Here is a 144,179-nt window from a genome sequence, read left to right as displayed (position 1 = left end):
ACGCGCCGTAGTTTAAAATTAAAGCGACCTACATCAACAGGTGCAGCAAAACTCTGTGGAGGCATGGACGCAAAAGAGTCGACAGCCGAACTGTGAAACTGTGTAACACCAGAGTAATAAGCAAAACCGTACGCCGAATGTTTAAAGCAGATTTTGTCTTGATATCAGTGAGCCTCAAAAGTCCTAAGGCAGATCTTTTTGTGTTGATCGCATAGCGCAACGTAAATATGCAACGTTTCCACAAAAATCGCTCAGACAATTGACGAAACACTTTTGCCATCGTCGCAGGGAACGGGAACAACTGGGCAGTGTAAACTGCCTTCCCGATTGCGAACTTTTTGGAGATTCGTAACTTGGCGTCGCTCGTGTCCTAAAACACGCCCCCTGTATTTGTCAGCTACAGTCTTCCAGTTAAGTGTTGCCACTTTAAGAAGACAACGATCGACGATAACCGCCAATGCCGTACGCTGGTCTACAGTAAACACCCACGAAATAGCAACATCCCGATGCAGTTTTTATCTACAGGGTCTTAAGGTGTGAAATGACTGATCAACCAAAAATTGTCATGACTTCCTGTGGCCCGGTTCTGCTGCCTTTGCTTCAATTTGCTGACTTTAGTCTATTTTCCTACTATTTGAAAGAAGTGTGGTTGCAATTATTAGTGCAGTTTTTCAGGCTTGTCATTATATTTGAAAATGACGTCTCAGTGGGTCGAAACTAGTAATCTTCTAAAAAATTGTATTTATTTAGTGACTGTGGTTTGATGACCGTTTGCGGTGTCAAACATTTTAAATTGTATTTATTCACACTCCTTATTTGAAAGTTACGTTGAAATACCAAATCATCAAAGCCCAGAAGTACGAGAATTTTGCCTTCATTCAGCCGTGTACCAGAGACTCAACAGTAACCGTCTAGCTCCGCCTTTAAAAAGGGAAACTTTTCACTATGACGGAGAAGAACCACGACAACGTCGGCATACGACCGAACTGTGAGGTTTGCACCAGAAAGGGTCGTTCATTGTAACTGAAGTGAGAGTCGGCGAACCAGCAGTTCTAGAGAGAGAACAAATAAGGATAACGGAAGCAGGCTGTCCTAGGGCACAGCCCGACCAATCGCGATCGGCGGCGTCAAATGACCATTAAGAAGTAGCTTCGCCGCGGTACCCTGAAACGTGTGTAAAAGAACTGCACGAACCTCAGGTGTAAAACCGGTTATCTCCAACTCACGAGTCAAATAACAGTGCGAAACGTGGTCAAAATCCTTGCTAAGAATATAGAAAAGTGAGGACAGCAACTAAAATCACATCGCTGTACTCCGCTGTTGAAGTCAAAATCGAGCGGCCAGGAAAGCAGCTCTGATGCTCCCCACTCACGTTCGCTAGCAGAGAACCTGCTGGTGATTGCCCTGGCAACAGCTTTATAGTCAAAATTAGGCTAAGTTAGAATATGGAAAGAATCCACAGTGAAACGACCAGATTGTCTCGGTATCAATACTACTTTACCCACCTTAAATTCTGCAGGCACAGCTCTCACCCTCGTTCGACACTGCCGTAAACGTTACACGCAGGGGGGGGACCAAAAGCAGACATAAAACTCCTTAGGGAGACCATCCGGACCAGTGATAACGGGAGGAAGAAGCTACAATAATAGCAAATACTTCAAATTGGAAGGCTGCCAAAAATTCAACATTCTGAGCGGGCGTAATCCTCCCTCTTAGAGTTTCGTGAATGTCGTCGGGAGAGAGTCTCACGTTTTATCCACTACGTACAGTTCCACGTAGTATTGGTGAATTTCACGAACAATATTACCTCTATCAGTGAATTTGCAGCCTGCAGCAACTGTGAGAGACGTAATGAAGGAGCGACGACGTTGAGGCTGTGGGGAGGGCACGGTGATCAACATCAGCCGTATCCTCTTCCTGTGCACAGCGCATTTTCGCCTCGTATTGTGGATAAGCTGGGCATCAGCACCTGTTTTCGGTCGTAACAGTGGAAAATCACCCTCATCGAAATTCAAATCCGTCCGGTGGCCGTCAATTCCATTGGGGTCGACGTCCATCATTGCTAACTTATGCAGCTGTTCAGGAGAAGATTTCAAAGCAGAAGCTCTTCTCGGACAATTGGTACGAAGATGACTTACCATGTTACACAAAAAATCACGTCCTTACCTGAGCCCTGTATGGAACGTGCATATGGTAACCACTTACATGTAAATGAGACGAGATGTGCCATTTTACCTGCATCCAATCCAGCTGTAAAATTGAAGCCTGTGCTGGGTGACCATCGTTCAAGAGAATATTTTTAACCTCACCATAATTAAGCAAAGATCCTTGAAGCTAAACATTATCTACCTCGGTAGGTAGGATGAACACAAGAACATTAGTGCATTCAATGTCAGCGTTCACAAGGTGGACTTTACTGATTGAATTATCCCTGTGACAGAAAGAAACCTGGCAAACATGTTCAAGCAGTTATTTTTCTACTTATAATGGACCCTCAAATTTAATAAAGAAAACGTTCAATTCGGTGTCAAAATGCGCTGTGTGTAGGCGATCTGAAGTCAGACCAGAACTATTTACCAACCAACAGTGGATTTCCAGAGAACTTGGCTGCACGTGACGTGTTCAGTTACCAAAAGAAAAAGGCACTGTATCGTTACGTGGAACAGACCTGGACGCCATGGAAACAAAAGAAGTGGACAACGATGTTAGCACACTTAAACGAACTCAAACACAAATACAAAGATCAATTCGACTTAGGGTCTACACTTACAAATCCAAAAAACAAAAAACCCTTACGTAACTCCCAATACTCGTAGCGCTGTGACGGAGCGGAAGTAAACAACGTCCTACCCGTACGATGATGCAAGCGGAGCTGCTGTAGAGATGTTAGCCCAGTAACATTAAGTAGACTGAAAGCTGTTACTTTAAGATAGATTACATACTTTAGCGGCTTATATTTATGAGAAATGCGTAATTAAAGAAGAAACTTTCAAAACCTAAGTAAATAATCCCACTAATGAAAATTATAATGAAGATAAAGGACGAGGAATAATGCGAAATGTATAACTCGGAAAGTGCACGCAGAATTATGCGAACGCTTGAGTTATACTGCGGACAAACTATCACTTATAAACTGATGAAATCACTCAACAAACAAGCAAATGATCGTAAACGTGCTAATTATGTAGGAGAGGACGAGTAGCTAGTTCATTATAAAAACTTGTGGTATGATGATATTTTAATTCAGATGTTACCTTAACTAAATGACACAAAAAGCTGGGACGATACTGATATGAGAGAAATGACGGAAGCTCTAAAAGCTGCAAAGAGTAGGAAAGTCACTGGTTTAGATAGCATTAATATGGAACTGTGGAACCGGACGGTTATTACTGCATCTATGATTTCTTCACATACTTAATCAATGTTAGAGAAATAACAAGGTACCAAAAGACTAGCTAAGAGCCAAAGTAAAATATGTCTTTAATAAGGGAGACAAAAATAAATGCAGTAACTGTAGAGGTATAAGCCTCCTGGACGCAGCCAGAAAATTGTAAGCCAAAGTCCTGAATGCAGATCTAAAAATATCACGGGAAAGTTAATATCGGAAGAAAACTCAGGTTTTAGAAAATAATGGTTAACTAATAGCAATGTTTTTAAACTGCAACAAGTTATCGAAAAGAGACGAGAGTTCAATAGGGAAATCCATCACGCTTTTGTGGATTTTGAGTAAGCTTCCGGTAGCGTGAATAGAGAAATGCTATGGAATATCATGGGTGAACCAGGTTGTTCAAATGGTTCAAATGGCTCTGAGCACTATGAGACGTAACATCTTAGGTCATAATTCCCCTAGAGCTTAGAACTACTTAAACCTAACTAACCTAAGGACATCACACACATCCATGCCCGAGGCAGGATTCGAACCTGCGACCGTAGCAGTCCCGCGGTTCCGGACAGTAGCGCCTAGAACCGCACGGCCACCGCGGCCGGCAACCAGGTTGTCCATACGCTATTAAGAGTCTATACGAAACTGTTAAAGATATAGGGAATATAACTACAAAGCCAGTGAAAACAGACAAAGGAGCACGACAAGGATGCTTTATTTCTCCAACACCGTCCACTATATATACCGGGTGATCAAAAAGTCAGTGTAAATTTGAAAACTGAATAAATCACGGAATAATGTAGATAGAGAGCTACAAATTGACACGCATGCTTGGAATGACATGGGGTTTTATTAGAACCAAAAAAAAAATACAAACGTTCAAAAAAATGGCCGACAGATGGCGCTTCATCTGATCAGAATAGCAATAATTAGCATAACAAAGTAAGACAAAGCAAAGATGATGTTCTTTACAGGAAATGCTCAATATGGCCACCATCATTCCTCAACAGTAGCTGTAGTCGAGGAATAATGTTGTGAATAGCACTGTAAATCATGTCCAGAGTCATGGTAAGGCATTGGCGTCGGATGTTGTCTTTCAGCATCCCTAGAGATGTCGGTCGACCACGATACACTTGCGACTTCAGGTAATCCCAAAGCCAATAATCGCACGGACTGAGGTCTGGGGACCTGGGAGGCCAAGAAGACGAAAGTGGCGGCTGAGTACACGATCACCACCAAACAACGCGCGCAAGAGATCTTTCATGCGTCTAGCAATACTTTGTTTTCTTTTGGTTCTAATAAAACCCCATGTCATTTCAAGCATGTGTGTCAATTTTTACCTCTCTATCTACATTATTCCGTGGTTTATTAAGTTTTCAAGTTTATACTGACTTTTTGATCACCCGGTACATACAGATGAAGTTATCAGCAAACGGAAACTGTTGAACATAAATGGAGTTCCTTTACATCATGACACTAGGCTGTGATCTTACAAGCAGATGACCTAACTCTGATTTCATGAAGAAAAAGAGAAGCAGAAGAAGAAATTGTAATTATCAGCCTATTTTTTTTAACTTATAAGGTGCACGAAATCTGTCTAACTTTTAGGGTACCATTATTATCTTTGCATTTTCCTTTGGACTTATTACTTTTTATGTGTAACCTACTGCCGACCGTAGTGGCCGAGCGGTTCTAGGCGCTGCAGTCTGGAAACGCGCAACTGCTACGGTCATGGATGTGTGTGATGTCCTTAGGTTAGTTAGGTTTAAGTAGTTCTAAGTTCTAGGGGACTGATGACCTAAGATGTTAACTCCCACAGTGCTCAGAGCCATTTGAACGATTTGAATAACCTTGTTCACCCATGATATTCCATAGCATTTCTCTATTCACGCTATTCAGGTATCTACCACTTACTCTTTCCCATTATCACGAACCCCCCCCCCCCCCCCTCTCTCTGTTGCTTCTAAATAATAAAACAATTTTCCATATATATATTTTTAGGAATAATGTGTCTAAATCAGTGTAACCATTTGAAGCGAGAAGGAAGTTCGAAATAATACACAAAGCTAAAATATGATTCAGTACAGGAGGCGATCTATAATTTTGTACTGTAGTCTTCTTTTGAAAACAAATTTATTTGCCAAGATCGGTAGGTAAATACAATTACTATGTTACTAGTTTCGGCAATATGTATTGTCAGTCCCAGATCCATAACCCGGGCTGTGCTCCACATTGCATGGTATGTCATTGTAATGTCTCGACGTTATGCATATTGTATAGGCCTCATATGACAGTGATGTAAGCACTGTATGATGTAACTACCACTGCCCGGTTTTATGCATCTGTGGGTGACAATAGATATTGCCGAAACTAGTAATCCAATAATTGTGTTAATGTGGCGATCTTGACAAATAAGCTGGTTGTCAAAAGAAGCCTACAGTATAAAATGCACTCATCTGGTTCCTATAGCGCGTTGACACTACAGCTTGCTAACAAAACGTAATTATTAAGGTCAGTTGGTATGGCATGAGTGCAATAATACTCTAGCTTGGTTGCACACTTATCCCTCTGCCACGACATGCTATATGAGCATGAGAAGTTGAAAGCGGGAGGGGCTGTAAACACGCTGCATGTAAGTGGAACTGCAGTCGTACTGCGTAAAACTTGATTTCTTATTTCATATTTCTCAAATGTGTAGTTCGCAAACAAAGTAAATTTTCGGTATCATTTTGATACACTGAAGACGTAATATAATTTTTATTTTATGCAAACTGTTATCGAAAAAAGCCTTTCAACTACATATACTGAGGGAAAAAAGTCGCAATATATATATATATATATATATATATATATATATATATATATATATATATATATATATATATATATACACGAGGGACACTCCAAAAGAAATGCACACTACAGTTTTCATTGTGCATGTGTGAAAGTCTTACAGTGTGTAGATACATCCTTCCCTCATGTTTTCAAACTTAGTTCAACCTGTTCCCGTCAGAGGCGCCATCGCAGCATGTCTTCAAGATGGCTGCTACACTTGACGTTCGTCAGAAGCAACGTGCTGTCATATAATTCCTGTGCTGCGAAAACGAGACACTGGGAAACATCCACAAGAGGTTGAAAAAGTTGTTTGGAGATGCTGCTGTCGATCGCAGTACAGTTACTCAGTGGGCAAGCAGGTTACGTGATGAAAGCGGGCACGGCAATATTGAGGATTGTCCTCGTAGCGGCAGGCCTCGCACTGCACACACTCCAGACAATGTGGGGAGAGTTAACGAACTGGTGACTGCTGACAGACACATCACAGTGAACGAATTGTCACGCTACGTTGGGATAGGGGAAAGAAGTGTTTGCAGAATACTGAAAGTGTTGGCGTTAAAAAAGGTTTGTGCCAAGTGGGTTCCCAGAATGTTGACAGCGGCTCACAAGGAAACAAGAAAAACTGTATGCAGCGAACTTTTGGAACAGTACAACAATGGTGGAGATGAATTTCTTGGAAGAATTGTGACAGGTGATGAAACATGGTTCCATCATTTTTTACCAGAGACGAAGAGGCAATCAATGGAGTGGCAAGTTCACCCAAGAAAAAAAATTCAAAACCACACCTTCTGATAGAAAAGTTATGGCTATGGTGTTTTTCGATTCCGAAGGACTCTTGCTTGTGGACATCATGCCAAGTGAAACCATCATAAATTCTTATGCATATGTGACAACACTGAAGAAACTTCAAGCTCGACTGAGTCGTGTTCGACCACATCGGCAAAAGCAGAGTATTTTACTGTTGCACTACAATGCACGACCACATGTCAGTCAAAAAACCACGGAAGCGATTACAAAACTCAGATGGACAACACTGAAACACCCGCCTTACAGTCCTGACCTGGATCCATGTGACTATCATCTCTTTGGGAAACTTAAAGACTCTCTGCGTGGAACAAGGTTTCAAGATGATTACTCCCTCGTGCGCGCTGCCAAACAGTGACTCCAACAGGTTGGTCCAGAATTTTACTGTGCGGGTATAGAGGCGCTGGTTCCTAGATGGCGTAAGTCAGTTGAGAGGGATGGAAATTATGTGGATAAATGAAAATATTGTTCCTAATGGATGTATCTACACACTGTAAAACTTTCAAACATGTAGAATAAAAGATGGATTAAAAAAAATAGTGTGCATTTCTTTTGGAGTGACCCTCTATATATAATTTTATGTTGTTCACAAATTGCAACACTTAAACTTTCCATGCCCATTGAGGATGTAGAAGTATGATCTTTTCCGACCAAAATGCGATTCTATTTGCTAAACTTCAAGATTTTTTTTAATAATGCCTTTTTGGGTTCTGGTGGTGATATTTCTATAGAAACTTCATTCTCTACGACGTATTTCCTTATATCTCACGGAGAAGTGAAATATTTGTTTTGATAGATTTAGCTTTAAAAAGTTTTCACTATAAATAAACATTTTCTTAAAACGTTTCTTTCCCCATTTTGAATTTCCAAAAACACTGAAAAACTTATCTTTATTTATAACAGGTTTAATTGTAAATACACTTTCATTATGAAATAATTTCATAAAATTTTTCGTCCCCTATTTCATACAGTTACGGGGTTGAACTTCCAAAAACACTGAAACGTGTATCTTTTTATTTCCAAGCGAGATGTCAAATACAGTTTTCGTAGATGTAGCTTTAAAAATGTTTTCCTACCGTTATAATAATGATTTCTTTTCAAAAAATCTTTCACCCACTGTTTTATCACTGTGGTGGTTGAATTTCCAAACATGGTGAAACATATATTTTTTAATTTCTGATTGAGAAGCCAAATCATCATTTTCGTAGTTATAGCTTCATAATTGCCTGAATAGCGACACCATTTCAAAAAGGTTTCAGCCTCTATATCATCCCCTTAGGAGTGGAATTTCGAATAATCACTTCTTAAACGATGGCTTCTCCAAATTTCAAATTTCTATCCTTATCGGCTTAGGCTGGGCGGTGACGAGTCACTGAATCAGTCTGGGCCTATTTCAGCCCCTTAGGGTGTGACTTTTCGAAAATAGTGAGACACGTATTTTTTTCACTTATAACCGAGTAGCCATATATCAATTTTCAAAGATTTAGCTTTAAAAATTAGTTCATGATGAACTCTTTTTCATAAAGCATTTCACCCCCTATTTCACCACATAAGGGTTAAACTTCCAAAAATATTTCTGGTAAAGGCACAATTGCCTTAATAGGAACATTATGTCAAAAAGCGTTTCTCCTCTATTTATCACCCTTCTTAAACGACGGCTCCAGAATAAGATCAACAGCCTCTCCAAATTTCCAGTTTCTACCCTTAGTGGTTTGTGCTAGGCTATAATAAGTCAGTCAGGACATTGTCTTTTATATATAAAAGAATAATGAAATTTCGGGAATGCATTTGTCTAAGTAACATATTTAAATGAGTGACTTAGTAAGATCACAGGTTAATGTAAGCGAGGAAATGCCTCTGCAAATGTGAAATTCTACTAAATTTTTAACGGAGAGAACCGCCAGAATGTCGAATGCAAGCATTCAAATGTGCATACTTTGTGTCGTAAGGTGCCGGATGTCATTTCGTGGGTTGGAGTTCCATGCCCATTGCACCAGGTCAGTCAATACAGGGATGCTTAATAGTGATTATGGACGACGCTGGAGTTGTTGTCCGATGATGTCCAATACGTGCTCAATTGAAGACACATTTGGAGATCGAGAAGTCGACTCTGTAGAATATGTTTGGTTACAGCAACTATACGTGGATGAGCGTTATCCTGATGGAAAACAGCTCCTGGAATTCTGACGTACAAATCTGCCGTCATGATATTTGCGATAACCACAACGGTGCTCCTGCTGTCATACGAAATCGCACCCTGGACCACAATTCCAGGTATAAGTCCAATGTACATAGGTTGCATAGATTTCAATTGGTCGCCTGGCATCCTCCTAACCAACACACAGCCATCATGGCACCGAGGCAGAGCCCCCCTTCATGATAAAAAACAACGTACCTCCAATCGGCCCTCCAATGAACTCCCTCTCTACATAAAATGGCGGTGGTTTGTGGTCCGTGGAATGCACGCCACAGGGCGTCTTTCACGGAAGTGTCCTTGGCTTTCAACAGTTCGTTGTATCACTACGGTGCCAACTGCATCTCGAATTGCTGCTGCAGACGCAGTACGACGCACCACAGTCATACGCCGAATATGGCATCCTTTCCCCATTATATTCAATGGCCTTGTTTAGTACTAACTCCTTCTACAATATCTCGGAAGAAACTTGCAACTTTTCGTTGCCAGTTTACACGTCCTCGTTCAAACCTAGTGAGCTGTGGATAATGGCATCTTCGTCGTTTTAAAGGCATTCTTGACTAACATCACTACGTCCAGTCTCAAAAGCAACTAATGCTCACGACCGTTACAGCACGTATTTAAACCAACTGTGCCGTGCGAGTGCTGCGAAATTTCAATAGACATCTTTCATATGTAGAAACACGCCTACCAACTTTCTTTGATTTCGTACCCCTTCTTGCTGGTGTGATCTTTTTCCGTCTGTGTTTGCTGATCGAATATTTTATCACGTTTGCAGTCTCATTATAGAGAAAACAACGTAGACCTACTGGTCAGTTTTAACGTATAAGAATTGGCACTTTAAACGGGAAGTACACTGCAGATGAATCCGTTGCGTATGCTCATGCACTGGGCGCATTCAACTGAAATGACGAACGGTCTTGAAAACAGCTAGAAATCAAATGTCAGATTGGCAGTGCCCTTCAAACTTAAAAAAAAAAAAACTACCCTTGAAATTCTTTCAAGCCTTCACTATATTTAGATCCATTCCGGGTATTCTACTTTTCTTTCCTGCTTTCCTTTATCCTTCACAAATACAATAATAGTGGGTTTTAAATAGAAAAATCGTTCGAAGACTGCCCCGTGTCTTAATCAACGTACTTTGCAGTAATATATAAAGTCTCCATACTCTTCCTTCAATTCCATAGAAATCCTGTTGCAACTTGCCGCGTAATAATGCGCTCGATTTCAGAAAATTTACTGTTCGTACTACCAATTTCACCACGTACTCCACGTCTAACAATTCAACAGGAAGAGCTCACTGATTTACAGAACACTGAGTCCTGCCTGTCGACCGTTGTATTACTGTATCTTCGTTCATCGTCATCTACACGGTTCTGTAATGTCGTTACATAATAAATTTGTGGTACCTGTCGATTATAAGACTGTAGAACAGATATTGATAATTTCATGCTTCTCGCTGTGATACCCAATCGTTTTTAAAGGCTCGTGACGACAGGTTGCTAGACAGCCACTGGACCTATGAACTCCCTTTATACCATGAACAAATAGCGAAGGGTTGAGACCACTGACACGATGAATTTACCGACCTGAAGGATGTCGTGCCCACTGAAACATGACGCACCACAATACTAAATTAAATGTCGCACAGTACTGGCTACTTACGAGAAGAACCGAACAAAGCCAAGACAAGACGATCTTCGAACTATGCTAGGAAAACCAACATTCCGGCACGTTCACAGTGGCTTTCCTTTGGGTCTGGCTTTTTATGTTATGATGCGGTACGTTAGTCAGAAAACTTTTTTGCCAACTGCTTATTTGTTATTGATGAAACAGTGGCAGCTCACAAAATGGTTGAATAGTTTATGTAGACTGTGATTGTTAACAATGTTCGTTGTTATTTCACATTGTCGTATAAGGAGACAGTCGTTATCTCATGTTAAAAACTGTGGATAAAAATTTTAAGTCAAGACCGCAAATATTTCTTTGCTGATAAAGAGTTTCAACTCATACACGAGCCCTCTCCAGATCAATAAAAATCATTGGTTAATTCAGTGTGCGTCAGCCACCAGCTATTACACATTGTTATAAAAAAAATTCTGAGCTGAACTGACCTTGTTACGTAAATTTTTATAATCCTGATAAACCTACATCGCTCTAATCGCTTCGTTCAACTCTCGAGCATCAATGAAGTTCACAGTCACTTTGCAGAACATGGACGTGGTCGAGTTCTCATCAGCGGTGAACATCATGAGCATATTTCAAATCTGGTTGTTGTTCCAAAAAACACCAATCATGTTCGCAACAAGACTTACCATGGAATAGACGTCATTGAGGTATATTCGAATTTGCGCAAACATTCAGCTGTGAAAAAGATCTCTTCGTGTCGGATTCCTGAAAACATGAGCGAATCTCAGGAACTGACTCGCGTCAGTTGGTCTTGTGAAATGCAGACAAAAATCAGAGTGAAAAACTGCAAAAACCCTGTACAATATCGTCACAGTAGATCAAACCGGGATATTCGTACAGACCGGAAACTAAGCATTGTTTCCGTGTCCAAAAATGAACTAAAACCCAAAGCGATTCGCTCGCAAAATGCTAATAAAAAATGGATCTGCGTTTTCTTTTAGCTACACTGCATACACTACGACCATTGTTTTGTCACCGAAAAATCCTCAGTATCCCGTAGAAAACGTCTCCTTAAAATTTGCTCAAACTGACGTCACCGACATACGTCTGTAGTTTTGCACATGTGTTTTGCGAACCTTCTTCATGGTGAAATCATGTGATTAACTGATCATATAAGAAAGGTAAAGGAACCAGGGAGGTAGTGCTGACATTGCGCCTGGTAATGGAAGAAAGTCTCAGGAAAAATCAGAAACGTACACAGGATTTGTCGAAATCGAGAAACAATTCGACAATGTAAAATGGTGCACGTTTTTCGAATTTCTGAGAAAAATAGCAGTAAGCTGTAGGGAAAGGCAAGTAATACACAATACGTACGATCACCAAGAGAGACTGAAAGGCTAGAACGGAGTGCTCGAATTACAAAGCGTGTAAGACAAACATGCAGTCTTTCGCTCCTACTGTTCAGTCTATAAATCGAAGAAACAGTGACGCAACAAAAGAAAGGCTCACGGGTGGTACTAAAACTCATGGTGAAAGGATATCAGCGGCATTCCGATCCTCAGCGAATGTGAAGAAGAGTTATAGGATCTGTTGACTGGAATGAACAGACTAATGAGCACTCAATATGAATTGAGAGTAAACAGAAGAAAGTAATGAGAAGTAGCCGAAATGAGACTAGCGAGGCACTTAATATCGGAATTAGTGATCATGAAATAGATGAAGTTTAGGAATTTTTCTAACTTCTAAACAAAACAACCAACGGCGGATGAAGTAAGGAGGACTTAGAAAAAAATGTGTGAAATCTTATGGGACTTAACTGCTGAGGTCATCAGTCCCGAAGCTTACACACAACGTAAATTATCCTAACGACAAACACACACAGCCATGGACGAGGAAGGAGTCAAACCTCCGCCGGGACCAGCCGCACAGTCCATGACTGCAGCGCCTTACACCGCTCGGTTAATCCCGCGCGGCAAGGAGGACTTAGAAAAGCAGACTAGCACAGGCAACAAGAGCATTCTTGGCCATACAGGTCTACTAGCGTCAAACAAATGTCTTAATTTGAGGAAGAAATTTCTGAGAACGTACATTTGTAGTGTAGTACTGATTGGTAGTGAAACATGGACTGTTGGAAAACTGGACCGGAAGAGAATCGAAGCATCGGAGGTGTGGTGCTACAGAAGAATGTTGAAGATTAGCGGACTGGTCAGGTAAGGAATGAGGAGGTTCTCCGCAGAATCGGTGAGGAAAGTATTACATGGAAAACACTGACAAGAAGAAGAAAAGAGAGGACGGCAGGACACCTGTTAAGGCATTAGGGAATAACTTTCATGGTACTAGAGGGAGCCGTACAAGATAAAAACTGCAAGGGAATACAGAGATTAGATGACATCCAGCAGAGAACTGAGGACGTATTCCGAGATGAGTAGGTTCACACAGGAGAGAAATTCGTGGCAGCGCATCAAACCATTCAGAAGAATGATAACATCAAATTGCTGGAGGACTATAAAAAATAATGCTCCATTTGGGAAAAATATGAGGTGGAAAAACAACTTTTTTTATCTCCAAGGTATAGTCAATGAAACTTTGTCTCCGCATAAATACCGTAAGTTCAGTTTACGTGTATAAATACACATACTAGTTTCTGGGACTATGCTTGCACCGAACTAATGTAACATCTCAGTATTTATTCCGATAAAACCCACTTCGTTTGTAAATGCGTCTTTTGTCCTCCATAAAAATATACAGAGAATTTGACAATGTGTAATCCCATAACAAACATATAACCTGCACATGCTCCATGGTATTTTGCAGGTTTTTGTCAAAATTCCTTCTCAGAAATTAGTAGTGGTAGTGCAATATTCATGGCAATCTTCAGTTGGCTTGCTGTAGGTCGCTGAGTGGAGAAGGTATGCAAAAACTTACCAACCTAAAACTTTTGCTACATTGTCTCTCTTGATTTGCTCATCTGTTCAGGGTCTTATATCTGTAGTTATTCACTGCAATTTTTGCATCGTATTTATGTAGGAGAGAATACTACGTTCTTGAGACGTCCAACGAAGACAAATTCCCAAATTTTTTCCGTATGCTTAAAGTTGCTTATGTATCTCTTTAGCGCTAAAGTGCTGACCAAATACACTCATTAAAAGTCTCTAGATTTTCCGTTTCTTCTTATGTTTTAATCATACTTAATCCTATTTATATGTTACCATTCTTTTGGATCTGATCCCCGTCTTACCACGTACAAGTAATGAAACCCTCCCTACCTTGTTAGTCTCTATCCTAGACGATCCACCGTATTTATTAAACAGCATAAGCGATGTACCTAAGTGCGACGAATAGAAATGGTTCAGTAGTTATCAATACTATTAAACGAAACTAATATCAACGCAACAAGTGGAGTGCATTATATAGATTAATAGATGTTGCCAAGATCTGAAACTATTCTAGGCTACCTTTTCTGTCAATACTTCGGCATTTGAGAACAATTTTGGTGGTAACGTTAGGGAGGATGGGAGAGGAAGGAGAAACTGATTAGTGCAGTGGCTGTATAAAATGTAACCAAGTTGTTGCTTTCACGCTGAGCCTGAAAATGGCCCGTAACTAGAAGAAATAGCCACATTTTCTTATAAAAGTATAAGTGATTATAACAGTGACTGTGGATGACAATAAAATTAAAAGTAACTATTAGTTGTAATATATTATTCTATTTATGTGCAATGCATTTAGAACCTATGGATTCATCTTCGGGTACTCCATTAAAGTATTTTCTAAACTGATGAGAAACATTCATTTTTAAGACTAGTCTTACAACTGTACATAAAAATTGTCAGTCTGCTGTGAGTGTAAGGGTTACTTAAAGAGGGACTCGAAACCAAGCTTTGTGTCTTACTGTACTTAGCCCCGATTTTGATTCCATGATAGAAAGAAAGGCTTAGTTGAGAAGCATGCACCCACAATGCTCGTATTTCGAATTTTTTGCACGCTTACCATGAGTTAACAGCATTGGCATTGTACATTGCATTGTTCCGTTTGAAAGAACGTAATTCTTTTCTTATACCTGCCTTCTGATTACTCGCTTGACATTTGGGTTGCATGTCAAGACGTACCCGCAGTTCTGGAGCATTCCGTTTCAACAACTCCTACCTAATCTGAAGAAGTAATGAGCAAGGATATTATTACTTTTGTGGGCTTATTACGATGTAACATTAAATCCAATATTTGTGCCACAACATTAAATGTTTATCCTTCGCGTAATGATACACCGAAACGTCACGCTGATGAAGACTACTGGGAGAGCAGCTGAAACTTTGAATTCCATGGTACAATACGGTACTCGAAAAATACAGAATAATATTGCCGAAATTAAAGATTTAGAAACAGATAGGCAACTTAGTGACACAATAGCAGATCTATGATTGCCCTAGATTTTTCTATGAGGACGCAAATGTGAAAACAATAAGTTCTCGATCATGAACAAGATTAGATCGATACATTCAAAGTCAGGAACACAGCTTACTTGATAAAGGACTCTATAATATTATCGATGGTAGTGTGCTTCGATACGTATCTTCATTCCATTTGCAGCATAATTGTAAAAGTACAAATTACATAAATTTACGCTAAATAGCATCGTGGACGCCACGACCTGTTGGCAAGCTGTTGAGTCTCTGAGACGAAAGAGACGCACCAGTGGATCGTACGACATTAATGAAATTCATAGCCTTACACCCGGTACTCGGTGAATTTCTTAGGTATAAAAGTGAGCTATGAGCTACTCTGCTCTTTTCCAGTACCGTTCTTGAACTGTTCATTTAAACGCACCTTCTAACGTACCCCGTAACTTTCGTAACATTTACCACTACAGGATTATCTTGAAAACACACATATATATTATAGCTTTGTTTGTTGGTTCGCAAATAATTTTTCTTGATGGAATGTGAAAACAATTTTACGTCAATATTTAGAAGATGAGTAGTGATGAAAAAGTTAAAAAAAACGTGTACATGACCGAAATCCTTAAAGGGTGAAATCAATCCTGAAGGAAATGGCCAAAGGATACATCAACAGAAGTGAAAATTACGGATCTAATGGAGCTACCCTAACATGCGAATACCACTTTGACATAACTGCTGCAAATGCGAAGTCGTAAGTTACTGACGTACGTAAAGAGCATTACATCTGTCACAAAATATCCATTCGAAACAACTGTGATAAATCTCAGTGTGAGTTTAAGAAGCATTTGTTCTCACTCAGCTATAATATATGCAGACAAAGCGTCATTAGATGAAGTATGCACGGAGGAAAGGCATTCCTGAGACCTATAGCCAGATTGAGGCTGCAAGTTTTCTTCATAATTTTTCTTCTTCCACATACACAACTGTACCCCGAAATCTTTCGTACGGTGCGCGTCACAAGGTGCGTGCCAGAATTATTCCATCTCACACTCCCATTCAGTTCACAGATGGTACGTGGGGAGAACGATTGTCGGTACAGTTCTATATGCATACAACTGAATTTATTTTTCCTCTCGTCCTTATTAAGGGAGTAGTACGTTTCTTTGTTCATACTCGAACGTAGGATCACGTAACTACGATAGTAGTTTACGCAACGTTGCACAGCACATATCCCATAGTGCAATCCATTGGAGGATTTTTGAAGGAATTCCTGTGAGGACTATACAAAACAAACACAAATATTAAGCAATTCTGTGAAACTTATCTACGTCTCCATTATCCATACTGATAAGGGTGTGAGACCTACGAACTATATTCAAAAACTAGTTGAACGAGGGGTTTAGTTGAAGTTGTCCTTTGCAGATAAATTTGGCTGAGGATCACTTTGGTTTTAGAAGGAGCATAGGCATAAGAGATGCAGTGAAACTCTCACGAAGTTTGAGAGAAAGGTTTATTGAGAAGCGATCTGTACCTTGTTTTATAGACCTGAAAAAAAACTATGTCGCTTTGTATAAGTTAAGAACTATAACGAGGGAAAAGGAAACGTACTGGGGAAGCAGAAGAATTATAAATGCATTACATTTAAACCAAAAACTGCAGTGATAGTGAGTGGAGAAGGTGCGAATTGGACTGAATTAGGAAAACAAGTATAACAAGATGCTTATCTGACTCCTACTATTATCAACTTGTACTTTCTGTACTTGCAGAATACGATTGAGCAATGCCCGTTAGATGATAAGGCGAAAAAATTGAAGGAAGAATAATGTTGGAGGTTCTTCAGACGACTTTGTCGTTCTAGAAACGGATAAAAAAGACTGTCAGAAGAAGCGGGCTGTCATTGAAGCTAAAGGTAACAGCTATGGAATGGAAATCAGAACAAAGAAAACGAAGTCATGCCACTATAAGGAGATAAAAGGGTAATCATAACGTTGAATGGAAAAATAACAGAACATATGTAAACCCTTTAATTTCTAGAAAGCACAATAGAAAGCGAATGGAAATTCAGTACATTAATCAAAATCAGAATTGGAAAGGTGATAGAGGCATTTCGTAAGAAAAGGAGAGTTTTTTGTGCCAATATGGAAAAGATCTAAGGAAAATATTGGTAAAGTGTATTTTAAGGAGTTCCGTCCCGTATGGTTTTGAAATGTGGCCGCTGAGGAAGAAAGGCGAAGCAAGGATGAAGGTTTTTGGGATTTGAACGTGGCGGAGGACAGAAAATGTGAGTTGCATGGATAGGATTGAAAAATGGGGAGGTAGGAGAGTAGAGGCAGTTACTGAATGCAATACAAAGAACTATAGGAAATTAGATGGGAAATAAATTAAGAAACGAATATGGGCTTATGAAAACTTAAAAGGAGATGTGTCAGCATAGCAGAGGGAGGAAGAGATTTCAGACCTTGCTGAACCGTAGTTCATGCAGAAGCATTAAGAATGAAGCGATGGACCACCTGAAATTGAGACTCAGAGGATCTGACAGCACAGTAGGAAACTATGATCACCTCTGTAGAATTTTATTAAATAAGTCTTAGTCTGTTGCCAGGGTTCCTCATGGCTCCGTTCAGGTGGTTACTAACAAAATCGCTTCCAGAAAAGTACTTTATAGCTCGACTGGATCCAGTATCTGGTTTCAAGTCGTGTACAGAAATAAACGTAGCGTCTTATTCTTTAACCACAAATGTTAAATTACATTTGTGTTGAGTGGCTGTGAATTGTTGGGCACAGCGTGGAACATCTGTGAGCTTTCTTGCAATCTGTAAACATTTACTGATGATCTAACTTTCCTGTATACATTACGTTTTCGTCAGCTGTAGAGAGGTAATCTTAAATGTGTTCGATGTCCGTACTTAAAACAGCATGTATCGTTCAAATTCAGGCAACGAGCAAATTTGAAATCCCTCACAACACCTGATAATTATCACCCGGTCAGTCGTCAAAACATAGCGGACAAGAATGGAATCGCCAGCCTGACTAGACAAACGATGACATAAAACTCTAAAGGAAGTGGAATCCCATAAAATCATTCTAGTACAAAGCTGTTGTCGCAATAAATTAATCGTAAGACGTTATTTAATTCCTCAAAGTCAACTTTGGGTGACGGGACGGGATAATTGAGGGTCAGTACGATCATTCGTCTGGGAATTTGTTACCAGAGACGTCGTAACAACTCCTTAACGTTTTCATGAAATTATTCCAATCGACGATAAAGAAGGAAACTAAAATTTAAATCGTAGACAGGTGTTATCATGAGTGATTTTCGACATGGCTGGGTTTGGCAGTGGGCTAGCGACGGCGGCCGTACGTACCGACCAGCAGATCGACGCAGCGACGACGACGCGCAAACAGACGCCCAGAGGTGCCGTACGTGCGAAAGCGACGCCGACTGACGCCTGACTGCAGGCGACGCTCCGCCACAGGTGCCCGGAGGAGCTCCCACTACGCGCATGCGCGAGGAACTTCTCCTCCCTACCCCACCCTCTGTCGGGCGCCCGCCGCTACACCACCCACGGCGCCACTGCCGGCCGGCCAAAACACTGGTCCTGAGGATGGGGGTAGCCTGGCCGCCGGAAACATCCCCCTCCCGAGTTGCCCGGCGGTCGGAGCGGGTTTTAGCAGACTTCTGCGTAGCATCGGAAAGACTCGGAACATCTGGTCCGGGGTTTCCTCGGGATATTACTGCAGCGTCAGCGGATAAAGGCCGTTAAGAGAGATGCCAGTCCGACCGAGGGAACTGATCCGACCCCAGGAAAAACAGATCCATATATAATTAAATCCTGACTACAGATCAGCATAGTACATAACCATAAACTTTCAGAGGTTGTTGAAAGATGATGAAAATGGACGACATTCCAAAAGTGGAATAAAGTGGCTGTTACTTTACAAAAAGTAAGGAGACCTTACAGATAGGTACCACACACAGAATACGCACAATTTTAAACATGACTGACAGAGCCAACAGTAAATAAATTATCGATACATAAAATATACAGCGAACAGTTTGCAAAAGTTGAATGTAAAAACTTTAGTGAGGTTTCGATACAACTAAGAGTTGTTTTCTTCAGAAGGAAGTCATCTATAATGATTAAACATATTATAAAATAAACGTTTAAAAGACTTAACACTTGACAACATTGAAAAGGAGAACATGGAATAACTAAATGACGCTAAAATTGTAAACATACATGATGAGCCAAGGAGGTAAAGTCAGACAGCAGAAAATATGGTAAAAGTCCTCTGTGGAAGCAGTAAAAATTTTTACACAGGTACAGTTTGTTAGAGGAGCAGCCATTGGACTGAAAATGTGGCAACTAGTTACGATGCCAGGCAAACAGAGTAGAGCGCGCCATTTACTGGCCGCTAGGGTTGCGTTGTAGGGAGGAAGAGACCAAACAGCCAGGTCATCGGTCTCATCGGATTAGGGAAGGAAGTCGGCCGTGCCCTTTCAGAGGAACCATCCCAGCATTTGCCTGGAGCGATTTAGGGAAATCACGGAAAACCTAAATCAGGATGGCATGACGCGGGATTGAACCGTCGTCCTCCCAAATGCGAGTCCAGTGTGCTACCACTGCGCCACCTCGCTCGGGCTACTGGCCGCTAGTAACGTGATAGATGCTCAAGAGTATGAAATCTTGTTACAATAATACATCAGTATGTTAGATATTTAGATGTTTTAAACAAAGTAAATTGTATGTTGTGTAAAAAAACAGGATGTATGAAAGATATAAGAATAATTAAATAATTGTTATACAAATGAATACGACAGTATGTAGGAAAATAATAAAACAATTAATTACAAATACGCACTGAAAATAAAGGGCATGCTCTAGCAGCAGATTTTATCAAGATGTTACAACAAGCGAAAAGAGGGAAATATGCCTTAACAGGATCTTGAAAACAGCATGTGCCATACAGTGCCGTCTAGCGTACAGTCAGTAAGGAAGTACAGAGTTTATAAAGGAAAGGGAGGAACATGGTTCCGAAATGGAAGTGAATGTAAACATAAACCAAAACATCTTAAAGTTTTGAGCAATGGCTTAAAGGCGTTAATGAAGCTTTTGTCACGTAACTCTAATTGTTGCTATAAGCTGAGGCCATCGTCATGTCCAGCCATAGTGAAAAGGTGCCACCTGTTTGACCAAGGCGGTACTTAGCAGAAAGCCGGCCGAAGTGGCCGTGCAGTTAAAGGCGCTGCAGTCTGGAACCGCAAGACCGCTACGGTCGCAGGTTCGAATCCTGCCTCGGGCATGGATGTTTGTGATGTCCTTAGGTTGGTTAGGTTTAACTAGTTCTAAGTTCTAGGGGACTAATGACCTCAGCAGTTGAGTCCCATAGTGCTCAGAGCCATTTGAACCATTTTTTGAACTTAGCAGAAAGTCAGATCTTGCGCCACGAGAGATTTGCCAACGGCGAGGATGTTCACATAGCTATTCGCGAGTAGTTCTCTGGCGTAGGAGCCGATATCTAATCAAGGAATTGAACGGTTGGGAGAAAGTCCGACCATTACTTATAAAGGTTTGGTGACTGTTGAAAAATTATATACTTCACGAACTGTTTGACATACCCAAGTTAGATTTACGGTGTGTGAGTGTACGAAGGGGTATACTTTTGCAGTGTGGTTAATATTACTTCTCCATTTTTTCAAGGAAATATTGAACCATGACAGTTTCCTTAAACTGCAGTCTGTTATACACACATTACCACTGTTCGAAGTTGCAGAAATGGTGTGCAGTAATAAGACACCCGAACGTTATTAATAAGAGTTTCCGGATAAAAAAGTGAAATGCCTGAGCAGTGTGCGGCTCGTGTTCGTGCCGTTATTGCTTAACATCTTGTCTTGGCGGTAGTCCCATCTCGTTTCTTATTCGATTTACCGGCGTCACTAAGTTGCTGGCTTGCCTGCCGTTGAGTGGCAGCAGCAGCACTTGACGATAAAGGCACTGGCGTACTACACTCCTGGAAATGGAAAAAAGAACACATTGACACCGGCGTGTCAGACCCACCATACTTGCTCCGGACACTGCGAGAGGGCTGTACAAGCAATGATCACACGCACGGCACAGCGGACACACCAGGAACCGCGGTGTTGGCCGTCGAATGGCGCTAGCTGCGCAGCATTTGTGCACCGCCGCCGTCAGTGTCAGCCAGTTTGCCGTGGCATACGGAGCTCCATCGCAGTCTTTAACACTGGTAGCATGCCGCGACAGCGTGGACGTGAACCGTATGTGCAGTTGACGGACTTTGAGCGAGGGCGTATAGTGGGCATGCGGGAGGCCGGGTGGACGTACCGCCGAATTGCTCAATACGTGGGGCGTGAGGTCTCCACAGTACAACGATGTTGTCGCCAGTGGTCGGCGGAAGGTGCACGTGCCCGTCGACCTGGGACCGGACCGCAGCGACGCACGGATGCACGCCAAGACCGTAGGATCCTACGCAGTGCCGTAGGGGACCGCACCGCCACTTCCCAGCAAATTACGGACACTGTTGCTCCTGGGGTATCGGCGAGGACCATTCGCAACCGTCTCCATGAAGCTGGGCTACGGTCCCGCACACCGTTAGGCCGTCTTCCGCTCACGCCCCAACATCGTGCAGCCCGCCTCCAGTGGTGTCGCGACAGGCGTGAATGGAGGGACGAATGGAGACGTGTCGTCTTCAGCGATGAGAGTCGCTTCTGCCTTGGTGCCAATGATGGTCGTATGCGTGTTTGGCACCGTGCAGGTGAGCGCCACAATCAGGACTGCATACGACCGAGGCACACAGGGCCAACACGCGGCATCATGGTGTGGGGAGCGATCTCCTACACTGGCCGTACACCACTGGTGATCGTCGAGGGGACACTGAATAGTGCACGGTACATCCAAACCGTCATCGAACCCATCGTTCTACCATTCCTAGACCGGCAAGGGAACTTGCTGTTCCAACAGGACAATGCACGTCCGCATGTATCCCGTGCCACCCAACGTGCTCTAGAAGGTGTAAGTCAACTACCCTGGCCAGCAAGATCTCCGGATCTGTCCCCCATAGAGCATGTTTGGGACTGGATGAAGCGTCGTCTCACGCGGTCTGCACGTCCAGCACGAACGCTGGTCCAACTGAGGCGCCAGGTGGAAATGGCATGGCAAGCCGTTCCACAGGACTACATCCAGCATCTCTACGATCGTCTCCATGGGAGAATAGCAGCCTGCATTGCTGCGAAAGGTGGATATACACTGTGCTAGTGCAGACATTGTGCATGCTCTGTTGCCTGTGTCTATGTGCCTGTGGTTCTGTCAGTGTGATCATGTGATGTATCTGACCCCAGGAATGTGTCAATAAAGTTTCCCCTTCCTGGGACAATGAATTCACGGTGTTCTTATTTCAATTTCCAGGAGTGTATATTTGCAGCGACCGCTAGTTTTTCCTGGCCGTCGTGTGTCGGGAGTTCAGTGGGGGACAGAGCAGCAGTGAGGTCCGGACAGCCATGACTCGCACGACCGTTGCCGACACGCACGACTTCAGTGGGGACGAACTTGGTTGGTCGTTCAGTCGGCCCTCTCATCAGACGACGTGTATTTGCTCGCCGTCCGCTTCCGGGTTCTCTATGTGTGATTCCTCCTAGTTGTTTCACAGTGACTGGTTTTAGTATTGTTCGAGTCGTTTGTGGAACTGCTTCGCAGAACCGTCTTTAGCTTGTGTGGTTTTGACTGAGCAGTTATTTTAATGCTGCCTGCATGCTGAACTGGGTCAGTCGGTTGGGACAGAGCAGCAAGAAACTCCCCACAGCGCGAGGCCAGGCTTCAAATGGTTCAAATGGCTCTGAGCACTATGGGACTCAACTGCTGTGGTCATAAGTCCCCTAGAACTTAGAACTACTTAAACCTAACTAACCTAAGGACAGCACACAACACCCAGCCATTACGAGGCAGAGAAAATCCCTGACCCCGCCGGGAATCGAACCCGGGAACCCGGGCGTGGGAAGCGAGAATGCTACCGCACGACCACGAGATGCGGGCCGCGAGGCCAGGCCGGGACCGCTGGCGGCGTGAATGCGCTGTCGGATCGTGAAGCGCTAGCTGCCAGAGGGAAAAAGTTCGTTGCCCACTGAACCTGGACGCTGAAGTTGAGTGATCAGATAACCTGTTATGAAACCTCAACTATTGTGACATCTCTTCGTTCATTTGCAGGTTGTTGCTCCCTGGCCAATTCGGGCTAGCAGCAACGTATGATGTGTTGGAGACAGTGAAATCTTGCAGCTGTCTTCCGATATTAATTATTAAATTGACTGTTCTTACCAGTGAAGTGCACCGGCTGTATTTTCTGCCATGTTGCCTTTAATGCCCCAGTTACCTGCCCTGGTCGTTAGTGTAGTTTTCCGGCAGTGTGCCTTTCCTCGTCGTGGTCATGCTGTCTGGCACGGCTTGTAGTTCGACAGCCTTTTAAGTTGTTTGGTTCATATTTTGCTTAGAGTAGTTATTGTTCCGTTGGCTCTTTTTAGACGCCAATTCTGAAGACGTAGTGCTGTTTGTATCTTCGTCCTCGGCCGATATTTTCCATCGTTGTGCCGTTAAGCCGGCCGAAGTGGCCGTGCGGTTAAAGGCGCTGCAGTCTGGAACCGCGAGACCGCTCCGGTCGCAGGTTCGAATCCTGCCTCGGGCATGGATGTTTGTGATGTCCTTAGGTTAGTTAGGTTTAACTAGTTCTAAGTTCTAGGGGACTAATGACCTCAGCAGTTGAGTCCCATAGTGCTCAGAGCCATTTTTTGTGCCGTTAGTCGGACGGAAGGGAATTGGTTAAATTGATGGTTTGTCCTTGGGCCATCCCTAGTTTGGGTTTCCATCCGATTATTTAACTTCAACTCTTGGCTGCCTGTCTCACCTCACCTTACTTTTGAGCTACCTTCACAGGCCGACCCTTGGAACACTTCTGAGCACCAGTTCTTCTGTTTGTTTTAGATTGTGATTTTCAGTTTAGTTTGAAGTATGGTGCGAGGCATTCGGCTGTGTATTAATTCAGTTCTTTAGAAATTTTACATAAAGGCCTTCAGCTACGTTAAATTAAGATTTTACAAAAAAAATTTTCCTTAAAATTTTGAAATTGTTTGTAATCCAGACCCTAAACCGTTAGTTTTTGATGTGTTATGTGTGGCCTTCAGCTGAGATTTTACGTGAACCCCTTTTAATAAGGCTTCCAGCCATGTGTATTCTTTAAAGGAAAATATTTTATAATAAGGAAGGGGTTTATTTTAAATTGTTTGACTTATTGTTCACGACTTCAGCCTGTGTTTCAAATTTGTTTGTGGCCTTCAGCCGTGCAATAAGTTAATATTTCTTTAATTAGACTGTTGGCTGTTCTGTTGTAAGTTTAAAAATAAATTTATTGGTTGGAAAAAATTGTATCCTTCAGACATGTAGTGTAGGCCTTCAGCCGCTAATTGTTTTCAATTGCATGTTTTTTTTAATTTTTACGTTCTATTTTTTATTGCTTTTTATTTCTAAGCCAGGCCTTCAGCTGTTCTTTTTTGTGTGTGCTTTTGTTCCTTAAGCCCAGAAAGCATCTCAAGTTTTCTTTAACAAATCCCGTTTAGATATGTGTAACCTCTCGCGAAATGAAAAGGGTGTTTCCTTTTGCGTGACTCACCGTATATAGAATTTAATCTTAGCACGGCAGCATTTTCGTACAAGGTAACACAAACCACTAAAAGAGATGTGAAGATATCGGCAGGTTGTCGTTATCCAGTGTGAAAGCATGTTGGTGAACCAAACAGAATGACACTGTGAAACGGAGAAAGATCTGTGGGATTTTTCTGCCGAGACAAATCAGCCAACAATATCTCTCTGCGTAAATTGATCTAAGGGTAATAGGAGGAGACGAAATACGCACAATTAGCGGAATAATAGTAATTAAGGGCTGGGTAGTGATAAGAAATATGAGGTTAGCAAAGAGTAATTGGTATCCCAAGCGAAACTCCAGGATAATGAAATTAATTAAAGAGGATGTAACACGAGAACCAAGTGAATTCTGGCAAAAGAGTTACGAGCGAACTCTTGAAGCTGTGAATATAAAAAATGTTATAGCAGAGTGTGTGAAATATGACTGACACGAAATTATTTCCGTAACATTAATACTCCAAGTACGTATGTACTCGTAGCCAGTAATAAAGCACTGAGTCTGTGCTAAGTTTCATAATAATACCTTGTAAGGCAAAAAACGCTACGGTGATATCACTGAACCAACGAGACATTATTTAATCCCATCGTTCTAGATTTGTCCTTAGAAAAGCGACAGAATGATGAGCTGATCCTGACGTATGGTGTAGCACGTCTAATAGGCCATTCCATACCACGATCTCTTTTAGCAATCTAGAATACTTCACCACAGAATAAAGGTGCTGGAGGTAAAGAAGCATATAACAGAATGTGCGTAGATTGCAGGGTGTATGAGTGGCTGCGCGAACGTATCGACTAGTTAATCTTTGCCCCATGCATTCTTAATAGAACGAATGACAAGTCCCGCCTTACTGCCGCCAGAAGCGACTTAACATTCTATAACTAATGTAAGCAACTCGATCTAACGTCACAGATCACATGCTCAACCTACTTGGATCATTAGAATTACACTCCGTACTATACTTTTTAATCAACACAATATACTATGAAAAAAATCTCAGTTGACTTTTGAATATCGAAAAACTGTCAAATTTTGTGAATCGTACTATATTAGCTAAAAGGTCTTCATTTGCTGCAGTAGAATCTCGTTAGTCAGGTAGTGCGTCAATAAGACCACTGCTACCATAAACAAACATTCATTGACGCCAAAATTAGATGTCTACGAAAGGTTCCTCTCAATAGTTAACTTTAAGATAAAAACAGCTACGACAGTTTTGTACAGAATATACAGGGAATTTGGAATACAATCGCACATTTACGTTTGTAGCAGCTAGCACGTTGTTGTCGTTGTTGCTGCTGTTGCCTGAAGAATGATTTGATGCGGCTCTCCACGCTTCTACACCTGGGAAAGATTCGTCGTTCCTAGAAAACAACTGCGATCTTGGTTCAAATGGCTCTGAGCACTATGCGACTTAACTTCTGAGGCCATCAGTCGCCTAGAACTTAGAACTAATTAAATCTAACTGCCCTAAGGACATAACACACATCCATGCCCGAGGCAGTATTCGAACCTGCGTCGCGCGGTTCCAGATTGAAGCGCCTAGAACCGCACGGCCACTCCGGCCGGCTCAACTGCAATCTGCATCTGCGTGAAGCTGCTTAGTGGATTCGAGCTTGGGTCTCCCACTACAAATTTTTACATCGCGTGCTTCCCTCCACTAGCAAACTGACTATTCTTTGATGCATCTGGATGCGTCCTGTCCGCCATCCCTTCTTTTTGTCCAACTGTGCTCCAGATTTCTTTCTGCCCAGTGTTATTCAGTACATCCTATTAGTTATTTGATCTACCTACTGAGTCTTCAGCTTTCTTCCATGGCACATTAGAAAAGCTCCAGTTGTCCTCTTCACTGCACTGTATAAACAATTCAGATAGCGCTACAACCCAAAGAAATAATTTCGGAACCCCATTATATCCAACAACAAATTAATCATCTTATAAAATAGTTACATAGTATTAAAATAAAAACTGAGATGAAGATGAATGTTCTTCCACTAAATGATTTTGGGCCTAATAGACACTAAAGTTAATATAAAGAATTAGTAGATACCACTCTATAATGCGACGAGTTCCGACTGTTGTGAAATTTCTGATTATGTAGTTCTACGGAATAGTTGCTACAATCTGTTAGAATGTAATTTTTAATAGGTGTAAAAAATGAGAAAGACGAAAATGGGACAGTTTACTTAATTTCTTGCTGAAGAAATTTAGAGAAGGAAAGAATGTGTATTTTGGATAAAAGTTTTCATGAACAAAATAAATGCAGGTTGATAAAATTCTAGAGAAAGCTGTTGCTAGGGTCGACTGTGGTGCTCCATCTCAGGCGACGGTAGTATCTTTGTTCGTTCTCCAACTGCCCAGATTAATTAACGCAACCTCTCTCCTTAATAACATTTTCTCGCTAATGGAAACAAAACGTGTTCCCGTATTCCAAAATTTCCCGCATAGAAGTCCGCCTCCTTAGCTGGGTGGTAACGTGCTCGTCTCCCATGCAAGTGGGTCCGGGTTCGATTCCCGGCCGGGTTGGAGATTTTCCTCCACTCGAGGACTGGGTGTTGTGTTGTTATCATCATTTCATCCTCATCACCGTCCAACAAATCGCCAAATGTGGTGCCGAATAAAATAAGACTTTCACTTGATCGTCGAACTTCCCCGAGAAGGAGCCTCCCGGCCAACGATGCCATACGCTCCTTTCCATTTTTCCCCACAGACAATATCCGTACTAAAGGCATAAATATTTTTGAAAAAGGTTTTTAAAGGATTTTAAAACACATTGTAATACAACTGTTATGATTCTGTTAAGTTTAACTATGCAAGTATGCTTGCAAATTTGTATACTGATAAACAGATGAGATTTATACACAGCCTACGTTGTCTTATAATGATATTGGCTATCGAATTCGTTTAAAAGGTTGCACACGCATATTTTAATACAGCGTTACTAAACGCTTGCAACAACAACAGCTGCAGATTAAACGCACTATCGACCGGTCGTTGTCACAGCAACACAAGAATAATCTACTTTAAGAAAAGTAATTGCATCACTGTTACACGCAAACAAGCATACCTCATATAGTCCATCTCTCCTTTGTTCCTTGATTTGCGTGAAGACCAACAGCCTGTGGCCCACCAGTGGCCTACCACACAGGCCAGCACAGGCTTTCGTCGAGTTTCATCTCCAATTCAAGCGTAGAGAAGGCCTGGTAGACTAACAAAAGCTGTGCAAAACCAAAATAAGGGCGAAAATAGCGGCGTGAGAAGCATTAAATGAAGAGCAAAGTAAAATTTTGTCACAAGACCTGATTATAAAGGGTAACTACTTGTGGTCTTATGTTAAGTCAGTGAGAGAATAGAAACCATCTGTTCAGACACCAGTGAGCATATTGGCATCGAAACGGGAAATAGCAAAGAGAACCCCAAATAATGAATTCGGTCTTCTGAAACAGTTTTACCGCGAAAGATCATAACACGGTTCCTCATTTCAAGTATCGGTCTAGTGCCAAAATGGCACACACAGAGTGAAGCAGGCGCACGACAGAAAATCAACCGAAACTGCTGGACACTGGGTTCAAATTGTTCAAATGGCTCTGAGCACTATGCGACTTAACTTCTGAGGTCATCAGTCCCCTAGGACTTAGAACTACATAAACCTAACTAACCTAAGAACATCACACACATCCATGCCCGAGGCAGGATTCGAACCTGCGACCGTAGCGGTCGCGCTGCTCCAGAATGTAGCGCCTAGAACCGCTCGGCCACCTCGGCCGGCTGGACACTGGGAAGCCAGCCTGTGAGATACAGCGATCATATTAAGGAACTTGCTCCCCTTCTAGCAGGCTAGTGCGAAAATGAATACTACACAGCGATTGAAAAAAAAAGAAAAAAAAACCAAGTGAGATTTGCGGGGTCTAGCACTCCTAAAGAAAGGGTATTGTGGTAACATGGCTTAGACGCAGGCTGGGGATGTTTCCAGAGCGAATTTTTCACTCTGCAGTGCAGTGTGACTAAACTGTGTCACCGCAGTATCTATTTTTCTAGGACTGCTAGTCCCGCAAGTTTCGAAGGAGGACTTCCATGGTGTTTGTACAGCCTACTGGCGAAAGTAAAGCTGTGACGACGGATCGTGAGCCGTCCTTGCATTGTTCAGTTAGTAGAGCACTTGCCTGCGTAAGGGAGATGTCCCGGATTTGAGTCCCAGTCCGACATACGGTTTCAAACTGCTAGGAAGTACCATATCGGAGCATATTCTGCTGCAGAGTGAAAGATTCATCCTGGGACGGCAATTCAGTTCTCACGAAACGTACTAGTACGCATTTGTGGTTTTCTTGTTCTGTAATGCCATAGAAGTTTATGAGCTGTGGCTCCAACTATTTTCCTCCATGCTGTTTTTTTTTTTTTTCGTAAACGTCAAATACCGAATAGCGTGTACAAAATAAAAGAGGAGAAGCTCCGTCCAACGCCTACCGCACGAAATCAGTAAGAGCTAATGAGGCAAAACGTAAGGTGACAACGTGTTAAAAGTATAATTAGAAATCCAACTATACGAAACAGAAATAATACATTAAATGTCATCGGCATTTACTGTTATGATAAAAAGTAAATACAGTGAACGGGAACAATAGCGGCACTCTGTATGCAGTACAGAAACGTACAAAATAACCTGTGGGAACACGATCGCATCAAAGGTAATTAAAAGTGACGCCGGTGGTTCAGTGATTATCACTGGGACGGCGTGTAAAGTATCGATGGGCACGTCCACCGTGAGCAGTCCATAAACCAAAGATCGATTAGCGACGGACAGACGCTGTCGATCACTATAGAACGAAGTTTAGATAAACCACTGATGTGTCGAAAAGCGGACGCCGCCGGTCAACGTCGAGATGGACACATTCAGTTCAAATGGTTCAAAGGGCTCTCAGCACTATGCCACTTAACTTCTGAGGTCATCAGTCCCGTAGAACTTAGAACTAATTAAACCTAACTAACCTAAGGACATCACACACATCCATGCCCGAGGCAGGATTCGAACCTGCGACCGTAGCGGTCGCTCGGCTACAGACTGTAGCTCCTAGAACCGCACGGACACTCCGGATGGCCAAACATTCAGTTAACCACCAGGAAATGACGAGAGAAAAAGTCCTGGTGTGGGACACGGCGACAAGAAGCCACTGGGCACGGTAGAAATGAGAATATCGGTAAAAAAATCAGGTAAACAGCTTTGAATAGTGGTTGGTCCGGAGCTCCAGCATAGAAAAAATATACCAGTGGCCAAAACTGATCAAAATGAGCTCAAATAGGAAAATAAGTATAATTTGAGCCAGTATATACAAACAATAAATCATGATGCCTTAGTAATCGCTAAAGAGGATGAATATATTTACAAAACCAAATTTTTCAACGAAAATGGTATAGTGGGAATTAATAGAATTCTGCGGAACTAAATTTCAAACTACAATTGAAAAGCTAGGTAGCAGCAATTATTTATTTAAGAGAAAATTTCTTTGAAAATTGTGAATCCACGACTACCAAAGCTGAGGTCACAATTTGAGATACACAAAGGAAATATGTCAATACATCCAATTATTAACAACATAAACTGTTCTTATAAACTGAAAAAAACTTAGTAATACTTTAAAATCTAAGAAAATTTTAATATTAAGAATAGCTTCGAGCTTGCTTAAACACTATATAATGTAGATATTCCTAATAGTGTTAGATTTTCTCCATTAGATGTCATAAATCTGTACACCAACATACCACTTTGAGGAAGTACAGATATCAGTAAAAATAATTTAGTGAGGCAAAACAATGAGCACAGAAGGAACGATTGAATTTACTGAACTTCTTGAAAGTACACTAGCTTCCAGATATTTTTCTTTTAATGATAAAATTAATTTTCATACAGATGGATTAGGGGTGGTTCATGGTGTGGGTTCCTGTAGTCATGTCCTAGTTCATGAACCACGGGCAACGTATGAGTGGCCAAGTAAGAGGTCCCGACAGTCGGGATACCAGTTACTGTGGAATAAGGCTGGGCATCTCGGCAAATACTCGGCAAATACTACCAAATCCACCGGTTAGTCCCTCAGCTGTCCCTCAGCTGTTAGGGGTAAAACCCAATGGGACTCGGGGCAAGTAAGGCTATCAACCTGCTTCCCTGGTACTTTAAATATGATGCTGGCAACAATCAGAGCAAAATGCCTCGGACCTTTGGAGGTGACGGAGTCCAACCTCTAACTGACAAACCAGGGACTCCTAAGATACGACTTGGCAAACATATGGTAATGAGATGGGGAGCTATTAATATCAATGGGGGCTACTCTGGGAAGAAGGTAGAGCTGGCAGAGGCTGCAAGTAAGATGGGGCTGGACGTTTTAGCTGTTAGTGACATTCAAGTAAGGGGGTGAGAAAGAAGAGGGAGAATACAAGGTCTACCTGTCAGGAGTCAAAGCAGGAATAGCACAATGGGGTGCAGGGCTTTACATCAGGAAAGAAATGGAACCCAGCGTAGTTGCAATAAGGTATGTAAACGAACGACTGATGTGGATAGATTTGACAGTGTCTAGCAAGTAAATTAGGATTGTGTCAGTATATTCGCATTGTGAAGGGACAGATCAAGATAAGATGGATAGTTTTTATGACGCACTCAGTGATGTAGTTGTTAGAGTAAAGGACAAGGACAGTGCTCTGCTCATGGGTGATTTTAACGCCAGGATTGGAAATCGAACAGAAGGCTATGTAAAGGTTATGGGTAAATTTGGAGAGGATATGGAGGCCAACAGGAACGGGAAACAACTCTGGATTTCTGTGCCAGTATGGGCTTAGTAATCACAAACTCCTTTTTTAAACATAAGAACATTCACCGGTATACTTGGGAAGGCAGGGGAACCAGATCTGTCATTGACTATATAATAACAGATAAGGAAATGAAATATTTACTTAGTACTTCAAACAAAATTTATGTCATCACGTTTGTCGACTTTAAAAAAGCATATGACAGTATAGACCGAGAATCCCTTTTTGAAGTATTAGCAGAATTTGGACTAGATCAAAAGACAACAAACATCATAAAAGAAACACTCACGGAGACCAAATCCAAAGTAAAATTTATGGGAGAATTGAGCACAGAATTTGAAATAGACACAGGAGTACGACAAGGGGATGTACTGTCCCCAGTGCTCTTCAATTGTGCTCTTGAAAAAGTTGTTAGAGAATGGAAAAAAGCAGGTGCACCAGCACACAGACTGGGACCAAGACATAAGGGCATAGAATTACACTGTTTAGCATTTGCTGATGACATGGCACTGATCGCACAAGACATTACTGATGCACAGAAACAGCTAGAATTATTACAAGAACAGGAAGCTAAAATAGGATTACAAATTTCATTTGAAAAAACAAAATTTATGACTGACGTCAAAGATGCACCTTCTGATCTCAAAATTGGTAATAACTACATCTCTCGAGTAAAAGAATTTAAATATTTAGGTGAATGGATTGCAGAAAATTGTAATGAAAAGAAATCTGTCAGATCAAGAGTCCAGAAAATGGAGACGGCGTTTCAGTTAACAAAAAACATTGACAACAAAAAGAGTCTCTCGTGGAACTGCAAAATACGACACTACACAACAGTAATTAGACCCGAAGCTCTCTACGCATCTGAGACACTAAACCTTCAACACAGAACACTAAAAGAGGAATTAGAAGTGAAAGAACGTAAGAAAATGAGGAAAATCCTAGGACCAAGAACTAAAGATGGGGTACATTATCCAAAACCCAATGCAGAAATATATAAAAATATCTCCAAAATAACAGACTCAATGCGCATGAGAAGAATCCAATTCATGGGACACTTAGAAAGAATGGACTCAAACAGGTTAACGCACAAAATCCATACATTTTTAAAGAACAAAACTACAAGACCGAACTGGTACAAACAGACGGAAAAAGACCTGAGAGAATTAGGGTCTCCAAATCTACATGATAGAAATGAAATCAGAAAAATCACAAACACACGGGGTTTTGAGGAAGAAGAGAGAAAAACTAACCGACATACATGGTCTACGCAACGAAAGCTAGCCCATTCGTTGTTTATCAAGGAATACTGGGCGAAAAGGAAGGCCAACAAATGTTGATTACGCGTGGTCCTAAGTGATCCATCCGCGAAGAAGAAGAAGAAGAACAGATAAGGAATTCAGGAAGGCTGTGAGGGACACACGTGTATTCAGGGGATCCTTTGATGACACTGATCATTATTTAATCTGCAGTGAAATTGGGATTGTGAGGCCGAAAGTGCAGGAGGTCAGGTCCATATGTAGGAGGATGAGAGTGGAGAAACTTCAAGATAAGGAAATCAGGCAAAAGTACGTAACAATGATATCAGAAAGGTACCTGTTAGTTGAATGTAGTCAATTACAGTCATTGGAAAAGGAATGGACAAGGTACAGGGACACAGTACTAGAAGTGGCTACAGAATGTCTTGGAACAGTAGTGTGTAAAGGTAGGATGAAGCAAACAGCTTGGTGGAATGACACAGTCAAAGCAGCCTGTAAAAGGAAAAAGAAGGCGTATCAAAAATGGCTACATAATAGAACTCAGGTAGACAGAGAAAGGTATGTTGAAGAAAGAAACAAAGCCAAACATATAATTGCAGCATCCAAGAAGAAATCTTAGAAAGACTTTGGAAACAGGTTGGAGACTTTGGGTCAAGCTGCTGGAAAACCATTCTGGAGTGTAATTAGCAATCTTCGAAAGGGAGGTAAGAAGGAAATGTCAAGTATTTTGGACAGGTCAGGAAAACTGCTGGTGAATCCTGTGGATTCCTTGGCCAGATGGAGAGAATATTTTGAAGACTTGCTCAATGTAGGTGAAAATACGATCAGTAATGTTTCAGATTTCGAGGTATAATGGAATGATGATGGAAATAGGATCACATCTGAGGAAGAGGAGAAAATGGTCAATAGATTGCAGTGCAATAAAGCAGCTGGGGTGGATGAAATTAAGTCGGAACTCATCAAATACAGTGGAATGCCAGGTCTTAAATGGCTACACAGGATAATTGAAATGGCCTGGGAGTTGGGATAGGTTCCATCAGACTGGACAAAAGCAGTAATCACACCAATCTTTAAACATGGAAACAGAAAATATTGTAACAACTACAGAGGTATCTCTTTAATCAGCGTTGTGGGTAAAATCTTCTCAGGTATTGTTGAAAGGAAAGTGCGAGTATTAGTTGAGGACCAATTGGATGAAAATCAGTGTGGGTTTAGGCCTCTTAGAGGTTGTCAGGACCAGATCTTTAGCTTACGGCAAGTAATGGAGAAGTGTTATGAGTGGAACAGGGAATTGTATCTATGCTTTATAGATCTAGAAAAGGCATATGACCGGGTTCCTAGGAGGAAGTTATTGTCTGTTCTACGAGATTATGGAATAGGAGGCAAACTTTTGCAAGCAATTAAAGGTCTTTACATGGATAGTCAGGCAGCAGTTAGAGTTGACGGTAAATTGAGTTCATGGTTCAGAGTAGTTTCAGGGGTAAGACAAGGCTGCAACCTGTCTCCACTGTTGTTCATATTATTTATGGATCATATGTTGAAAACAATAGACTGGTTGGGTGAGATTAAGATATGTGAACACAAAATAAGCAGTCTTGCATATGCCGATGACTTAGTTGTGATGGCAGATTAAAAAAAATGGTTCAAATGGCTCTGAGCACTATGGGACTTAACATCTATGGTCATCAGTCCCCTAGAACTTAGAACTACTTAAACCTAACTAACCTAAGGACAACACACAACACCCAGTCATCACGAGGCAGAGAAAATCCCTGACCCCGCCGGGAATCGAACCCGGGAACCCGGGCGTGGAAAGCGAGAACGTGATGGCAGATTCGATTGAAAGTTTGTAAAGTAATATTTCAGAGCTAGATCAGAAATGTAAGGACTATGGTATGAAGATTAGCATCTCCAAAACGAAAGTAATGTCAGTGGGAAAGAAATATAAACGGATTGAGTGCCAAATAGGAGGAACAAAGAACAGGTGGATGGTTTCAAGTACTTAGGATGCATATTCTCACAGGATGGCAACATAGTGAAGGAACTGGAAGCGAGGTGTTGCAAAGCTAATGCAGTGAGCGCTCAGCTACGACCTACTCTCTTCTGCAAGAAGGAAGTCAGTACCAAGACTAAGTTATCTGTGCACCGTTCAATCTTTCGACCAACTTTGTTGTATGGGAGCGAAAGCTGGGTGGATTCAGGTTAGCTTATCAACAAGGTTGAGGTTACGGATATGAAAGTAGCTAGGATGATTGCAGGTACTAGGAGATGGGAACAATGGCAGGAGGGTGTCCACAATGAGGAAATCAAAGAAAAACTGGGAATGAACTCTATAGATGTAGCAGTCAGGGCGAACAGGCTTAGATGGTGGGGTCATGTTACACGCATGGGAGAAGCAAGGTTACCCAAGAGACTCATGGGTTCAGCAGTAGAGGGTAGGAGGAGTCGGTGCAGACCAAGGAGGAGGTACCTGGATTCGGTTAAGAATGATTTTGAAGTAATAGGTTTAACATCAGAAGATACACCAATGTTAGCACTGAATAGGGGATCATGGAGGAATTTTATAAGGGGGGCTATGCTCCAGACTGACCGCTGAAAGGCATAATCAGTCTTAAATGATGATGATGATGATGATGGATTAGGGACTAGCAACAGGGAATTCTTTAACTGGGACTTTAGTAGAATTTTTCTCAACGAAATTGTAATCAATTATTTTATGATAATCCTGACATTACCAGTAAAATTATTTATAAGAGGTACGTTACACATTCTTTATTCGTTTAAGAGAACACACTACAGGTACTATGTGCAGTAGATCATTATTAGACCAAAACCTCATGTAAAATATTGATTTTGAAGGCTCTATCTAAAATACCTACAAACTCTGCATAATACCTGTACAGGGAATTTGCTATATACCAGTTTGATACTTATGCACGTTACAAAAACTAGCCATCTTCTTCATTTAATGAGCAACTGGACTTCATAGAGAAACATTTTTATGATATTTTGGACAGCTTGTTATAGAACATTCCTGCCCTTTAGTTTTCTCTTTCTTATCCTGTTCCTCTTTATAGCACAGCATGTATAGTTGTATTTTTACTTACTGGTTTTAATCTCATTTTATTCTTGGGCTACTTGATCCGTATTTTTTATACACTGGCTCAAATTATACCTGTTGCTAATTAGAGGTATTTCTGCCACAGTTGCGTCCCAGACTACGACTTTTTCTCACATCGTTTGTTGGCGGATTGTTGAATGTATACATTACCTTGTCGACCGGGGCCGTCCGCTTTTAGACATATCAGTGGTTCACTAAATCGTCGTCTCCCTAGCGACAGACAGCGTTTGTCTGTTGCCATTACATCTTTGTTTAATCGCCTGATCACTTCGTATTTACCACATCGATACTCTTCAGCCGTCTTCGCGAAAGCTAGTGGCATCACTTACAATTATCCTCTACGATTTGTCTTTCACTTTCTGCCCCATAAGGCAGCTGTCGTTCCTAAAACCGACTGTTATTGTTTACTGTATTTATTTTTTATAATTATTTTACTGATTAACTACTGCTCGTAGCACTTGATGCCGATGACATTTAATGCATTATTTCAGTTTTTGTATTCGCATTTATAATTATAATATTTTTGACAATTTGTTACATTTCACCTTTTTTGCTGCTACTGATGTCATGCCTCAGGTGGTGGGCAGAGCTTTTCCTATTTCACCCATAGCGTATTCACAATATTCAGCAGGCTGCGTTTGTCTTCGCACATGTAGTTCGCGCTGTGCCGCCGCTTCTACTCACCACGTGAGGGTATCCATCTCTTCATTTATTTTGTTTACCTTTATGTCTCATCTTTTCACTTTTGTTTGTTTCTGTGTTCCATTAAGTTGTATCGTTATCTGTATTTCAGAGATTGATCTGAAGATGATCATAGTTGACTTAAATCGGTTACGGTTTTAATACATATTTTTTGTAGTCAAGACTGTCAAAAAAAATTAAAAATACTTCTGAAGACTTGCAGATTTGTAAATAAGATCCGTTGCCTGCCTTTAACCTTTCGCTTATAGCTTTTCAAATGCTGATATCTTTCGATATTAAGACTACCTAGCGAATAAAAGAGGATATTCCTTTGTAACACTCCTCATTTATATTTAGATCTTTAGGGGTTGTTTTGACATCAGTGGGTGGCATTACCATATATTTTTACTTACTTTCATTTACTATGAGGCCGATTTTTAACGCTTCTATTTCCATTGCTACGTATGTTTCTTTAAAAGTGTTGACACTTCTTCCGAGTTTGCAATATCGTCATGATTTGCACATACTAGGCTAGTTTTCATAAATAAGGTACCTGTTTTACTGATTTAATTTACTACGCTGTGAAAGGCTATATTGAATAATATAGAGAGATCTTCATCTTGTTTTGCTGCTTTATTAAATACAAAGCTTGCACTAGTCCTGTTGAATATCTTCACTGTTTTTCTTGCTTTTGTTATTCTATATTTTGTTAATTTAGCATATATACCAAATTCTCTCAGCACTCTGTACAATTCTTGCAGATTTAAGCTGACAATAACTTCTTTCAGTCGATGAATAGGGGGTGCAGATCCATATGTTAATAGGCTTTTTCCGTAGTTTATCTAAACACAAATATCCGGTCAGTTAGTCCTCAGTTTGGTCAAATACCACGCTGATATTGTCCAAGTATGCCTTCTGGGCACTTTGTATTCTCTTATTTAGTATACTTGCGAAGATCTTATAAGCCGTGCTTGTGGTGTTGGTCCTCTCTACTTCTGATATTCTCTTCTGTTTTCGTTTTTATATAACTGGATTATTATTCCTGTTTCCCAGTTGTGTCAGAAATTAGGGGTGCGCTTCCTTTATTACAGCGCCTCCACCCTCCATTAATTCAGAGATTATGGTATCTTTGCTGAGTGGTCGATTGTTTTTCATTGTGTGAACAGCCAAAGAAGCACCTCGTAGCGTCAGCTTTATTGCGCAATTACGTACCTCCGAATCTCTTCTTTCTTCCTCTGAGGCTATCTGTTCTGCTTCTTAGCTTGTATTTAGTGCGTTCTTGAAGAATTCTGCCCGTCTGGCCACTATGTGTCCTTCATCCCCTATCGTTTCTCAGCATTAATAGAGCATACTGAGCCGTGTCGGCTCTTATCGATTTCTCTTCCGGGCGGTTTCCTCTGCTACTGCCGCGTCCACGGCCGGTGGGCCAAATTTTCGCAGCGGGCGAGTCTCATTTGAGCAGCGTTGGGAGGAAGTTGGGGTTCCGAGCTGAAGCGGTCGCAACATCGGTGGGCCGATTGTGTGGGAAGTGACCAAAGGCTCCATTCCAAGAAAGGCTGATGGCAATTACTTTTTCATCGAAAGTGAGTTGCCGCCGCCACCCTCCTCTTGGCAACAAGGTGTTAGCTGGCGATTCCTTGCAAACTTTTCCCTTGTCTGCGATTTCATTGGCAGTTTACCAAACGTTTAAGCTCCTACAGACCTACTTTCTGTCATTGGTTTTACATTTGTTGTATTCCTCATAACAACCACCGTAGCCTAGTTTTGAAGTGGGGCATTTACTCTCTTCATTTGTCCTAGAAGAACTGTAAAATATCTTTATCTGTTTCTGTTAAAGCGTTTTTTCAATGAGCATATTTCTAAGCCTTCTGGGGCTCTGTATTGATGTTGACCTTGTTGTGATACTTCAGAATTTCAAGGCAATTTCCAAGCCTTCTGGCGCTTCCTGATTATTGATCTTTTAAATTTTTGTATAAGAGAATTTTAAAATAAATTCTAAGCCTTTCTTATGAGAGAATTTTACAGTAAATTCTAAGCCTTCTGGTGCTCTATGATTATTATAGTTGATCTTTTACTTTTAAAAAAAAGGGATAAATTTCAAAGCAAATTTTAAGCCCTTCCGGAGCTCCGTACCTCTTTGTTGTTTACTGGTTTTACGCTTCATTCCATTGTAAAGAACAATTTTAAATGTTTTCACGAAATAAATCTAGATGTTGTCAACCGCAATTGAAACTGAACCTAGGATTTGGCCTTACCATGAATTCCTGCTGCCACCAATGAAATAACATTTCATATGCCTCAATTTTGTCTGGGATCTACCCCCTTTTTTTTTTCAGCATGAAAGTGTTTTCTGTCATTCTGTCATTGTTCCGTTCCTTCAGCTCTTCTAGATTTTGAAATTTGTCTTTAGGTCACTCTCTTAACTTTGTCTTTCAGTCTGCTTTTCTCCTTAATTCTCTACGTTGTTCCACATTGTTTCTGGCTTCTCTATGCAAACAACCTTGTTCTTGCCGATACTTTTCCTCTTTCGCTAATAATATGCAGCAGTTCATTTCCGGACTGAGGCTGTTCATAACTTCATTTAAAATCATTACTACCCGAACTGTATTCATGTCACTTAACAATATATTTAACGCTCGTCAGTAATATTGACAGTGACTAACAGGAGTTATCCGTCTTCTTTTATATTAATTCATACTTCCTAGTGCTGGTTTTGCATGTAATTCAGTATATGAGTAGAGGTGTGGTGTAAAACACTGCTCAGTGCCGAGAGTGCTAAGCGTGAGTCATTCTAGGATAGACTCAAGCCAGATGCAATAGGTCAGTCCAGTGGTCAGTGACCCCATGTTCCGACAGATCTTCCTGATGTGTTGTATCATGCATGGTAACAATCATGCACAACCGTCTCTGACGTTAATGGAACATTTATGTTACGCACATGAAGGTAACATTTGTGATGAGAAAGTCTAAAATTGCACATGCAGGTTGTATTTGTGATGGAACACTCTAAAGCTGATAACAGTTATGCCAATTCTGTAAATACATAGTTGAGATGTTTACTGGATCTAATGATGATCTGATCCTAGACCGAAATCGATCGTCTTTGATAACATATATATATACTGATACTGCTGCGTATTTATAATGCAGTTCTTAATCTTCGTTAAAGCTGTATAACACTACCTACACGAGACATTTGCTTTTTCCTTGTTGTCGCACCAGGCTTCGCTTGGTTTCTTTACCATCTAGCACTGATTCGGATTACTCTAGAAAGCCAGTATCTCGACAAAGTGTTTATAGAAGCGCTCCTTCCAAATGCCCACCCAGAAGTTCTGTCAGCATGATCCTGTCTGTTAACGCCACCATAGCTCTCAAAGCATCCTCTTATATATACTTACACAAATGGATTGTGGTGTCGATGGTAGTGGTAGTGGTGGTGGTGGTGGAGTGAAGTACAATGTTAGTTAATACATCAAAGTAAGTGTATTGCCATAAGTTATCTTAATTATAACGTTATGCTTCTAAATTCTTACAAAATTTCGCTCCTTAACCATCTAACAAATGTGATACCCATTTTTACTTTCTAATGTGTTGATAATACAGAACAGTGGCCAACTGCAACTATCAAGGCTTCTTACATGCCATGAAGATCCGAAATTTACGTAACTAAGTGCAGTTTATATCAAAAACTGTAAATAGAAGAAATCGAGGGAAAAAAACCAAAATTGGTGTAACTGGAGAAAACAATTGCGAGGAACGAAAGTTATAAATTTCTAATTGAAATGCCAAGGTGCAAGCAAGGCTTGCAAAGTACTTTAAGCATATCATACAGAAAAAATCTGGATATGAATGGGGAACACAAGATAACTGTGTTTACTGTAAATACTAATGGAGAGTCCGGACACATTAGTGCGGCTGCCAAAAACGATGGGATGGGTGGCGTTTACTGGTTAGAGAATATGCGAGAAAAACTCTTTACTGACATCCATTACTATTTCAGTTTACCTAAAAACTATTGGAAATAAAAGGCAACATTAAAATCCTCAAACGCTCTCGGTTACTGACATGAGAGTTATAGAACTATAAATTTTGGATACTTTGTATTATAAATACACAGTCACAGATGCTATGGTGGAATTAGCAAATTGCTGTACAATTATATATGCCCAGAAGATGTAACTTTTTGTTAAAGTGAGACACTGCACACCAACATCCTATATTGAAATGGTAACTTGGCCGTGGGGGAGTCGCTGGCGCCAGTGATTCTCTGATCTAGTCCCGTTCGAGATGGCATGCGCGTTTTCTCTTTGGTTTTCCTCTTCTGGCCGCTATTTACGGGCGGTGCTTTCGGCTGTGGCTCTCTTGATTTACCGCTCCGGGGCCCTATGGTCGTGCTTAGCCGTTGCTAGGCCATATGTTGTGTTGGCGAGTCTTGTAGTGACTGTTACGGAGGAGCGTTGGTTGCTCGCGGCGCTGTGTTATGTTTTGAGGAGTGTGTCAGCGGCGGGCTACTGGTGATGACCTCCAATGCAAGTGTGTATATTGTACTACCTGATGCTAGATGCCTATGTATGCTATGTGGATTCTCGTCGTTTGCTGCTACTGACGGTGGGCATCTGCTACTTCTATGAAGTTGTGTCTTGTGATCAATTCGATCGCAGTTTGTGTTCACAGCCGGAAACAGTGGTTTGCATGTGATTATCCCCGCCGTGGCGGGAGTAAGGAATTCACTCTGGGTTCAGATATACGTTGAGTAGACGTGTTAAGAGTGTAAAACACTGCTCAGTGCGGGAGTACTAAGCTTGAGTAGTGCGAAGGCTGCATGAGTCATTCTGGGATAGTGCGGAGATCATGTTTAGTGTTAAGACAGTGTGCTTGTAATGTTACTTCAGTATCTTATGGTTTATCCTATGGTCTTAGTTTGAAGGCGCTGTGACTTTGGTGTCTTGTATTACGGGGTTTTATGCTCTTGGTTCGGCAAGCCGTTAACTTCTTCAGACTTTATGCTTGTTATTGGGGTCTACCTGCAAGAGCAAATAATTACGAACTACAAGAAGTAAGAAGTAAAATACTATTTATTTGAGGTCTTGCATGTGTCAAGGGATTACATTTAAAGGGGGGGGGGGGGGATGGGGCACTATTTGTTTGAGGTCTTGCATGTGTCAAGGGATTACATTTAAAGGGGGGGGGGGGGGCATAGCTCTGAATTAAGAGGGCTTGTGTTGTGTCCTTTGGTTTGGTTGTCTTTTTTTTTAATGGTACAGTGTACTACGAGCGGTGGGCACAATCAGTTCAGGATTGACCAATCAGGAGGCGGCGCCTGATCGAAATACGTTCTGACGCCGTTAGCTCGGCCAGCTATATTTTGGTGACGTTCGGCGGTACTTGGCTGTGTTCTGTCAGAGTCGCTTCTCGCCCCAGTAGTTGACAAAACTTGAGTATTCTCTCTTGTAATTATTTGGAGATTCCTGTCGTTAATGCGTTCAGGCTGCGCCAAGGTCCGTCCTCTGTTCCTACTAGTTTGGTCACTCTTGTATTACGGTGGATCATCCGCTAGGGGTGTGTGCCCGCTGTTGCATGGAACTTAAACTGACTTTTAAGATAACTGTCTTTTCTGCCAAATATTTTTATACTTGAAAGGAGTTTCACGAGAGTTCAATGGAATAAGTCTCTATATAACTGGTGGAATTCAGTAGTTCTATGATCTGTTTATTGGTCTAATGTTCCCGCTGAGTAATTTGCTCTTTTACGTAATATTTGTTCTTTAATATTCTGTGCTGTTGCTTGTATTGCCAATGAGTGTGTAGTCCCGGTAAATTTCTGTTAAATTTGTGGACAGTTATGCTTGTCATCTATATTTATTTGGCGCTATTTGTAATTTATTTAAAAGGGAGGATCTTAACTTGTTTCATGCCATACACTCTTGTAATGACTGTATAAAGTTATTTTTAATTGCCTTTGTTCAAATGGCTCTGATCACTATGGAACTTAACACCTGAGGTCATCAGTCCCCTAGAGCTTAGAACTACTTAAACCTAACTAACCTAAGGACATCACACGCATCCATGCCCGAGGCAGGATTCGAACCTGCGACCGTAGCAGTCTCGCGGTTCCAAACTGAAGCGCCTAGAACCGCTCGGCCACTCCGGCCGGCAATTATATTTGTTACTGGTGGCTATTGGAAGATCGGTTTTATAATAGATTTTGTAAAACTGCTTTTGGGGATATGTGTAATAAATCTTTGTGAACTACAAGCCTGTGTTTGCTTTTTCTTGAGCTGTCAATTTCCTGTCCCAGTACATCCTATACAGATCAGCTCTAAATATGATAGCTACAACTGTGTCTAGACAATACCAGTTTGTTGACGTAGACGGTTTTCCACATGTTTAAGTAGACACCATTTTATTTCCTGCAGGGTACTATCGCTAAGACATTTAGGATTGTACTGCACACTTCTGTGTCATCCATTAACAAGTGATTTGCTATGTGAGAACAGGATAACATTTCCCCCTGTGGATTCAGTGGTTAGAATAGGCCTGAGGTATTCCTGCCTGTCATACGAGGTGACTAAAACGAGTCTCCTACTTTTTGGCCTTCAGTTTTAGGATCTACTTTAGGGCTTGACCTCCACACATGCCAAATTATTCAGAAGTGCAGGCCATTTTGAGAGGGACGCTTTATTTGGTGAATCACATATCCATCATACGCTGCTACCCTCTGTACCTATTATTGTCATGGCTCTACAACTCCACCCATAAGCGAGGAAACCTTATCCATTGTCCGCCGTCCTCTTTTGCCCCCACGACAATATTGGATTTCTTTGCACCCACTATCTAGCGTGGTAGCCATTCTGTCATGGAGGTGTAGTCATGTACCCACTTGATTGTAGCCCCCTGACAACACAGGGAGCCCACTGCTGATGCTTGAGCTGCAGATTCCCCATGTATGTCAAGGAATAGACGCCCATCTTCTAGGGGCATCAGAACTCCCAGAAATGGCCAGGTGGTCATTGCTGTGGCTGCGTGGTACCCGTGGGGAGAGCCCCTGATCCACTGAATGGAATGTGTGGCATCAGGGTGGATGTCCTGCAATGAAGCGGACCGAATGGCCCCAGCAATCTCTAAGAAAAGGAAGATTGAATTCAGAGCTAAGTAGTGTGACCCCAAATTCTTTCCTTCCTTAGCTGCACCATTGGAGGAACGTAGGGCTACAGAGAAAAAGGTCCATACTCGCCTCGTTATTTACATGCAGCAGTACTGATGGGGACTCCTTTCTGCCTATAAAGCCTCTATTTTTTGTAGAACACCTGGAGGATAAGTTTGGGTAAGTGGCTCCGCTGTCCAAAAGTTAAATTGGTCAGTTCTGGTTCAGACAGCATACCCAGCCCAGCCACAGGTACTGTTCGCCTGACAGAAGGTGGGTGATATTCCGTTTTGGTCACTAGCCATAAAGGCCTAAACATGGTCCAGCGGATTATCTTTCATCAAAACTTCTTTTCGCAGTCCGAAAACGAGATATAAGCCAATTTAGAACTATGGGTTGTTCACTTTGTCTGGCGAATCTATAGAGGACCTAAACATAGTAGGATTGCTACCGGTGCCGTTATCCTGAGGTGACGTAAAACCATATCGCCCTCCCTTTTGTGATCCTTTAAGTACTGTAAATTCGGGCACATGCCTTTCTGGTGCAATTTCAGTGCTACATGTAGAGATTTTAGACGTCCACTGCATCCGAATACTCCATGTGCCCCTCCTCCCACCTGTGTTAACTGTGGAGATCACCAGTGCCGCTACTCGCTGGACTGCATGGTACTCCAAAACGAGAGGAATATTATGGAGTATAAGACCCTAGATACATTGACTTATGAAGAGGCTAAAGGGAAGTATGGCCATTTAGACCCCATTCGATTGCTATCAACTTATGCTGCTGCTACAACGATGTCGGCTTCACCAGCAATGGTGAGCCCTCAGGGACAGCCAACTACATCTCCCGCCCCCCTCCCCCCACCCTTGGTGGCTGGGGGCACTTCTGTCAGTCCCAAAGTTCTTTGAGAGCAACACTTGAAATTCTGGGGACACTGGTTCCCTCCAGTAGCTGGAGGAGCAACAACCGTCTCTGGCTCCTTCACATGGAAGGGGTCCAACGTCTCCTCATGTGCAAAAGTGGAGGCCAGCCAGTGGCTGAAGGAGCCACAAGGTGTAGGTCGAAGTGCTTCGCAATCTTCCTCTGAGCCTGAAGCTACTTCAGAGAAGTCTTCTCAGCGAGCCTCTAAAGAGAAGTGAGAGGAAAAACATACAAAGAAGACTCTGCTACGAAACAAGGAACTCCAGTGACTCCAACACCACCACAACGCACCAGCTCTGCATTATTCTCAGACATTTGCGTCTGAGAAATACCACCCCGCCTTCTGTACCCTAAAACAGCAGGTGGACCCACAGCGGCTATCTTGTACTCCAAGCCACCCTGAGCCATACAGTGCTCCAATCAGCGAGTGAGAATTTCTCGTTGCACTTGACACTGTCCTGACAAACCCTGGGATAGACCGCATACATCCCCAAACGCCTAAACACGTATCAGATGATAACCAGCTCCACATCCTTCCCCTCTTCAACCATATCTGGAGCGATGACGAATTCCCGTCGCAGTGGCAAGAAAGTGTGATTGTTTCCTCCTAGGTCGCTCCACAACTGCCACTATAACTCGAGACTGCTATCCGAAGGGCCTTTTCCCGCCGTCATCACCTTATTGCAGTCTTTTCTGATCTGACGAAAGCCCATGACCCAACTTGGCGTCACCATGTCCTCGCTAGATTACACGAGTGGGGCGTTCAGGACCTGCTCCCGATTTTTATACAGAATTTTCTGTCGCTCCGCATCTTCAGAGTTCGAGTTGGTGCTTCTCACTGTTCCCCCCATAACGAAGAGAATCGAGGCGCGCGGGGTAGCCACGCGGTCTAGGGCGTCTTGTCACGGACCACGCGGCTTCGACCGTGAGAGGTTCGAGTCCTCTCTCCGGCATGGGTGTGTATGTCGTCCTTAGCGTAAGTAGTGTGTAATCTTAGGCACCGATGACCTCAGCAGTTTGGTCCCGTAAGACCTTACCACAAATTAGTTAATTAATTAATTAGAATCGGGTCCCAAACCGGAAATGGAGATCTACATACCGGAATCTCATCTTCCATTGGTATTACGCTGCATAGCTTCTGCACTATGGAATACGGACTGGCTCTCCTTGATTTTGTCGAACAAGTTACTACGGTGTTACGCGACAATGCCTGATCTAGTTTTAAGTTTTTCTTACTCAATCTAAGGGTGGGCGTGTGGTCTTCTCTACCCTTCCTTCATTTTAACTCTTCCTCGCTCCCTCCGGCACTGTCTGTTTCCTTTCGTGTTCGTCTTGTCGCCATCTGCGTTTCTCTTGCCTTGTATTTTCCGGATGGAGATTTTAATGTGTTGCAGAGGGGCTGGCCTTCTTTCAGTCAGCCCAGGCCATCTACTATATTGTTTTAACACCTTCTACATCTTTGTTCCCTTTAGTTAATGTTTACGCTTCTGGCTTGCTTCTTTCGTTTTCTCCTTCAGTGTGTTTACTTTACGCATTTTGTTCCTTCCCCAGATTTCAGGCGATAGTACTCTTTTGGAGTATGGTTTTATTCAGAGATCTGTGTGACTATGCAAAAAGGGACTGATGACCAAGCAGTTTAGTCTCTTTACCAGTCAGCCAAACACCATTCAGAACCCAAGATAAGGTAATTGGAAAGGGCAAACTTGTTAAGTCCGCTATCCTAGTAATGAATCGAGGCAGCAGCAGTATGTATACTACGTGTATACCCGTGTAGCAGACATCACAAAAATATTTTCACATTGTTTTACTGATCAGCATTCCACGACACACTCTCTCCCGTATGTACGGGTTTTATTTATTCAAGACCATACTGTATAATAACAAACGAATATGGTAACATATCTCTGCTCGTGAAGAAAAATTCAATTGGCCTTTGTACCACAGTAAAAAAATATTTTTTCTAGATCTAAATTGTCCCCATTATTTTGTAAAAGTTCTTGTCTTAGTTCTGCTAAAACAAATCTCAGTCATCCATTCATTATAGTGCCCCCCCCCCCCCCCACCCACATCCCACGCCAGGGATGCTTTTCATATTAACAGTCAGCAGGCATTATCTCTTTTTACTTCTATTTTTTGAAAATGTTTCTAAAAATTCGAATTTCCGATTCGTCACAACATTTGAGGCTCAGTTCACGTTTGATGCTTTGATGCGTTTTTATCGGACTCCATTTTATTACCAAGACACTCAGAAGACGCAGGGAAACTGCTAAAGAGACTGCCTACAATACGTTTGTCACACATTTTAGATAGTGCTGCAGGATTCTATGGAATCGCTACGAATTATGAATGATGTGACAGACTTACCTACCCATCCTTACCTAGTCCACGCAAGTGCTCCATCTGCTGTTTAGAATAGACAGCATTGGCAGCACCATGTACGGCAAAATTGCACTCATACCGATCCCACATGTTTCGTTTTGCAATAAATATTGAGTGAAGGATTGCTTGTAGACTCACTGCACATACTGGAACACTTGGTAGGCAGTCTCTCTTTTTCTATTTCGGTTGTTCTATGCAGCTACCTTATACTGCACAATCACCACACCGTATACACTGTGCAACTAACGATTTTCAAACAAATATGACAGATAGGTAGGAAGTATGAGACATAGTTGCTAAGAGGGAGTGCTGAAAAGCAACGCCTCTCAGTTTTCTATTCTGTCCCAGTATCGGTTCTAGTATTACGTATCATGCGTATTACTTTCCCGCTTTATGACGCGAGTTGCGACTTCCGCCCCTAGAGTGCTGCGACTTGCAGCATGTAACTCAGTGGTGTGTAACGTAACTACACTATGTGATCAAAAGTATCCGAACACCCCCAAAAACAAACGTGTTTCATATTAGGTGCATTGAGCTGCCACCTACTGCCAGGTACTCCATCTCAGCGACCTCAGTAGTCATTAAACATCATGAGAGAGCAGAATGGGGCGCTCGGTGAAGCTCACGGGCTTCGAACATGGTCAAGTGATTGTGTCTCACTTGTGTCATACGTCTGCACGCAAGATTTCGACACTCCTAAACATCCCTAGGTCCACTATTTCAGATGTGATAGTGAAATGGAAACGTGATGGGACACGTACAGCAAAAAACCGTTCAGGCCGACCTCGTCTGTTGACTGACGGAGACCGCTGACAGTTGAAGAGGGTCGTAATGTGTAATAGACAGACATCTGTCCAGACCATTACACAGGAATTCGAAATTGCTTGGGGAACCACTGCAAGTACTATTACAGTTGGGCGGGAGGTGAGAAAACTTGCATTTCATGATCGAGCGGCTGCTCATAAGCCACACATCACTCCGGTAAATGCCAAACGACGCCTCGCTTGGTGTAAGGAGCGTAAACATTGGACGATTCAACAGTGGAAAAACGTTGTGTGGAGTCACGAATCACGGTACACAATGTGGCGATCCGATGGCAGGGTGTGGGTGTGGGTGTGGCGAATGCCCGGTGAACGTCATCTGTCAACGTGTGTAGTGCCAACAGTAAAATTCGGAGGCGGTGGTGTTATGGTGTGGTCGTGTTTTTCATGGAGGAGCCTTACACCCTTTGTTGTTTTGCGTGGCACTATCACAGCTCAGGCCTACATTGATGATTTAAGTACCTTCTTGCTTCCCACTATTTAAGAGCAGTTCGGGGATGACGATTGCATCTTTCAGTACTATCGAGCACCTGTTTATAATGCTTGGCCTGTAACGGAGTGGTTACACGACAATAACATTCCTGTAATGGACTGGTCTGCACAGAGTCCTGACCTGAATCCTATAGAACAGCTTTGGGATGTTTTGGAACGCCGACTTCGTGCAAGGCCTCACCGACCGACATCGATACTTCTCCTCAGTGCAGCACTTCGTGAAGAATGGGCTGCCAATCCCCAAGAAACCTTCCAGCACCTGACTAAACGTATGCCTGCGACAGTGGAAGCTGTCATCAAGAGTAAGGGTGGGAAAATATATTGGATTCGAGAATTACCGATGGAGGGCGCCCCGAACTTGTAAGTTATTTTCAGCCAGGTGTCCAGATACTTTTGATCACATAGTGTATGTCGTTACTTGAGATACAGCGAGCAGTAATCGAGTTTCTAAACGCACAAAACCTGCCACCAGTCGAATTCCGCAGAAGAAGGAAAGCTGTGTACGATGATGATTGTATCGGCAGCAGTTACATGCGACATTGGTTTGTTCATGAAGGGAACAATAGTGTTAACCTCAAAGTATGTGACAGAGTTCGGGAAGGATGACCGCATGTGGCAACCGGTAAGATTCATCGTAATGACGTTGATGAACGCAGAAAGTAACACAGGCACAGCTCTCATGAAAACGTGTCGTATCACGAGAGAGCTAGCAGGCGATCATTACCGAAATACTGCACAGAAAGCTGTATGCACGATGGGTACCTCTAATTTTCAATCCTTACATGTAACAGAGGAAACTGGACGTCTGTCAACAATGTCTTTTCCGTCTTGTTCGTGAGAGTGATAGGTTCCTTAACAACATTATGACAGATGATGAAAGCTGGGTTCATGATTTTGATTCCGAGAACAAGAGACTACCGGCCTTTGTGGCCAAGCGGTTCTAGGCGCTTCAGTCCGGAACCGCGCTGCTGTTACGGTCGCAGGTTAGAATCCTGCCTCGGGCATGGATGTGGGTGATATTCTTAGGTTAGTTAGGTTTAAGTAGTTCTAAGTCTAGGGGACTGATGACCTTAGATGTTAAGTCCTATAGTGCTTAGAGCCATTTGAACAAGAGAGCATCAATGGAATTCCGCCAGAAAGGATCACCTACAACAGGAAATTTCAAGATCAGGGCATCAGCAGGCGAAGACATGCTCCCACCGTGTATTTGGAATTCATTCCTAAAGGCACCACCGTAAACTCTGAAAAGTACTGCGAGGCCCTCGGGAAACAAAGCACGAATTCGAAGAGTTCTTCCACGCATGGAACATCCTCTTCTTCACCGACCACACACGGGTGCTGAGACATATGCAACAACCTTACGCCATGGATTCACTGTCATCGACCATCCTCAGTACAGTCCCAACTTGGCCCCATCCGATTTTCATCTGTTTCTACAACTTGAAGAACCCTTTTAACGACCACTTTGATGATTATGGAGCGATCAGAGGTGAGACTGACTCTACCAACAAAGTCAAACATTATATAGTGACGGTATCAACAAACTGGTCTCACGTTGGGAAAAATGGTTTCGCTCCCAGGGTGACTTCGTAGAGAAATAAATATGCATACAAGAAGTACGAAGATGTAGAATGTTAATAGAATTAGTTTTATTTAGAAAGCGCTAAGTGCTTTCGTATAAAAATTCAGAGGCATTACTTTTTGGCACATTCTCGTATGTCTCTACCTGCCATTGCCTATGTAGGCCGCTATCGCAATGGAAAAAAAACAGCTAAGCTACATTTAAAACAAATTCACTACTGCGCATGGTTTCCAATCACAGCTCTTTACATTCAATGGACAAACGTTTGTTCAAAGGCAACTGATAAAGAATGTAGGGGCTAAGCGATCAGGAAATGAATATTGATACTTTGAGAACGATGGAAAGCGCTTAACAAAACCCAAGTCTAATCACGAAGTATTATGACACGTATCTCTCCCATACAAGAATCGCTTTCTGACTGGCGAAGTGTCGCCCGGATTATGCAGCCAATACAAAACGCACCCTATGTGTAGTTTTGGTCCAAAAACGTGAATTTTTTCAATAGTAATTAGAAGTATTGAAGTAAACCGCGTCCATTATATCATTAACGGAAGCTAGGCTCTTTGCGACACATTCCCTGCTCACAAACGCAGTGATGACTCCATTTTTAAATTAAGCTCGTGACGATGGCTTATTTCACAAAATATCACACGTTTACCATTGCTATGGAGTTTCCACTCAACACAGAGCGGCGCATTTGTAATTAGCAAAGGTTGCAACATTGTAATACAAGCCGCTAAGGCGTTGAAATCATAATTCTTGCTGCTAAAACGTATGAGAGTTATAGACGTTTCGGACAGGTAATAGCAAGTGTCAGCGGATGCACTGGCTATCGAATCTTAATTAGCGTTGAACTTAACAGAAAAATAGATAAAACTATATTCAGGCAGAACAAACATCTTTTTGGCTGAACATTAGCAACGCTTACCAGCCATATTGTTTTAGCTCAACGCAAATGTTGTTACCATTGCAACAAACGAATGTCTGCTAAGTGCTATACATTGGAGATACCTTTTGAGCCATTTGCACCAATAGAAGCATATTACACGGAGGATATTGTAAAAAGTACTGCTTTTTAGTGTGATAAATGTCAAGCAGCACTGGATAGTTAGAAATCGTATCCCTCGGTTTGGCAATACTATGTTCTTTAGTTGGCAAGACGTTCACCGAATCATAAATAGTATTTTATCCTGTGTAAACTTCTACGTTACATAATTAAATTCATAAGCAGAGAGAACAATCATCATCTTGGGTGCATGTTAACTCTTACTCTCTTACTCACTTTTGTGTACATAACTTTTCGCGTCTCGTAAATACTCTTTTCTATTTATTTTGTTTTATTATTGCTCGCGTAATAACGCATATACGAAAAGAGCCGCGAAATACCTTTCAGTAATGCTGTGCCTTGAATTTCTTTATAATCATTAATTTTCAACAAACAGAATATATTGGATTCTTATTGTTCTGTATCTGGCTTTCTATTAAAGGAACATTTTCCGTTACTGTAACTCACTATAAAAGTCAACATATCTTCCCTACTTTATAGCTATTGAAAATGAAAATTACTTTGTTATGAATACTGATGTTACAGTTCACGAAGATTGTTCACTTCAAAATTTTGCAGTGGATTTTTGTTAAGAGTAAAACATCAATAATTACCACGACTAGCACAAGAACATGAGACTATTGTCGGAGAAAAATACGTTTTCACTATAAGGTTTGCCAGACAAGAACTAAGCACAGCAAAATTCCTATTATGTTACGAAGGTAAATTATCTCTTTTGTACTGTTAGCAATATATTATCAGCAGCCCGCGTCAACCTGCAAAACACATCATAAAATCTGCTGCTCTGCTCTGCAAGTCCGGAAGCTGAAAGAGATGATTTTATTTCACTATTACCTTCCCGCTTCTTTGCGGTATGATCGATTTCTTTTAATGCAGTTTGAATGCGCCGCGGCAGCGGCTCGTTCGTTCGTAGCGCAGCTCTGCACCACGGATAATATTTAAATAACTGAAAATGTCTTAAAAGGATGGGATAATATTCTAAGCAAGCTACTACAAATAATAATGCAAGGTTTCATTAAATAACTCTATTCAAAACATTCAAATATGTTAACTTTTCTACAATACACACCTTTTTTAAAAATGAGTACGTAATGGCGTACATCTATTAACCATGACAAAAGAAGACTACGTTAGCATGTACAACTGCGACACAGGCTATCTTACTCCCGTAACTCCAAGAAGAAGACAGAGAAATTAATGTTCATTCTGTATTATTTATACTCGTCGTATTTTCTTATCTTTGCTGATATTTATCGTCTGTGCGGTTTCAGTACTCGCCGACACAGATATTATCTAAAATAAATAATAAAAAAATACATAATTCCATACAATAATAAAACATGATACATAATATTTTCTCTTTACTACAAAATATGTCTTTTGCTAAAGGACGTTACAAACTGAAGTCTCCATTACTTTAGCAAACGAATAATTGTTAAACGTAGTACACTGCAGAACACTGTTCTGCCATTTACACCGTAATAGAAATATGTCTCATGAGATACACCGTCAAAACAATATTTGTTAATGTGAAAAATGCAGCCGGCCGAAGTGGCCGTGCGGTTAAAGGCGCTGCAGTCTGGAACCGCAAGACCGCTACGGTCGCAGGTTCGAATCCTGCCTCGGGCATGGATGTTTGTGATGTCCTTAGGTTAGTTAGGTTTAACTAGTTCTAAGTTCTAGGGGACTAATGACCTCAGCAGTTGAGTCCCATAGTGCTCAGAGCCATTTTTTTGAAAAATGCATAGCACCACCATGGAATTATAAACAGCAACTTAATACTGTGTTCTTTAATCAGGAAGATGAATACCATGGCATTGTATAAGATCGGCAAGACAAGCAACATACATGCAAAAGCACCTACATAGGGACAAAATTTAGTGGTGTGTATTTATTAAAGTATCAGCTTTGAGGCTCTTGTAATGCGGGATGCCGCTTCTAAGCGAACATTACAAACCACCCAAACAAACGTATAAAACAACGGAAATAAAAAGAGAGATGATGCCTATCAGTTGTTCGAGTACGTGCAGTATGTCTACAAGACTTATTACACCACGAAGTACGTGGGATCGGTGTTACTGAAATTTTACCATATATGGTGCTACCAATGCTGTCTATTGTAAACAGTACAGGCAGCACATGAGTGGACTAGGTAAAAATGGGGAGGTAAATCTGTTCTGTCCTCCTCTCTAAAGAAACATCGTGCTGCAATAACACAGAAGACTAGTGACAAACGTGTTGTGGTAATAAAATGTAGACTTTGGTAAAAACGCGTCAAACATGAACTGTGGCCTAAATTTAATGATGAAAACTGAATTTTTAGAGATATTGTTTGGGCGAGAGAAATGCATTTAATGTTATTTGGGATCTGGGAGCTGTGCGGAAGAAGCTTGTGGTTTGCAATCTGTGAGCTCCTGCCTACATGTGTGGAGATAAAAAATACACCAATGCCACAGGGTGGTGGGGTGGAGGCGTCTGGGTTAGATAGTGACTGGCGGCGGCTGCTGCTGGGCTCTTGGTGTATGGCATACCGCCCTTACTGCTCGTAACATGTAGACCCATCAACCACAATCACCAGTGTTGCGTGGGAGGCCATGAAGAAAACGCTTAACTTAATTGTTAATCATGGAATGATATCAGTATAATTTGTTTGCAAATCATCTTAATACCTCCACACTGTAACTATTGCATAGGAAACGTGTATTTTGTTTAAAAAGTCAGCTACATAAAGACCCCTCAAAAGGTGCAATGTGTTACATTGCTACAAAACCTTCTGAAGTGTTAACTTAAATATATCTCATTCAACAGTGGTGTAATGTATTTTGGAGGGAGCAAACCTTCACTTAAACATTTCATCGTTCAAGAAAACATCCCTACACATCCCCTGCTCATGACAGTATGACCCACAAATAATAAATTATAAAAATTGAGTAAGAAATATCAGCGATAAGGATCCTAAAAAAGGAAAACTTCCCAACCAACAGGATAACATTCTCGTCTAATAGGATCATAAAAGTAGCAGTAAGAATGATACATTGAGTAATTAATTATGGTGATGAAGAAAAGGATATCCTAAGCAGGTAACTAATTATAGCAATAAGTATAATAAATTGGGTAATAAATTATAGCGATAAGAAAAATTGTATCCTAAATTGATAATCAGGTGGTTGGGAGCTAGGACGGAGTGTCGAGGTGCAGGTGGTCAAATGAAAGAATCTAGCGCACAATACGAATTCACTAAACGAATCCTATATCTTAACAGAGGTCCGTGATTGAATAATTTTGCGTGTCGTACGACTCACAGAAAAAGCCTAGCGAAATTAAACTGTACTGATTAGTCTAAGGTCATCAAGCAAAGACTACTCAAACTTCAGAGATCTGCAGTGTCTAGCGTGATTTATGATAATATAAAATATTTTTCTCTTTCTTTTTATATGAATCTCGTTATTACGTGGTGAGCTTTTCTCAAAATTAATTTGGTTATTAGTTATTTGAATTAAATTGCTTTTTGTAAAACGGTTTGTTCGATGAAAGTTAATCTTTAGAAAAATCAATCACGTTAATAATTGTAAGACACACTGATCTTGTAACACGTTACTTGTAAGTTGAAAAATGAAAACTTTTTTAGGTTCTTACCTCGGCTAAACGTTTCTGCTCAAACATGAGATCTCTGATTATTATTTGCATTTGTCCACACACGCATGAGAGAATAATTTATCATTTTCTTTCGTAATGCATTGTAGTCTGAGTCGTGGCTCTGGATCTCGGCTGTTAAACTGAAAATAAAAATCTTAAAGCTATGTCTTCCGTTGCAGCGGCTGGGGGCTGAGGAAAAGATGTGTATTATAGTTGAAGCGGGCGAATAATTCGCTTCCGCTAATTTCATAAATTGAAATTGCCACGTAATGGTGGCTGTGGCTGCAACGGCGGCTGCAAGTATTGCGCTGAAAATAACTTGATTACTGATATTCAAAGGAAGCGGACATGAGATAGGGCTCACCTCTTACAAATAAAAGTGAATAATAGCATGAAACTAATATTATCTGATTACAAGAACAATAATGCTTACATTCAACTGCACTCGCCAGAATGTCCGACTACTCGCATCGAAGACAAGAGAGAGAGAGAGAGAGAGAGAGAGAGAGAGAGTGATAACGGGTAAGAGATGACAAAACATGTTTCCTTTTCCATCTGCGTGGTCCACTATTGTCAGAGTGCATCTTTCTTTATTCTTTGCACTCGAAAATGACGCACAGAATTTTATATGATAATAATAATAATAATAATACACATGAGAGAAAATTACATATCGCCTGAGCGGTTAATGTTCACGTATAACCCAATATTAAATGTTTTCGCAAATACCACTTTCAAGTTTTTGTAATACTTCTACTGGGGACGGTACAAGTGGTGGCTGTTTCAAATTTATAACAAAATAGGTATTCATTTCAAATAGGTGAATATAATTTGTTAAATAAATCAACGACTCATTACGTGAAATTAAACCAAATTTAGAAAATTTAAAAGGATTCAGAAATACGTTTGATGTCTGCTTCACTGTGTACATCAATCTTGTAGTCAAAGAAATTCATAGTATAGTATCCCATAGCAAAAATGTACTAGTTGAATAAACAACAAAATCAAAATGTCTCTAAGAACATGGAGACACTCTGTACGAGTAAGTTTCGGCACCAACAGCTGCTTCAGGTCTAACAGCTCATATAGGTTTCTCAGGTAAACTGGTTCAAACGTCTCTGAGCACTATGGGACTTAACATCTGAGGTCATCAGTCCCCTAGAACTTAAAACTACTTAAACCTAACTAACCTAAGGACATGACACACATCCATGCTCGAGGCAGAATTCGAACCTGTGACCGTAGCGTTATCAGGTAAATTAGCCAAGACAATTATTCAAAGAATCTGAAATCACCTAAACTTTACAGTGCTCATTCCATGAGACAATTTCAAGTTACAATTCAGCACCCAAAATCACGACAAGTCACGCAATTCTAACTAGTCAGTTGATGGCTCAATTTATTATTTAACACAGTTACGTGCTTAGCCGGTGGAATGCTCCACCAATACGCGTCAAACAGGCACGCCGAAAGGGCCAAGTTCCAACTGTAATTAATTTGCGCCCAGAACAACGAAATAGTTTGATGGCAAAGAGATTAAAATAGTTGACTAGCAAATATATCTTTCGTCACAAAGGCTCGCACGCCGTGAACCTAATTTTTACGCATTATCGGATTCGCGCCACTTAGGTAATCAACGTCAAGCCAGTGTATACCTTAGTACATTTAAAATAACTTGGCCATAACTGAAACGTGCAACACAACATATACTGAACTATCCAAAATACAACACCATGCGTTTGTAAAATTAAAATCAACAATTTAACACCAGACGGTCCAACACCTACGACTTTGTTTTAACTATAGGAACTTAACTCTTGCCTGCTACCTTGTTTGACCATGATCCATACAAAAACCTTTGACTAATAGACGTACTAAAGGTAGTCAGCTTCAGTGGCGCCATCAACGCACCACTGCAAAGTAATATAGAAACCATAAATGCCTAACCCAGAAATATATGGAATATTACGATGGACCAGTGGTTCGCAGCGTTTCTTAGACCATTACCCCTGACTGCAATCAGACATTAGCTAGTCCCCCCGTCTTCATCCCCGCCCCCTCCCCCAAATTATCACCAACTTTAGCACCTAACTAAACTCTAGAATGGAAGACTTTTCTTGGAACACTTATTTTTAAAATAATGAAATATGATTGATATTTTATGTGTGTGTGTGTTTTAGAATGAATGATAAAGGAATTTATGGTGCATCGCAATTGCTATCCACAACTCCTCCTCAGAAAAGAAAGCTAACTCCCCACAGTGGGGGTAGACACTTGTTACAGAACATGCTTGCCCTGCATTACTCCTTCCCGTTGTGGCACTTGCTTGACTTGTAAATGGCAACCCGACTTAAAATCAAATAAGTTTAGATGTGTGCACTATAGTTACTGTACTTAGTGTTCGTAAATCACTTCAATGGTGCACTCCTTACTCCTGAACGCAGAAATTTGACGACTTGAGGTAGTGAATGTTTTGTGTCTAACCACTCTAATAATAATAATAATAAATAATAATAATAATAATAATAATAATAATAATAATAATAATAATAATACTGTGCACAGCACTGTAGTAGCCCTTATGTGGTTACTGCTGAATCGTGCTGTTAATTAATTCATTTACTTGTTTCTAAGCGAGTAATGAAGCGATTTCTGGACTACTACAGCTACTATCCACAACTTGGAGAAGACGTTTTCTCGATGTATTTAGCATTTGTTACGTGTATGTCTCACTTCATCAGCGATGTACGGGACAAAGCACAGCCTATGTGCGTAGTAGGCGGACTATGTAAGGTACCTGTAACCTCCATCCCATTAATGCTACGAATTGAGAAACAGTAATTGACAATTTATATAATCAGTATTAATCTTTTGAAAATAACATAGTTTCGTGACTGAAACATAATCAAATCGTCTAGTTTTTACCCCTCAGAAAATTTCATTTCACCCCTTAGGGGGTAATTATTCCAAGGTGGGGAACTACTGCAATAGACAAATCCGAATGCAATCGATGAAACGAATTGCTTGTGAACTACGACTGGTTTAAATCGGCTCACACGTTAAAGACAGTTTTAGCTGTTAACTACTCTCTCCAGTTAACAGGAAATTTATGTATCACAGTAATTACAAAATACTAATACAAACGCTCATCGGATAGGATTACAACACGCGCGACCTCCAACACATTAATTCGAATCACACTGCATAAAAGACCAGTAGGCTGGGGGTAATTTAACAGGTACAGCCAACGGCATAAATGCACTCAGCAGCTAACTCACAGCCAGATGAATACCAGTACCTCCGCGATAGAAATAACAAAAGCTCCTTAATGACCAGACGCTGGGATACTCACCGTAAGGTCCAGTCCGTAAGATGATCGGCAAATTAACGCTCGGCCGTCGTCCGTACAGTTTCAAACGGTTGTCCAATGTGACTGCCACGGCTTGACCAGCGCCTATTCCAGGATCTGCCGCCTCGTCACGACCGTTCTCGGCCGATATCTGCAGCGCCGCGCTCTGCCCACCACACTACAACGGGCCTCCACACTGTCTCCAGACGTAAACACAACTCAGCCCTACTCACGCAGCGCGAGCCTCTAACCCGCGTATTCAGTGACTCATGGCCTTCTCAACTCGGCAAATCTCCAGTCCAATATCAGGAAACGCCACTCGATCTCCTATCGCCGACGCCTACCCAGAAAACACAGGTAAGAAATTACAGGAGGATGCTCAACCAGTAGGATAACAGCTGTCATTTCTATGAGTGACAGTTTGCCTACTGGGCTGGGAGAAGGAGATGGAGAGATTGTGAATGGGGGGGGGGGGGGGGGGGTTGTTGATGGGCGACTAGTTTCGTAAGTCACTGGGCTGGAACCATCTTCGCCCACATACCACCAGTCTGTTGTAGAATAGTGGAACTTGTTTTATCCTCACGCATTATGATCCCTGAGAAGAAAAGTCTCTTCTCTGAAAATCAACATGTATTTCACAAACAGAGCCCTTGCAAAACCCAGCACGTTCTCTTCGTCCATGAGATGTAGAGCCGTCGTAGACACAGTCGCTCAGATTGATGTCATGTTCCTTGATTTTCGGGAGACATTTTGTAAAGTTCCACATTGTCGTCTAGTGAAGAAAATACGAGGTTAACGAGTCTTGGACCACATTTGTGGTTGCGTACAGGAGTTCCTTGCAGACAGAATTCAGCACGTCGTTGTTAACGGAATAAAATCGACAAATGTAAAGGTAATTTCGGGACTGCACTAACTATTATTATAGGACCGCTACTATTTAAAATTTATATTAATGATCTTGTGGATAACGTTAGAAGATCCCTGGAGGCTGTTCACAGGCTATGCTGTTGTTTATAGAGAGTCTGCAATGCTATAAAACTGTAATGAAATTCAGGAAGACACTTGGAGGTTCAATGATTGATGCTGGGACTAGCAGTTGATTCCAGACATAAGCAAATATAACTTATTGTGCACAAATAGGCGAAGAGATCCACTACTGTTCTATTACACCATAGGCGATTAATTACTGGAAACAGTAAGTAGCATACTATACCTAGCAGTAGCCATCCGGAGCGGCCTAAAGTGTAACGGCCACATAAAACAAATACAAAGGGTATTTAATAAGAAAGGCAACACATTTGTCTTCAGTCAGTTTAGATTGAAAAAATACAGAATTTGTTGTGGGACAGCGTGGAATATTCCTGCTTCAGTCGCTATAGTTTCAGAAAGCTCAGATAGGAAGTGGTACTATACGAGCCTTCACAACGCCGCCTGTAACAGAGGCGCATTCCAAGCAGAGCTGTCGTTGAGTTTCTTTTGACAGAAAACTAGGGCTTCGAAGATATTCATAGGTGCTTCCAGAATGTCTATCAATAGATATTATATTGCAAAATACGATTTTGTAGCCAAAGGAGTAGGGAACAATAGGGTGAAATGGAATCCTGAATAAAATCAACATTCTTCCAGAAAAAATGCTTTGCATTACTTATTGAGCACTCCTCGTAGTAGGAAAAACAACTGCCAGACCGACATCCATTGAATGATTCTGAAGGAAATTTAATTTGTCCACGAAAGAAGCTGCTTAAAACAATACTCATTCGATTGATCCTTGAGTACTGTTCATCTGTCTGGGACTGTTACCAAGTAGAATTGAAAGAAAAGGTAGACAAGGTCCAACGAAAGGCGGTGCGTTTCGTCGCGGGATCGTTTTCTCGGTGGAGGAGTATTACGGAATGATCAATAAGGACAAAAAAAATGGCACTGAGCACTCTGGGACATAACATCTGAGGTCATCAGTCCCCTAGAACTTAGAACTACTTAAACCTAACTAACCTAAGGACATCACACACATCCATGCCCGAGGCAGGATTCGAACCTGCGACCATAGCGGTCGCGCGGTTCCAGACTGAAGCGCCTAGAACCGCTCGGCCACACAGGCCGGCAATAAGGACAAGTGGCAGACTCTACAAGAGATGCGTTTTGCTTGACGGAGAGGTTTACTCTTGAAATTTTGAGAGCTTACGTTCCAAGAAAGTTTGGCAACGTATTGATCATCATGACCACTGAAGCAAAGAAATTGGAGCTCATACGTAGGTTTATTGACAGTTGTTCTTCTAATGCACTATTCCCAAGACTGGAGCAGGAATGTGCGGAAATGATGGAGTACAAGAAGAATCCTTCCACAAGCAGCGAATATGTCCATGAGTACAGATAAGATAGTCTCAAATTCAACAATTTACTACTCCCAACTCGAGAAATTCATTATGTACGTTATTTCAAGGTGCCACCTTGTTGTGTTAGCTTGTTGATATAAATGTTAGATACGATAATGACCGAAGGAGACGAAATGAGTTAAAATTTAGGCTAGAGCCGGGACTCGAACCTGAGTCTCCTTGCTAGCTAGGCAGAAATGCTAACTATTACACTACTACCTCAACACGATGGTCAATATTGCTGTACGAACTACCTAAGCTGAGTGCCCTCCCCAACACAAATTTCAATTCATTTTTCCCTTACAAATTGTCACTACTGCCAGGGCTCTCCGATATTGGCAAGCACCCCAGCATTGGACGTAATGGGACGTCCTTGTACCATTGGTGATGTTATAGATCTTATAATTGTTTCCCTGAGACATTTAAGTGTCTTTTTATTATGATTTATAAGATTTATAAGATTACCAATGGTACAAGGACGTCCCATTACATCCAATGGTGGGGTGCTTGCCAATATCGGAGACACAATATGTAAGGGAAAAATGAAATGAAGTTTGTGTTGGGAGGGGGGGGGCTCAGCTTAGGTAGTTCGTGCAGCAATCGTTCTGTGGTAGTGTAATGGTTAGCTTTTGGGCCTAGCAAGCAAGAAAACGCGAGTTCGAGTCTTGGCCCACCACAAATTTCAATCTATTTCATCTGTTTCGATCATAGTCGTAGATAATAAAAAGAGACTTAAATGTCTCAGGGAAACATTTAATTATAAGATCTATAAATGTTAGATGTTAAGATGTTCCAATTGTGCCACGTCCCGCGTCTTAATTTATACATGCGATACTAACATACAACAGGAGAGGTGGCCAGCACAAAATGATGACGCAAATAGCTACCGATGAGAGGCGAATTTTGACACTGTAGCAGCTGTACCGTATATACTCCGTGGCAGCACGAGACGGCCGGGTGCCGCTCAAACGACGAAGTGTTCTGTGAATACTGATGCTATCAGACTTCACTCAGATTGTGTTTATCTTCACCAGGAACAATACTGCGAAAATAGTCACTCGCGTGTGGATTTCGCCAAATGGATCTCCAGGAAGTTGTGTAGGTACATGGTGAAAGACCTCTCCGGACATGGTAAAGTTAAAATTTATTAAGAAAAGTGAAACAGTGATCGATCATAAGCGTCGGAAAAGACATTAATTATCAAGGCGTGATAAGGGGCAGACAAATGAACAGAAAACATCATTCGCTTTTCCTTGTACATGATTTTGTGTGACTCTCTCTCGTATGTAGAGGGATGGTTACGACGTATTCCTCGAAATATGATGTGCTATGAGTGTTATGTATTATATGTGATTCTGAATAAGAGAATACTTAACAACAGTATTAAGTATTTTTATGGAAGTGAAGTGGAACCAAACTGGGAGAATTTTCTAGAGTTTTAGAGATGCACTGGTGTTCTTGGAGTCAGCTGCCTCCATCTTCAATTGAAATGTAAGAGAGGAAGTCCGAATAGCACAATTTCGTACACGCAGAATACTTATTAACAGAGCAATTATACTATATTTTAATTTTTTCCATTTCTATTATTATTATTTCTTTACTTTCTCAGACGTTAAGTCTGGTTGAGAATGGAAAGTGACGCGGACCTTGATCAAGCGTCACTTCCTATTAACTGTACGGTATGTGTTATATTGCATTTAGGAACTTTCGGGTAATTGAACATGTATCAATAATTACGGATTTCTGTAGTTGTATATATGTGTTTGGATGTAGCTGTATTGCATTGATGTACTGGTGGATATTGTGTGGTATGACTCCTGTAGTTGATACTATAATTGGTATGATGTCACCTTTATCCTGATGCCACATGTCTTTGACTTCCTCAGCCAGTTGGATGTATTTTTCAATTTTTTTCTCCTGTTTTCTTTTGTATATTTGTTGTATTGGGTATGGATATTTCGATTAGTTGTGTTAATTTCTTCTTTTTATTGGTGAGTATGATGTCAGGTTTGTTATGTGGCGTTGTTTTATCTGTTATAATGGTTCTGTTCCAGTATAATTTGTATTCATCATTCTCCAGTACATTTTGTGGTGCATACTTGTATGTAGGAACTTGTTGTTTTAAAAGTTTATGTTGTAAGGCAAGCTGTTGATGTATTATTTTTGCGACATTGTCATGTCTTCTGGGGTATTCTGTATTTGCTAGTATTGTACATCCGCTTGTGATGTGATCTACTGTTTTTATTTGTTGTTTACAAAGTCTGCATTTATCTGTTGTGGTATTGGGATCTTTAATAATATGCTTGCTGTAATACCTGGTGCTTATTGTTTGATCCTGTATTGCAATCATGAATCCTTCTGTCTCACTGTATATATTGCCTTTTCTTAGCCATGTGTTGGATGCGTCTTGATCGATGTGTGGCTGTGTTAGATGATACGGGTGCTTGCCATGAAGTGTTTTCTTTTTCCAATTTACTTTCTTCGTATCTGTTGATGTTATGTGGTCTAATGGGTTGTAGAGGTGGTTATGAAATTGTAGTGGTGTAGCCGATGTATTTATATGAGTGATTGTTTTGTGTATTTTGCTAGTTTCTGCTCGTTCTAGAAAGAATATTCTTAAATTGTCTACCTGTCCATAATGTAGGTTTTTTATGTCGATAAATCCCCTTCCTCCTTCCTTTCTGCTTAATGTGAATCTTTCTGTTGCTGAATGTATGTGATGTATTCTATATTTATGGCATTGTGATCGTGTAAGTGTATTGAGTGCTTCTAGGTCTGTGTTACTCCATTTCACTACTCCAAATGAGTAGGTCAATATTGGTATGGCATAAGTATTTATAGCTTTGGTCTTGTTTCTTGCTGTCAATTCTGTTTTCAGTATTTTTGTTAGTCTTTGTCTATATTTTTCTTTTAGTTCTTCTTTAATATTTGTATTATCTATTCCTATTTTTTGTCTGTATCCTAGATATTTATAGGCATCCGTTTTTCCGATCGCTTCTATGCAGTCGCTGTGGTTATCCAATATGTAATCTTCTTGTTTAGTGTGTTTTCCCTTGACTATGCTATTTTTCTTACATTTGTCTGTTCCAAAAGCCATACTTATATCATTGCTGAATACTTCTGTTATCTTTAGTAATTGGTTGAGTTGTTGATTTGTTGCTGCCAGTAGTTTTAGATCATCCATGTATAGCAAATGTGTGATTTTGTGTGGGTATGTTCCAGTAATATTGTATCCATAATTTGTATTATTTAGCATGTTGGATAGTGGGTTCAGAGCAAGGCAGAACCAGAAAGGACTTAATGAGTCTCCTTGGTATATTCCACGCTTAATCTGTATTGGCTGTGAAGTGATATTATTTGAATTTGTTTGGATATTGTGGTTTTCCAATTTTTCATTACTATGTTTAGGAACTGTATCAATTTAGGATCTACTTTGTATATTTCCAATATTTGTAGTAACCATGAGTGGGGTACACTATCAAAAGCTTTTTGGTAATCAATGTATGTGTAGTGTAGCGACCTTTGTTTAGTTTTAGCTTGATATGTCACCTCTGCATCTATTATCAGTTGCTCTTTACATCCTCGTGCTCCTTTGCAACAGCCTTTTTGTTCTTCATTTATAATTTTGTTCTGTGTTGTATGTGTCATTAATTTCTGTTTAATGATTGAAGTTAATATTTTGTATATTGTTGGTAGGCATGTTATGGGGCGATATTTAGCTGGGTTCGCTGTGTCTGCTTGATCTTTAGGTTTCAGATAAGTTATTCCATGTGTAAGTGTATCAGGGAATGTGTATGGGTCTGCAATGTAACTGTTAAATAATTTAGTTAGATGTGAATGTGTTGAGGTGAACTTCTTTAACCAGAAATTTGCTATTTTATCATTTCCAGCGGCTTTCCAATTGTGAGTAGAATTAATTGCTTGGGTGACTTCTTGTTGCAAAATTATCACTTCAGGCATTTGTGTTATCATCTTGTATGTGTCTGTTTCTGCTTGTATCCACCGTGCATGACTGTTATGTTGTACCAGGTTAGACCATATGTTGCTCCAGAAGTGTTCCATGTCTGTTATGTTTGGTGGATTGTTTATTTTAATGTGTGTGTTATCTATTATTATTATTAATTTTATTATTATTATTTATTTCCTTTCTCAGATGTTATGTCTCGTTAAAAATGGAAAGTGACGCGGACCTGTACGGTATATGTTACATTTCATTTAGGAACTTTCGGATAATTGAACATGTATCAATAATTAAAGATTTCTGTAGTTGTATACATACATTTGGATGTAGCTGTATTGCGTCGACGTACTGGTGAATATTGTGTGGTATGACTCCTGTAGTTGATAGTATAATTGGTATAATGGCAACTTTATCCTGATGCCACATGTCCTTGACTTCCTCAGCCAGTTGGATGTATTTTTCGATTTTTTTCTCCTGTTTTCTTCTGTATATTTGTTGTATTGGGTATGGATATTTCGATTAGTTGTGTTAATTTCTTCTTTTTATTGGTGAGTATGATGTTAGGTTTGTTATGTGGTGTTGTTTTATCTGTTATAATGGTTCTGTTCCAGTAAAATTTGTATTCATCATTCTCCAGTACATTTTGTGGTGCATACTTGTATGTGGGAACGTGTTGTTTTATAAGTTTATGTTGTAAGGCAAGCTGTTGATGCATTATTTTTGCTACATTGTCATGTCTTCTAGGGTATTCTGTATTTGCTAGTATCGTACATCCGCTTGTGATGTGATCTACTGTTTCTATTTGTTGTTTGCAAAGTCTGCATTTATCTGTTGTGGTATTGGGATCTTTAATAATATGCTTGCTGTAATATCTGGTGTTTATTGTTTGATCCTGTATTGCAATCATGAATCCTTCCGTCTCACTGTATATATTGCCTTTGCTTAGCCATGTGTTGGATGCGTCTTGATCGATGTGTGGCTGTGTTAGATGATACGGGTGCTTGCCATGTAGTGTTTTCTTTTTCCAATTTACTTTCTGCGTATCTGTTGATGTTATGTGATCTAAAGGGTTGTAGAAGTGGTTATGAAATTGCAGTGGTGTAGCCGATGTATTTATATGAGTGATTGCTTTGTGTATTTTGCTAGTTTCTGCTCGTTCTAGAAAGAATATTCTTAAATTGTCTACCTGTCCATAATGTAAGTTTTTTATATCTATAAATCCCCTTCCTCCTTCCTTTCTGCTTAATGTGAATCTTTCTGTTGCTGAATGTATGTGATGTATTCTACATTTGTGGCATTGTGATCGTGTAAGTGTATTGAGTGCTTCTAGGTCTGTGTTACTCCATTTCACTACTCCAAATGAGTAGGTCAATATTGGTATAGCATAAGTACTTACAGCTTTTGTCTTGTTTCTTGCTGTCAATTCTGTTTTCAGTATTTTTGTTAGTCTTTGTCTATATTTTTGTTTTAGTTCTTCTTTAATATTTGTATTATCTATTCCTATTTTTTGTCTGTATCCTAGATATTTATAGACATCTGTTTTTCCATCGCTTCTATGCAGTCACTGTGGTTATTCAATATATAATCTTCTTGTTTAGTGTGTTTTCCCTTGACTATGCTATTTTTCTTACATTTGTCTGTTCCAAAAGCCATATTGATATCATTGCTGAATACTTATGTTATCTTTAGTAATTGGTTGAGTTGTTGATTTGTTGCTGCCAGTAGTTTTAGATTATTATTATTATTTAGATTATTATTATTATTGTAATACAACTTGCGACCTGTGTGCCCCGACTTCAGGGCACCGGGGCACCAGTTGTAAGTAGGGTTTGTTAACTATTTTTACTGTAAGAAATTTCTATGACATTGTTATTAGTCATAAAAACTATTTGTCTGCATGTTTGCATGAATCACAACGGGAAACAAGTTAAGTAAAAATGCAAAAAATGAGGAGAAAATTTTGGAAAGAAATAAGAATTGGACAAAGATTACGCAAAATTCTCCATAGTAAGGTGGTTCGTTCGGCGCAGCAAAGGTAGGACGGCTACGCAAGTAGCTTGCATCGTTACGCTTAGTAGCTCCTCTTTTGATGTAGACAGAAACCTTTTCCTCAATGTTCGCTACCTTGAATTGTGTGGTGGAAAATTTGCAGGAATTTTTCAATGTTACACTCGTTCTCAGTGAAGCATGAAGAATTGCGGCACAATAGTTTGCGCATCATGGTAGCCGTGAAACAGGCTTTGACATCGCGTAAATCACAGTTATCAACTGTAATAATTGGCATATGAAGTTTAACCATTTTTGGTGAAATTTTTGTTTTTGCATATTCATACAACATGGCAAAAAAAATATATGTCCATTGTTGATAGCAATAGCGAAAACGCAATCAGCCAAGGTGGCGTAGAACTACGCGATCGAACGATTCAAGTTCAGGCACCATGCATGCCTACCGCAGAAAGTTTAAGTAGGTCAGAGATGAGGCGCAGGTGTTAGAGATGATAGCGACGCTTCACAGCAGAATAACCTTGACGACAGGACGAGACAATGTCATTCATCTCCCACAGCGCTTTACAGCTCATGAATGAAACATTGGATATGAATCTTGATAACAAGTTACAACCACCACTTGTTCACAACACAAACATTAACTTGGAAAGTTCAGCTGACAGCAACCACAGTACTGCGACTGACGCACTGATGTGGTAGTTATTAGCTAACATAAACACGAAATTGGATAGCATCAACACAAATTTCAGTGATACGAAACAAGATACGAATACCAAAACTGATAATTTGACACAAGATATGAACATGGTAAAACAGCAACAAAACACTGTTACACAAGATCTAAATACAATGAAATAAGACCAAATACAAGTATTCAAGGATTTACAAGACATGGTCTCTCAGAAATTCAATGACTTAGCCAAAAAATTTTGATCTGAAATCGGCGAAAAATTGAATTCTATGAAAAAACAAGTAAGGCATGAAATACTTTATGAAGTTAACAGTAATATTACGGAGTTAAAACAGAAGGTAGATCCTTTCAACGACTATCATTATCTAGTAGAGCAACAGATAAAATAACAGGCGCGAACACAAATGTTGGATCCACACAAAACCAGTTGTGCTCGACAGTAAAAAAGATAACCACTGTTGTTAACAAACTAAACATAGACTATAAAGGTGTACCTCTAACTGTAGAAGTGCTTACTCTAACAGTAGTAGCATTACAAGTTGACTCGACGTGTGCTAAGGAGGAGAGAGAGAAGATCGATGAAAATCCAAATGATATCATTAGTCAAGCCGAAGCAGGTATGTTAGATAAGAGTAATACCACTGCAGAGAAGTTAGAAACCGATTGTAAGTTATACATAGATGTAGTAGAAAATAATATTCAGAAAGAAGAAAATGAAATAGTGAACAAGGTACACATTAATCTACAAGCCGCAGAAGATAGGATTATAAATCCTTTAGAAGAAAATATCAGATCTCAAAATATGCATGTAAATAATAGCCTAAAGTGAACAAACCACAGCCTATCGGTATTTATCCGCAAGTTGTTACGAGAGCTACAACAGGTACCAGTGATAGTTGCAGAGTGTAAAATTTAAAGTTACCCACAACTCCAACACCTATGAAATTACCAACCGGAATTACAGGTACCTACAGTAACATTATAAATACGACCGAAAATACCATGTGTTTATCAACTGTTTTTGCAGACGAAGGTTTGATGAGACATCGACAATTTCTTACATTCACTACCGAAGGTAAAAGAATGAACACTTATTTAGGACTAACATTCTTTCTCCATAAATTTGTACCACAGCAACTGATGAACACTGATGCATTACTCAACTTGTTACGAAAAACTAGGCCTTGGTTATGGGATCATCAGTGGCAGGAGGACTTAAATAATATTAAGCAGGCATTAGTCAATGCAAACATTTTTAGTCACCCTGACATGTTCAAGGATTTTTGTCTATGCACAGATGCCACATTCAGGGGCTGGGGGCATGCTTGTTCCAATGAGAGGAGAAGGCAAGGAAGTACCCAAGGTCATCAGTTTTGCTGATCGAACATTATCATAAGTAGAAAGAGCTTACTCTGTATCACAATTGGAAAGTTTAGCTGTAATATGGACATTTAAAAAGTTTGAATATTGTTTGTTAAGTAAGATTACCAAGATTTACTCTAACCATCAGTCACTATCGTTTCTTTTAACATGTAAAATATTGCACCGTAGTTAGGTGGTGTCTGTATTTACAAGAATTCAGTTTCGAGATCATTTATATTAAAAAAAGTTGGAAAATTATTGCGGACGCTTTATCTAGCTAACCACAAGGTTTAGAGGAATTAGCGAATTAACAGAGCATGATGCAGAAATTAAAACGTTATTTAATGCAAGGTACAACACAAAAGTTGGTTACCATAAGTTTTATAACAAAATGAAAACTATACGATAGCAAGATCCCAGACAGAGTGAAGTCATGCAAAACCTTTAGCAATACGAAGCTGGTAAGGTAAGTAACTGGTATCAGGAGTGCAAGGCCGTTTTCTTCAATAGGAAACACGAAAAATCTGCTCGGTGGTGTGTGTGTGTGTGTGTGTGTGTGTGTGTGTGTGTGTGTGTGTATGTATGTGTGTATTCCTGAAAATTATATCGACGGATTCATAAGGCAAGTGTACTGAAAAAATTTACAACTTGAGAAGGCGAGTCCTACAAGTATTAAGGTGTGTAATATTTCAAAAATAAAATGCGTAATGTGTCAAAATATGCTGAGCTACACCCGATACTCACAAAAAACCCTCTAGATATACCCTTGGACATAGCTGGCCCCTCACCCAAGAAGTTAAGGAGGAGTAAGATACGTAGTAGCACTGTACGATATTTCCTCGAAACATATCAAAATGTATGCCATTAAAAGATGCAACCGCCACCAATATCATAGAAAAATTCAGGAAGACTGAGAAGAATAATTAAACCAAAGGTACTACTAACTGATAATGCTTTATATTTCGTTGGGCAAAATTGGAAACAATTTATAACCTCACAGGGCATAAAACATGTATTAGTAAGCGTTTTTCACCCAGAAGCAATCCCAGTAGAACGAGTCTTAAAGAATTTAATCGATTTATTAAGACATACACTCCTCACAAACACACCCGATGATTGGAATACGTAACTCCTTTCATGCAAGTTGTCAATAACCTTCCCTATTCTTCAACAGGTTTCAAACCTAACAAATTGATGTTCCGGGCAAAACAAACGAATGAGTGGGAGTCACCTATACCAAAAGTACCCACTAAAGAAAGGGCACTTGAAGACAAAATCAAACAAGCCATGATTACACTAGAAAACAGGAATTAGCGAATTAACAGAGCATGATGCAGAAATTAAAACGTTATTTAATGCAAGGTACAACACAAAAGTTGGTTACCGTAAGTTTTATAACAAAATGAAAACTATACGATAGCAAGATCCCAGACAGAGTGAAGTCATGCAAAACCTTAAGCAATACGGAGCTGGTAAGGTAAGTAACTGGTATCAGGAGTGCAAGGCCGTTTTCTTCAATAGGAAACACGAAAAATCTGCTCGGTGGTGTGTGTGTGTGTGTGTGTGTGTGTGTGTGTGTGTGTGTGTGTGTGTGTGTATGTGTGTATTCCTGAAAATTATATCGACGGATTCATAAGGCAAGTGTACTGAAAAAATTTACAACTTGAGAAGGCGAGTCCTACAAGTATTAAGGTGTGTAATATTTCAAAAATAAAATGTGTAATGTGTCAAAATATACTGAGCTACACCCGATACTCACAAAAAACCCTCTAGATATACCCTTGGACATAGCTGGCCCGTACCCAAGAAGTTAAGGAGGAGTAAGATACGTAGTAGCACTATACGATATTTCCTCGAAACATATCAAAATGTATGCCATTAAAAGATGCAACCGCCACCAGTATCATAGAAAAATTCAGGGAGACTGAGAAGAATAATTAAACCAAAGGTACTACTAACTGATAATGCTTTATATTTCGTTGGGCAAAATTGGAAACAATTTATAACCTCACAGGGCATAAAACATGTATTAGTAAGCGTTCTTCACCCAGAAGCAACCCCAGTAGAACGAGTCTTAAAGAATTTAATCGATTTATTAAGACATACACCCCTCACAAACACACCCGATGATTGGAATACGTAACTCCTTTCATGCAAGTTGTCAATAACCTTCCACATTCTTCAACAGGTTTCAAACCTAACAAATTGATGTTCCGGGCAAAACAAACGAATGAGTGGGAGTCACCTATACCAAAAGTACCCACTAAAGAAAGGGCACTTGAAGACAAAATCAAACAAGCCATGATTACACTAGAAAACAGGAATTAGCGAATTAACAGAGCATGATGCAGAAATTAAAACGTTATTTAATGCAAGGTACAACACAAAAGTTGGTTACCGTAAGTTTTATAACAAAATGAAAACTATACGATAGCAAGATCCCAGACAGAGTGAAGTCATGCAAAACCTTAAGCAATACGGAGCTGGTAAGGTAAGTAACTGGTATCAGGAGTGCAAGGCCGTTTTCTTCAATAGGAAACACGAAAAATCTGCTCGGTGGTGTGTGTGTGTGTGTGTGTGTGTGTGTGTGTGTGTGTATGTGTGTATTCCTGAAAATTATATCGACGGATTCATAAGGCAAGTGTACTGAAAAAATTTACAACTTGAGAAGGCGAGTCCTACAAGTATTAAGGTGTGTAATATTTCAAAAATAAAATGTGTAATGTGTCAAAATATACTGAGCTACACCCGATACTCACAAAAAACCCTCTAGATATACCCTTGGACATAGCTGGCCCGTACCCAAGAAGTTAAGGAGGAGTAAGATACGTAGTAGCACTATACGATATTTCCTCGAAACATATCAAAATGTATGCCATTAAAAGATGCAACCGCCACCAGTATCATAGAAAAATTCAGGGAGACTGAGAAGAATAATTAAACCAAAGGTACTACTAACTGATAATGCTTTATATTTCGTTGGGCAAAATTGGAAACAATTTATAACCTCACAGGGCATAAAACATGTATTAGTAAGCGTTCTTCACCCAGAAGCAACCCCAGTAGAACGAGTCTTAAAGAATTTAATCGATTTATTAAGACATACACCCCTCACAAACACACCCGATGATTGGAATACGTAACTCCTTTCATGCAAGTTGTCAATAACCTTCCACATTCTTCAACAGGTTTCAAACCTAACAAATTGATGTTCCGGGCAAAACAAACGAATGAGTGGGAGTCACCTATACCAAAAGTACCCACTAAAGAAAGGGCACTTGAAGACAAAATCAAACAAGCCATGATTACACTAGAAAACAGGGCCGAGTATAGAAAGAATATTTATAATAAGAAACTGAAACGTGTTACACGATTTTTTGAAGGGCAACGAGTCCTAAATCGACGAAATTTGGCAAATTGAATAATAAGTCGCAATTACTGTATAATTTCCCAAACACCATACCCTGGGACGTACAGATCAGTCTATGACAAAACAGGGAGATACAAGGGTCTTCACCCTCACAAAGATATAATGAGTGATAAATCTAGGTAGCATTTTTTTTTCTTTCTATCACAAGATAATTGTACATAGTGTACGTAACTCTAGCTGTAATGTTTTCTTCTGGAGTGTATTTTAAGATAAAGTAATGTGTGTAGGAGTAATTAATTCCTTTGATTTGTACACGTAAACAAAAGTAATACACCGCTTCACACGAAGCACGATCATAAACAAAATTAACTTATGGCTCAGGTGTGCACGTTCAACAACACGCGCTGACGTCAGTAGTAGTGCAGGAGGCATTGACCCGTACGCATGCGCGACAGACTGGCAGAAGACGCAATCAAATAGGAACGCGATGCACATAAGTACCTAACTTAAATACAAATTAAACAGAAGTACTAAGCAATTACATCTACTGTCTAAGAACTGAGGAACCTATTGATATATGTACACAGAGATTCAATGAAATACTATGCTATATACAACATATTTCCACGCAAAAGGAAGCATTATGAAAAAATATACGTGACGTGTACGCTAAGGAGAAACGACAAAATATCGTAAGAATTGTCAAATAATTTTCTTTGCAGGCTAAATGATCATAAAGGGTAACAGAATAAACGAATATCTATGAATTTAAACAAAATATGGAAATATCTGCGGACGGATGTAATGAGCAAATGTATCAGTGGCAACCAAGCTATGTAATGCAATTAGTTTTAAGTTTTTTTTCTTTCAGCGACCAGTGCATCATCACGGTGCAGAAGATAATTACGTCGCGAATAGCAGGTACTAAATGAGGAAACCGGTTGCAGCTCAAGTAAACAATTTAGTTATAAGGATTTTTATACAAAGGTCATAAGACAAATGAAAATATGCATCGTCGCAATAAACCTCCATGACATTTACCGGTACCTATTTGCTGTAGAGTACACACAAACATTTAAACATGTTTTTACAAAAACCAATTAATTTTTATTGTCAAATGAAAGCATAAATAATGACATTTCTAGGTAATCGAGAAAGATAAGTCTACGACGGCTGAAACCTCTTCATATTTAACTCTAAGCTACCCGTAAATTGAAGTAAACAACACTAGCACATGAAGAAACAACAAGAAAGTACATGAATGATTAGTCAGTACACATCATTTGCATGAAATAAAAGTCCCTTAGCAACTAACCCCATGATTGTACGAGTAACATTTCCTCATGACTCGTTGAACCAGCAGATGAGTAGTTCCTTCCTTCCCTCCCAAACAAAAGAGGCGGCGCCAAGCGTAGTTATGCCAGCAATGAGTAATCGTTTAGCCCCATTTTGAAAATTTTCCTCCCTCCTCTACCTAAGGAAGAAATAAGCTCCCATAATAGATAAAAGCCTACGTATAAAAAAGTATAAATGTATCATAGGCTTTTGTTGTACCATAATAATGGGTTATGTAATTAATTATGTGATGTGAACGAAGATAAGTTAAAAACTAACAAACAACTGCAGTAACAGAACGGAGTTAATGAAAAATTTATGACACTTTAAATGTTAAGAAATTTATGTTCGTAATACAAGCGATGGATGGAATGTCAGCCGTAGGTATAAGCTATCATGTTGTGTTCATTGTTGTAACTCAATACTTGAATGAATTTTCATTCGAAACCAAACTCCATGTGAAGGAATGAACTTTAAAGACAAGCAGTTTATACAATGTTTTGGACCGCTATATGTGTCTTTCAGCAAGTGGACGGTGAGGTGTGGTGACATTGACATGCGTGTGCAATGAAATAATTTCTTGAGTATTGTGTCTCACAACGACTGATACGTGAATAAGTGAACTATAGCTGTTCGAAACAATACTTACCTCATGGATGGATGTTCGAAACAATACTTACCTCATGGATGAATGCTGCTGGCATACCCGCTCTGTTTGCTAAGCGCCTCCGACGCAGTGGCTTATTCAGTTGTACAGTGTGGTCGAAGTCTCTTGGACTAAAGTCGGTGATTAGGGAGGGGGGGGGGGGGGGAGGGTTCAGAGGAAGGATTTTTCTACCCTACCACTGTACAAAAGTAGGGTACGGTGGGGTAAATCCGACTTAGTAATTTCTTGTGGCTATAAAACGCTTATCCGAGGTCGGATCTTAACGATATATACGTTAAATTATAGGGAATATAAAGGAGCAACTGTTTGCAAAATATTTTTCTTGTACCATCAATAGTTTTTGAGATATCCGTTTTTTAGGAAACGTACATTTTTGCCATTTGCAAAAATGGTTCGGTAAATCCGCCCCCCCTATTTGTTTGGCTAATTTTGCACACAAATATTTCTAAATGATCGGTTTTTAAGGGAAATAATTATAAGCAATTATATTTTTTACATAAATGAACAAAAAGTATTAAAAAATAACAATGTTTAGAGCATTAAATGTACTGAAAATTAAATTAATGTAAATTTTAATTGAAAAAAAAGGTGATTTCATTGCACGGCGGTGCAACAGCAATGTAGATCTCGGAATGTTAAACTCACGACCGACAGTTCGTAAAAACATTCCCATTTGTGTTGCAGCAACTGCTCGGCGAATATCGTTTTGATTGCTTTTTGTCGTTTTTCGTTTGTAATTTCGTACAATTTTCCTAAAAAAATTCACTTTGTTTACATAAATAAATAATTCCATACACATAAACGATAAAAAATATGCGGTCGGATTTACCCCACCATTTAGCGGTCGGATTTACCCCACCATGCCATGTTTCATTTAACACACGTAGAAAAAATTTACACGACATTTCAAACAAAAACCTCCACAACGAGAAAATTTCAGAAAACACAGCGAGTGCAGAGGCTTACTGGCAACATTCTTTCCAGGTGCCATTTACGAATGGAACGGTGAAGGAAGGGTACCATAAGTACCCTCCTCCACACACTGTCAGACGGTCTGATGAATATTGACACAGGTGTAAAATAGCACCAAGAGAGTGCTGGACTTAACGTCCCCATCTGGCAGACGGTTCACCGTCATCCATGCTGAAATAATTCTGAAAAATAACAGAATAAATTGCGAGAATATTTGAAATGGATAGACTGCTACAACAAAAATGACTATTACGCATGTGAGCTTTCCGCGGAAAGCATACACAAGCATATTTTACATACCCGTGACCACTGTGTCTGACCACTGAAGCCGAACTGCGAGCAATTATGATGAAAGAAGGTGTATGGGAGGTGCGGGTGATGAGGAGGCTGGGGCAGGTGAGGGAGAGGGATAGCAGGAAAGGTGTAGTGTCACATGTGGCAGCATGCAAGGACGTGATCGATACAGGGTAGGGCTGCGAGTCGCAGTAGAGCCGGAGGTTTGAGGAAAGGCGGGGAGGGGGGGTCGGAAATAGAGAGAGAAGGAGGGAAAGATGGAGGCTACTGGATGCGTTGGTAGAATAAAAGACCGTGTAGTGCTGCAGTGGGAGCAGGGAAGGAAATAAGTGGGTGAAGACAGGATCTAGCGGTGGTTAAAGCCAGGGCGCTAACAGGAACGTGGATTATATTGCAGGGAGCGTTTCGACCTGTGCAATTCGGAAAAGCAGGTATTGGTAAAAGGATGAAGATAGCACAGGCTGTGAAGCAATCACTGAAGTGAAGCACGTTGCGTTGGGAAGCGTATTCAGCAACTGAGTGTTCCAGCTCTTTCTTGACTATAATTTGTCGGCGGCCAATAGCGCGAGCAGACAGCTTGATGATTGTCATGTCGTGCAGTGGTTAGAAATTAGTTATAGATCATGTGACTACTTTTACAGGTAGCCCTCCCTTTGAAGGGATAGTGATGCTCGTGACCGAATTGGAGTAGGTAATGGAAGCATGTGTAGAACGTTCTTCAAACCAGCCACGAACGACTGGGGCCTGGTGCAAGGGAGCGTTGCCATCTACAAAAATTTTATTGTTGTTTGGGAACATGAAGTCCAAGCAGCCGTAAATAACCATTTCTAGACACTGATCGATTTAGTTGGACCAGAAGATCCAGGCCACTCCATGTAAATACAGCTCACGCCATTATGAAGCCACCACCAGCTTGCACAGTGCCTTGTTAACAACTTGGGTCCATGACTTCGTGAAGTCGGCGCCCACTCGAACCTTACCATCAGCTCTTACCAACTGAAATCGGGACTCATCTAACGAGGCCATGATTTTCCAGTCTTCTGGGGTCCAATCGAAACGGTAAAAAGACCAGGAGTGGCACTGCAGGCATTGTTGTGCTGTTACCAAAGACACTTGCGTCGGTCGTCTGTTGCCATCGCCCATTTACGGCAGATTTCACCGAAATGTTCTAACGGATACTTTCGTCGTACGTCCCACATTGATTTCTGCTGTTATTTCACGCAATGTTGCTTGTCTGTTACCTGTGGCACCTCTACGCGAAGGCCATTGCTCTCGGTCGATAAGTGAAGGCTTTCGGCTACTGCGATGTGGGTGGTGTGAGGTGGAGGAGGAGGAGGATATTGGTGTTTAACGTCCCGTCGACAACGAGGTCATTAGAGACGGAGCACAAGCTCGGATTAGGGAAGGATGGGAAAGGAAGTCGGCCGTGCCCTTTCAAAGGAACCATCCCGGCATTTGCCTGGTGTGATCTAGGGAAATCACGGAAAACCTAAATCAGGATGGCCGGACGCGGGATTGAACCGTCGTCCTCCCGAATGCGAGTCCAGTGTGCTAACCACTGCGCCACCTCGCTCGGTTGGTGTGAGGTAATGATTGAAATGTGGTATTCTCAACACACTCTTGATACTGTGGATATCAGAATATTAAATTCCCTAACGATTTCCGAAATGGAACGTTTCAAGGGTCTTGCTCCAACTACCATCCTGCGTTCAGTCTGCTGATTCCCGTCGTGCGCCCATAATGACGTAGGAAACCTTTTCACGTGAATCACTTAAGAACAAATGATGGTTCTGCCGGTGCGCCGCCCTTCTACAACTCGTGTAGACGCTACTACCGCCATTGTATATATACATATCGCTGTCCCATGACGTCACCTCTGTATATAGTCCAAAATTTCGCTTCACTCTTTGTTCTAATAACAATGACATATTTTTGTCCTTGACGAAAAGTTTCAAAAACGCAAATAAAAACAATTCCACAAATGTAGCTTGCGGTATATTGAAAACTGTTAAGAAATACTATTCAGCTGAAGAGAATACGGTCACTTACAGATGAAATTTCCCCCCCACACTCATACAAAATGGTTGATTCTGAATTACTCTTACACAGATGGCAACAAACTCCACATCCGGAGAAGTTTTTCTGTATGCAAAGAACAAATGGATACAGTACATGAAAGTAACAAAGAAGCAGCCAGAAATTTAATTAACCAAACAGCATATTTTTGAATCAATTATCGCAGTTATTCCATACCATGGCTGTCAAATGACATTTAGATATAGTTTGATTTATGGTCACAAGGTAAAATAAAAGCATGAAAGTTGCATTCTTTATTCCCAACTGTTAAAATTTGCACCCAAATGTCTCTAAGCACTATGGGACTTAACATCTGAGATCATCAGTCGCCTAGACTTAGAACTACTTAAACCTAACTAAGGACAACACAAATACCCGTGCCCGAGGCAGGATTCGAACCTGCCACCGTAGCAGCAGCGCGGTTCAGTACTGAAGCGCCTACCACCGCTCGGCCACAGCGGCCGGCAAAATTTGCACCACATAAATGTATAGTATAATACTTTATACGGTGAAAGACAAATACAAAAAGTCCCATAAACAAAGACTATGTGTTATGATTTTTTAATAAAAGAAAAGTGCATGGGCAATTTTTGCTACCTTACGTCAACACCTCTCCTCCCCTTGCCTGTCACTTAGCAAGATTCAAACCTGCTTGCCTCTGGGTCACGCAGAAGCTTGAAATGGGAAAGAGTGGAGAAGTAAATCAGCCGTGTCCTTCGAAGGGAACCATATCGGACCTCTCCTTAAATTGTTTAGAGAAACCGCAGAAAATCTAAATCTATGGGTGTCCGACGGGTACTTGAAGCGGTGTCCTTCCATGTAATAATCCAGACCCGTACCAACGGGTCACTTCCCTCGGAAGGTGTTGCCGGTGCAAGAGGAGATTGTATTACGTTACCACTGTGTCGAAAAAGAAGACTGATCGAGAAGGCAAAAGGGAAAAGGTGTAAGTAGACTGTTTAGTTTTTTTATTGGTAACGCCACGTAGCGCTCTTTATGAAAATCACTGGCTGTACTGTGTGCAGTCTGTGGCTGGTTTGCATTGTTGTAATATTCGCCATTGTAGTGTTGGGCAGTTGGCTGTGAACAGTGCATAGCGTTGCGCAGTTGGAGGTGAGCCGCCAGCAGTGGAGGATGTGGGGAGAGAGATGGCGGAGTTTTGAAATTTGTAACACTGGATGTCATGAACTGCTATATATATTATGACTATTAAGGTAAATACATTGTTTGTTCTCTATTAAAATCTTTCATTTGCTAACTATGCCTAATAGTAGTTAGTGCCTTCTGTAGTTTGAATCTTTTATTTAGCTGGCAGTAGTGGCGCTCGCTGTATTGCAGTAGTTCGAGTAACGAAGATTTTTGTGAGGTAAGTGATTTGTGATAGGTATAGGTTAATGTTAGTCAGGGCCATTCTTTTGTAGGGATTATTGAAAGTCAGATTGCGTTGCGCTAAAAAAATATTGTGTGTCAGTTTAAGCACAGTCCTGTATAATTTTTCAAAAGGGGACGTTTCATATGTCGACCCTTAGCCGAGGATACCTCACTGGAATCTTCTGATTTTTTGCTTGTAGTTTGTGTAATTAGCGTAGCCTTTGTTTACTGCTAGCGCGTAATCATAGAGATAATTTCCTTTGTAATTGCAGTTTTTCATTGTTGTACAGTAAAACAGTTGTGACATGCATGTAGATTTGCACCAAGTATTTCGCAGCTGCGCTTGCAATTAAGTAGACATTATTTCCATTGCTATGTTAATGTGTTATCTTATTTTGCTCTTTAAATTGTGCCTTTCTGTGTTATCGTGTGAAATATTGTACTATTATGGCGTGTGAAAAACGTAATACTAGGCTCCAAAGTAAACTGAGAAATGACAGTGAAGACGAAAGCAGTGTGTTAGCGCCACCGTGTAATGAATTAACTAATGTTCAACATAGTAATTTGGTAATTGTGCATAGGGAAATGGAGCGGGCGGCAAACAATGGCGTAGGCAGTGAAACAATTAGTGAACAGGGAAGCATTATCGATCGATCACTCGGCAACAGCTCGCCTCAGGAATCCGAAATCACAGGACACAATTTTGCAAATACTGTAGATTCAGGTTTTGCGTCCTCACCGTTTTCTCAAATAAGTCAAGACACATTTTCTGCTTGTCAAAATGTGAATGTTGCCAGTGCAAATGCACTGCCGAAAAGCGTAGAGGAACAGATTCCAGACACTAATGCATTGATATTACAGCTAATGCAACAAATGGAACAAAATCAGAGACAAACACAGCAAAAGCTTCAAAAGTTAGACACCACACTTGAACAAACACGTGAAGATTTAACTACTGAGTTACGTAACATTGAATCGAAATGTCAAAAAGTCTGTAATGAAGTAAAAACACAAATTTGTGAGCATTTTCAACCTATTTTTTCGCGGCATGAAAATGCATTACAGAATCACGAAGCAGCCATAAAAGAACTGCAAACCATTGTTCATGAAAATCACGACACCTTGCAAGCTAAAATTGACTCAGTTGCATCTACCGATTCGGTTACGCAACTTGCAAAAACTCAGGAAAACTTAAAGGACACAGTAGATACTCTGAAACTTGGTTCATAAAAACACACTGAGGAAATAAGTACACTATCGGAGAAAGTAGCCGAACTTTCGGATCAGTTCACTAACTTGTCTACAAAAGTAGATGATGATCTGAATGACACAAGACCTGTAGTCATCACTGACACGGAAGAGTATGAACAAATTAAGAAATTCAAACAAAATCAGAATCAAATTAATACGCAACACAAAAGAGAAATCCGGGAAGTACAAGATCAGTTGGCACAAGTAATACAAAAATTACATATTTCAGAGGACACTCGCGCTCCAACACGGGAAGAGGGACTAAGAAATATGGAACAACCACAAAATAATAACACAGGACACTTCGGAAATTATGAAAGAAATTGGCAAGGCACACCGAATTTTGAGATGGAACCGCCGAAACGACGTAACAATGACCGACATGCGACTCGCCGACATGATGATTTTGACTATAAGCTGTTCATTACTACACGTAAATTCAAAACACTTAAGAATTCTGGCAACGACATTCATCCACAAGCATGGCTTCATCAATTCTCTCACTGTTTTCCTCCAAACTGGTCGTTAGAACACAGATTAGAATTTATGTGTGGCTACTTAGAGAATGAACCAGCTGTAAGAATGCGATCGGTCATTCACGATTGTCACAGTGAAGGAGAATTTTATCATGCCTTCCTCTCAGCATATTGGTCTCAAGCTACACAAGACCGAGTAAAACATAGCATCATGATGATGAAACTCTTTGAACAATCTGAATTTTCCAGTCTTGTGAAATATTTTGAAGACATGTTGCACATGAATCAGTACCTGTCAAACCCATACAGCCCCTCAGTACTCATCCGCATTTGCTTAATCAAATTACCTGAACATTTACGACATATTATTTTGGCAGGACGTTGCAAAGACGACAATGAAGCTTTTCAGGGACTCTTACAAGAATTAGAAATTGACACTGACAATCGCGGAACGCGAAAACAGGAACACAACAATTACAGGTCACATCCGTCGCAATTCCGCGATGAAAGAAATAATAACTGGACACGACAAGGCTATTCTCACAACACAAATCGTGACCAAAACAGACACCACCCGTATGACAACCGTTGGCAGAGTAGTAATAATTACAGGGAATATTTGCCATTGTAGTGTTGGGCAGTTGGCTGTGAACAGCGCATAGCGTTGCGCAGTTGGAGGTGAGCCGCCAGCAGTGGTGGATGTGGGGAGAGAGATGGCGGAGTTTTGAAATTTGTAACACTGGATGTCATGAACTGCTATATATATTATGACTATTAAGGTAAATACATTGTTTGTTCTCTATTAAAATCTTTCATTTGCTAACTATGCCTAATAGTAGTTAGTGCCTTCTGTAGTTTGAATCTTTTATTTAGCTGGCAGTAGTGGCGCTCGCTGTATTGCAGTAGTTCGAGTAACGAAGATTTTTGTGAGGTAAGTGATTTGTGAAAGGTATAGGTTAATGTTAGTCAGGGCCATTCTTTTGTAGCGATTATTGAAAGTCAGATTGCGTTGCGCTAAAAAAATATTGTGTGTCAATTTAAGCACAGTCCTGTATAATTTTTCAAAAGAGGACGTTTCAAAGGTTGTAAGCTCACGGCAACGAGTGACATCCGGGTTCGAGTCATAGTCTGCAAGAATTTTCAAGTGTCGGTACGTTCTGTTTACTCTATGGGGGCAGTTTCTCTGAAAGGTTTGCATTGGTATTATTTAATTTACTGTGTCTGCATTGATTTCATCCCTATCGATCCACTCCTTTCATGTCAGTGCATTAATATCGGAAAAGAGGACCTGTAACACCATAGATTAGACATTACATACCTTTTGTTGATGATTTAGCTTTCTATTTTGTTCAACATCCCATCGTTGGACTTCTGTAATTAGTGTACGATTAATACGATACTGTAATGAAGTATAATCTCTGTAATGATCTTTTGTCTTTCTCAAATAATCTCTTAGGTTATCTTTAAAATTAAATAATTTTATTTAAATAATTTTGTGTAGAGCTACCAATATACGCAAATGTTCTGTTTTATTTAAAATGTTTGTTTGCTGTTGTGTAAACCGCTGACCTTCACTTAGGGTTCTCAGTTATTTTGTACGTAAAAGGTGTTGTGGTTCCCCTCGGGAACGGAACTGTGTAGCGCGCGCAAATTGTGGTTGGCCTAGGTAGAAAAGGTGGAACCAGGAGTCAGTCGGGGACGAGCTACCAAATTGTGAACTGCCATGTAAAAGTTGTATATTGTGCTGGTTCCGAGAGAGACTTTTCCTGACGCTTCCCAATGCCTCGGATGGATGGATAAAAAGCTGGAACTATTCTGGAATTGATATCTATCATCGCCACCAACAAATGACAGACCAGCAATTCTACCTGCAAATCCACCTACCAATATACATACGCCACCACGTTGCGCAATCACTAGAAAGGAACCAAGAATTGTAAATATGTAAAGTGAAGGATCAGCTCATTGGATGTTTTAGTGTGCACAAATATAACGTAACTTATACTCGAACTCTTATACCTACCTTGATTTTTTTATCCCTCTGTCACGCGTCCACTTAGGGTCATTCCCATGCTAAAGTGATTACCGAGTGTCCTTACTGAAAGAATATTAAAGCCTAGTGTTTTAACTAATTAATGCCTCTTGAACATAGTAAAAAGAGAGTTAAAGCTAATGTGGCAAGAGAGTGAGCTAAAGTACATGATGCTTGCTGAAATTAATTCTTCTATTAAAACTGCTTATTAATATGTTGCCGCCAACTTCAAAATGGCTCAAATGGCTCTGAGCACCATGGGACTTAACTTCTGAGGTCATCAGTCCCCTAGAACTTAGAACTACTTAAACCTAACTAACCTAAGGACATCACACACATCCATGCCCGAGGCTGGGTTCGAACCTACGACCGTAGCGGTCTCACGGTTCCAGACTGTAGCGCCCAGAACCGCTCGGCCACCTCGGCCGGCCAGCTTCAAAATTAAAAGTTCTTAAAACTGAGGCTTATAAAGTTTTGCTTAGTAAATTATCACATTGCTGCCTGTTGTAAATCGCAAAAGGTGAGCCATTATCTTACAAATATGTTAATTTTGTGTCTCACTGTAGCAAAAGTTGAACACTGCAATTGTGGAAAGTTATATACTCATGCTTGCTAAGCACTTGTTTCTCTTGTGTATTGAAAGTGCATATTAACAGTGTAATAGAAGCCACAGTTTATCCTTTATGCTCTTGATAAATAACAATTAATAGAAAGACCACTATCTACGAAAACAGTAACCTCTTTATTCAAAACACAGTGAGAAGTAATCTGTCAGTGAATTCCATTTAATTTTCATTCTAAATATGAAGGTGTTTAGTAGTGAGAGATTTAACCTATGCACAATAACTAATTCTGCTGAACGCCACGTCTATATTTCATGTCACATAGGAAAATGTTTGAAAAGTAATATTGAACGTATGTCCATTTTATGATTCTACAGTGGATATTAATAGTTATGTCATCAAGACCATTCAGTTTGACTAAGTCCTCAAGGTAATAGTGTGCTTTGTTATCTGTTATATTTATGCCAATAGTTTGTTCTGATCTGGTAGCTCCAACCTTAACGTGAACATACTGTATTCAGGTGCCAGAGTTCATTGCACTCGCGTGTGGCAAAGTATAGGTTGTGTTTGTCCGTTAAAGTTACTCATACCTAGTTTCTTGAACAAGAATGTTAATCATTCTCTTGCCTAATTAGGCTGGCGACCGTTTTCTTTATTTTTTGAACAGTGTAGAGTGGTAAAATTTTGTTTGTTACTGTTTAAATATTTACGTAATTTTGACTTTCACCTCCGGTAAGCCACCTCTGTTAGGTACAACACGGCCAACATAACAAAATTCCTCTCAGAGGGTAACACTGCTCTACTTCTTTATGCTATAATTGCTTGAATAAAAATAATTTCACTATACGAACTGCCGCCAGCTTTGAGGTTAGAGTATAGTAGTCGCAGACGAAAGTGTTATACGTGGCTTTTCTGTGACAGGACTATTTGTTCTGTTGGTGCATAGTGCGTAATAAGCCAAACTTGGTATATGATTGTATAAGTTACGTAAATCCAGTTGCAGTGTTACAGACCTTTCGAGTTCTGTGTGACACTGTCTGAACCTGCAGGCAGTCTCGAGATACAGCAAAGAGCGGCTGAAAATTATGTCAGGGTGTGGAAAATTACATCAGAGTAGTGACGATTTACCAGTGCATTCTTCTCAGAATTGTCTTGTAAGAGGAATGCGCTAGTTAGTCGTTATTAATTCTTCCAAAAATATGGGTAAAAAGGTAAGGCGAAAGAAGCATGCAGAAGATTAAATAATTTCAACGTACCTTGCCAGCATGCAATTTATTCAAGGTATTCGTAACTGAGTTCATTTCTGATAAACGCGCTCCAGTTTTGTTGTGTAAACCTATGTGCGGAACTTCAAGATCACGTAGTAGGCAACAGACGTATGCAGATATCGTCCCACAGACCAAAGGCGAATTTTCCTAGGTCTCATCTCCGATATAGGAATAGAAGCAATTCTAATTTCAAACTACCTTTCAATAATGATCGGGGAGGAATATTAATGGTCGTGATGTGATTCTAAATTTTAGCACCCACACATCTGGCAATACTTTTAGTCATTGATGCAGTTTATGTGGAGATGATTTTTCAGCGCATTGACTTATCTAATTTCGGAAAACTGGGCTAACAGCTGTGTAACTTACAGTAAGTAATATCCTTATCTTATGAAAAGGCCTATAGATGCTTGCGACTAGAAAACAACTGCTATTTCGTATTTCCTTAACAGATTATATTAAGAGACTACATAGATTATGCCTTTCAGTAACAAAAACGTAGAGCACAAATTGTCAGATACGTTTTTTGCAATTTGGGAAACACACACGAACAGAACGCACCAGCATACCACATGCAGCTCTTCCTCACAGGAGATGTTAAATGTGTGGTGTCACAGCCAGACACCACACTTGCTAGGTGGTAGCCTTTAAATCGGCCGCAGTCCGTTAGTATACGTCGGATCCGCGTGTCGCCACTATCAGTGATTGCAGGCCGAGCACCGCCACATGGCAGGTCTAGTCTAGAGACACCCTAGCACTCGCCCCAGTTGTACAGCCGACTTTGCTAGCGATGGTTCACTGTCTACATACTCTCTCATTTTCAGAGACGACAGTTTAGCATAGCCTTCAGCTACATCATTTGCTACGACCTAGCAAGGCGCCATATTCAGTTACTATAATTACTTCAAGAATGTAGTCTGAACAGATAATATTGTGAATCATGTACCGTCAAGAGCGACGTTCATCATTAATGGATTAAAGTTAAGTATCAAATTAATTACCTCCGCTTTCTGAATTCTTATTCCTTATCATGTTCCACACCTCACGTCAGTATAGTTCTTCCCTCCTCACGCCAGTCTGCGTGAGCTAAAACGCGTGCATTTCGGCCTCCACTCGTAACAATGTGGTGGCTCTTCTGCTAACATGACATTGGCGACGAGGAGTAAAAACGGTGTTCTTGCCTATACTGACATACGAGGTGTGGCTAGAAAAAAACCGGACTAGTACTGGTGAAACAATAAAACGAATGCAATGAGGCTGAAAGTCGCGTGACCTGTGACGTGACTCTCGCTCCGCCTACTGCTCGAGTTTCATCTGCCTCCTGCACTCAGTCTGCCCGTGGCGTCTGTTTTAAGTAGTTGACGTTTTGTCTGTGCATCGGAAAATGTTAAGTGTACAGAAAGAACAGCGTGTTAACATCAAATTTTGTTTCAAACTAGGAAAATCTGCAAGTCAAACGTTTGTAATGTTACAACAAGTGTACGGCGATGATTGTTTATCGCGAACACAAGTGTTTGAGTGGTTTAAACGATTTAAAGATGGCCGCGAAGACACCAGTGATGACACTCGCACTGGCAGACCATTGTCAGCAAAAACTGATGCAAACATTGAAAAAATCGGTAAACTTGTTCGACAAGATCGCCGTTTAACAATCAGAGCAGTGTCTGAGTTAACAGGAGTTGACAAGGAAAGTGTTAGGCAGATTCTTCATGAAAGTTTCAACATGAACAAAGTGTGTTCAAAAATGGTTCCAAAGTGTCTCACAATTGAACAGAAGGAACGCCGAAGAATGATTTGTTCTGACATCCTGGAAAACATTGAAAGTGATCCCACCTTCTTACAAAATGTTATTACTTGCGATGAATCGTGGTTTTTTACTTACGATCCCGAAACTAAACGCCAGTCGATGCATTGGAAAACTCCTGGTTCTCCACGACAAAAAAAAAGCACGAATGTCAAAGTCGAAATTCAAGGCAATGATGATTGTTTTTTTTTTACATCAAAGGGATTGTGCACATTGATTGGGTACCAGAGGGACAAACAGTGAATCAGCATTACTACATTAGCGTCCTGGCTACCCTACGTGAGCGAGTACGGAGAAAACGGAACGATTTGTGGAGAAAAAAGTCATGGATCCTTCACCAAGACAATGCCCCAGCTCACAGTGCGTTGTCAGTGAAGACGTTTTTGGCAAAACACAACATTCCCATCTTAGATCATCCACCCTACTCACCTGATTTGGCCCCCTGTGACTTTTTTCTTTTCCCTAAAGTCAAGTCAGCTTTGAAAGGAACTAGATTTGAGACTGTTGAAGCAGTAAAAGAAAAAGAGACGGAAGTAATGTATGGACTTACCGAAAATGATCTGCAGCATTGCTATGAACAGTGGAAAATTCGTATGGAGCGGTGTAGACACCGAGGAGGAGAGTACATTGAAGGAGATAACATGAAATTGTAAATAATTGTAAATAAATGTTTTTTCCAGCATCAGTCCGGTTTTTTTCTAGCCGCACCTCCTATGTCGTTGAGACTCCCCTGATTTAATTGTCTAATGGCTTCGCCACAATCTCCAGATGTACTGTCCGAATTTTATTGCTTACAGAATCAACAGACGCAGGCATTACTGGATGCCCTTGGACAGCTCGTCCAGGGTCAACGTGCAATGTAAAACGATACAGCAGCCGACGCTCCACCGCTAACGCAACCACAACACGCAGTTGCACCGACCTTCAGATCTTTTGATGCTGCACTGGAAAGCTGGACGGAGTGGTTTCGCCCATTTGGATTCCATCTCGCCGCCTACAGAATTCAAGGTAACGCGCGGCAGCCTTTTCTCTTGTCGTCCGTCGGTCCGCAAACCTACCGTGTGATAGTCAAATTATTTCCCTGACGCGACGTAGCAACTCTGTCGAACGAAGAAATTTTGTCTGCATTAGATGCATATTTCAAACAATCAGCCAATGTAGTTGCGAAAGGGTATACCTTCTTTCGTACAAAACGTACGGCAGGTCAGACTTATCAGGAGTGGGTTTCATACATGATGCAATTGCACAGAACGTTTCTGATGTTCGTATAAGGGAACAGATTTTGCAACTAGTCAATCCCTCCCTTCAACAAGTGATGGACATAATGGATCGGCAGGACACACCTGACTTAGCTCAGGAATCATTTGAAACTTCACCAGCCGTGTGTCAGGTTAACCGGCCCGCCGGGCGAGCTGCACGGAGTAGTAAACAGCCTCGCGCCTGGCCGAGCTGCTGCTGCCAGGCTCTCAGCCACGTGTGCCACTCTGGCAAGCAAATGCAGCGCTTTAATCATGCCCACGGTGCGCTACTAGACATTTGCGTGAGAATTGCCTGTCACGCCAAGCTATTTGCTTTTACTGTAACAAAAAAGGAGATGTTCAGAGTGTTTGCCAGAAAAAGCTCAGCTCGGAAACTCAAACCCATTCCCGGCCCTTTGCTTCGCGCCGGTATCGGAATCGAACCATGGATACTCAGGCTCACGAAAATTCGTCCATGGAAATTCATGTCGTTCATTCCCCTCCGCCCAGTGCCACTCTCTCTAAGAGTGACTGTGTTCGTCCCACAAATAGTGTGCGTCGACATCGCCAGAATTCCCGTCAAGTCGCAAGTGATTTTGTATCAGTGTCAGTTCAGGTTGCACGGGACTGTCGCTCTTGTCGTCCACAGAAAAATAAACATTTTGTAAACTTGGACATTAACGGCAAAGTGATACTATTCGAGCTCGATACCAGAGCTGCAGTTTCACTGATCAATCAAGACACAAACAGCTGGGCACACCTCCATTGCGGGCCGCAAATGTTAAGTTAGCTAGCTATTCAGGTCAAGAGATCCCTGTGTTAGGTCAGTGCAGCATACAAAGGACAAGCAAAATTTGTGTCATCTTACTTCCTTCGTTCTTCTTCTGCAGTGAACTTGTTTGGTTTCGATTCATTTCAGTTGTTTAAGTTGTCTATAGTAAATCAGGTCCTATCAGTGAACCAGTCCATGCCTTCAGAAACTGTTTCTCGTCTATGTGAAGAATTTGCAGACATTTTTGCACCGAGCCTCAGTTGCGCTAAGAGTTATAAAGCACATTTGGAACTGAAAGTAAACGCACAACCGAAATTTTTCAGAGCGCACAATATTCCCCACGCATTGCGTGATGAGGTTGCAAAAACATTACACGATTTGGAATCACAAGGTGTAAATGAACGTGTGCAGGCTTCTCCCTTGGCATCACCCTTAGCAATTTTGCCAAAACCTTCGGGAAAATTGAAACTTGGTGGCCTTCAAGTCAACATTGAATCCACAACTAGTGATTGCAACTTTTCCTTTACCCAACCCGGAAGATATTTTTGACAAACTGTGCCCAGACACATATTTTTCGAAATTGGACCTAGCAGATGCGTACTTGCAAATACTGGTGGATGAAGAATCCCAGCGCATTTTGGTGGTTAACACGCATCTTGGTTTGCATCAATTCAAACGACTGCCATTCGGGTGTGCATCCACCCCTGCATTGTTTCAGCAATATCTACAAACTGTTTGTGCGTCGGTTCCTACTGCAGCAAACTATCTGGATGATATTGTGATCTCCGGAAAGACGGAACAAGAACATTTAGCCAATCTCAGAACATTATTTCAGGTCTTGCGACATAATGGTCTTCGCTTGCGGAAGCACAAATGTGTGTTTTTTGCTACTGACTTGCCATACCTGGGACATGTACTCAATGCCTGAGGCATACATCCCAGTCCCACGCACCTCCGTGCCATACAAGACTTGCCTTCGCCGCAGAATTTGAAACAGCTACAGATTGTGCTGGGAAAAATCAACTATTATCACAGATATGTGCCACATGCCTCTACCATTTCAGCTCCGCTTCATCGCTTACGCCGTAAAAGTGTTCCGTTCGTCTGGACGACGGAATGCAAACGCGCCTTTCGCCAGTTGAAATCGGCGTTGCTTTCCAATACTTGCCTTACGCCATTCGATCCCCAGAGGCCCCTTTTGTTGATGGTGGATGCATCGGATTTCGGGATCGGTACTGTGCTTGCGCACAAAGATGGCTCGCACGATTGTCCTATTGTCTTTGCGTCCAAATTCCTCTCGTCTGCGCAAAGAAATTATTCACGGATCGAGAAAGAAGCATTGGCTCTCATATTTGGTGTTACAAAGTTTCATGACTTCTTGTATGGTCGTCCCTTTACCATAATCACAGACCACAAACCTTTGACATCGTTTTTTCATCCGAACAAGCCTGTACCTCCACGTACAGCGCAGAAATTCATTCGCTGGTCTATTTTCTTCTCGCAGTACCGCTACGATATCTTGTTTCGGTCCGCTGCTAAGCATGGAAACGCCGATGCGTTGTCCCGTTTGCCTGTCGCTGAGGATAGGGCATTCGATTCCTCCGAACTTGCTTGCATGTTCATTGATTCGGAAACCGATGACGTGGTCGAATCGTTTCCAATTGATTTTTGTCGTGTCCCTACAGCCACAACTGCCGACCCTGTCCTTGCTACCGTTCTGCGTTTTGTTGCTATGCAATGGCCCTAGTCAAAGTCACGGATCGGGGACTCGTTGGTTCGCCGATTTTTTGCTCACAAGGAGATACTTTTTGTTTGGCGTGGTGTTTTGCTGTTGCGTTCTGATAATGATCAGTCCAGGATCGTGGTACCACGTTCTTTACTGCCCTTTGTCTTAAAGCTTCTACAGCAAGGGCATTGGGGTATAGTGAGAACGAAACAACTTGCCATCAGCACTGTACTTGGTTCGGAATGGATGCCGCAGTTACGAATATGTGCTCTTCTTGCATGGTGTGTGCCGAACAACAATCTGCACCACCGCAGAAATTCTTTGCAAGGCCAAAAGCCACTTTCCCTTGGCAAAGCTTAGACATCGATTTTGCTGTTCCATTCTGGAATCCTCGATGGTTGGTTGCAATAGATTCATTCAGTAATTTTCCTTTTGTTGTCTGGATGTCTTCCATGACATCATCTGCCACCATCCAAGCGTTATCTGCTATCTTTTGCATTGAAGGTCTTCCACAGACAATTGTTTCCAACAATGGCCCACAATTCATGTCTGCAGAGTTTCAGTCATTCTGCAAGGCCAATGGTATTCAACATCTGATGTCCGCGCCGTTTTCGCCACAGTCAAACGGTGCCGCTGAACGATTGGTCAGGACTTTCAAGTCACAGATGTTGAAGTTGAAATAGTTGCATTCTCGGGAGGACACGTTACTGCTCTTTTTGTCCTCGTATCGTTCTCAGCCCCGAGATGGTCGCTCGACGGCTTGAGTTGCTCCACGGTCGCCATCATCGAACCTTGATGTCTTTGCTACATCTGCCGCATCAGGTTCCTGTGCAGCAGCAGACACCTGCTTTTGCCGCAGGCAACGTTGTCTACTACCGCCACTATCGAGGTTTACGGCGTTGGCTCGAAGGGCGCATTCTTCGCTGCCTCGGACGCGCTATGTATCTGATTTTGGGGGCCTCTGGTGAGGTGCGCTGGCATCTCAATCAGCTGCGCCTCTGTCGTCGCACGGTATCTGCCGCTCCCCGTCTGCTTTCAGCGACGGTGCCGTCCGGTCAGCTCCCCGGGGACCCATCTACCGGCTCGCCTCAGCCCCAGGTGTTACCGACACTGCCTTCCATTTTGCCCCATGGCGACGCGCCGCCGCCACCGCCGCCGCCGCCTGTTCTCCCGCCGGCGACGCCCGCAGTGGTCGCGTCGCTGCAGCCGTCGGGCGCCTCCCTGGGTCACGCACCGCCGGTCGCTTCCCGTGACCAGTTGTCCTCCGACATGGAACTCTTGCCCGCTCCGGACCATATGTCGTCTTCGCCCGTCGGGTGCCCCGGCCCGATGGAGATCGACCCTTTGGCCCCTCCTGTCTCTCTACAGGCGCATACACCGCATGTTGGCGTCCACCCTGGAGTAGGTTTTCAGACATTCCCTAGCTCCCCACGGTCCAAATGGCAGGGTGCGGGTGTCACAGCCTCGCCTGTTCTTAGGCTCCCCACCTCGTCACATATGTCAACATGTGGTCCTCCCCATGGCGGGCGAAAGCCTTATACCACAACCGTCCGCCGATTTGCGGGGGAGGAATGGGGTGTCACCGCCAGACACCACACTTGCTAGGTGGTAGCCTTTAAATCGGCCGCGGTGCGTTAGTATACGTCGGATCTTTGTGTCGCCACTATCAGTGATTGCAGACCGAGCGCCGCCACACAGTAGGTCTACTCTAGAGACTCCCTAGCACTCGCCACAGTTGTACAGCCGACTTTGCTGGCGATGGTTCACTGTCTACATACTCTCTCATTTTCAGAGACGACATTTTAGCATAGCCTTCAGCTACGTCATTTGCTGCGACCTTGCAAAGCGCCATATTCAGTTACTATATTTACTTCAAGAATGTATTCTGAACAGATAATATTGTGAATCATGTACCGTCAAGAGCGACGTTCATCATTAATGAATTAAAGTTAAGTATCAAATTAATTACATCCGCTTTCTGAATTCTCATTCCTTGTCGTGTTCCAGACCTCACGTCAGTATAGTTCTTCCCTCCTCACGCCAGCCTGCGCGATCTAAAACGCGTCCATTTCGGCCTCCACTCGTAACACGGTGTTGGCTCTTCTGCTAACACAAAAAAATGTTCCCCCGTTGGCTTTGATACATGTATCAACGATCAATAGCTTGAAACGTTTTCCTGCCGGGACACCTTCGTCCTGGAAATCTCTCCGGTACTAAAGTTAAGCGCGAGCGCCCTTGCCGTCAGCTAATCCGCGCGTCAAATGGGCATCTGCCATCTCAGCATTTGTGCACACTGCCACTGCCAGAATCAAGACCGTGATTAGCTCTACGTAGTAAACCGTGTGCTTGCAACGATCGTACTGGTCGCTGGAATAGTTGATGTTACCTGTACACAAACAACGACGTTCGTCATGGTAATAGGGACAAGTAAAACAAAACACTGGTAGTGCTCAACATAACCAGACTGCATGTTCCCCATGGTTCTAACGTTCTGTCTTGTGTGTTTCCCATGATTAATAAGTTGGAGGAAATGAGTCGTAACCTGGAAACAAAGCGTTTCCAGACCCATGTCCATATATCATAATTTCTTAGTCTACGTTTGAGGAATGCATCCTGCAATTTGTGCCGCCCATTTTTGTTACTGCCTGTATTCTTAAAATACGTTTTGAGAATTCATTAAATTTGTATTGCTCTAATTTATTTTTAATGATGTGAGATATTTCGTTAGAAAACTGGTCTGTCTTTTGTTTTCTGTCCGCAGATTAGGGGTAATAACAAACGAAACTTTCTGAGCAGAAAAGTTTGAATAAGTAAAAGAAAACTAACACACCTTTCTCGTTAATTACACATCAAAGATGACCCGCATTAGGGAAGTAATTAGTTCCGGTATAAAGGATCAAAAATTGCCGTGCGAAATCATTATCCAAGAAGGCTCCTGTTGCGAAACCTATCATGTTACTTCGCAATTGTCCTCCTGCGACAGCTACTAATGGATTCCACGATTCCACGGAAGGGTGTCTGTCGGACGTTTGCAAGACAACATCCGGCAGAGTTCTCAGTTCGAGTGCCCCACCTACCACAAGTGTTTACTTGACGAAGCACTCTGCTGCAGAGAAAGACACTGTTCCGCAGCTGTCTCTGCTTATTTCAGAGGCACATCAGCGTCAGCTTTAGTGAAACGCAGAGCTATTTACAAAGAGCGGTACAAAACATTGAAGTGATAAGTCTCTTGACCAGTGTTAAAATGGGTGTCACATTCTTCAACAGAACTACCGAATCATATCGTATACTGGTTTCGATAAAACATGGATAATGACGAAAAACAAAATTAAGCACAACTCTTAAAAAAATACGCCCTTATTAAACACACTGAGGCGAAAAAGTCATGGAATACTTCATAATATTGTATCGGACCTCCTTTTTCTCCGCGCAGCGCAGCAGCTCGACGTAGCAAGAATTGAACAGTTGTTGGAAATCCCCTGCAGAAATAATGAGCTATGCTGCCTCTACAGCAGTTCATAATTCCGAAAGTGTTGCCGGTGCAGAATTTTCTGGACGAACTGATCTCTCGATTATACTCCATAAGCGTTCGTTAGGTTTCATGTCGGGTGACCTTGGTGGCGAAATCATTCGCTCCAGTTGTCCATAATGTTGTCCAAACCAATCTCGAACAGTTGGGGCCTGCTGACCTTGCCCCTTGACATCCATAAAAATTGCATCGTTGTTTGAGGACATGAAGTCCATGGTTCAAAATGGTTCAAATGGCTCTGAGCACTATGGGACTTAACATCTTTGGTCATCAGTCCCCTAGAACTTAGAACTACTTGAACCTAACCAACCTAAGGACATCACACACATCCATGCCCGAGGCAGGATTCGAACCTGCGACCGTAGCGCCTAGAACCGCGAGACCACCGCGGCCGGCATGAAGTCTATGAATGGCTGAAAATGGTCCCCACGTACCTGTACATAACCATTCCTAATCAAAGATCGGTTCAGTTCGAGCAGAGGACCTGGTCTTACATAGTGAGCTTACATAGTGCCTTGTTGAAAACTTTGATCCACGGATACGTGGGGTCTGCGCCACACTCTGCCCTATCTACTGAAATTTGGACTCATCTGAAAAGGCCACGGTCTTCCAGTCGTCTAGAGTCCAACCGATATGGTCACGAATCCAGAGGAGGCGTTGCAGACGATGATGTGCAATCAGTAAATGCACTTAAGTCGATCGTCTACTGCTATAGCCCATTAACGGCAAATTTCGCCAAACTGTCCTAACGAATATGTCCATCGTACGTCACACATCGATTTCTGATGTTATTTCACACAGTGGTGCTTGTCTGTCAGCAATGACAACGCTATACAAACTCTGCTGCTCTCGTCATTAAGTGACAGTCGTCGGCCACTGCGTTGTCCGTGGTGAGATGTAATGCCTGAAATTTGGTATTCTCGGCACACTCTTGACGCTGTGGATCTCGGAATACTGAATTCCCTAACGATTTCCGAAACTTAATGTCCCATGTGTATAGCTCCAACTACCATTCCTTGTTCAAAGTCTGTTACTGACGATCGTGCGGTCATAATAACATCGGAAACCTTTTCACACGAATCACCTGATTACAAATGATAGCTCTGCCAGCGCACTGCCGTTTTATATCTTATATACTCGCCACTACCACCATCTATATACGCCATACGGCTATCCCACTACAACAGTAGCTGGCGTTCCTTCCGTGCAGCTGTTCGGCTGCGGATAGTTTTCGCCAACAAGCAGTGATTCGAGTTCTTGCACTGACTGGCCCGGCCGCATGTTATGTGTTACCAAACACAATAATTTCATGCACCTGAAGATGGGGTTTTAAAATCCCGAAACCGGTCCTGCTCTGAAAAAATATTAGTATAACTGAAGCGGATCTCTCTACTAATGATCATGCCTCTCAACTGTGGATGTCCTTCGTACCAAATCTTGTTGACTAAATTCATTTATTTTCTATTCAGTAAGTACTGTCAGACAGAATTAATTCATTTGCGACGTGGTCGAATTTCTTAATGACTTTCTACAACTTCAGTACTAAGATTTCATTAAGTTGTTAATTTACTGCGAATCTTTTGTGAATATGGCTAAAGAGTTACAAAATTGCCCGAAGGAACTGCAGGACGCACTTAACATGTATCTGCGCATTGTTTTTGGGACTAATTGTTTCTCTTTAAATATAGAAGTAGCCGAGATTATTATTCCACATGGCATTAATGTTTAGAAGTAGGCAAGGCAGACTAAAGCCCTTCCCTTTGATCACAATGACAAGCAATTGTTGAACCTAAGGTTGAAAGAATGTAATTGTTATCTGATTTGCAGGAACATTCCATCTGAATAGGTATTCCCAGAAAGTTTATTGTTAGTAAATTTGCAGAAGAACAAAGCATAAGTTTATTGAAAATTTCATCGAGTTCTACATCCACAGATATATTCTGCGAGCAACCGTTGGGGAGCACGGAGATTTGTGCTGACTAACATCACAGATTTTCACAGAGCGAGGTGGCACAGTGGTTAGCACACTAAATTCGCACTCCGGAGGACGACGGTTCAGATCCTCGTCCGGCTATACAGACTTAGGTTTTCCGAAAGGTTACAGTCGAATTAATCCACATCTTTGATGCATCCTGCACATGTCCTCTGTGTCTGATGACCTCGACGTTAATGGAACGTTAAGCTCCAATCACCTTCCCCTCCTCCTTATTATTATAGATTTTCACTATTTAGGGAAATGGTAGCCTTTTGATCGATAATACAAAAGTCACGGGTTCGAACGCAGGCATTGCTTAATTTTTGAAAAAAATATCATCAATGTCGGCTGAAGATGTCCGGCACAGGAACCCCCCGTTCTGGCAACGGCCGTGTGAAAGAGAACGGAGGAGCAGACAGAGGTTCACGGTCCTCTCTTGCATTTGGAATGGGAAAGTACCCCAGAAAAGTGGAAGAATTGGCTGTAGTCAAAGGCATAAGGATGCAAAAGGCAATGAAAACTCTGAATTAAAGACATGTGTACCTACAGAATAGGTGGCCGGTAACTGGAAAAGAGTCGTGATAATCTCTTCCTTGGCAATAGATCCCCAGTTATCTCCGAGGAAGAACTGCCAAGATAAAATAACCAAGGAAAGTGTAAATTCCGTGTGTATGAGCGTGGATGGTCAAAAGTTTAAACGTGGTAAGGAAGATAAACATTCTGGAAGGGACATACACACTGCGGACTCAATGAAGTGAATGGAAAGAAAATAACGTTCTGGTGATACGGATATGAAGTAATATCAACAGCAGCAGAAAATAGTATAACTGGATATAGAGTTATTTTACGAGTAATACCCCTTACATCAAACATTAATACAATTTCAGAGAGATTCTCTTATATAAAATATTAGTTGTGAATCACCCTGTATTTATGAACAAATAAAATATGCCAAAATCAAACTTTTCCCCATAATTTCATATAGAACTGAAAAATCTAACAAAGGCGAATAAATTACCAGAAATAATTAAAAATAAAGTCTCACACTTAAATGATAAAAAATTTCTGGTAAGTAAAGAAATCCATTCTCTTACAAAACTTGAGTATTTCCTTTAGTTTAATATTTTAAATTTCATAATTGCACAAAAATCTAACTAAAGACGCGAAAGGGTTGCTTCATGGAATAGGATTAGTTAAGAATGGGAATTTAGGGATGAGAGGGAGTAACTGAACAGTTCAGTGATAGTTGTTTTTATCAACGTCGGCAACAAACCAAAGCCGACAACGTAGTTCACATATACATACCAGCGTCGCAAGCAAAAAATGAAGAGAAAGGCAAAGCATGTAAGGATATTGAACGAGTAATTCAGTATATAAAGGGAGACGAAAATCTAATAGCCGTGGAGGAGTGGAACGCGGTTGTAGGGGAAGGAACAGAAAAAAGTATTATGAGAGAAAATTTGGGCTTGGTAGTAGGAATTAAAGAGAAAGACTGATTTCTGCACTAAACTTCAGGTATTAATAACGAATACTCTGCTCAAAAATCACAAGAGAATAATGTATAAATGGAAAAGGCCCGCAGACACGGTAAGATTTAAGACTGATTACATTATGGTGAGACAGAGATTCCGAAATCAGATACTGTATTGTAAGGCGTACCCAGGAGCAGATATAGAGTCAGATCGTGATTTAATAATGATGAAGAGTAGACTGTAGTTTAAGAAAAGCGGGAGGAAGTATAAATGTAGATGGAACTGGAATACTGAAATGCTGGAGAATGGTAAGACGCATTTCACGTTCTCTAAGGATGTGGATAATGTGATATGTAATAACAAAGTTTTTAGTTGAAGTTCAGTTGAAGAGGAGTGACAGTATCTAAAAAGAATAAACACATCTGATGGGCACCAAACATAGGTACTGCTAAAATAACTCCGAAGAAACGTTAGGTAACAGAAGAAATACATCAACTGATAGACGGAAAAAGGAAGTACAAAACCTTCAGAGAAAGACAGGAATACAGCGATATACACCGAGCTGATAAGTCATGGGATACCTCGTAATGGCGTGTAGGACCATCTTTTGCATAGTGCAGCACCTCGACGTGGAATGGACTCAACAAGCCGTTGGAAGTCACCTGCAGAAATACTGTGCCATGCTGCCACTATAGCCGTCCCTAATTACGGAAGCGGTGCCGGCGCACGACTTTCACACGAGCTGACCCCACGGTTATAATCCATAAATGTTTATTCGATGAGATTCGTGTCGGGCGGGCTTTGTGGCGAAATCATTCGCTCAAATTTTAAAGAATGTTTTCCAAACCAATAGCAAACAATTGGGGCCAGGTGATATGACATCGTTGTTTGGAAACATGCAGTCCATGAATGGCTGCAAGTTGTCTCCACGTATCCGTACATAACCAAAGATCAGTTCAGTTGGGCCAGAGTAGACAATATGACATGTACTGTCAGACGGTCACCTCATGTGACTTGACGTCTGCCGTGCTACAGGACCTATTCAATGCCCGTGAGTCACCGATACAGTAAACATGATGCCGTACACGTCTTTGGAACACGCGGAGTTTCTCCTTGCGTATGGCGCAGGTGGAGGATGTTTCGTTATGTTTCCTTTCGAATTGTTACGTAATAATTGTACTGCTTCACGCCTAATTCAATTCCCCAAGCAGAAGTGGATGAGTTAAACACCTGAACTGAAAAAGACGTAGGACGGAAAGGGTACATTTCCGGACACAGTTTCCTGTTCTAAATATTATGTACTCACTCTCCCCTACAATTCCTAGATGTTTGTAACGGAAAGTTCTGAACACTGTGTTGAGAAATTAAAACAAATTTCGTGAAAAAAAGCTTCGAGATCGCTATTAATTTTTTTCTTTATTTATTATGTCATTTCGGCTTCTGCCACCAAGATATATTAGAAAGCTTAGAACCTTGTTCTGCAAGTTCTGACCTTTTTGATATCTGATGGCCGGCCGCGGTGGTCTCGCGGTTCTAGGCGCGCAGTCCGGAACCATGCGACTGCTACGGTCGCAGGTTCGAATCCTGCCTCGGGCATGGATGTGTGTGATGTCCTTAGGTTAGTTAGGTTTAAGTAGTTCTAAGTTCTAGTGGACTGATGACCACAGCAGTTGAGTCCCATAGTGCTCAGAGCCATTTGAACCATTTGATATCTGATGACAGCAGTAGCCAAAACGGCATAACAAATAATGAAAAAAATTTAGTAGTGATTTAGACGGTTTTATTCACAAAATATTGACATTGATTATCAACTCATACAGGAGATTTATTTCAGTTAGTAATATCTTCGCTGAAATTAAAAGACACGGTGGCATCATTAAGAGTACAACGGGAGTTTCACTGTTAAACGCAGTGGAGAGAACGAATAGCTGGAAAGAGTACTATGAACGCCTCAGTGAGGGGGAGGTCTTATAACGTGATAGAAGTAAGTGGAGTTGATATCGAAGACGTAGTGTATCCAGTAATAGGGTCGGAATTTAAAAGATGAAATGAAGCAGAAAGGGATAGATAACATTACTTCTGAATTTCTAAAATAATTGGAGGAATTGCCAACCAAGTTGCTGTTCACATTCGTTTATGAAATCTATGAGACTAACAACATACTATCAGACATTCGGAAAAATATCATCCACACAATTCCGAAGTAGTCTTGCAAATGTATATGTAGTTGTAGAAGATAGTAAGAGTGCATAGGTGTGATATCTGTCGCATACTCATATGAAGATCCCATGCATCCAAGCTGTTGATATGAATAATATACTGAAGAATCAGAAAGAAAATTGAGAATCTGTCAGATGCTGCTCAGTTTGGATTTAGGAAAAGAAAAGGCACCACAGAAGCAGCTCTTACGTTGTGTTTCATTGTGGAAGCAAAACTGAAGAAAAAACAAAGCACTTTCGTATTATTTATCGAATTAGAAAAACCGTTAGGTTATGTAAGATGGTACCAGATATTAGAAATTCTGAGAAAAATACGAGTAAACCATAAGGAAAGATGGCTAACATACAACATATAGAAGAACCAAGCGTGAATATTAAGATTTGAAGACGAAGAACGAATTGCTCGGATTAAAAAGAGTGTAAGGCAGGAATTTAGTCCTTTGCCTCTGCTGTTTGTGACGGTACGTCACATAAATTTTGACATTTTTAACGGTTGTAAACCGTAGTTAACGAATTTTATGAATATAATTAGTATAAAAGATACAGTTAATGTTCTTGAAACAACTGATATGCAGCGATAATTTAAGAGTAGCATCTTTATTTAATGTCTATGAAAATAAAAAAGCATCGAAAGAGACGCGATTGTACGGCCGAGGAGGAAGGACATATTTTATGGTACACACACTGTTTTGTTTCGCGATACGGAAGGCAGCCATTGAGCGGCTACACATATTTTATGTAAGTTGTTCTGTATTATGGTAAAATAAACTAATTATTGTAATCACAAAATGAATTTCCTTGTAATATTTGTCATCTCAAATGCTCGCAGTGGCTAATTATTTTAATAAGCATTTTTTCAGTAATTTGCGCTGCGGGAAACTCATCTTCTGATGCAGCCTATGGTCGGCCATTACGCGCCGAAGTATTAATTAATTAATTAATTTTTTTAGTGTTAACAGTAACTGTAAATGCGGGAGATTTCGTTGGAAGAACCTTTCTAAATTGCAACAGATAATTTACGTTAGAACTCATTTTTTTAAATTGTACAGATTCCATGAGTTTAGTAAGTTTTATCTTGGCCGCTACACGGCAACAATCGAAATTCTCTCGAGCCTTGCTTTGCAGTCAATAAATAGAAATTAACAAAATTACATTCAATTCAGTTAACGGCAACTATATTTAGCGGCCCTTCAAGAACCCGTTTCATATTTCCTTATGCACGTAAGTAAAAGTCTATATGCGTGCTCTTCTGGGCTGGAAACTAAAGGAAGAAAGGATCCGGGGGCGATGCTCTGTGTTTATCTTCTTGAGTTAAAATTTGTCAGAAGTGTTTATTCAATTTGTTTCAACGTCAGCTGAGCAAAGTCCGGACATACTAAGGGATGGTCTGCGTGGAGCAACGACGAAAAAAACGGTAATTTAACAGCACGTGGCTCACACATGTGACGGTACGTCACATAAATATTGACATTTTATCGGTTGTAAACCGTAGTTAACGTATTTTATGAATATAATTAGTGCAAAAGATACAGTTAATGTTCTTGAAACAACTGATATGCAGCGATAATTTAAGAGTAGGATCTTTATTTAAAAGATGTCTATGAAAATTAAAAAAAAGATCAAAAAGAGACACGGTTGTACGGCCGAGGAGGAAGGACGTATTTTATGGTACACACACTGTTTTGTTTCGCGATACGGAAGGCAGCCATTGAGCGGCTACACGTATATTATGTAAGTTATTCGTATTTTTGCTAAAATAAACTAATTATTGTTATCACAAAATTAATTTCTTTGTAATAGTTGTCACCTCAAATACTCGCAGCGGCTAATTATTTTAATAAGCATTTTTACAGTAATTTGTGGTGCGATAAGCTCATCTTCCGATGCAGCCTCTGGTCGGCCATTAGACGCCGAAGTATTAATTTATTTTTCAAAGCGTTAACAGTAACTGTAAATGCGACAGATTTCGTTGTAAGAACCTTTTTAAATTGCAACAGATAGTTAATTTACGTTAAAGTTCATTTTTTAAATTATACAGATTCCATGAGTTCAGTAAGTTTTATCTTGGCCGCTCTACGGCAACAATCTAAATTCTCTCGAGCCTTGCTTTGCAATCAATGAACAGAAATTAAGAAAACTACATTCAATTCAACTAACGGAAACTATATTTTAGTTATCAAGTTCAAAATCTAAAGTTGGTACATGAATAACAGCGGCCCACCCGTTTCATATTTACTTATGCACGTAAGTAAAAGTGATAAGAAAAGATAATATCCCTGAGCGAAAGAATCATGCTGTAACAAAAGAAAAATTCATGCTGATAAATTAAAAATATATATGAAATTACAATTAAATGAACACACTTAGCTGCTTACAGGCGTTGACATACGTCAACGGGGACAGATGAAAATGTGTGTCCTGACCGGGACTCGAACCTGGGATCTCCTGCTTAAATGGCAGACGCTCTATCGATCTTTTTTTTTTCACGCTGACCACTTTTTTGTTTTTTGTTTTTTTATTTTTTTTGCAAGTAAGAAGAAAACAAATAAAAACCTCTTGTGTATGAAAATAAAAGACGGCGTTCTTCATAAAATAACACAATATCCTTTGAAAACGTAAAACATAAAAGGTAGCTATATTTCCGCAACGGCCTCCTTTTTTATCCTTTTTTATTTAAAAAAACTTAGAAGGGGAAGAGAAAAGATAAGCGAAATAAAATAGGAATACTTTCCGCGCCATGCTCCACTTTGGCGCGCCATCAGAACAAAATGCATTCTATCATTGACCATTGAAGGGGAACGTGGGATCGTCCAGTCTTGGCTGGCACGGTACGTTGAGATTCCAGCTTTGAGGCGGGTTGGTGAAAATACTCTGCAAATAGTTTGCGAAAGTGGCCCGATAGTGTCGATGTCGGCGAAGGGTGTGGTGATGTACTTGGAGGTGTGTCCAAAAGTCCGCCGGATCGACGATGTCGTCCCAGAAGAGGTAGTTGACGGCCATGCCACTGATCCATGTGATGGCGTGCCACTTAGCCGATGGAAAGTAGGTCGTGTCGGGATATATCATCATGATAGGAGAAACGTGATGTGGTACTCGGAGGTAGAAAGCCACAATCTTCTGTACGAGGGTCCAAACAACTGCTGCTGGCCCACACTCAAAACGATGTAAATCTGTATCTTCGACATTGCACTTGAGGCACAGGGGTGAGTCCACCAGTACGATGCGATGCAGTTTCTGTCTTGTAGTATACTTGCCGTTGACGAGAAGGTACCACATAGAGGTGGTGTCGATGGTGTTATATGGTTGGTGGATAGTTTTCCAAACTTTAGGCCATGAAACCTGGGGGTGACGTGTTTCGACGGGGTTGCGGGATGGAGACTTTCGGAGAAGGCGGTAGATGTCGCGGGTGGTCGTCTTCCTGGTCCTGGGGAGCTCGGTGCATATGTAGCTGTACTCCAAAAAGAAACGGCCGATATGTGACATCGGAGGTGGGATGTGTGTCAAAGACGTCGGTGGGCGTCTTGAAACAGGTGCGAGCTCGATGGTCAACATTCCAGTAAAACTAGCATTTTGGCTTTTCCATAACCGGAGCATAGTATTGGTGTCAAGTGCCCTAGTCCTGGCTCTCACATTAACCAGATCGAGGCCACCGTCCCGCTTCGGTAAGGTGAGAGCTTCATACTGGACTTTGAAGATCTGTCCAGAACAAATGAAATAGCCGAAAGCCGCCTGTAATCTGGCCGCCATTGTCGCGGTGATGGGTAGAATCTGCGCTATATGGAGTATCCGGGCTGCCAGATGGGTATTGACGAAGGTGACTCTCTGGCACATATTCAGCGGGCGTAGTATGTGATTTTGTATGTTGGCCCGGATGCGTTGCAGCAGCGCTCGAAAATTAATCGCCGAGGTGCGGCGAATGTCTCGCGTGTACACTAATCCGAGACAACGAAGGGTGTCCACCAGTTGAAATGGGACTACGCTGTCTGCGGGAAGGCCGCGGCCGATCATAGCGCATGATTTTGCCACGTTCATAGCGCTCCCTGCCCCTGCACTGTAACGGGTAATCCACTGCATCGCAGCTTGTACGTCAGCCGCTGAACGTACGACGAGGGCCAAGTCGTCCGCGTAAGCTCGGCAGCGGAACATATGATCCCGGAGTGGAATACCTGTCAAACGTCGCCGTAATCCGCAAATGAGTGGTTCCATCGCAATGGCATAAAGCACCGTCGACAAAGGGCAACCCTGCCGTACAGAGCGTTCAATCCGTATAGGTTCTGTAAGTCTGCCGTTGACGAGAAGTCTGGACGTTGCTCCACGAAGTAGCCGCATAATCACTTGCGTGAACGTCGGGGGAATTGCCATTCGGTCCATCACTGCGTTGAGGAATGCATGACTGACGCGGTAAAACGCTTGTTTGAAGTCGATGGAGATTAAAGCGCCTGGCAGTCGCGAGTGTGTTGCCACAGCGATCACATCTCGATATTCACTGAGGGCTGTCTGTATATTACGATCGCCGCCTAGGGATGTTTGTTCGTGGGAAACATGTTTGAGTCGCACTGTTAGAAGGCGTGTGAAAATCTTGAAGTCGGAATTGAGTAACGTGATCGGCCGATAACTGTCGAGTCGCGTTCCTCCGGCGGGTTTCGGGACTGGTATAAGTAAGCCTTCCATGAACATTGGTGGCATATTCGCCGTGCCGGACAAAAGTTCCCAGTACATGTCCCTCCATCGTGGCATCATCAAATCTTGGAAGGTTCTGTAAAATTCTAGAGGTAAACCATCCGGGCCGGGAGATCGATTCAGAGACCCTTTGGCCACAGCGCCTTTAACGTCGTCGGTGGTCACTTCGGAAGTCAGGAGGGTTGCAGCTGCTGCGTTTAGAGTACCAAGTGTCTCCTGGGCAACCTCAGCAATGGCCTCTGCACCGGCAGGTACTTCTTGATAGAAAAGTCTATAGTGCGTTGTGAATGCATCCGCAATGGTAGCTTGCGAAGTCAGCCGTCGTCCGTCAGGTAAGTCTAAAGTTGTCATTAAAGCCTGTCGGCGTCGACGAACATTTTGAAAAATATGATGTATAGAAGGTTCTTCACCGTTAATCCTATCATGGCTGCGTGCTCGTACAATGGCTCCCTCTAGACGGCATCTGGTCAAGGTTAAAATCTTTGCCTTGAGCTTCTTTTAGACGATCCGGGGATGGAAGATGATCCATGAGTTCACGTAGAGCGCTATAGTAGAAATCAGTTGTATGGTGATTCCACCTGGCTTTGGCTCTGCCATAATGTGTCAATGTGCGTCGGATGGCCGGTTTGGCGCACAGGAACCACCACGGCAGTGTGGTCTCGTAACGCATAATGCGTTGAACACAGGTGTCGGTGACCTGTTGTCGACATTCAAGGTCCTGCAGTAGCGCGACATTGAGTTTCCAAGGTCCTGCACTGCACCATATAGATTGTCGACGTAGGTTCATGGTACAGATGTAGATGTCATGATCCGAAAAGGCAGACGGCCAACGTTCCGCGTCGAGGAGAACTGATTTTAGAGCGTTAGAGATGTATATTCTATCAAGTCCGCTGGCGGAGTGGCTCGTGATGTGTGTATACCCCGGTGGGTCGCCGTGTACCACTCGGCAAGTGTCAAGGAGACGAAGGCGGCGGACGAGGAAGCGAAGTTCCGGACATGTAGTGAAATGGGGGTATTGATCTGTGCGCTCGAGAACACAGTTGAAATCTCCACCTACGACAAGATGATCGTATCGGCCGAGGAATAAAGGCGTGATATCTTCTGCGTAGAACTGGGAGCGATCCCTCCGTTTATCAGTGCCCGATGGGGCGTAGAGATTAATGATTTTGAGTCCTTCAACTGTTATGGCCACCCCTCGTGCTGTTGGGAGGTATGCGACATCGGAAACTGCAATCCCTTCTCGGAGGAGGATGGCTGCGCCTGTGTGTTCCATAGCTGCAGGGGCGGCGTACGTCTCATATCCATAACACCCAGTCCAAGTTGCTGTCCTCAGTTCTTGTAACAGGGCGATGTCGATGTCCGCTGCTCTTAGCTTGTCACGGAGCAGTTGAAGTTTAGCGTGGGAACCGATATTATTAGTATTGATAGTAGCTATTCGGTACGCCTGATGGGAGATCCGTGCTGACGTAGCTGGTAAAGATTGTTGTGGTGGATGCTGGAAGTCCATAGAAGTCGCAGGAGTCGCCGAAGAAACTTCCCCCATTTTAGTGTTGGTCTAACGGAGAAACGGATCTCATTTCCGCATCAGATGGAGGTGGAAAATCCGTGTCATCCGCCCATGAAAAGTGTCGGACAGGTTTGACATCGGCGAGAGGTGGCAGCGTTGGCCGAGTCGGCTCAATTGCGTCGGTGACAACAGGCGTGCTGTGTTCCATGGCTTCTGGGCGCGGGGCTTGCGCACAATCTCTGTTGGACAGTTCACCGTCTTGTGGATGACGCGTCTCCGTGGCAGAGGAGAAAGTGTTACCGTGTTCTCCGTCAGAGTGATGTGCCATCTCTTCGTCCTGCGGAGGGGGCTCAATGGTCGATTCTGATGTCTTGCGGCGTTTTTTTTTTTTTCGTTGTTTGGGCGAATTCTGCTTTCGGCAATGAGTTTCGGTGTCTGAGGAAGGAAGAGATTCACGTCGTTCCGGTACAAAAGCCGCGGGTGCTATGATGCGGTCGTCATTCTCCAGAACACTCTCATTGGTATTCTTGTGATCTTCTAGCATGGGTGTGTCCGGCTGTTGGACATGTTCACGGGCGGCATCGCCGGTATCAAGGTGCTGGGACGCCTCCGGGTGTATCGGACCAGAGAGACGCTCATGAACGACGTCTTGTGAGGGCTGGACGTGCAGTGTCGCCGCATAGGTGACTGGAAGGGTGGTCGTGGTTCTGTCGGTGTTCGTATCGTCGGGCCTTAGTTGTGTGATGCGGCGTTGCAGGAATTCATTACGGACGTGGCCTTCTTTGCCACAACCGGAACATGTTCGAGGTTGTCCGTCGTAAATGACCACCGCACGGCAGCCGCCGATAGAAATGTACGATGGAACGTGCCGTTTGAGATCGATTCGGACTTGTCTCACACCATTAAGCACTGGATACGTCGTAAACTGTGGCCATGTCTCGGCTACGTGGCTCTGGACTTTTCCGAACGGGCTTAGCGCCGCGATGACTTCATCTTCATTCACCTCGAAAGGCAGTTCGAATACACGGATCGTCCGAAGGCCAAGTCCTGCATGGTCGACATTCACAGGCCCGACGTTTCCGTCGGAGTGCCGAAATTTTAGTCCATGTCGCGTCCTTTGAATAATCTCGTTGCAGGCAGCGTCGGAAGTCATCTTAACATAAACGACGCTGCTAATGATCGATAGGTGTATGCCGATGAGTTCGTCACGGGGGATCTTCACGTCTTCGCGTAGGAAGCGTTCGGCGGCCAGTGCTTTGGGTCAAGCGTATTCGTTTGAGAAGGTGACCTTAAGAGTGTTCTTCCTGTAAGAGTTGGCCATTAGAGCTTGTTCGACTGAGAAGCGCTGTGACGAGGAAGTAAACAAAACACTCCGCGCGCGCAGCGGCGTGGACGGCCGAGCGCGGAGCGCACTGCTGCCCTGCCGAACGCAGACTGCTCCATCTGAACCACCGAGGACGCAGAGGATAGCGCGACTGCAGGGATTTATCTCTGGCATGCCTCCCGCGGAACCCACATTCTCAACGTATTGTCTCGCACTACATTCGTAGTGCCCCGCCCATTATACTCATTACTCGCGGCGCGTTGCCGATTCCCGTTAGAGTTCGGGCACTGTTTGTGCATTCGCACAGAAGAAGAAGATGATCAAGTGGCCGGTGAGCCTTAACTATATATATATAAGGCTCACCGGCCACTTGATGATCTACTTCTGTGCGAATGCACAAACAGTGCCCGAACTCTTACGGGAATCGGCAACGCGCCGCGAGTAATGAGTATAATGGGCGGGGCACTACGAATGTAGTGCGAGACAATACGTTGAGAATGTGGGTTCCGCGGGAGGCATGTCAGAGATAAATCCCTGCAGTCGCGCTATCCTCTGCGTCCTCGGTGGTTCAGATGGATCGCCAGCACGGTAGCTCAGCGTGTTCGGTCAGAGAGCCGGTTGGCCTTTGTAATAAAAAACTGAGTGGAAGGATCAACCACCAAACTTGAACAGGATGTCTTGCGACGTCCGCAACGACCAAACACAACGATCAATAACGAACAAAATGCAAAAAAAAAAAAAAAAAATGGATAGAGCGTCTGCCATGTAAGCAGGAGATCCCAGGTTCGAGTCCCGGTCGGCGCACACATTTTCATCTGTCCCCGTTGACGTATGTCAACGTCTGTAAGCAGATAAGGGTGTTCATTTCATTGTAATTTCATTCTAACGAGCTGCATGGTCACCGATGTTATCTGTTCTTTCGGACATGAAGAACAGATACCATCTTAGTAAACATTTATATAATTTTTTTATATGTAACGTAACAAATGGCACCTACGTAACAAATGGCGCCCAACGTGGGCGTTAACTATGGTTTACAACCGATTAAAATGTCAATATTTATGTGACGTACCGTCACATGTTCAATTTATACGTCGAACAACCAAAGTCAGCAATAAAGAAAGGTGCAAGAGTGGGATTAAAATTCAGGGTGAAAGGATGTCAATGATAAGATATGCTGATGTCATTGCTATCGCCGGCCGCGGTGGCCGAGGGGTTCTAGGCGCTAAAGTCTGGAACCGCGTGACTGCCACGGTCGCAGGTTCGAATCCTGCATCGGGCATGGATGTGTGTGATGTCCTTAGGTTAGTTAGGTTTAAGTAGTTTTAAGTTCCAGGGGACTGATGACCTCAGAAGTTAAGTCCCATAGTGCTCAGAGCCATTTGAACCATTTCTGAACATTGCTATCCTCGGTGATGGCAAAGAAGAATTACAAGATGTGTGGAATGGAAGGAACTGTCTAATGAGTACAGAATAAGGATTGAGAGTAAAACGGAAAAAGACAAAAGTAACTAGAAGCAGCAGAAATGAGAACAGCGGGAAAATGATCAAATTTGGTGATCACGAAGCGGACGAAGTTCACCAAATCAAAATAACCAATGTCGAACAAAGCAATCAGATCATAAAAAGCGTACTAGCACAAAAAATAAGGGCATTTCTGGTCAAAAGCTGTATACTGGTATCAAACATACCCCTTAATTTAAGGAAGAAAGTCCTGGGAATGCACATTTGGAGCGCAGCACTTAATGAATCGTGGCCAGGTGGAAAATTCGAAAAGAAGAGAATTCGTTTTAGATGTGATGCTACAAAAGAATGTTGGAAATTATGCGGACTGATAAAATAAGAAATGAGGTTCTCAGTAGAATCGGCGAAGAAAAAAAATATGGAAAATACTGTCAAGAAAAGGAACAACCGAGGGAGGGTGCGTAATGGTTAGCAAACAGGATTTGCATTCGGAAGGACGACGGTTCTAACAAACGTTCGGTCATCCAATTTAGGTTTTCCGTGATTTCCCTAAATCGCTTCAGGTAAATGCCAGGATGATTCTTTTGAAAGTGCACGGTCGATTTCCTTCCCCATCCTTCCCTAATCCGAGCTTGTGCTCCAATGACCTCGTTGCCAACGGGACGTTAAATAACTTCATCCTGCTCCTCCAAGAAGGGTGAGGATGGTAGTACATGTGCTAAGACATTCGGAATAACTTCCATGGGACTAAAGCGAGTTGTAGATGGTAACAACTGTCGAGGGAGACAAAGAATAGATTACAGTGTGTTGTACAGCGCAATATTTATTGATTTGAAAAATATAACGCGTAATATGGAACAATAATTATGTAAAAGCTATTTACTCTTTGACTTTAGCATTGTATCACATTTGTGAAAATGGTTTTATTGTTTGATATGTCTACGTAATAGGATTCACCGTGTTTACTCCGTACTTCCTTACTGACATCAGTTACAAATCTGTTATTTTAGCCACTGAGCGTCATGTTTCGCTTATAGCTTCTTTGTTGCACTGACATTTGCTTGAACATCTGGAGGTCATGCGGTTGGCGTTGTTGTTTTAAGATCACGGGTCCTTTGGTTCAGTTTTCCTCTGCTCGAGTCTGGATGTGTGCACTGCCCTCATTATTTTATCATCATCGACCTGCGAGTCACCGAATTGGCGCCATATAAATAGACTTGCACGAAGCTCCCGAACATCCCAACCATAGACTGCCGGCCAATAAAGCCACACGCACATTTCATTTCATTTTGTTTCATTTTACTGATAGGTGAGCGCAGCCGAGGGTAACAACTAGAATACAAATCTTATTCAATCCTCAACGTGTTTAATCCAAGCCTATTCACATTTCCATACTAATATTATAAATGTGAAAGTAACTATCTGTTACGTTTTCACAACTAACCCGCTGAACCGATATCCACTAAATTTGGCGTGAGATAGCTTGAACTCTGGCGAAGAAGATAGGATACTTTACAGAGTATGTAGCACAAGATATTTCTTGATTTGAAGAATATTACGCAAATTAAGAAGTAATATTTATTCTTTGATAAATTTATTTACTCTTCCAGTTTTGAACTTTATCATATTTTAAAAAAATGCTTTTTTAGGTTGATATCTACGTAATACGATACAACATAATCAATACAATGATTATTCAGTTTCAAACAGGTTTAATCATATTTTCATACCAATACCAGTCTTATCGGTTGCGAAAAATAACTAAATGTGTTACGTTTTTACGACTCTACCGTTGAACCGATTCCGGAGGTATTCGGTATAGAGATAGCTTGAACTTTGAGGAGGAGCGTAGGCTACTTTAGAAAGTTGTATCTTTTTGAGTATTATTGACATTGTTAAATATTATACGTGAGGGCTTGCTGACGACGCTGGCACGACGGTTAGCGACTCAGTGTCGGTAGGTTATTCTTTGACAGTGTAAAACCAATGTTACTGCGGACGTGGATTATTATATTGAGTTCCTACACTATCTGGCATCGCTGGGGAGTTTTTGTGATGATACCCCACGCTAAAATTGGACGGTAAGTCAGAGAACCGTACTTAGAACTATTAATATAAGCCTCGTAAACTTAAATCCGATTTAGCGTTTAGTTTTAAGAGAGCTCAAGTTGCGAAAGTTGCTCGAATCCAAGAAATCTAATATCCGCCGGAACCTGGAGCAGAACATCAGGTGGCCTAAAGAGCCACAGAGACATTACAACAGCCACAAGCCCGTCCCATTTTAGATGCTAACGTCACACATCTCTTACAGTCTCTAAGACGCTTGAAGACTCACAGTGACGGTGCCATTAATTTTAAAGGCAGCATCGCCAAACAGGTAGCTGTACCTTTACATGTGGTTGGGTACCGGTACGGATGTGGAGCCATACCTACTCCAGTACCCTGCGTTCGATTGTGATCGATTAACTGACTATGTTAATCAGGAATTAGTCATCGTACGGTGATGGATCAAAAATGTAGGCACCATAATACATTAAAATGGAAGGGAGAAGCGCTTGGTAAGTGTTCGTCTGGTGGCAAAATCTCACATCCAGAACTAGATGAACCAGGGAAACACCTAAAAGCTCTACTTGTGCAGGAATGTAAAGAATCGAGACATTGTTTGAATATCATTAGAAAATACAATGTATGCTTTCAGATTCTACACTCCTGGAAATGGAAAAAAGAACACATTGACACCGGTGTGTCAGACCCACCATACTTGCTCCGGACACTGCGAGAGGGCTGTACAAGCAATGATCACACGCACGGCACAGCGGACACACCAGGAACCGCGGTGTTGGCCGTCGAATGGCGCTAGCTGCGCAGCATTTGTGCACCGCCGCCGTCAGTGTCAGCCAGTTTGCCGTGGCATACGGAGCTCCATCGCAGTCTTTAACACTGGTAGCATGCCGCGACAGCGTGGACGTGAACCGTATGTGCAGTTGACGGACTTTGAGCGAGGGCGTATAGTGGGCATGCGGGAGGCCGGGTGGACGTACCGCCGAATTGCTCAACACGTGGGGCGTGAGGTCTCCACAGTACATCGATGTTGTCGCCAGTGGTCGGCGGAAGGTGCACGTGCCCGTCGACCTGGGACCGGACCGCAGCGACGCACGGATGCACGCCAAGACCGTAGGATCCTACGCAGTGCCGTAGGGGACCGCACCGCCACTTCCCAGCAAATTAGGGACACTGTTGCTCCTGGGGTATCGGCGAGGACCATTCGCAACCGTCTCCATGAAGCTGGGCTACGGTCCCGCACACCGTTAGGCCGTCTTCCGCTCACGCCCCAACATCGTGCAGCCCGCCTCCAGTGGTGTCGCGACAGGCGTGAATGGAGGGACGAATGGAGACGTGTCGTCTTCAGCGATGAGAGTCGCTTCTGCCTTGGTGCCAATGATGGTCGTATGCGTGTTTGGCGCCGTGCAGGTGAGCGCCACAATCAGGACTGCATACGACCGAGGCACACAGGGCCAACACCCGGCATCATGGTGTGGGGAGCGATCTCCTACACTGGCCGTACACCACTGGTGGTCGTCGAGGGGACACTGAATAGTGCACGGTACATCCAAACCGTCATCGAACCCATCGTTCTACCATTCCTAGACCGGCAAGGGAACTTGCTGTTCCAACAGGACAATGCACGTCCGCATGTATCCCGTGCCACCCAACGTGCTCTAGAAGGTGTAAGTCAACTACCCTGGCCAGCAAGATCTCCGGATCTGTCCCCCATTGAGCATGTTTGGGACTGGATGAAGCGTCGTCTCACGCGGTCTGCACGTCCAGCACGAACGCTGGTCCAACTGAGGCGCCAGGTGGAAATGGCATGGCAAGCCGTTCCACAGGACTACATCCAGCATCTCTACGATCGTCTCCATGGGAGAATAGCAGCCTGCATTGCTGCGAAAGGTGGATATACACTGTACTAGTGCCGACATTGTGCATGCTCTGTTGCCTGTGTCTATGGGCCTGTGGTTCTGTCAGTGTGATCATGTGATGTATCTGACCCCAGGAATGTGTCAATAAAGTTTCCCCTTCCTGGGACAATGAATTCACGGTGTTCTTATTTCAATTTCCAGGAGTGTACATACAACAAAATAACAGAAACACATTCATTATGAAATTAGAAGGAAGGTCAGCATTGGCCGTAAGTTTGATGATTTATTAACAGTAAAATCGATTTTCGATCATATAATGATCATCTTCAGTGCTGGAAGTTAAACATTTCACATAGCGATCAGTGAATAAGAAACAAAAGACAGCAAATACACCTGAGTAGGAACCAACTGTTGGTAAGAACATACCTTTAGCGTACAAATTAAAGCTCGTAGGCACTGGTGTCTAGTTATTAGCAGTAACAGAAGCTATGAAACAATCACAATAACTGAAGCCGTTGTTTACATTCACCTATACAGCAAACCTCGGTGTGACAGGGGCTTGGAACGCCCTCTATGTGACATGTGTCACGTGAAGACTTAACATTACTTTATTTGGCAAGAGATTACCGCAAAATACCAAATGTGCACTTGCAAATCATTAATGTAATATTTAAAATTTAAAATTATGCATTAAAAACGCATAGCATGAAGGAAGTGGGGAATGCATGTATCGGCAGCATACACTGGCATGTTATTTTCAAAACAACTTAAAAAACATGCAGGAATAAAAATCAACAGTTAAATTGTAAGGTGTCAGTTTACAGGACCAATAAAAAAGAAAAATATACAAATAACATGATATCTACTGTAACAGAATTTGTTACAGCACAGTAACCGCCATCTGGCGTGGGAAGTCAGAGGTGCATACTTCTTAATTTACGTAAAATATTACGTTGAAACCAAGAAGTGAAATTCATAAACAGTGGTGATTGTACAATATATGCCACGATTTAACTGGTCAAAATGTCATGAAACGCAATATTCTTTATAAAAAAATTTTCCTTATAAAATCTTTGTCGCTTGAATTTGCATGCACAACGGTCTGATTGGCTAACTTCAACGCTAATTAACTAGGAGACGGCGCAACATATCGAACCTTTCTAACAGTTATTTCTCAGCATAACCTAGCTTGTAACACCCTTACAAGCTTTTCAGTTTGCTTCCGACCACCCTGATACATATATACGAAGTGGATTGTGTATTGCCAATACTTACCAAAAAAACACAATACAATGAAAGTGGCTTGGCTATTCGTAAGATGTCTGCGCTGCGGCGTGGCGTGACAAGCTACGTAATCTTGGACTCGTTAGGCGTTTACATGATGTTGCAGACACTCTCGAAAGAAGAATGACATTTCCCTATTCACATAATTATTTAATCGCGTAATGTGCAAACCCCCACCCTCTGCTAATATTGCTTAGATCTCTGGACTCCCCCCCCCCCGACACATGTTTTCAGCCCATCCGAATCTTCAACGTAACTCCCAAATCATCGTTTACCGCTAGGATTGTTATTTCCTAACCGCTCCTAACACTATCCTGCACTTCATCATGAACTTTCTGTCTGCTCTAAACTAAACCATTCAAAACACCTGTCCTATGTGTACGGTAAATTTGACTTTTAGCACCCCATCGTATTCAGCATTCTTCAGAAATCTGGCTTGCTATTGGGACTGTTACAATGTATTCCACCTCCCTTACACTTCCAAAAACTATTGTTTTTTTCAAGAATTATGTCCTTCGCCTGTCCTGCCCCCTCAAATCCATACTATGTAACATTCCCTAACATCTAGCTGTTCTGCCAACTGTACCAGCTTACCGTGCACTCCAGCGCACGACTTGCCATCTAGCTATGAATACCCCTAGTTCACGATGTCTACATTCTGTTCAACAGTTCCTTTCATTCGCAGTGTACTACCTCATGTGTTTTACAAGATTCTTTTCTAAGCTATTTTATTTTTAGAGTCATCGGTCTTCTGACTGGTTTAATACGCCCAGCCATGAATTCCTCTGCTGTTCCAACCTTTCCACCTCAGAGTAGCACTTGCTTCTTACGTCCTCAATTATTTACTGTATGCATTTCAATCTCTGTCTTCCTCTACAGTTTTTACCCACTACAGTTCCCCCTAGTACCGAGGAAGTTATTCCCTGATGTCTTAGCTGACGTCCTATCATCCTATCCATTCTTGTTTTCAGTGTTTTCCATATACTATACTCCTCACCGATTCTAAGGAGAACTTCCTCATTCCTTACCTCATCAGTCTATCCAAATTTCAACATTTTTCTGTAGACCCACTTCTCAAATACTTAAATTATCTTCTGTTCCGGTTTCCCCATAGTTTATGTCTCACTATTTTAAATTGTTATGCTCCAAACGCACTATCTCAGAAATTTGCTCCTCATATTAAGACCTATTCTGATCAGCCAGAATATTATGGCCACCTACCTAATAGCCGGTAGGTTCGCCTGTATGTTCACCTTTGGCACGGATAACAGCGGCGTCGCGTCGTGACGTGGAAGCAATGAGGACTTAGAAGGACGCTAGAGGAAGTTGGCATCACATCTGCACACTCAAGTTACCTAATTCCCGTAAATTCCAGGGAGGGGGGCGATAGGCTCTGAAGTCACGTTCAACCGCATCCCAGATGTGTTCGATCGGGTTCAAATCTGGCGAGGTGAAGGGCCAGAACATCAACTGGAACTCGCCACAATCTTCCTCGAACTACTCTATCACGCTCCTGACCTTGTGACATAGCGCATTATCTTTTTGAAAAATTCCTCTGCCGCCTGGAAACATGATCGTCATGAAGGGATGTGCGTGGTCTACAACCAGTGCCCAATACTCCTTGGCAGTAATGGTGTCTTGTACGGGCTTCACTGGACCCATGGATGCCCACGTAAATGTTCAAAAGAACATAATGGATCCTTCGCCAGCCGGTCTACATTCCGTAGTACAGGTATCAAGGAGCTGTTCCCCTGGAAGACAACGGATTCGCGCCCTTCCATCGGCATGATACAGGTGATGCAGAAGGTATCGGGATTGGTCAGACCATGCGACACTCTGACACCACGCCAACGTCCAGTGCCGATGGTCACGTGCCAGTTTCAGTCGAAGTCGTGGTGTTAACATCGGCACCTGCGGAGGCCCGTTTTCAGGAGTTTCCGGTGCACTGTGTACTCAGACACACTTTTACTCTGTCCAGAGTTAAAGTCTGATGTTAGTTCCGCCATTGTTCGCCACCTGTCCTGTTTTACCAGTCTGCCCAGCCGACGGCGTCTGGATGTTGTTTTACCTTGGTTTCGCCATGTGCTGAAGACACTCACCACGGCATTTGTCGAACACCCGCCAAGTCTTACAGTTTCCGAATGCTCGCGTCGAGCCTACGGGTTACAGCAGTGTGCCCTTGGTCAGGCTCAGATAGACAGCGTGCCTTCCCCATTCTACAAACGAACAGCACTCTGACACATAATACATGCACCGTCCGTGTGTCTGACTGACTAGTAGTCATTCCTTACCAGGTGGCGCTGCTATCGCCTGGACGGATTTATATCGATAGTAGGTCGGTGGTTATACTGTTCTCGCTGATCAGTGTATGTTTGATACTAGCATACTTCTCTTGGCCAGAAATGCCTCTTTTGGCAGTGCTTGTCTGGTTCTTATGTCCTCCTTGCTCCGTCCGTCATGGTTGAGAAACCTGATTTTTTAGTATCAGAACAGTTCTTTAAGGAAAATTGACGAATCTCTCTGAACTTTGTGTTAGTTAACAAAACACTAACTACGATAAATATAGAGGCGAGCATATGACCAAACATGATCCACTTAATCTTGGTAATGAGGGGGGTATTCTGGTGATGTTCAAGTGTGTGTGTGTGTGCGTGTGTGTGTGTGTGTGTGTGTGTGTGTGTGTGTGTGTGTGTGTGTATAATCAAAATCCAGTTTTCATTGAGGAGTAACAGTCTCATCAACGGATAAAAGAGCACTGAAGTTGAAACTGAGGTGAAATGGTTGCAAATGTTTGTTTACTATCGAACGTGGTATATACCGCAGCTCGTTCAGCGTAATACATTGTCCAGTCACATTAATGCGGTCACCTGTCAAAAATCTGAATAACCACCATCTGCAGAGCGGACCGCTGCGAGACGCGAGTCAGCAAGTTTGGGAGGTACGGACAGGGATGTGGAGCCATGCCGACTCCGGTGCCCTTAGCCAACTCAGCTAGGTTTCTTGTTTGAGGCTCCATGGTGCCAAAAGCCCAATCGAAGTGATCCCACAGATTCTCCACTGGATTTAAATCTGTTTGCTTTCACGCCGATGGAGACTAAAACATGATTCGTCGGAAAAGGCTACCTTTCGACACTCACAGGACAACATTTCTAGGTTAAATAAACGATCTTAACATGGCGGGTATGTAGAGGAGTCAAACGTACCTTACCACGATTAATACTGAAAAGTTTGTTGCATCATAAATTAAATATATCGTAAACATCTGCTATAAAGCTGGTTTCTGAAACACCATTTCTGAAAAATAACCTGTACACAATGTGCTGTCGGAGCATTTTCAACATACCTAATTAAATTTTCTAAACGTTCTATTTATTTATTTTTGTTTTATGTTTGAAGCTGTTATTTTAGGTTTTGCCTTCATGTTTTTTTTTTCCTTTTTTGATTTACCGTTTCACATACGTTTATTTTGTTAACTGAAGGTAATAAGTAAACTTTTACTATGACACAAAATCATTACAATAATATTAATCTATAAAGAAATTCTTAAAACAATTTTTGACTCCTTGCACAACACATTTACGAAATTTCTTTACGTAATACATACGACGGATAACACAAAATAAAACAGAAGTCATAAGGAGTCTCAGATTGTTGCAGGCGATCCTCTACATCTTCTGATTTGTGGCGGGTATATTTCAGCTCACTGGAAAACCTTGTAGAAGGGAATTTTTTATGTACGAGTGACTGCTGGTTTATTATATTGTTTCTGAAGCGTATATTAAGATCACAAACATTCGGCACAACGAACTCTGAATATCTTATCCTATCACCGAATGCCACATATGGTCAACGGCCACAGTAGAACCTTTTGCGACCACCAGATGGACAAGTCCCTTCTCCTCAGGTACCATGCTCTAAACTGTTCTTTCACACTGACGCCGAGAATCTAACAATAATATATACTTTTCTCTCACTCTGGGAAATAAAATTTCCTTCAAAAATCTTTTTATCTGCTCATACTTTAGTTTATCAGATTTCGATACTTGAAACAAATTTGCAGCTTCAAAAAGTATTCTCGAATTCGCGGTACGAGTCCTCCATTATTATCTTTTAAAACTATGAAACGGGGGACGAGGTGGTCAGTGTGAATAATTGTTTTGTAAAACGTACCTGGGGATAAGGGTCTTGTTCATCTCATGGTCCCGGTGGCTTCAAGGCACAGGTACAGCTGTAGGATGTACACGGCTTTCGATGCTGGAAGCACTCTGTGAGAAGATTTCCAGATCCAGTTCCGTTGAATGATTATGACCTCAGTCTCAATTTGAGAGACATTACAATCAGGCTGTAGTCACTAGTACATAACCAAGTCTCTTCGTCTAGGGCTTCTAATGAACTGAAATATACCTGATACAAATCAGGATATTTAGAGGATCAGCCGCCACAATTTGAAAACCCTGAAGAATTTTGTTTTATATTGTATTGCCAATCCTGTGTACTATGTGAAGAAATTTCGTTCATTGTATGTGCATGGTGTAAAGAAAGTCATGTTTTTATCATTTCTTTACAGATCATCGTTATTGTAATGTTTTTGTATCATGAAAAAGAGTTGCTTGTTATTTTCAGTAAATAAAATACACAATTGAAACGATAAACTAAAATCTGACGGTAAACAATATAAAATAATAATTTAGAACATAAAAGAAAAATAAGTAAAATAAATCATTATAAGTTTTAGATATTTAATTAGATATGTTGAAAATACTCCGGCAGAACGCTGAATACAGCTTGATTTCCAAAAATGGTACTAGAAACCAGTTTTATTACACATGGATGTGTGTAGCGTGAAAGCTTTTTTGATTTATGTTGTAAAAGAATTTTTATTTTTCACAGATAATTATTAGTAGAGGGGCATTTTGCAGAAATTCAAGTTGCAAAAGTTGATCATAGTTTTCATAAACGTTAATAGTTAAGTTACAACTTTTATATGAAAACGTTTTATATAAAATGATTTCGGAAAAATTCTCTCTAAATCCAATATGCCAAATTACTCTTTGGGGTGTATTTTACCCCTTGAAAGTGAAACTGGTCAAAAATGAAAAAAATACGTATTGCGTTATTATGACCCTTTTATATATCCCTCATGTTTCTTCAAGATCATTTACTTACAAATGGGAATGTTCTCTTGTAAGTGGACATCCAGTTGTGGTATTCACGTGTAAATTCCAGTCTTCGTAGTGAGCAGTCAGCACGTGTGCATACATCGGCCGCCTGATGTGGAAGGCCATAAGCAGAAACGTTCGCTGAATGGTCGTTGAGAAGACGTTGTTGGTAGCCCCTTCGGTCCTCTGGGCGGACAGCTGCTCAACAGTTGCACGTCTATTCGCCCGCACACATCTCCACAGCCGTCGTTCACCACTGTCCGCTATGCCCGTGGTGCACCACAGTTGCCGCGACGCCAGTTTCGGATAGCGCCATTTTGCTACGCAAGGTATACTTTAACCATGGCGGCACGCAAACACTTTACAAACTTACTCGTTTCGGAAACGTTTCCACCCTTGTGCCGAAATCCAACCATCATACTCTTTTTGGACGTCAGATAAATCACTCCGTTACCGCATTACGACAACGATTGTAATGATTTTGCCGAACCCCTCAGCAAAACACTTTATATACCCTACACTGCTAGTATTGCCACGTGCAATCGGTTAGTGTTCATTGCACTTTGACGTAGAACAAGTATCTGTACGAAATGTCGTAAGGATACTTCACTAGCCTTCAATGTTTCTACGGTCTCTAGGAGCTGTTTCTTTCAAAAGTATGAAACCTGTTGTGAATGTGACATAAGGGACACATTACTACATATGTCATAACTAATTTCTTCCTCCTACATCTACAAGTACACTCCTCTAGCGAAGTGCTTAGAAACGCTAGTGTGTTCCGTGAAGCACTTGATGCGTCTGCAAGTGTACTGACTGCTGCTAATGGACGCGGGGTTCATTACCGGCGTTTCTGGTTAATTAGCACAGTGTTTGAGGCTGAGCCTCGCGAGGCCTTCCCCCTGGGAGGCTGCCGGGTCGATGCTGACCCATGCATCAGCGGCGCCTCTGCCCGCTGCACGCAAAGGTCGCGCCAAGTCTCTTCAAGGGTTCTCATGTCCACTCCACACACGCTGCCCCGAAATCTTAGGGCACAGTCAGGACAGCTAGCCTTCAGTGCTTTCGGTATTGCCCGTTACACACTTCTAGAAAGAAAAGAATCTGCTCACTTATTTAACTGTCACAATGATACCGCTTTTTCCCACTCATTGTACTATGTAATCAACTAGCACATTCAGTTCTTAGAATATATGACTCTGATGTCACAATACACCATCTACACAGCTTGGCGAAGAAAATGCAGCAACGAGTAGGGAAGATGGAAAAGAAAGGAAACGTGAAAGGTTGAGAGAGTGTATTTGATATTATTTGAGAGTCAAATCTACAAAGAACATGGCAAAATGAGTACTCCTTCTGGCCTGCATGAATGCATTCTCTGGGTTGGGAGGGTGTCACAAAAGCGTGGTTTCTCTTCCTAAGTACACTGATCCACAACAGGTTCAAAAATGGGTCAAATGGCTCTGAGCACTATGGGACTTAACTTCTGAGGTCATCAGACCCCTAGAACTTAGAACTACTTAAACCTAACTAACCTAAGGACATCATACACATCCAGGCTCGAGGCAGGATTCGAACCTGCGACCATAGCGGTCGCGCGGCTCCAGACTGTAGCGCCTAGAACCGCTCGGCCACTCCGGCCGGCTCACAACTGGTCCTTGGTATCCTGGATGCTGATACTGAGACGGAACTGCTTGCTCTCGTGACTAAATCTGGTTATCTTTCTGGCCACGGGATTATCTCAACGTCTCGCAGACATCAAAGAGACATGTTTCATCTGTAGACGAGCGTTGTCCATTTCTAAAAAGGCACCAAAGTACTGTTCGTAAGTTTGTTAGTTTCATGTTCCATGTATGATTGTAACGATTCAGTCATCAAAATGATGTGGAACGAGTTACTTTACAGGATATGTAAAAATGATTAGTGTTAACATTAATGAGCACGTTATTAATTTTGGTCATACTCATACAGCTACACAGTTTTAATGGTTCAAATGGTTCAAATGGCTCTGAGCACTATGGGACTCAACTGCTGAGGTCGTAAGTCCCCTAGAACTTAGAACTACTTAAACCTAACTAACCTAAGGACAACACACACATCCATGCTCGAGGCAGGATTCGAACCTGCGACCGTAGCGGTCGCGCGGTTCCAGACTGTAGCGCCAGAACCGCTTGGCCACCAGCGGCCGGCACACATTTTTAATGGCTACCAGCTCTTAAGCAAAAATTCGTCATTGGAATAGAAGGACTTGTCTAGGCGAAATAATTTTATATCAGATTTAAAATTTGCTTCACTACCTTTCAGATTTTTATGTCATTGTGGAAACGATTAAAAATTTTTGTTGCTACCTTTTGAACTTCATTCTGAGCCACTGACAGCTTTAACGGCTAACGATGACTAATACTGTTGTAGGTGTGGACATTACTGTTCTCCTCATATTGTGATGGATTATTTATTACGAACTTTATTAGCGATTATATCAAGTGAGAAGGCGCAGTTAGAAATGCCTAACTCCTTGAAGAGGTACATAAATGACGTCCTTGGGGAAAGGCGACATATTACTCCTACTCTTCACTTTTGCGCAGCCAACACTTTCAAAGTTATATTTTTTCCCAGAAAATTATTCGTAAGACATTATTGACTGGAAATATGCAAATATGTCAGCAGGTTGATACATTTGTTTCCTAGGTTGCTTATTGTACGAAGAGCGAGAGTGTCTGAACTTAATAGCTTGAGAAGCTCAGTAACATGTTTCTTGCAGTTCAAGTTCTCCTCAAAACGTACACCCATTAATTTGAAGCATGAGAGGTTACACGTGAGGACACAAGATGCTCCTGACGTAGCGCTATGCCATCGCACTTCCCTCAACGCTATCAGCTATGTGTTGAAGTCAAACCCGCGTGCTACCAATACAGCCAGAGTAACACAGTTGTGCCTTTCCAAAAATTGAGAGGCTGAGACCTCTCCCCAGGTCTCCTCTATACTCGCCAACGATCGTCATCCGAGGTAATGCAGAACCGCGAGTCATCGCTGAACGCAGTGCAATGCCATTCAGAAGCAGTCCTTACTTTCTCACGACACCGCCGCCACACAGTTCTTTGTAATGTGGTGTTACCATGAACCTACGCAAGGAAAATAACAGCCTAGTCCAGGTGCTGCCAGTTTCCGACCAATGGTACGGGATGACACAGAAAGTTTATGGGATCACTTAGTGTTCTAGGATGTGAATTATATCAAAAAAACTGTGTTAATAAAAACTGAGTTAAGAAAAGACTGTAGTATCCAACGATTTCGAAGGAGTATCACGAGAAGTCTATCGTATACTGGAATCTCTTTGGACAATAGTAATAATAAAAGTTTATTATTACTATTGTCCAGAGAGAATCCAATATACGATAGATAATAGTTAGTTAATACGATAGTAATAGTTTATTTCCCCACCCCATGAACCACGGACCTTGCCGTTGGTGGGGAGGCTTGCGTGCCTCAACGATACAGATAGCCGTACCGTAGGTGCAACCACAACGGAGTGGTATCTGTTGAGAAGCCAGACAAACGTGTGGTTCCTGAAGAGGGGCAGCAGCCTTTTCAGTAGTTGCAGGGGCAACAGTCTGGATGATTGAGTGACCTGGCCTTGTAACACTAACCAAAACGGGCTTGCTGTGCTGGTACTGTGAACGGCTGAAAGCAAGGGGAAACTACAACCGTAATTTTTCTCTAGGGTTTGCAGCTTTACTGTATGATTAAATGATGATGGCGTCCTCTTGGGTAAAATATTCCGGAGGTAAAATAGTCCCCCATTCGGATCTCTGGGCGGGGACTACTCAGGAGGACCTCGTTATCTGGAGAGAGAAAACTGGCGTTCTACGGATCGGAGCGTGGAATGTGAGATCCCTTAATCGGGCAGGTAGGTTAGAAAATTTTAAAAGGGAAATGGAACGGTTACAGTTAGATACAGTGGGAATTATTGACGTTCGGTGGCAGCAGTAACAAGACTTTTGGTCAGGTGAATATAGGGTTATAAATACAAAATCAAATAGGAGTAATACAGGAGTAGGTTTAATAATGAATAAAAAAATAGGAGTGCGGGTAAGCTACTACAAACAGCATAGTGAACGCATTATTGTGGCCATGATAGACACGAAGCCCACGCCTACTACAGTAGTACAAGTTTATATGCCAACTAGCTCTGCAGATGAAGAAGAAATTGATGAAATGTATGATGAGATAAAAGAAATTATTCAGGTAGTGAAGGGAGACGAAAATTTTATAGTCATGGGTGACTGGAATTCGACAGTAGGAAAAGGGAGAGAAGGAAACGTAGTAGGTGAATATGGATTGGGGGTAAGAAATGAAAGAGGAAGCCGCCTGGTAGAATTTTGCACAGAGCGCAACTTAATCATAACTAACACTTGGTTCAAGAATCATAACAGAAGATTGTATACATGGAAGAAACCTCGAGATACTAAAAGGTATCAGATAGATTATATAATGGTAAGACAGAGATTTAGGAACCAGATTTTAAATTGTAAGACATTTCCAGGGGCAGATGTGGACTCTGACAACAATCTATTGGTTATGAACTGTAGATTAAAACTGAAGAAACTGCACAAAGTTGGGAATTTGAGGAGATGGGGCCTGGATAAACTGAAAGAACCCGAGTTTGTAGAGATTTTCAGGGAGAGCATTAGGGAACGATTGACAGGGATGGGGAAGAAATACAGTAGAAGAACAATGGGTAGCTCTGAGGAATGAAATAGTGAAGGCAGCAGAGGATCAAGTAGGTAAAAAGACGAAGGCTAATAGAAATCCTTGGGTAACAGAAGAAATATTGAATTTAATTGATGAAAGGAGAAAATATAAAAATGCAGTAAATGAAGCAGGCAAAAGGGAATACAAACGTCTCAAAAATGAGATCGACAGAAAGTGCAAAATGGCTAAGCAGGGATGGCTAGAGGACAAATGTAAGGATGTAGAGGCTTGTCTCACTAGGGGTAAGATAGATACTGCCTACAGGAAAATTAAAGAGTCCTTTGGAGAGAAGAAAACCACTTGTATGAATATCAAGAGCTCAGATGGCAACCCAGTTCTAAGCAAAGAAGGGAAGGCAGAAAGGTGGAAGGAGTATATAGAGGGTTTATACAAGGGCGATGTACTTGAGGACAATATTATGGAAATGGAAGAGGATGTAGATGAAGATGAAATGGGAGATAAGATACTGCGTGAAGAGTTTGACAGAGCACTGAAAGACCTGAGTCCAAACAAGGCCCCGGGAGTAGACAACATTCCATTAGAACTACTGATGGCCTTGGGAGAGCCAGTCATGACAAAACTCTACCATCTGGTGAGCAAGATGTATGAGACAGGCGAAATACCCACAGACTTCAAGAAAAATATAATAATTCCAATCCCAAAGAAAGCAGGTGTTGACAGATGTGAAAATTACCGAACTATGAGTTTAATAAGTCACAGCTGCAAAATACTAACGCGAATTCTTTACAGACGAATGGAAAAACTGGTAGAAGCCGACCTCGGGGAAGATCAGTTTGGATTCCGTAGAAATGTTGGAACACGTAAGGCAATACTGACCCTACGACTTATCTTAGAAGAAAGATTAAGGAAAGGCAAACCTACGTTTCTAGCATTTGTAGACTTAGAGAAAGCTTTAGAGAATGTTGACTGGAATACTCTCTTTCATATCCTGAAGGTGGCAGGGGTAAAATACAAGGAGCGAACGGCTATTTACAATTTGTACAGAAACCAGATCAGGATCAGCTAGCAGTTGTTCCATCTTCCTGCGATCCTGTGTATCGCAAGTTAAAAAGCGATCCGACGAACAGAATCGTTCGGAAAGTGAAAAACCTGATATCAGACTCCAGACTGGACAGCTCTATTACAAATAATCTAACACCTAGAATATCTGTCTCACCCAGAATGTACGGACTACCAAAAATACATAAAGAATCGGTTCCTTTGAGGCTTATAGTCAGTGGGATTAAATCTCCGACTTATTTATTAGTACGTCATTTATCTGGCAAACTGAGACATCTAGTTAGTAAAACAATTACTTTTATAAAAGACTCGAAACGTTTTTTAGAAATTATACTCCAACTGAGGATATCTGCAGGTGACATTCTTGTTAGCTTCGATGTGACATCGTTATTTACTAACGTCCCAGTATCAGATACAATGGAGATCATAAGAGACAATGTTGCTCCAGATGTTTGTGACTTAATTGAACTATGTCTCACTGGAGCTATTTTAAATACAATGGTGAATTCTATGAACAGGTTGACGGCCTTGCTATGGGCTCACTCATTTCGCCAGTTGCAGCTGACGTTTTTGTGGAACATTTTGAGCAACAGGCGTTAAGTAGTGGTCCTTTGAAGCCTTCTTGCTGGCTCCGCTATGTAGACGATACATTTGTTATATGGCCACACGGCGAAGAAGAACTTCATGCGTTCCACAATTTCTTAAATGGAATTGCCGGCCGTAGTGTCCGAGCGGTTCTAGGCGCTTCAGCCTGGAACCGCGCGACCGCTACGGTCGCAGGTTCGAATCCTGCCTCAGGCATGGATGTGTGTGATGTCCTTACGTTAGTTAGGTTTAAGTAGTTCTAAGTTCTAGGGGCCTGATGACCTCAGCAGTTAAGTCCCATAGTGCTCAGAGCCATTTGAACCATTTTTGTCCTCCGATTCCAGTGCGCCGCGAGCATGGCTTGCGCGCTAGGTGGCACTGAAGTTTCATGTAGCTGCACGGCTGGATACCGTCCGACGTAGTAACTCGTTGCTGTCCGTTGCAACTGCCCGGATCCGACATTGCGCGCATCTACACATCGCACGAGCGCTCCTTGTGGACGCGAGTTACCTTACCGCCTGCTATTTCACCACTGCGTAGGATTGGCTCGGCCTCTGCCGGAAGTCGCTGTCGCGCCACTAGCCAACTGCGCTCCACAGCTGCCGCTGTGACATCGTCCTCGTCGTTGCCTGAAGACGAAGATTTTGTGTGTTGGACTGTTATTATTCTATACCATCTTGATGAATTCTGAGCCGAAAAACAGATTAAGAACAGCCGAGAAAATCAATCTGAAAACGCAGACAACCGTCTAGGTAGGGCAACCACATTTTCGAACAGTCATCTTGGGTATTAACAACCGCTTCAGCTGTATTTAGTCCTTTATCACTGGCTCACTACCGGTTTCGTGGCACTAACCACATCTTCAGGTGAACATCTGAATAACAAAAAATCCAGATGGAATAACAACCCTGAAATACACACCGGTATGGTAAATTATTAAGATTTTAAATTTCCAAAAAAATACTAAATTCTTTTGCACGAGAATATCAAAATATTAGATCTCACATGACAAAACATTAGAGCGGAAAAGCTCGTGACCTTTTTACCCAACATTCGTTGTCCGTCAGAACGAAACACCGCTAAAAGACAGTATGTCACAGAATTAAACAGCCGGATACCAATATGGTGGATGGGTTCTAAACAAATCGTACCATAGTGATCCATCGGTAAGGTGAAAATAAATGCAAACTATCGAGACCCAATTTTGGGCCAGAATGGACTCCAGCGGCAGATCTGTTTCGTTTGTCGTAATGTATGCATATGATGTTCCTCTTTTACGCTCTAGCTTTAGCATAACTTAGGGCGTTATTAACAAAAACTATGTCAACTGTCACTATCATATTGAAATTCAACAGATAATTTCTTTTATTTTGTAGTTTTTATTCCAATGTTCCTTCATCCCATTCACCATTAGTGTATCCCCCCAAAAGACCACCAATCATTCGGTCGAGCCCGCGCATCATCATCGCATGCACGAGCCGTCCACAGGCAAGATGTTTACTTTTTTGCCGTCAGTATGACAGAGCACTCGGCCGCGTCCACTCGTCGCAGTTCCCTATAGATCAGGGAAGCGGTAGCTGCGGTTTTTAGGTTCTGCTTTCCTGCCAATAGCGATTTGCTTGACGATTTTGTCCGGGTGAACAACCCTCTATTTTTTGGCAACCACAACTCAGTTTTCCATTCTGGTTCAAAATTAGGTCTTAATGATTTTCATTTATTTCTCCTTACCAGTGGATCACTATGTACGATTTGCTTAGGACCCATCACTATATTGATATCCGGCTGTTTTATTCTATGACATATCGCCTTTTAGTAGTGCTGCTTCTGACGAACAACAAATGTTGGGTAAAAACGTTTCGAGCTTTTCCGCTCTAATATTTTAGTCATGTGGGTACTAACAGTTTGATATTCTCATGTAAAAGTTTTTAATATTGCGTAAAAAAATTAAAATCTTAATAACTTACCATACTAGTGTAAACCTCAGAGTTGTTATTCCTTCTAGATTTATTGTTATACAGATGTTCACCTGAAGATGTGACTTTTAGTGCCACGAAATCGGTAGTAGTCCAATAATAAAGGACTAAATATCGCTGAAGCGGTTATTAATACCCAAGATGACGGTTCGAAAATCTGCTTTATTTACGGCTTAATCGTGACATGAAGCCTGACTATATCCACCCTCATTGAAGCAGCGTGTGCCGAGCAATGGGTGCATCGACGGTTTCTTGGGTATCTATAACCCCACGGTTACAAGCTACGATCGTCTTTGGGGCCCGTTGGAGGCCTGAGTTGGTTTGAGAAGAGCGAGAGTGGGGAGTGCGGAGGTGCCGGGACACTCCTACTGGGGTTGTCTGAGTAAACTGGACTGATGAGTGCTGGCGGCGGCTGCCGGTGTTTTGACGGCACGGCGTAGTTTTGTTGGTGCTGACAGAGCATGTGGCAATGCCGGGCTGTCCACTTCTGCCCTTGTGGAAGTGCAAGTCCTATGGAAAGCTCACCTTTGGAAATATACACTCCTGGAAATGGAAAAAAGAACACATTGACACCGGTGTGTCAGACCCACCATACTTGCTCCGGACACTGCGAGAGGGCTGTACAAGCAATGATCACACGCACAACACAACACAAATGATTTAGATACTGGAAATGACTGCTGTTTTGCACGAGCTAAGATTTCACTCATCTTGGTTAATGATAACTACTTCCACACAATCGTGTCTCAGCATATCTGATCATACATACTCGGCAGTAACGGTACAGTAACCACACTAGCCGACGCATTGGGCAGTCCTCACTACAGTGACAATGGTGGTGAACAGGAAGGCGAGCGAAACCCACCGACTGGACACTTATATACTCCTGGAAATTGAAATAAGAACACCGTGAATTCATTGTCCCAGGAAGGGGAAACTTTATTGACACATTCCTGGGGTCAGATACATCACATGATCACACTGACACAACCACAGGCACATAGACACAGGCAACAGAGCATGCACAATGTCGGCACTAGTACAGTGTATATCCACCTTTCGCAGCAATGCAGGCTGCTATTCTCCCATGGAGACGATCGTAGAGATGCTGGATGTAGTCCTGTGGAACGGCTTGCCATGCCATTTCCACCTGGCGCCTCAGTTGGACCAGCGTTCGTGCTGGACGTGCAGACCGCGTGAGACGACGCTTCATCCAGTCCCAAACATGCTCAATGGGGGACAGATCCGGAGATCTTGCTGGCCAGGGTAGTTGACTTACACCTTCTAGAGCACGTTGGGTGGCACGGGATACATGCGGACGTGCATTGTCCTGTTGGAACAGCAAGTTCCCTTGCCGGTCTAGGAATGGTAGAACGATGGGTGCGATGACGGTTTGGATGTACCGTGCACTATTCAGTGTCCCCTCGACGATCACCAGTGGTGTACGGCCAGTGTAGGAGATCGCTCCCCACACCATGATGCCGGGTGTTGGCCCTGTGTGCCTCGGTCGTATGCAGTCCTGATTGTGGCGCTCACCTGCACGGCGCCAAACACGCTTACGACCATCATTGGCACCAAGGCAGAAGCGACTCTCATCGCTGAAGACGACACGTCTCCATTCGTCCCTCCATTCACGCCTGTCGCGACACCACTGGAGGCGGGCTGCACGATGTTGGGGCGTGAGCGGAAGACGGCCTAACGGTGTGCGGGACCGTAGCCCAGCTTCATGGAGACGGTTGCGAATGGTCCTCGCCGATACCCCAGGAGCAACAGTGTCCCTAATTTGCTGGGAAGTGGCGGTGCGGTCCCCTACGGCACTGCGTAGGATCCCACGGTCTTGGCGTGCATCCGTGCGTCGCTGCGGTCCGGTCCCAGGTCGACGGGCACGTGTACCTTCCGCCGACCACTGGCGACAACATCGATGTACTGTGGAGACCTCACGCCCCACGTGTTGAGCAATTCGGCTGTACGTCCACCCGGCCTCCCGCATGCCCACTATACGCCCTCGCTCAAAGTCCGTCAACTGCACATACGGTTCACGTCCACGCTGTCGCGGCATGCTACCAGTGTTAATGACTGCGATGGAACTCCGTATGCCACGGCAAACTGGCTGACACTGACGGCGGCGGTGCACAAATGCTGCGCAGCTAGCGCCATTCGACGGCCAACACCGCGGTTCCTGGTGTGTCCGCTGTGCCGTGCGTGTGATCATTGCTTGTACAGCCCTCTCGCAGTGTCCGGAGCAAGTATGGTGGGTCTGACACACCGGTGTCAATGTGTTCTTTTTTCCATTTCCAGGAGTCTATATTATACCGGTAGAGGATAGTCCTATCCCCAGGGTTAGTGAAGACGTAACTCAGGGGTATGCCAAAATCAAAATCAGTCCTGTACATGTTCATTTAATTATGTACTGAAGGGAGTATTTTTCTTTCCATCATTTAAAACTGATTCATGTACTGTGTTGTTGATTAAATTGTTCCGGGTGTCATTAATGCGTAAGTAGTTATCCTGACGTATCGCTAGGGTAGCCTGTCATCACTTAAATTGCTGATCCCAGATAGAACATCAAAAACCCCAGACATATGGATCAAATCAGATCATTTTCCCGGACACAAACTGTTTATAGACGATAAGCTGGCCAATGGCCACGATGTTCCGCGGGGAGCAGCGACGTGAGAGGGCGAATGTTTCCCCACTTGCGTTTCAGTGCTCGCAACGCCAACGAACAACGCACGCCTCCAACCCACCGGTAGATATAAACTACACATGGGAGTAACAAGCATTTGTGAGAACGCGTTAAAGAAAATTCATGGTGAGACGTAGTACCAATTTGCAGGATGGAATATGAACGTAAAGAAAGTCAGTTTTATACGGCTCCGTGAGTAGAAGGCAAATCACATTCAACGTATTCAGTTGTCTGGTGGGCGGGATGGCGTAGCGGTGCATGCGATCGCACATTGACGGCAGCTTCTCATTGTATCAATAAAGACGTATGAAAAATACAGGATGTTTCAAAATGGTCTATACAATTTTGATCACACATATATTTCAGAAATGGAAAGAGAGTCCTCCCATCGGTCCTCACCGGTGGACAGCCCAGTTACTGCTTGCACTGAGGTTGACCCCCTCACCTGTTGTCGAGTGGGAGGTCGCCCCGGGGCGTAGCAGGCGGCGAAAGACTTCCCAGGCGGCCGCACGTAACGCCTCCCCGGTTTGTCTGACAAACAGGTTCCAGGCGCTGTCTGTGGCTGACGCTGTCGCTGAGCCAGATGCTGTCGCCTGTCCTGGTTCAGAGGAAACCTCTCAGCCTGCAATATCCGGATAATCATAGAGGGTGGGATTATTGATAGTCGGGAGCTCCAACGTTAGGCGTTTTATGGAACCCCTTAGGGACATTGCTGCCAAGAAGGGAAAGAAAACCAATGTGCACTCCGTGTGCATACCGGGTGAAGTCATTCCAGATGTGGAACGGGTCCTTCCGGATGCCATGAAGAGCACAGGGTGCAGCCAACTGCAGGTGGTTGCCCACGTCGGTACCAATGATGTGTGTCACTTTGGATCAGAAGAGATTCTCTCTGGTTTCGAGCGGCTAACAGAAGTGGTAAAGGCTGCCAGTCTTGCTTACAAGATGAAAGCAGAGCTGACCATTTGCAGCATAGTCGACAGGACCGTTGGGGATCTGTGGTACAGAGCCGAGTGGAGGATTTGAATCGGAGGCTCAGACGGTTCTGCGACCGTGTAGGCTACAGATTCCTCGACTTGCAAAGGGTGGCTGGGTTTCGGGTTCCGCTGAATAGATCAGGTGTCCATTATACGAGGTGGCTACACTGCTAGCAGGGGCTGTGTGGCGTGGATTGGGCGGATTTTTAGCTTAGAGGGCATCGGGAAAACACAAGAAGGGCTTCAGCCACAAAGGGTGTAGGCCGAACACAGGAAGAAAGTAGATACACGAACCATCGGTATAACAGTTGTAAATTGTCGTAACTGTGTTGCGAAAGTACCAGAGCTCCAAGCGCTAATAGAAAACACTGATGCTCAAATCGTTATAGGCACTGAAAGCTGGCTAAAGCCGGAGATAAGCTCAGCCGAAATTTTTACGAGGAACCTAACAATGTTCCGAAAGGATAGGCTAAAAACGGCTGGCGGTGGTGTGTTTGTTGCTGTTAGAAGTAGTTTATCTTGTCGCGAAATTGAAGTAGATTGTTCGTGCATGGGCAGAGGTCATTGTTGGCGACCGGAATAAAATAACAATTGGATCCTTTTACCGACGTCCCAATTCAGATGATACAGCTGCTGAAAGGTTCAAATAAAATTTGAGTTTGATTTCAAACACGTACCCGACTCATACGATTATAGTTGGTGGTGACTTTAATTTCCCCTCGATATGTTGGCGAAAATACATGTTTAATTCCGGAGGTACGCATAAAACATCACCCGAAATTGTGATAAACGCATTCTCTGAAAATTATTTCGAGCAGTTAGTTCATGAGCCCATGCGAATAACAAACGGTTGTGAAAAAACACTTGACATCTTAGCAACAAATAATCCTGAGTTAATAACGAGCATCAAAAAGGATACAGGTTTTAGTGAATACATGGTTGTCGTAGCGAGATTGAATGCTGTAATCCCAAAATCCTCCAAAAATAAGCGAAAAATATACCTGTTCAAAAAAGCAGATAAAAATTCACTTGACGCCTTCCTGAGAGACAATCTCCACTCCTTCCAAATTAATGATATGAGTGTAGACCAGATGTGGCTTGAATTCAAAGAAATAGTATCGGCAGCAATTGAGAGATTTATACCAAACAAATTAACAAACGACCGAGCCGATCCTCCTTGGTACACGAAACGGGTGAGAACACTGTTGCAGAAACAACGAAACAAACATGCCAAATTTAAACAGACGCAAAATCCCCAACATTGGCTATCTTTTACAGAAGCTCGAAATTTAGCGCGGACTTCAATGCAACATGCTTATAACAGTTTCCACAACGAAACTTTGTCTCGAAACCTGGAAGAAAATCCAAAGAGATTCTGGTCGTATGTGAAGTATTTTAGCGGCAAGAAACAATCAATGCCTTCTCTGCGCGATGACAATGGAGACACTATCGAAGACAGTGCTTCCAAAGCAGAGTTACTGAACACAGCCTTCCGAAATGCCTTCATAAAAGAAGACGAAGTAAATATTCCACAATTCGAATCGAGAGCAGCTGCCAACATGAGTAACGTAGAAGTAAATATCCTCGGAGTAGTGAAGCAACTCAAATCACTTAATAAAAGCAAGTCTTCTGGTCCAGACTGTATATCAATTAGGTTCCTTTCGGAGTATGCTGATGCATTAACTCCGTACTTAACAATCATATACAACCGTTCGCTCGACGAAAGATCCGTACCCAAAGACTGGAAAGTTGCACAGGTCACACCAATATTCAAGAAAGGTAGTAGGGGTAATCCTCTAAATTACAGGCCCATATCGTTAACGTCGATATGCAGCAGGAGTTTAGAACATATATTGTGTTCGAACATTATGAATTACGTCGAAGGAAACGGTCTATTGACAAACAGTCAACATGGGTTTAGAAAATATCATTCCTGTGAAACACAACTGGCTCTTTATTCACATGAAGTGCTGAGTGTTATTGACTAGGGATTTCAGATCGATTCCGTATTCCAGGATTTCCGGAAGGCTTTTGACACTGTACGACACAAGCGGCTCGTAGTAAAATTGCGTGCTTATGGAATATCGTCTCAGTTATGTGACTGGATTTGCGATTTACTGTCAGAGAGGTCACAGTTCGTAGTAATTGACGGAAAGTCATCGAGTAAAACAGAAGTGATTTCAGGCGTTCCCCAAGGTAGTGTTATAGGCACTTCGCTGTTCCTTATCTGTATAAACGATTTGGGAGACAATCTGAGCAGCCGTCTTCGATTGTTTGCAGATGACGCTGTCGTTTATCAACTAATAAAGTCATCAGAAGATCAAAACAAACTGCAAAACGATTTAGAAAAAATATCTGAATGGTACGAAAAGTGGCAGTTGACCCCAAATTACGTAAAGTGTGAGGTCATCCACATGAGTGCTAAAAGGAATCCGTTAAGCTTCGGTTACACGATCAGTCTAATCTAAAAGCCGTAAATCCAACTAAATACCTAGGTATTACAATTACGAACAACTTAAATTGGAAGGAACACATAGAAACTGTTGTGGGGAAGGCTAACCATAGACTGAGTTTTATTAGCAGGACACTTAGAAAATGTAACAGATCTACTAAAGATACTGCCTACACTACGCTTGTCCATCCTCTTTTAGAATACTGTTGCGCCGTGTGGGATCCTTAGCAGATAGGACTGACGGAGTACATCGAAAAAGTTCAAAGAAGAGCAGGAGGTTTTGTATTATCGCGAAATATGGGAGAGAGTGTCACTGAAATGATACAGGATTTGGGCTGGACATCATTAAAAGAAAGGCGTTTTTCGTTGCAACGGAATCTTCTCACGAAATTCCAATCATCAACTTTCTCCTACGAATGTGAAAATATTTTGTTGACACCGACCTACATAGGGAGAAACGATCACCACGATAAAATAAGGGAAATCAGAGCTCGTACGCAAAGATATAGTTGTTCGTTCTTTCCCCGCACTATACGAGATTGGAATAATAGAGAATTATGAAGGTGGTTCGATGAACCCTCTGCCAGGCACTTAAATGTGATTTGCAGAGATGTGGATGTAAATAGAAACGTGCAGATTGTGACGTAATGTTCATACAATCCTGAGGCTCTAGTAGCCGCTCAACGGAGTTCAGTGTGTTAATGTCACCATATTTTCTAGACCCAAATTCGGGACACATTAATAAATTTTGAAACCAAGAAAATTCTTAATTGAATGTAATAAATGCAAAGCTTCACTTTAATTTGTTATGAAAAGCATAATAATTTACATTTTGTATTACCTTCTAAGATGAAGGAATGCGAGCAGGCAAACAGTACTTACCAGTGCTGTATATTTTCTTCAGTGTGTCTGTATCTTCAACAACATCTGAAAACATTAGGTTCAAGTTTCACCATAATTCACTGTAGTCACTAACATTACTTTGATAGATTCTACAAGAAACCATGATATGTCTCTGATTTGGTAAAATAACATTTCAACAGTAGCATATCAGTAGAGGTGGAATGAACAATCACCTAATTGTAGATAAATCGTTTCATAAGTGGTCTAGGGATAAAAAAAATGAACAAAAAATTAAAAAAGAAGGCTTGGTGTCTTTGATTAGAAATCAAAATGTCCTCGGTCCCGAGTTCGAAACCCGCCACCACTTAAATTTTGATTAATAATCAGCAGTGGCGGCCGAAGACTTCCGACATAAAAAGTCACTCTTATTCTGCCAAGCGCCTTGTCAAAGAGGACGGAGGAATGGAAACAGGTTCAGAGCACTCGCTTGCCCTTGGTGTGGGAAACTGCTCCCATGGGCGGAAGAATAAGCAATTATCAACGGCATAAGGATAAAGAAGTAAAGGAAACCACTGCATTAAAGACACGTAATGTGTATTCCCAGGACATGTGGTCTAATTGTAAAGTGTCATGATGATCTCTCCATTGACAATAGATTCCGGAATAGTGCCGAATTCGGATCTCCCAGAGGGGATTACCAAAGGGGAGGAGACCATGAGAAAAAGATTGAATAAACAACGAAAGGATAACGTTCTACGAGTCGGGGAGTGGAATGTAAGAAGCTTTAACGTGGTAGGGACGCTAGAAAATCTGCAAAGGGAAGTGCTGAGGCTCACTCTAGATTTAGTAGGGGACAGTGAAATAAAGTGTAAAGAAGACAAGGATTTCAAGTCGCGTGAGTATAAGGTAATGTCAACAGCAGGAGAAAATGCCATAAAGGGAGTAGGATTCGCTCTGAATAGAAAGGTAGGGCAGAGAATGAGTCACTGTGAAAAGTTGTGTGATAAGGTTGTTCTTATCGGAATCGACAGCAAACCAACACCGACAACATACATGCAAACAACGTCTAAAGCTGAAGATGAAGAGAGAGAGGGAGAGGGTATACGAGGATACTGAACGGGTAATGCTGTACGTAAAGGGAGATGAAAATCTAATTGTCTTGGGGGATTGGAATACAGTTGCAGCGGAAGGAATAGAAGGGTTACGGGAAAATATGGCGTTGGTATTAGGAATGAGGGAGGAGAAAGACTACTTGAGTTCTGTAATAAATTTCAGCTCGTTAGAGCGAATACACTGTTCAAGAATCACAAGAGGTCGAGGTATCCTCAGAAAAGGCCGGGTGATACGAGAAGATTTTAGCTGGAGTACATCATGTTCAGAGATTCCGAAACCAGTTACTGAATTGTAAGACGTACCCTGGAGCAGATATAGACTCAGATCACAAGAGCAGGCTGAAGTTCAAGACATTAGTCAGGAAGAATCAGTACACAAAGAAGTGGGATACGTAAAATATAAGGAATGAGGAGGTACACTTGAAGCTATCAAAGGCTATAGACACTGCAGTAAGGAATAGCTCAGTGGGCAGTACAGTTGAAGAGGTATGAACGTCTCTCAAAACGGAAATCACAGATGTTGAAAAGAAAAACGTAAGTACAAAGAAAGTAACTGCGAAGAAACCATGATTAACAGAAGAAATACTTCAGTTCATCGATGAAAGAAGGAAGTACAAAAATGTTCAGGGTTATTCAGGAATACAGAAACAGAAGTTGCTCAGGAATGAATATAAAGAGGAAATGGAGGGAAGCTAAGACGAAGTGGCTGCACGAAAATGAGAAGAAATCGAGAAATAAATGTTTGTCGGAAGGACTGACTCAGCATATAGGAAAGTCAAAACAACCTTTGGTGAAATCAAGGGTGGTAACAGTAAGAATGCAACTCTAATTCCACTGTTAAACGCAGAGGAGAGAGCAGATAGATGGGAAGAGTACATTGAAGGCCTGAATGGGGGGGGGGGGGGGGGGGGGAAGATTTGCCTGATGTAACAGAAGGACCAGGAGTCGATTTAGAAGAGATACCCAGTATCTGAATCACAATTTAAAAGAATTTTGGAAGACTTAAGATCAAATGAGGCAGAGGGGGCGGACAACATCCCATCAAAATTGCAAAAATCATTGGGAGAAGTGGCAAAAAAGAGACTATTTACGTTGGTGTGTAGAATCTACATGGACATCTACATCTACATAGATACCCCGCAAACCACGTACGATGCGTGGCGCAGCGTTTGCTTTACCACTACTAGCCATTTCCTTTCCTGTTCCACTCGCTGTAGAGCAAGGAAACATTATCTATATACCCTAATTTCTCGTATCTTATCTTAGTGGTCCTTATGTTCAATGTATGTTGAATGCAGTAGAACGGCAGTCTGCTTCAAATATCGGTTCTCTAAATTTTCTCAGCAGTGGTTCTCAGCTTCCACCCAGGGATTTCCATCTGAGTTTCTGAAGCATCTCCGTAACACTTACATGTTGTTCAACCCTACAGGAAACAAATGTAGGAACCCGCCTCTGAACCGCCTGGATGACCCCCCTCAACCCGACCAGGTAACGATCCCAAACACTTGAGCACTGCTCGAGAACAGGTCGCACCTGCGACCTGTTTGCGGTCCCCTTCAGAAGTCAACCACTCTTTCCTAAAATTCTCCCAATAAACCGAGTCGACCATTCGCCTTCCCTACCACAGTTCTCACATGCTCGTTCCATGTCATATGGCTCTGCAGTCTTACGCCCAGATATTTAAACGACTTGACTGTGTCAAGCCGGACACTACTAATGCTGTATCCGAACAATTCAGGTTTATTCTTCCTACTCATCCGCATTAACTGAACATTTTCCCACATTTAGTACTAGCTACCATACATCACACCAAGTAGAAATTTTGTCTATGTTGTCTCGTATCTTCCTACAGTCATTCAACTTCGACACCTTACCGTACCCCACAGCGTCATCAGCAAACAACCGCAGATTGCTGCCCACCCTGTCCGCCAAATCATTTATGTATACAGAGAACAACAGCAGTCCTACCTCACTTCCCTGGGGCACTCCTGACGACACCCTTATCTCCGATGAACACTCGCCGTCGAGCACAACGTACTGGGTTCTATTACTTAAGAAGTCTTCGAGCCACTCACACATCTGTGAATGTATTGCATATCTTCTTACCTTTGTTAACAGCCTGAAATGGAGCACTGCTTTCCGGAAATCAAGAAGTATGGAATCTGCCTGTTGCTCTCCGTCCATAGTTCTCAGTATATCACGTGAGGAAAGGGCAAGCTGAGTTTCGTACGAGCGATGCCTTCTAAAACCACGCTAATACGTAGACATAAACTTCTCAGTCTCAAGAAAGTTTATTATATTCGAAATGAGAGTATGTTCAAGGATTCTGCAGCAAGCAGAAGTTAGGGGTATCAGTCTGTAATTCTGCGGGTCCGTTCTTTCACCTATCGTTTATACTGGAACCATCTGTGTCTTTTTTGGGCTATCAGTCTTCTGACTGGTTACATGCGGGGCGCCACGAATTCCTCTCCTGTGCCAACCTCTTCATCTCAGACCTACGTCCTCAATTATTTGCCGGCTGTATTCCAATCTCTGTCTTCCTCTACAGTTTTTAGCCTCTACGGCTCCCTCTAGTACCATGGAAATCATTCCGTGATGTCTTAACCGATGTCCTATCATACTGTCACTTCCCCTTGTCACCGTTTTCACATATTCCTTTCCTGTCCGATTCTGCACAGAACATCCTCATTCGTTACCTTATCAGTCCACCCAATTTTCAACATTCCTCTGTAGCACCACATTTCAAATTCTTCGATTCTCTTCTGTTCCGGTTTCACACAGTCCATACTGCACTAACATACAATGCTGTGCTCCAAACGTACATTCTCAGATATGTCTTACTAAACTTGAAGCCTATGTTTGATACTAGTAGACTTCTCTTGGCCAGGAATGCCCTTATTGGCTGTGCTGACAGACTTTTGATGTCCTCTTTACTTCGTCTGTCATTTGTTATTTTGCGGCCCAAGTAGCCAAGTTCCTTTACTTCATCTATTTCATGACCATCAATCTAGATTTTAAGTTTCTCGCTGTTCTCATTTCTGTTATTCTCATCACTTTGGTCTTTCTTTGGTTTACTCTCAATCCATATTCTGTACTCATTAGAACTGTTCATTCATTCATCAGATAGCAACAACACCAGCGAATTGTATCATTAATATCCTATCACCTTCAATTTTGATTCCACTCCTGATCCTTTCCTTTATTTCCGTCTTTGCTTCTTCGATATACAGATTGAACAATAAGGGCGAAAGATAACCTCCCTGTCTTACCCCCTTTTCGATCCGAGCACCTCCTTCTTGGTCCTCCACTCTTAGTATTCCCTTCTCGGCTCTTGTACATATTGTATATTAGCCGTCTCTCCTTATAGCTTACCCCAACTTTTCTCAGAATTTCGAACATCTTGTATCATTTTACACTGTCCATCGCTTTTATCCAGATCGACAGGTCCTATGAATGTGTCTTGATTTTTATTTAGTCTTGCTTCCATTGTCAACCGCAACGTCATAATTGCCTCTCCGATGCCTTTACATTGCCTACAGCCAAACTGATCGTCATCTAACATAGCCTCAATTTTTTTTTCATTTTTCTGTGTATTATTCTTGGCAGCAACTTGGATGCATGAGCTATTAAGCTGACTGTGCGATAATTCTCGCACTTGTCAGCTCTTGCAGTCTTCGGAATTCTGTGGATGATACTTTTTCGAAAGTCAGATGGTATATTGCCAGACCCATACATTCTACACACCAATGTGGAAAGTCGTTTTGTTGTTACATGCTCCAATGATTGTAGAAATTCTAATGGAATGTTATCTGTCTTATTTGATCTTAAGTCCTCAAAAGCTCTCTTAAATTATGATTCTAATACTGGATTCCCTGTCTCTTCTATCTCTACTCCTGTTTCTTCTTTTATCATATCAGAAAAATCTTCCCCCTCATAGAGAGCTTCAATGCACTCTTTCCACGTATCCGCCCTCTCCTCTGTATTTAGCAGTGGAATTGTCGTAGAACTTTTAATCTTAACTTTTCTATAGGTTGAGTCAGTTCTTCCGACAATCATTTCTTTTTCGATTCTTCACATTTTGATGCATCATTTCATCTTAGCTTCCCTGCACTTCTTTTTTTTTTTATTCTTAAGCGACTTGTATTTCTGTACTCCTCGATACCCCTGTACATTTTTGTCCTTCCTTCTTTCATCCATCAACTGAAGTATTTCTCTTGTTAAACATGCTTCCCTCACAGTTACCTTCTTTGTATGTATGTGTTTTTCTCCAGCTTCTGTGATTGCCGTTTTTAGCGATGTCCATTCCTCTTCAACTGTAATGCCTACTGAGTAATTCCTTATGGCTGTATCTATACCCTTAGATAACTTTAAATGTACCTCGTCATCCCTTACTCCTTCCGTATCCCACTTCTTTGTATACTGATTCTTCCTGACTATTCTTCATCGCCACTAAATTGTCATATGAGTCTATATCTGCTCCTGGGTACGCCTTTCAATCCAGTATCTGATTTCAGAATTTCTGTCTCACCATGATGTACTGCAGCTGAAATCTTCCCACATCACCCGGCCTTTTCTAAGTATATCTCCTCCTCTTGTCACTCTTGGACAGAATATTTGCTATTACGAGCTGAAATTTATTACAGAATTCAAGTAGTCTATCTTTTCTCTTATTCCTAGTACCAACCTCATATTTTCCCTTAACCCTTTCTGCTACTCCTTCCCCTATAACCGCATTCCAGTCTCCCTTGACTGTTAGTTTCATCTCCCTTTACGTACAGTATTACCCGTTCAGTATCCTCATACACTTGTTCTCTTCATCTTCAGCTTGCGACGTAGTCATGTGCACCTGAATTATCGTAGTCGGTGTTGGTTTGCTCTAGATTCTGATAAGAGCATCCCCATCACTGAATTATTCACAGTAACTCTCTTTGCCCTACCTTTCTATTCAGAACGAATCCTACTCCCGTTATACCGTTTTCTGCTGCTGTTAATGTTACCCTATGCTCATCTGACCATAAATTTCTTTCCATTTGAGACCTACTATATCTAGAGTGAGCCTCTGCATTTCCATTTTAAGATTTTCTAGCTTCCCTTCCACGTTACAGCATCTTACATTCCATGCCCCGACTCTTGGAACATTATCTTTTCGTTGTTTATTCAATATTTTACTCATGGTCGCCTCCCCCTTGGCAGTCCCCTCTGGAAGATCCGAATACGGGACTATTCCGGGATGTTTTGCCAATGGAGAGATCATCATGACTTTTTCAATTACATACCCATGACCTGTGGATACACCTTATGTGTCTTCAATGCAGTGTTTTCCATTGCCTTGTGCATCATCATGCTGTTGACCATTGCTGATTCTTTCGCCTTTAAGGGCAGTTTTCCACTTAAAGGACAAGAGAGTGCGCTGAACCGCTGACCTCTCTCCACCCTCTTCTGAAAAGGCCATTTGAAAAATGAAGGTGACGTCTTTTGCCTGAAATCTTCATCCGCGAATATTGATTGTTAATCAGAATTCAAGTGATAGTTGTCTTCAAACACGGGACGGAGGACATTTTGATTACAAGCCAAATACGCTACCCCTAGACTACGGGTGCGTACTTTTCGTAAAATCGTACTGGGATTCCATCTGGACCTGGTGATTTGTGGTGTCACCGCCAGACACCATACTTGCTAGGTGGTAGCGTTTAAATCGGCCGCGGTCCGGTAGTATACGTCGGACCCGCGTGTCGCCACTATCGGTGATTGCAGACCGAGCGCCGCCACATGGCAGGTCTAGAGAGACTTCCTAGCACTCGCCCCAGTTGTACAACCGACTTTGCTAGCGATGGTTCACTGACAAATTACCCTCTCATTTGCCGAGACGATAGTTTAACATAGCCTTCAGCTACTTCATTTGCTACGACCTAGCAAGGCGCCATTATCAGTTACTTTTGATCTTGTGAATCATGTACCGTCAGACCGACGTTCACCATTAATGGATTAAAGTTAAGTATTCCACCAGCTACGTCCGTTTTTCTAAATTCTAATTTCCTTGTCCTGTTCCAGACCTCATGCCAGCCTGCGTGAGCTAAAACGCGTGCCTTTCGGTCTCCTTCTAGTAACACGGTGTTGGCTCTCCTGCCAACCAAAACATTGGCGACGAGGCACAACCGCGTTCTTATCGATATTGCCCTGATTTACTTGTGTAATGGCTTCGCCACAATCTCCAGATGTACTGTCCGAATTTTATAGCTTACAGAATCAGCAGACGCAGGCCTTACTGGATGCCCTTGGACAGCTCATCCAGGGTCAACGGGCAATGCAAAACGATGCGTCAGCTGCCGCTCCACCGCTAACGCCGCCACAACACGCTGTTGCATCCACTTTTCGACGTTTTGATGCTGCACTGGAAAGCTGGACGGAGTGGTCACGCCCATTTGGATTCTATCTCGCCGCCTACAGAATTCAAGGTAACGAGCGGCAGCCTTTTTTGTTATCATCCGTTGGGGTGACCATGTACCGTGTGATAGTCAAATTATTTCCCCGACGCGACATACCAACTCTGTCCTACAACGAAATTTTGTCTGCATTAGATGCATATTTCAAACAATCAGTCAATGTAGTTGCGAAAAGGTATACCTTCTTTCGTACAAAACGTACGGCAAGTCAGACTAATCAGGAGTGGGTTGCAACCTTGCAAGCCATTACTAGGGATTGTGCTTTTGAGTATCAATGTGGACTCCCTTATTCAGATACTATGGTACGTGATGCAATTGCACAGAACGTTTCTGATGTTCGTATAAGGGAACAAATTTTAAAACTAGTCAATTCCTCCCTTCAACAAGTGATGGACATATTGGATCGGCAGGACACACTTGACTTTGCTCAGGAATCATTTGAAACTTCACGAGCCGTGTGTCAGGTTAACAGGCCCGCCAGGCGAGTTGCACTGAGCAGTAAACAGCCCTCGCGCCCGGCCGCGCCGCTGCCGCCAGGCTCGCAGTCACACGTGCCGCGCAGGCAAGCAAATGCAGTGCTAAAATCATGCCCGCGGTGTGCTAATAGACATTCACGTGAGAATTGCCCATCACGCCAGGCTATTTGCTTTTTCTGTAATAAAAAAGTACATGTTCAGAGTGTTTGCCAGCAAAAACTCAGATCGGCAACCATTCCAGGCCCTTTGCTTCGCGCCGAATTCAAACCAAGGATACTCGGGTTCGTGAAACTTCACCCATGGAAATTCATGTAATTCATTCCACTCCGCCCAGTGCCACTCTCTCTAACAGTGACTGTGTTCGGCCCACAAATAGTGTGCATCGACATCGCCGGAAATCACGTCAAGTCGAAAGTGCTTATGTGCCAGTGTCAGTTCATGTTGCACGAGACAGTCGCTCTTGTCGTCAGCAGGACAATAAGCTTTTTGTAGACTTGGGCATTAACGGCAAAGTGCTACCATTCCAGCTCGATACCGGGGCTGCAGTTTCACTGATCAATCAAGACACTTACAAACAGCTGGGCACACCTCCGTTGCGTGCCGCAAATGTTAAGTTAACTAGTTATTCCGGTCAAGATATCCCTGTGTTAGGACAGTGCAGCCTTCTTGCAACATACAAGGGACAAACAAAACTTGTGTCATTTTACGTCCTTCATTCTTCTTCTGCAGTGAACTTGTTTGGTTTCGATTTATTTCAATTGTTTAACTTGTCTATAGTAAATGAGGTCCTATCAGTGAACCAGACTGTGCCTTCAGACAGTGTTTTTCGTCTATGTGAAGAATTTTCAGACATTTTTGCACCGGGCCTTGGTTGCGCTAAGAACTATAAAGCACATTTGGAACTGAAAGTAAACACGCAACCAAAATTTTTCAGAGTGCGCAATGTTCCCCACGCATTGCGTGATGAGGTCGCAAAAACATTACATGATTTGGAATCACAAGGTGTAATTGAACGTGTGCAGGCGTCTCCCTGGGAATCACCCTTAGTAATTTTGCCAAAACCTTCGGGAAAATTGAGACTTTGTGTGGACTTCCAGGCAACGGTGAGTCCGCAACTAGTAATTGCAACTTTTCCTTTACCCCGCCCGGGAGATCTTTTTGACAAACTGTGCCCGGGTAAATATTTTTCGCAGATGGACCTAGCAGATGCGTACTTGCAAATACCGGTGGACAAAGAATCCCAGCACGTTTTGGTGGTTAACACGCCTCTTGGTTTGTATCGATTCAAATAACTGCCATTCGGGTGTGCATCCGCCCCTGTATTGTTTCAGCAATATCTACAAACTGTTTTTGCGTCGGTCCCTACTGCAGCAAACTATCTGGACGATATTGTGATCTCCAGAAAGACTGAAGAAGAACATTTAGCCAATCTCAGAACATTATTTCAGGTCTTGCGACAAAATGGTCTTCGCTTGTGGAAGGACAAATGTTTTTTGCTCGTGACTTGCCCTACCAGGGACATGTACTCAATGCCCAAGGCATACATCCCAGTCCCGAGCACCTCCGTGCCATACAAGACTTGCCTTCGCCGCAGAATTTGAAGCAGCTACATAGTGTGCTGGGAAAAATCAACTATTATCATAAATATGTGCCGCATGCCTCTTCCATATCAGCTCCGCTTCATCGCTTACGCCGTAAAGGTGATCCGTTCGTCTGGACGACGGAAAGCGAACGCACCTTTCGCCAGTTGAAATCGGCGTTGCTTTCCAATACTTGCCTTACGCCATTTGATCCCCAGAAGCCCCTTTTGTTGATGGTGGATGCATCTGATTTCGGTATCGGTGCTGTGCTTGCGCACAAAGATGGCTCGCACGATCGCCCTATTGCCTTTGCGTCCAAATTGCTCTCGTCTGCGCAAAGAAATTATTCACAGATTGAGAAAGAAGCATTGGCTCTCGTATTTGGTGTTACAAGGTTTCATGATTTCTTGTATGGTCGTCACTTTACCATCATCACAGACCACAAACCTTTGACATCGCTTTTTCATCTGAACAAGCCTGTACCTCCACGTACAGCGCAGAAATTCATTCAATGGTCTATTTTCCTCTCGCAGTACCACTACGATATCTTGTATCGGTCCACTGCTAAGCGCAGAAACGCCGTTGCGTTGTCCCGTTTGCCTGTTGCTGAGGATAGGGCATTCGATTCCTCCGAACTTGCTTGCATGTTAATTGATGCAGAAACCGATGACGTGCTCGAATCGTTTCCGATTGATTTTCATCGTGTAGCTACTGCCACAGCTGCTGACCCTGTCCTTGCTACTGTTCTGCGTTTTGTTGCTACGCAATGACCCTTGTCAAAGTCATGGATCGGGGATCCGTTGGTTCCCCGATTTTTTGCTCACCAGGAGAGACTCTTTGTTCGAAGTGGTGTTTTGCTGTTGCGTTCTGATAATGATCAGTCCAGGGGCGTGGTCCCACGTTCGTTACAGTCCTCTGTCTTACAGCTTCTCCACCAAGGACATTGGGGTATAGTGAGAACGA

This window comes from Schistocerca nitens, chromosome 4 (genome assembly GCF_023898315.1).
Source record: "Schistocerca nitens isolate TAMUIC-IGC-003100 chromosome 4, iqSchNite1.1, whole genome shotgun sequence".
In the NCBI taxonomy this organism is placed as follows: domain Eukaryota; kingdom Metazoa; phylum Arthropoda; class Insecta; order Orthoptera; family Acrididae; genus Schistocerca; species Schistocerca nitens.
Note: the sequence above shows the minus strand (reverse complement) of the source record.